Genomic DNA, 139,019 nt, shown 5'->3' on the forward strand with positions numbered 1-139,019 from the left:
GGGGAAAGAAATGTAGGACTTGGTGCTGGATTTATTGTGCAGGGCGTTAAGGCAGGTTTTAGTTTGATTTTCCATCCTCTGCAATGACACCTCTGGCACCAGGGAGCTGTGATCATGTTCCTTTGCCTTCAGCCAGACCCACTGCTCTGTTGGTTAATTGGTGCTGTGCTGGTAGCCCTGCTGTTGCATCTGGGTCTGTCAGCATTGCCAGTACAGAGCTCTGACTTGGGGATTTATTGCTCAGTTAGAAACTTGATCTACAGCTGTCAGCTGAGGCTGCAGCACCCCAGTGTCAAAAAGGCTGTTCAATGTACATGAAATGCAGATCTTGGGTTCATTAGATTTTTTACTCATACAGTCAAGAGAGTGATGCTGTCCCTGACAACATTTGATGGTACTTGAGAATTTCCTAGAATAGAAAGTTAAAAAAAAAGCTCTAAATATAAATAGAAAAAGGTCTTCAATATGGAGACTTGCAGCAGTGACTGGTCAGCATCTGCTAACAAGCAGAACTCATTCACAACACTCCTGTGAGATAGCAAAGACCTCAGTGACATCATTTACAGATAGGAAATGAGGGGCATTTATCAAGGTGCCAAAGTTCAGTATGAATAAAACTTCTATGTACGTGAGCACTAACACACACAGCACAAAGGAAAAGCTGCAGAAAGGGTGAGTTTTCCCTCTTGCCTGTGCTTGGGTTATTTTGCACCTCGGTGTTCACAGCATAAGAGCTGTGTATGGCAGAGAAGATGGCAGGTGTGTGAGGAATTCATGAGGCTGTCCCAATTTATGTGTCTGGGGGGCTGCTTGAAGTCATGTTCTGTATCCATACCTTGCCCTTTTCTCCCTCAGGGCTGTGGGGTCCACACTGGATCCCAGTGAGCACCCCAGGGCCCACGGAGCAGCTGCCAGGGATACTCAGGGACCTCTGTCCCATGGGGGCTCATGGGCAGCAGGGTTGAAGGGGAACTGCCCTGGCCCCAGCAGGGGACCCAGGAGGGATTCAGGAGCCACCACAGGGCTCGTCACATCGTTTAAAGGGCCTGTGCCCTCTGGCTTCCAGCTCAGAGCCCTGCAAGCTTGGGGAAGGTCCCCCAGCAGACTGCCAGGGTCCATGGCCATGTCATGCCTGGCAGCTTGTCACACACCCCTGGGACAGCTCACCAGAGCACCAGGGCTCTGAGCAGAGCCCCATGGCCTTGAGCATCACATCAGCCCTGCAAGGACTGGAGATGAGGGTCACTCATGGCTGGGGACCTGAGCTGCTGGCCCTCGGGAGGCTGGTGGCCACCAGCTCCTCTGTATGGCTCGTACAGGAGCACTGGGCCAGGGGCCAGCAAGGCTCCTGGGAGCACCTGGCTGCCACCTGAGCCCTGGTGCAGGATCTGCTCATGCCACCAGGCACGGTGGGGCTCAGGGAAGGTGCCTGAACACTGATGTCCCCTGTTCACCTGCACGAAGTGGGGTCTCCATCCTGGAGTGCAGGTGGGGGAGGCAAAGGGAACTCCAGCACAGGGAGGAGAGCTCACAGGCTGCTCAGATGTGCTGGAGGGCAGGTATCCCAGGCAGTCCCACCTTAGCCATGCTGTTCTCCTGAGCAGGAGTGTTTCTTCCTGTTGTACAGCCAGTAATGGAAAAACAACCAGGCTCTGAGCTCCTTGCCTTCATGCCTTCCCCCCTCCAGAGGATAATAAGCTGCTTTTAATATCTGACATGTTTATTAACAGATGCAGTTGTGACAGCTGATGACTTCATATGCCACTTACCACTAAAATGTTAGTAATAACTCGGAATTAACTGTCATAAATAAAAAAGACTACAAAGACAACTCGATGGTGTGTCACTCTGCAGTAATTTACTGAGACCCTGCTGGCTCTGGATGCGAGGCTGGAAGGTCCTTTGTGGAGCTCCAGTCCGGGTTTTGCAACAGTCACAATATTTTGGCTGGATATTGTCTTAGGAGGTGGTACTAGTGGGGTGGAATTCCCTCATGCAGGAGTTTGCACTGGATGCCTTTACAAAGCTGGATACTCTGGTAATAATAATAATAAAAAGCCCCTACCCGGTGGATGGGGACGGAGTCTACGGATTGAGACCAGGATTTATTAATGTGCAAATAGCTCTGATATGATCACATACTTTCTGCTTTGCATACGCAGGGAGCAGCGTGGGCTGATGGAGTAGGAATTAGCCTGAGCGATCTTTACGAGCTGAGATCCTGCACATCGCAGAAGGGTTTGTTTCTCTGTGCAAAACCTGGGACCCCGTTAGAAACCTGCTTTAAAAAACGAGTGACCAAAATATCCAAATGCACCAGACTTCTCCATGAACTCGCCATGAATATATTTTTCATTTTTTTTGACAGAAACGTGTGTGTACCTTTCTCTGGAGGAACTGAGGAATTTTGTAGTTGTTCTTATAGTATTTTAAATCTGAGAACCCAGTAGAATCTTTTCTGCAGTGATGAGGGAGTGACAAGTTGAAGGTAAGGGCTTCAGCATGCTTGTTTTGTGTCAATGGAGCTTTTGCAATGTGGGCTGGTAATGAAGAACGCGAGCGGTGTCAGCATCTGACTGCGGGTTTGCCTTGTGCAACGTGGATAATGAGTTCAGACAATGAGAGCTGTGCGAAATCACAGCACCATCTGTGGGATCCCCTTTCTCCCCCCCTCCCCAAGGTGTGTGGGGCTTGCAGGGAAGCTGGGCTGCTGCGTGTGTCCCCCGCCACCGTGTTACCGTCCCGTTTGGGGAAGGGGACACAGAGAGCTGGTGGGGATATTGATCAGCTCGCTGGAGATCGTAACTGATTGTGCGGGCTCCTGCCAGCCACGGCACAGCAGTGGCCGTGCCCTACTGCCCTGCCCCTGATCCCAGCGACAGGAATAATGGGAGGATGGGACAGTTAATTTGCTGCTGTCTCAGTTCTGCTGTGGCTGCACCCAAGCCAAGCCTCCTGCCACGCACCCATGGGGGCACAGCAGGCGCTCGGAGGGCGCGGGGTGAGTACAGGCTCCGAGGAGTTTGGGATGGGGGATGAGTGGAGAAATAGTTAATTGGGCTTATGGCAGTAATTAGACGTGGTGTGAGCAGCCGGCGCTGATGTGCAGGGAAGCGCTGCTGGATGCGGTGCTGGCTCAGCGAGGGCTCCCGCAGCCAGGCTGGGACACAGCTCCCCGGCGAGGGTCAAGGTGGCTTCAGCCTCGCTGCTCTGTGCTGATGGAGCCCAGTGCTGCGAGACGTGCGTGGGGGTGACTGGGGCTTGGTCACCCGTGTGCTGCTGGACTCTTCTGTAGGCTCAGGCATGTGTGCTCCCTTGGCCCGCACTGGGTACAGAGAGGGGTGCTCAGGTGATGCTGCTTGGGTTTAGAGGCACCTTGCAGTAAAAGGCATTAAAATAGGGTAATGCTGGCAGAAGAAAATGCTGCATGGCAAGGCACGCGTGGAGCCTCCACCCTGCTGCACAGGGGTCAGCAGGTACCCACGCAAAAAAAATCCTGCCCCCTGAAAGTCTGTGAACTTGGGCCAGTGCTTACAGCGCCGTTTGGGGTGGCCAGGTCTGTGCTGAGATCCCACAAGGACTGGGCACTTGCAGTGAAACTTCTGCCTGGAGGGGTCTCCATTTGCAGTGACTTTGTCTGAAGTCCATCGGTGACCCTGGAGCCGTGAACTCCTGACTCCATCCACTCACCCCGCCGTGGGGCCAGGGCTGTGGGGGCTGGCTGGGAGGATGGCAGCAGCACCGCGGGCCTGGGAATGCCAGTGCTGCAACATGCCTGGAAACCAGGCTGGAAAAAAGGCTCGTTTCAGCTGGATCAGCTCCCCGGCCCCTGCGCGGCCGCTGCGAGAGCAGCAGCACCACCCTGAGGGACGCGGCAGGGAGGAGCCGGGGCATCCGGAGATCCCAGCGATCCCCTGAGCACAGCCAAAACCAGCCAGCCCTGCCACCGTGTGCAGGCAGCAGCTGAGCTGAGCATAAACCCACATTTCCATCAGCCGAGCCAGATGTGAGCTGGCACAGCTGGATTATGAGGCTGGGACTGTGGTGAGCAACGGAGCCGAGATCAACCCTCCTGGACTATGGGGACATCCCTGGAGTGGGACAGAGGGGACCATGCAGCTGAGACAGGTGGTACTGGCAGCAGAGACCCTTCCCCTGTGCGGTGTGAGGGTGACCTGTCACCCTGCCAGGGATGGAAGTGCCTGTCTTTGCCTAAGACCTGGCGAATACCGACAGGTTTCCTGCCATACCCACCACCGACCTGCCTCCAGGAAGATCCTCTGGCACTGCAGCTTCCTCACAGGCTCTCGGGCAGTGGGGTGGCATGGGCTGGCTGCAGGATGTCCTTCATTGCAAACCACCCTGAGCACTGCCAGGCCTGCAGAGCTCACAACTTGCTCCCCCCATCCTAGTGGTGCAGGGGGCTGCCATCCCACAAAAAGGCAGAGTTTGGACGGGCTCAGTCCAGGCTGGCAGCAGCAACTGCTCTGGAGGACACCCTGGCTGCCTGCTCACTCCCTCCTGCTGTCCTGCCACACGCCCAGAGCTGAGGCTGGGGGGTATTTTTCCCAGTTTGTTTTCCTCTGCTGCTGGAGTTGGTGCTACTCCTGGCTCTGCAGGGTTCAGGTTTCCCAGGCAGTGATGTCTGGGAGAGCTAAAGCACCGGGAATCCCTTCAGGAAGCTCTGCTTGGCAGATGGTTCCTGTGCAAGGGCCAAGCAGAAAGCCCCAGGTGCTGCTCAGGGCTTTGCCCTGGGCTTCAGGCTTTGGCTCTGCCTTTGCAGCTCAGCACAGCAGCTCATGGCTCATCGAGCCCCTGTGAGCCTGGAAATTTGTGTTTACAAAGCTGGCAGGCAGAGTCTGTGGTGGAAGGAGCTGTAAGCCCTTGTTTGCAGGCATTTCCACAGAAATAAGAGGGGAATTGTGTATTGAGCTGAATGTGTGCACTTGTTGTAGGATGAGCCTCAGCACCCCTGATTGTGCTTCCCAGTTTGGGTCAGACCTCCCTGCTCCCCCACCCTGACATGGTGTGTGTCCACCCCACACCTCCTGGGGCACCTCCGAGCATGTCCCTGCCCAGCAATGGGCCTTTAGGGAGCCCTTTTGGGGGAAGAGCCAGATTCGCAGTGCCCTGCTCTGTGCTACCGTGAATTGGCTGTTCTCTTTCCTGGTCTGAAATTTGGTTGTGCTGTTCTGGTGAGTTACAGATCTGTAGGAGGCTCAAACCCACCCAAGTTGTACTTAACAGACACGGGCTTGCTGCTCCCCTGACTGCAGTCAGATCCCCAGGCACAGAGCTGTGCCTGCCAGGATGATTCCAGTGCAGCTCCAGATGCTGCTCTGGTTCTGTGGAGAAGCAGCAGGCATGGATCCTGCAGCCTGCCTCAGGGCTCTGCCTCCCCCTCCTCCTCCAGAGCAGTGTGCTGCCTCTGCGTTGGCATGAGGGCCACGGGAATCCCCCTGTAAAACATTTCCTGATGTTTTACAGTGCTGAAGCACAAGCACTCCTGGAGGGAGGCCTGTGGCACTGTGGATCACAGAGTTTCTCGGAGCAGCTACTGCGGGGGCACTGCACAGGAGGGTGAGGAGCCAGCGCTGCAGCTGCAGGAGCTGAGGTGCTGCTGACCCCCAGAGCAGCTCCCACTGCCAGGCCAGGGCAGAGGGGTGGCCATGAGCAGCAGCCTCTCCTCAGTGTATTCCCCATCAGCGGGGTCACAGCTCGGCTCTGCAGATCCGGGGAATGCAGTGCAGGAGCTGGTGGAAGAAGTCAGACCTCAACAATGCTGTGGATAGCTCTGCTGCCAGATTGGGCTTTATTATTTTATTTTTTCAGTGAAGTTTATGGGTTGGGGATTTTGCAGAACTTGGCACTGGGGTCTAATATCAAATGAAGACCTTCTGGTTCGGAAATTTGACTTAATGCAGCCGTCTTTTATTGCTTCAAGGATTAAGCAGAACAAAGTGGCTCTGCCTGTGCATGTGCAGAAATGTTTGCCAGAGGCACGTGAGACACCCTGTGGCAGCTGTGATGGCCCAGCCAAGCGTGGTGGGACCTTCCACTGCAGAGGGTTCCACAGTGCTGCTCCTGGAGCATTAGCCCTGCCGACAGGAAAGCAGCCCTGGGGAACACAGCAGAAGAGAGGGACTTTCCAAAGAGAACAAGGGCCCAAACCTGCTCCTTCAGCCTTCCCATGGCAGGAAGGCAGGGAGCTCTGCCATGGGGTGGCCAGCTCATGGATGTAGGGCACAGGCAGAGCAGACACCGGGCTCAGGGAGCACCAGCAGAGTGGGCACATCCCTGTGTGCCTGTGGAACAGGGACAATGGGTAACTGGTGCCACCATTGGTGGAGAACTCTACTTCTGGAGCTGGACTCTGCCCTGGGGATGGGAGTGGTGTCCTGGGTGCTGAGCCCTGGTGCAGGGCTGGGAGATGTGGGACCAAACTAACCCGAGTGAGACCCTACAAAACCACAATTCCTCCTGCAGGGAAACAGTTTGTGCATATTCACACCCCTCACTGACTACCAAGAGGAAATTCAAATTCTCTATCCAGTGCTAGGACCCGGAAACCCAAATTCCCCCCCTCACAGCTGGTGCCCAGCCGGCTGTTGGCAGAGACCTGGCAGTTCCCAGGGGTTCATTCCTACTGCTGCTATAACCAGGTTTGTCCTGCCTCTAGCATCTGGTCCTTCTCTCCAAGGCTCAGTAAACCTTTGGAGAGCCTGTTTACATTTCAGATCCCTGGTACATTCAGCAAGAGGCAATATATCAGCAATTTAGTTATTGTGGATTAGGTCTCAAATATCCTTGGGATATAATGTTGGTCTTTCTCACCTTGTGTGTAGGAGGACTAATGGCAAATTATCTGGATGGTTTACATTTTCTGGTTTGTATTGGAGCTCCCAAGGACCAATTTATCGTGATTGAATTGCAAACAAGGCTTAGTGCCATCTCAGATTCAGGGGCCAGGTCTCTCCATAAATGAATTCAGAGCAATTCAGGTTACCCCAAATTCTTCCTGTAGATGGGATAATGGCATAAATCCTGCTAATGTTTAGACTGGAAATTGTTTGTAGCAACCCGAGCTTGACTGATGGCTGCAGTAACAGAAAGAATCATAACTCGTGTCCTGCAGTGAGGGTGGGAAGAGCTGGGAGTCCAGCCAGACAGCTCACCACAGACCTCCAGGTGCTCATGGGGGGGATTTGGAGACCTGTGGATCGTGTGTGACCTGCCAAGACACTGACTCTGCAGCACCTGCGGTGCCAGTGGCCTTTCTGTGCTGAGGCAGCAGCTGGGGCCAACCCCAGGCTCTCTTTGGGTTAGAAAGCAAGGAGGAAAAAGTGTGCGCTCGCTTGGTTTGTGCTCGGGTCTCAAGGTTTCCCATGGCACTTCCCTGCCCTCAGAAATGGGGCATGTGGTGCTGGCACGAGCTTCACGCTGGCTCTTGGCACACGGGGGCTGTGTTTGCTCCCTGCTGACATCCATCCCTGCTGCTGTCCCCACGCCGGGGGATTGTGCCCAATCTGTGAGTGTTGTGTAAACACGGCGTGTGCTTCCTGTGAGCGCGCTTCACCCGCAAAGCCGCCGTAATTAAAAACCGGGGGCAGGAGGAGCGGGTGGCGGCCCCGCGGTGCCTCCGGAGCCGCCGACACTCGGCGCTCCTTCGGGGATGGTTTGGGCTGCGCTGCCCTGGCGGGGCTGATCGCACCCGCTCGCATCCCCAGGGTCCTGCGGCCGTGCTGGGCATGGCCGGACTGTCCCACAGCACCTGTCCGGAGGGACCCTCCTGACCCGACCCGCTGGGCGCCGTGCCCAGGTCCCTGCACAAGTGCAGAGGAGCCGCGGGGATCCCCGCTCTGCACAGCTCCGTAATCACTCCCGCAGCCCGGCTTAAGCACTTGACAGTGTTTATAAAGCAGCTTGCAGCAAACAGGCTTGGAAGTGCAGAACAAGTTGGTGTTTACACAAGTGACTAATTATTTATTTGAAAATCCTGTGGACGACCCGTAGGCTGTAACGACAAGCACATGGGGAGCGCTGGGCTCCTGCCCCGGCACTCGCAGCAGGGACACGGTGAAAAGTTCAGAGCCACCAGGGTGGGGGGACAGTGGCGGTGGCCCCACAGCACCTGCTGGTTGCCAGCGCTGCCGGGAGGTGCCCACACCTGGCACAGCTCAGTGTTGGTGCCATTTGCTGCTGCAAGGCTCAGTGGTACCCGGGTCACGTCCATGCCCGCTGCTGGGGCTGCCCCCTCCCTCCAGGTGCTCTGCTGTGGGGCCATAACTACCCTCAGGTGGGCTGGGGCAGGGGGCTGCTTGGGCCAGTGGCCCTTCAGCAGGTCCCCCACCCAGGGTGGGCCAGGGAGGGGACTGGCCCATCCCAGGCTGAGGCCGGGCTCATTTCCAGCACTGTCGCCACCAGTTGTTTGGGGCATTGGTGATTGCGCAGTTATTATAAAGGGATTAAAACAATTTTCTGTTTCATTTGACTTCACAGAACAAATGTTGTCGCCTTTATTCCAACACAATGTCTGCCGTTGGCAGGGCTTGCTCTGCCAGCTGCAGAGAGGAGTGGGGCCTGGCTTGGCAGTGCCAGATCTCTTGGTGCAGCTTGGAACTTGCCCTTCTTTCACACCGGGCACAGGGAAAACCACTTAAAAACTACAGGGAAAATGCCCTGTCAGCAGCCAGCTGGAGCAAGGGCTTGGGCAATCTCAGGAAAAGATGGTACATGTGGAGTCCTGGGTGCTGGCTGGACGTTGGGCAAATGGGCTTCCCTCCTCTCTCCAGAAGTTCATGCAGAGCCATTGGTTTGCTGCTCAGCTGGTGTTGCCATCTCATTGCTCTGTCCTGCCATGCACGTTGGGCCACTCAGCACTGTGGCTTGGTGAGGACAGCGTGGCACTCGCAGCCGGGCTCAGTGCCCCAGTGCAGCAGGGCTCTCTGCCCCAATGCAGCCAGGATCGCTGCCCCATTGCAGCTTAGATCGCTGCCCCAATGCAGCGGGGCTCTCTGCCCCAGTGCAGCCAGGATCGCTGCCCCAATGCAGCTGGGCTTGCTGCCCCATGCAGCCAGTCTCACTGTCCCATGGCAGGCTCGGTGCCCCATTGCAGCCAGGCTCACTGCCGCACTCTGGGCTGTCTCAGCCAGCGAGTCTGGGGCACAGACAGCCCCGGCAGCTCCTGCTCTCAGCCCTGTGCAGACGGCGCTGACCCTGCCCTGTGCTTCAGGGAATGGGAGATGGGAGGTTTGGAAATTCCCCCAGAGCAGAAACGCAGCATTTTGTGCATCTCGTGGAGGATCCCACCCCGTCCCCAGACAGCTCCAGCCCTGGCTGGGGACTGCAGGCTCGCTCTCTGCTCTGACTACCAGCCCCAGAGGTGCCCACTCGATGGGAAACATCTTGTGTGCCTGGCACCCGCAGCAGCCATCTGCCACTTGGGGAGGGCGGCCCAGGGGTCTGGCTCTATTTTAAACAAGTTCCAGCTCTAACTACTGTTTGCAGCACTGGCAGATGGCAAAGACGCCCTGAGCATTTCGACGGGTGCTGATTATTAGCAACAGGGACTTACGGGTGAGGCTGGAGTACAGTTCTCCCCACACCACTCTGGGTGCCACAATCTGCCAGCGCCCCCAGTGCACCCCACAACCCCTAGCCATTGTGGGAGCGATGCTGTTTGTCAAGTTAACCCGTTCTCCTCTTCTTTTGCAGTTCCTGCCAGCGTACCTGGAAACTGCGAGCAGCTAACGCCCACAGCCGAGCCCCCGATGGGACTAGGGCCGAGCTCCTGCATTCCTGACAGGGATGAAGGTAGAGCCATGTTACCTGCTACCTAATCTCGCTGGTGCTGATGTAGTTCGTGGATATGGTCCGAGACTTGGCTCTGTGCACAGACTCTCAGCTCTGATCCCACCCGAGACGATTTAGCGGCAGCAGAGACCCCAGCTGTGGAGCACGCACCCCCAACCACCCCACGACGGAGGGGCTGCAGCGCTGGAGAGTTACTATGCAGCTTGGACTGCTTGTGGTGGTGTTTTTTCTAAGCTCGATGGATCTAACAGGCAGCAGCAAAGTGGTGAAGGGCAAGAGGCAAAGACGAAGTATGTATGAAATGCTTTTCTTCTCTACTTCCTCTCGTGATGCCATGAAGGTCATGCTGGTGTGAATGTGTTTACAGCACAGGGAGCTGGGCAGAGATCCCCCAGAGCCACTCCCCATGTCTCCTGACCTGAGTCGCAGTGTCCCCTGAGGTCACAAGGGGGGTCAGTTGTGCCTCCAGCCATGGGGGTCCCTGGTGGGGCTCGTGCAGGGCAGCCAGGCAGAATTGGCACAAGAGCAGCCACAGTTTGCCCTCCTTTATGTAAGCGCATGTTAGAACTGTTTTACATTAAAACTGTTTTAAATTAAATTATATAAAATTGATTTTATATTGAAACTGGGACTGCTGAGCCCTGAGAGAACAAGGAAAACCTGACGTCATGGCTAATGCTATAAAGGCAATTTCCAGTGAGGGCCCAGTTTATACCTCTGTCATGGATGCAGAGCTTGGCACCATGGCCCAGCACTGTGGGAGGGATGGGGCTGGATCCCCAGGGGTCTCTGTGCAGAGGGGCCAGAGCCCACAGTGCCAAGGGGGTCCCAGTCCAGACCAGTGAACCCTCCTGGCAGCTGGGGGCTGAGGACACCCCTGTCTTCAGTGTCTCTTCCCAAGGCTGAAGCAGCCTTTGTGCCCACAGACCTGGTGATGGCAATGGGGCTGGGGCAGGCAGAGGGGGCTGCCAGGCTCTTGGGTCATGGTGGGGGGACAGGGCAGCTCCTGGGTAATTTGGGGCTGGGGCAGCTCCTGGGTCATTTGGGGGGACAGGGCAGCTCTTGGTCATGGTGGGGGGACAGGGCAGCTTTCTCACCTCTAGTCCTGACACGTGAGCACTGTGCTGCTCTACGCTTGCTTTTGAAGTGTAGTAAACATGGTATTTAAAAGAATGCATCTTTTAAATACACAGCTTTTCTATAAACAAGGACATGGCTTGCATAATAAACTAATAAAAATAACCTGCATTCTAGTCTGCAAAGAATGCGATTGGTTTCAAAACAAGCAGCATTTTATATGATAATTAAAAGCAGAAAACTCTCAAGACATGGGATTGAGTATTTTTCTTGGACTGAATGTAGGAGCTGAGAACACATCTCTATTTTGGGGGCAGTGACACCTCCCGACTGCCAGAGAGAATTTAACATAAGCAGAGTCACAGTGAGATCCAGCCTGGGATGCAGCATAGATGGAATTAGTGGAACAGTTTCACTCTAGGGCCACGTGCTCTGGTCCCCACTGATCCTTGGCATGGAGGCACTGCCAGCTCCAAGCAGGGAGGCAGCTGGACCAGGAGGTGCTGGACCCTTGGGCACATGCCCATCATTAGTGCCTGCCCCACACGGGCATCAGGGCTGGGAGGCAGCGGGCTGGGGTGGACAGTGCTGGGGCTCTGGGCACAGCTGGTGGCTGCCCCTGGGTCTTGCTCCTCAGCATGGCCACTGTTGTGACTCTTGTGCCTGTGCTTGGCACAGCCCTGGCTCCTGTGGCCTTTGGGGACAGGGGGACAGGAGGATGGGGTCACGGTGGCTGGCAGAGCTGTCAGTGCTGCAGGACCTTGGCCCTTGCTCTGGTCCCAGTTCCTGCCAGTGGTGCCAGTGGTTTGGGGTGACAGCTGGTGCCTGCAGAGCCCGGCACTAACCACTGCCTCTATCCTGCTCTTCCAGTCAGCACCGAGCTGAGTCAGGGCTGTGCCAGAGGTTGTGACCTGTGCTCTGAGTTCAATGGGTGCCTGAGGTGTTCCCCTAAACTCTTCATCCTTCTGGAGAGGAACGATATCCGACAGATCGGGATTTGCCTGCCTTCTTGTCCACTGGGATACTTTGGCCTTCGCAATACGGACATGAACAAGTGCATCAGTGAGTGTGGGGCTGGGAGGGAAGGGGCAGGGGCAGGAGGCACTGCTCTGCAGGGCAGCACCTGCCTCTGCTCAGGTGCTGGAGGTGCTATGGCTGTGTGGAAGGGGTGAGGCAGAGCTGAGCACGGCAAAGAAAAGAGAAAAGAGCTCTGATCAGCACTGCATGGGCATACTGTGGATGTGGGATCTTGCAGGACGTCTGGGCAGTTTTGTTATATGGGTTGCCAAATTGGCAGCCTTTGGGAAGAGGGAAATCCTTTCAGGCATTTAGTGCCTCTTTTCCTGCTCTATTGCTCACCAGACTCAGGCAGCTCTGAGTGAAACCCTTGGCTTGCATCTTGTAGCCAGAGCACCAGAGAGAGCTGGACACGTAATCACACCCCTGGCAGGTCCATGCACAGCACCCTCATGGCCAGGTTTCCATCCAGCTCCCTTTCCATGCAGCCTGTCCTGTAGCTGCAGCTGGAGCCAGGACTGTATCCTTTGCACTGTCCCCTTTGGCTGACTGATGCTCAGCTGAACACCAGCCCAAAACTTCTCCACCCCGCCTGATTCTGTCCTGGCAGTGGCTGTTGCTGGCCGTGAGAGCTGCAGCACAGGGAATGGTGCAAAGAAATCTCACTTCTGAGTTGCACAGCCAGGCCTGGCACGATGCTCAGAGACATGCCCTGGCTGCTGTGAGACTCCTGGGAGCCAGAACTGGTCTCTGGTTGGTAGTATGGAGCTTCTTGAGTCTTTTGTTCACATCGGACTACATGATGGCTTTGGTGTTTGGTTGTGTTTTTTTTTTTTTTTTTTTCCCCCAGAATGCAAAATTGAGAACTGTGAGTCGTGTTTCAGTCGAAACTTTTGCACAAAATGTAAGGAAGGTTTGTATTTGCACAAAGGGAGATGTTACGTCACATGCCCTGAAGGCTACGCTGCTGCCAACGGCACCATGGAGTGCAGCAGTCCTGGTAAGCATGCACTCCTGTCTGCAGGGGGGTTTAGATGATGAACCCCTCATTGTACCCGTGCCAAGGGGGTGACAGCACAGCCCTTCGTGGGGCAGAGCCCTGTGGGAACCAGCCTGAACAGAGAGCAGCCCCTGGTGTTTGTGAACTGTGACCCAGAGTTGGTGTGGTGTGGTAAAGAAGGGGGTGCTTGGGGATTTAGGAACCTGCTGGGGAAACACACACTGCCCTGCAGCCTAAGGTGGGGGAGAGATGCAGTGGTGGGCTCTGGGATGGCCTGGGCTGGCAACCCAGGAGTTACAGCTGGGCTCTCCTGTTATTTGGCAGCACAATGTGAAATGAGCGAGTGGGGGCCGTGGGGACCCTGCTCCAAGAAAAGGAAGCTCTGTGGCTTCAAGAAGGGCAATGAGGACCGAACACGGCGGATCCTGCAGGCTCCCTCTGGGGACGTGTCCCTGTGCCCTGCAACCACGGAGGTGCGGCGGTGCACGGTGCAGAAGAGCCAGTGCCCCGAAGGTGAGCAGAGCGGGGGGGGGTCTCGCCATCACTCCCCCACACCCTGTACAGGTCAGGCACAAGTAGCCACACAATTGTAGCACAATTGTCCAGTGCCACAAATGTGCTGTGCAGCTCCTGACTCTTCTGAAGTGCAGGGGATACAGATGGGATGGCACTTGGGAGAGCTGCAGGTGGAAGGGTCACAGCCCCCAGGGGCGTGATCCTTGGCACACCTCGCCATGTGTGCCACAGGTTTCAGCTATTTTAGTTTCTTCCCTGGCCAGAGAGCAGGCAAGGGTGCATGCCTGTGTGCTGCTGTGATGGGAGTCTTCTCTTCTCTTCTCTTCTCTTCTCTTCTCTTCTCTTCTCTTCTCTTCTCTTCTCTTCTCTTCTCTTCTCTTCTCTTCTCTTCTCTTCTCTTCTCTTCTCTTCTCTTCTCTTCTCTTCTCTTCTCTTCTCTTCTCTTCTCTTCTCTTCTCTTCTCTTCTCTTCTCTTCTCTTCTCTTCTCTTCTCTTCTCTTCTCTTCTCTTCTCTTCTCTTCTCTTCTCTTCTCTTCTCTTCTCTTCTCTTCTCTTCTCTTCTCTTCTCTTCTCTTCTCTTCTCTTCTCTTCTCCTCTCCTCTCCTCTCCTCTCCTCTTCTCTTCTCTCTGGCTTAGGTATGTTTTTCCCAGGAATTAGAGTGTCTTCAGGATGAGTGGTGGTTTGGTTATGTTGTTACAGAATGGACAAGGATTGCAGCTGTGTTAGGGGTTCTGAGCAGGGTTTAAATGCACAGGAACTGACCAGCAGGGCAGGGGGAGGTGGACAGGGCTAATCTGTTCCCCAGTGCCTTGCTCCACCTCATGCTGCCCCTTTGCTTTACTGCAGGGAAAAGGAAGAAAAAGGAAGAGCAAGGAAAGCAAGATAATGGGAATAGAAATCGGAAAGACACCAAAGACACTAAGTCTGGCACCAAGAAGAGGAAGAACAAACAGAGAGGGGCCACTATGGCCGCGACGCCCGCTAGCCCGGCCCAGTAGCTGGCCCTGTCACCTGATGGCAAGACTCCATTGCTGCTATGTATATGAAAGCTTTATTGAACAGAGCACTGCTACACCATGTACACGTGTCCAGAGACAGACATATACTCCAGGCTGACCCACGGACTGACAGAGGCCACACACACAATACCTAAGGAGGCTGCACACACACACCCCGCCCAGGACTGTGGCAGAACGCTGCTGAGGAGTGGGAGCACACACGGAGGCAAAGCCCACAGCCCCAGGGCTCTGTGGGGACACTGCAGGGAGGAGAGGTGGAGCATAAGCCAGTGAAGGACCCAGACATGGGATTGATTTCATGATGGAAGGCGCCAACTGGAGCCCAAGCACGTGGCCCCAGCACAGCCCCACTCTGCCAGGGGATGAGACTGAACCCACATGGCCACTCTCCCTGACCTGGCACCCAGACACACACTGCAGTGGCCTCTTTCTCTTCCCTCACCCCGTATTTTGTGTTTTAAGCTGTATGACTTTATCACTGCGAATACATGTTAAAAGTTTGTGATAAGACGTCAGTGGTATCAGCCCTGAATCTGCTTCAAATAATTATTTCAAATTAAAAAAAAAAAAAACAAAATCAAAATGACAACCAGCTTCCTGAGTGTGTGGTTCATACCTTGGCCCCTATGGAGGCTGGTGTCCCACAGGACAGAGACTCACTTGTGGAAGGGAAACTCACCAAAGCTTTAAGAAAATCCCAGAAAATGCTGCCAGCCCTCCTGTGTGAGGGACCCCAGCTGCACCCCGCTGAGCCCCGAGGAATTCCCCACTGAAGGATCCACTTAACACACAGCAAATTAAGGAAACGAGAGGTTAAAACAAACCACAGGTTGCTGAAACATTGTGACTCAGCTCAGCCAGTCACAGCTGTGGGACAATCCTGGGCTGGGGACAGCCAGTCCTGCTGCTGGCCACCACCCCTGTGCGTGGCAGGAGGGAGGCAGGTGGGAGAGGGAAGGCACAGCTCAGGTCCTGCAGAAGAGAAAGAAAATTTTTAATTGGGTAGAAACTACTTGTCTGCATCCCACTGGCTGGAATTTCCTGGATTCTCCTTCTCTGCAGTGGAACTGGGACAAGGACTGTGCAGGACAGAGCTGGCGAGCCCTGGTGGGATGTGCAGGTTCACTGACTGCTCTGCTCAGGGAGCTCTTCCTTCAGCAGTGTCACAGGGTGTCTCACCACTCACTGCCCTGGGATTGTAAAATGTGCTTTCTCTGTATAAATACATAGAGACACATTTCATTTCTCGAGAGTTCAGCAGAAGCTCTCTGGTCCTGAGGGATGATGATGGTCATTCTGGGAATTCTGTGATATGGCTCACAGAGATGTGCCCAGGGTGGATCAGGGATGTGCTGCTGGAGCTCCAACTCCCCTGGTGGGACAAAGGGCAGGGGAAAGCTCACCCCAGACTAACCCTGGTGAATCCAATCTTCGCTGTACTCACTTCCATAGCACTCTGTGCTCTGCGGTTTTGGAGGGCAGAGTGAACCAACAGCTGTGCAGGGTAGCCTGGAGAGAGCTCCCTGTCCCTCCAAGGGGTCACCTGCCCACACCCACAACCCTGGTTCTCTCCTGTGGCTCTTGGTGCCCACTGAAGACTCAGCTCTGGCACAGGACACCCTGACTCCCTTCACCCAGCTACCACAGGGCTGGCTTGGCTCAGTGCAGGATGTGGAAGCTGCACAGTTGTTTCAGCTCCAGAGCTGTACCAAACTCTCTGTGACTGCTCTGCTGGCAGAAAAACCTTTCAGCCTATCATCCACTTTGTGTTTAAGTAAACAAGAAGCTGTTATGTCTTTGAAAGGGGATTCCATTTCAGCACAATGATAAATGACCAGCATACCAAGCAGGGGGAGAAAGAGGTTCTTAAAAGTCATCCTTTAAGCTGTTTAGGGATCATGTTCATATGATTTCTGAAAGCTCCCCAAGATCCAGTCTTGCTCTATTTTCTAGCCTGTGAGAGAAGTATTTTGTTTGTGCCATGGCATTGCTCAGAAGCAGAACCATTTTCCCTTCCCCTTTTACCAGCACCCACCAGTCAGCTGGTGAAGCTCAGCTCTCTCACCCTCTGTGCCTCCCTCCTGGTGCCGTGTCCCCACCGAGTTCTCAGTGAAGATTAAGCAAATGAGAATGCATTTGGAAAGTTTTCTACATGAGGCTCTGGTAATGACTTGATTCCCTACAGTAACTCCTGGCACTATTAGCACAACTATTTCAAAACTAAACTGCATGTAATAAATCAACAGAACCTATTTTAGAGAACTCTAGGGATTATTAGAAAAATTGACAAACTTCTTTCTGTTGTAGCCTTTCCCCTACTTTCTTCCTTTTTTTCAGAGCAAAACGGGAAGAAAAAGGGACAAAGGTAACAGGAAGTTTAAGATGCATATTAAGAATATCCAAGATTTTTCAGTAGGGGTGATTTTAAAATTAAATTGTTTTAGAACAATTAGGAGAAAAAATATAAAAAATACATCAAATTTATTTTCGGGGTTTTTTTTAGCCAGCTCAAGAATTGTGCTTACTCTGACTTCCAGAGAGCTGGTTCAGTTATGAATTTAGGAAGAACATTTTGCCTTTGACCAACGTGAACTGCACACTGAGCTCTCCAGTCCAAGCTGAGATGTCCTTAGCTGGGTGATGTCACCTCAACTCACACACGTGTGAATGCTGTCTTTCCATGCACTAAATAACCCTGTTGTGGTGTTGTCTCCATGGCATCACTGTAAAATACATGTCTTTAAACAAATAAATCAATAAATGGGTTTGCTGAACCAGCTTCATTTGTTTATTCACCAAAATCGGAGTCAAACCCAACTAATTAAAAATGTCCACAGACACAGCAAACCTCTCCTGAGAGCCTTCTGCCTCCATCTGAGAGCCAAAGGAACCTCATGGATCATGGATGGGATCACTGCTCCAACTCCTGCCTGTATTCCCATGCTGTGCTTTTATCAGCTTGATGCTGAACTGGAGAAGCAACTGCTGGATGCTCAGACAGAGATGCTTTGTCAGGAACTCCAGTGCACAGGAAACAGCTTCATCTTCCCTGCTGAACAACCTCGTGTTATTTGCTGGACAGAATTCCATTAACTCAGAATCTGCTGGATGGTTTCCAGTCTATTTCCTCATCTTTTGAGCAATACATCCCATGCCATGGGGGGAACAAAGGGCCAGGAATAAAGGACAGTTTGCAGTCGTGGGTTTGGAACTGTTTAATTTCTCTCTTGTTTGCTGAGATTTGGAACCTAAAGTAGATGAATGTCACCAAAACCATGTTGGTTCTATCACATTCTTAACCCTGTCTGGGTAATATAAATCTGTATTTTTCATCATCTACAGTCAATGAACTGTGTGCACACACACTCCTCACACAGTAATTCACTGACTTTCCACCCCCAGAGAAGTGGAGGTAATGTATATACTCCTTAGTCCGTGTTTATGTTTAAATGATTTCTCACTCAGGAGAAATCTTAGCTTTGATTAAAGGAAACAAAGTAGGATAGTGAAACAGGTTATCTCCAAAATTATTGTTTGGATTACGTTGTATAAGAACACTAAATGGATAATTCAGATACATATTTACAGATTTTATGAAGTCAGTGGACTTCACAGAGAGAGATGATAGGATCACATTTTAAGACTCTATATTAAAATTACAGAAATACCAGTGTAATTAATCAGTCACCATAAATAAATCACGATGATGGCATTTATGTACACGGTAATACATCACACCCAACTGAATGCCAAACCATAATTTGGATGGAACTGCTCGCTGGAATTTCCAGGATTTTTGAAGAACATGAAAAAAAGGCAGCCAGGTAGGTTGTATATTATTATTTAAAGCCTGAGGTATTAAAGGCACTGACAGGGCCTCAGCAGCCACAGCCCCTCCTGTGCCACAGAGCAGCCCAGCCCATAGGGGTAGACGTTACTTTCCATGACTGTTCAAATCAAACCACAGGAAAACATTGCTATTTAACTGCTTTAGCTTCCAGAGTGCTGGTGAGTGCCAGACCCATGGTGCTGGCAGATGTTCCCAGAGTGAAACCCAGGGCTCTGCAGCCTGCACAGCTCCAAGGGCTCGACCCTGCTGGCACAGCTCAGCCTGGGCTCTCAAAGTCCTCTCACATCTTTTTGCCTTTTTGCTTGACTTCAGTTTTCTCCTCCCTCCCGAATTCCCCTGTTGCTTTCAGTCACCATTTTGAGAATTCCATATCCAAGGCAGCAATCTAGGATCACTTTGTTTTTCCTGTTCAAGAGCTGTCACACCTGGAGCCTTTTGTCGAGGAGCCTTTCCCCTGCTCCTGCCAGCTATCCCTGGGAAGCCATGCCTGAGGAACTGAGCTGGGAAAGCTGCTGTGGTGGTAAACAGCCTACAATATCTTCTGCTGTGATTTTGAAGATGAGCTACAAAATTCACTTGTTTCACAATTTCACTTTGTGCTCTGCAGGGAGCTGCTGCAATAGAGAGAGATGGCTGATGCTGCTTTATCCTGTTAAATAAAACAGAGGAGCTCAAATACCACACTGAAAAAGAGCTCTGAGTGCAAGTCCGGTCTTGTTCTGAACTCTTGGAAATCTACTTTTCCTTCATTTAATTGACAAAATCTGTAGATCATACGAGGAATACAGTCCCTGCCAAAAATCCAACATCACTAGTTTTTAATAACACAATGGGAATGACCCCTCAGAACATATGTAATTATGGGAATGAGTCATTCCGATGGCATCACGTAACCACATTCACTGGGATTTGACAAAGATGAGGCCACATAAAACTCAAAATGATTTCATTTCAGCCCTGGTCAGGGCAGTGGTGCTGAGGAGCTGAGGCTATGTAGCAGAGGCAATGGATAATGATCTGTGGCCCTGTTGTCCTGGCTGGTTGTGGCACAGACAGTGTCCTGCTGCAGCCAGTGGTAACAGAATGAGAAGAAGCTAAAGATTGAAATGGGGGGATGCATCAATAGCAAAGGGAAATCTGTGAGTCATAGAGCAAGAAAACATCAGTTTAGTGGAGCAAAATATCTGACTTGCACATTATCAGATACACAATAAGCAGCTGCAGCCTCAGGGATGCTGCAAGTTCAACACCAGCTGCTGGCCCCAGTAATGGAATTTGGGTCAGGGAATATGTGAGTGAGGAAAGCGCTGCCAGTTTGAGTGCAGGTCCCACACAATATCAGTAGGATCTTTTCTTATTACAGAAAATCCAGGCTCTTAGCCCACCCCAATGGGGGTGTGAGGCATGGCTGGGTGAAGGGCCTGAGCCCTCCCACCAATGCTTCCAGCTGGGATTCAGCACCCAACTCTGGGGCATCCTCAAGACAAGTCCTGCCACAACCTCCTGCCCAAAGCTGGCTGGGGCTGCTCTCTCATAGAAAGAGATGGTGATTTCTGGCTGCACCCCAACATCTCTTGCTAGCAATAAAGAGGGAGTTTTCTTAAAGGAAAGGAAGAAAGAGTTGGGGAAAGCAGAGCAAAAGTATTACTCAACTATTTAGTCTACAATTTTGAAAATCAAAAAGCTCTTCTGACAGATTGATATCGACTCTTAATAGAAAACACACTTGTCCCGGGCAAACTCTTCTACATGAGCCTCGAGTCTGATAGCTTAAACAATTATCTACAATTTGGAATTGATTTTTTTATGCCCACATCAATGTGTACTTTTTCAATGCCCAAGGCACAGATAATTCTATTAAGAGAAAAACCAGAATGTGTAGGCTTAAGCCAAACAGCCTCCAACTCCAGACTCAGTCTTACAAAACATGTCCCAAGGCCTGACTCATCATGGCTCCCTTTGTACAGCAGGGACTCTACACCTCACAGCAAAACACTGAAAATCATTAAAAGAACAAAATTCCAGCAGCTCTGTTATTGTTCTGGGTTTAAAAGAGCATTAGCAGCACCAGAAAGACATTGCACTGGCTGGGAACGTTCTGCTGCTAATGAGTGTTTAGGAAGGATGGGCCAGAGCTGTGTTTAAGGCAAGTATTCCCCAAGGTGCTGAGCTTGGCCCTAGCCCAAGCTCTGGTATCAATTAACACAGTTTCAGTTCAGCTTTATTCATTTCCCAAAGGTGAGGAGCTTTCAAATTGCTATTACAATCTGGCAGTAACGTTAATGTGGGCTTACGCTTTGGACACAGAACTTGCACAGATTTGATTTGTTAGTGCATCATCCATGCAATTCTTTACACGCACATAAAAACACACAAGTGTTGTTATTGCTAAGTTTTAAAATTCTTCGCCAGTAACCCAGAAAGTACAGCCCCGCACGCCTGTAAATACCCATCAGCACTGCCTTGTGCTCGAGTCTCTGCTGAGGCAGTGCCCTCCGGCAGCCCCAGTGTCCCATCACCATCCCCAGTGTCCCATCACCCTCCCCAGTGTCCCACCACCATCCCCAGTGTCCCACCACCCTCCCCAGTGTCCCACCACCCTCCCCAGTGTCCCATCACCCTCCCCAGTGTCCCACCACCATCCCCAGTGTCCCATCAACCTCCCCAGTGTCCCATCACCCTCCCCAGTGTCCCACCACCCTCTCCGGTGTCCCTCCGGCAGCCCCAGTGTCCCACCAGCAGCCCCCATCCATCAGCGAGAGGCAGGGAGAGTTCCTGCCGCTCTCCCGAACGATTTCCATTATGTGTCTGTGAACAAATACCATTTCCCAAACAATGAGGGCACCCGTGCCAGCGCCCCCGCCGGGCCTTCGAACCGCCCCGCGGCCCCGGGCCGGACCTGGACAGACCGCAGCGCTCCGGGGCGGGCACCGCCACTCTCGGAGACGGGCACCGACACAGAGCACAGGGGCACGGGGGAGGACACAGGGAACGTGGGGAACACGGCGGGACACCAAGGGACCCCGGGGCTCCCGGGGCCGGGGCGGGCCGAGCCCACGCGTTGCCGTGGCAACCGGGCCCGGAGATGCCTCCTGCGCCTGCGCCGCCGAGCGGTGGCTCCCGGAAGTGCGTCAGACTCTGTCGCGCGCCGGAAGTGCCGCGCGCGTGTCCCCGGCCCGTCCCGAGCTCTCCGGGCCTGTCCCGCCACCCGCACCGGCACCATGGTGAAACCGCGCTACAAGGGCCGCTGCTCCATCAACCCCTCCCGCGCCAGCACCAACCCCGGTACGGGCGGGACTGCGGGCTGGGCCGGGCTGGGCTGGGCTGGGTGGACCGGACCGGACCGAGGCTGATGTTCTCTTGTCTCCGCAGATCGGATCGGGGGCGAGGGAGGGAACAACATGCGGGACCGAGCGACCATCCGGCGCCTCAACATGTACCGGCAAAAGGAGCGCAGGTGAGCGCGGCCCGGCCTGCGGGGGAGCTGGGTCGTGGCCTGGCCGCCTTCCCGGTACCGGCCCGGCAGGACCGCGCCAGGGACAGGCGACAAAACTCCTCGGTACTGGCACGGTGTCGCTCCTTCGTGTTCTCTGTAACCCCGTGAGCTGGGGAGCCTGATCTCAAACCTGATCCCTGCTCCCAGCAGCCCGGCAATGTACCGGGAATACAGCTGGGAAACACTTGACACGTCTGCGTGGAGTGTCAGTGAGACCCAAAACAAAGAGAATTCTCGAATTTCCCACAGCAACGTAGCTCAAAAGTTCTCCCCAGAATACCTGGAGAGCCTCAGCTCCCCTCAGCATCTTCACGGAGGGTCCCCCTGTTCCCCTCCGTGCCTCACTCAGGGGTCTCTGGCAGGGAAGCAGCACCCACCGTGTCTGGGACATGGCAGTTCTGAGAATTCTGTTTCACGTCATTATGTTTGGTTTCTTTTGCCAAATTTCCACCTGTTTGACGAGCAGATGAGGAGGAGGGATTTTGAAACATTGCTGAGTTCAAACCAGGTCTCATCTTGCAAATCCTGTGTGGATGAGTCCTGCAGAATTGGTGGGCAGAACTGGTTAAAAGGCTTCGTGAGAGAACACAGTGGGATTTGCTAGAAAATGGTACTTGATGGCTTTTGCAGCCCCATGAGCCCTTCCTGGGCTGACACAAGCAGCTGCAGGGAGGGTCTGGCCAGGCTGGAGGGAGACCCAAGTGACTGCCATCACTGCTACTCAGGGTTGGATTAACTCACCCTCATGGAATGTGCAGCAGCACCGGCTGCAGGTGAAGGGTCTCTCTGCATTTTGTGTCTCTGCTTCTGGCCTGGTACACACGAGGGCTGGAGGGGTCAGTGCTGCCCCTGTGCACTGACGTGTCTTCATTTGTCCTTTAGGAACAAACATGGCAAAGTGATCAAACCTCTGCAGTATCAGTCAACTGTGGCACCAGGCACTGTTGCAAGAGTGGAACCAAATATCAAATGGTTTGGTGAGTTTTGTCCAATTCCTAGACTCAGCAAGCTTCAAAACTATTGAACTTTGTGTGTTGGAAGGTGTTTATTTCAGAATGGTGGTATGAGAGCTGTGTGGGACAGGTGTTGAAAGGGAAGGCGAGGGACCCCTGCTGTTGTTGGTGCCTTGTGAGGCTACCTAGAAAATGAGGCCAGACAAATTTAAGGGAATAAAAAGTGATTGTATTTATTGAAGGGCCTTCAGGTACATTTTGGGCAGACAAAGCCCCCTAGGGACTACACCCAAAATGGATGATGAGTCATGGGTTTTCACAGTTTTATAAGTTTGGTCCATTTGCATATTGGGGGTTAATCTTCCAATTCCAGCTCCAGGTAATGAAGTCATTTACCCCAAGTTTGCTCCCCCAACTCACTTTTGTTTCCATCTCTCAGGCCTGAGGCAGTGAGGTGTCCTTGATTGCCAGCCTGGAGAGGAATTGTTGTGTCTGCCCAAAATGGGAAAGCAGCAGCTCACACTGGATCTGGAGTTTAGAGTTGGACACTAAAGAATTGCAGGATTACAAATATATGAAAAACATAAAAGCTAAAATCCTAAGGCATCATTGTCACCCCTTGCCTGTGCCTGTGCTTGGGGAGTTTGCTTTCCACACACTCCCCTAAGGGTGGTTATTTTGGCTCCTGTGGCCTTTCCTCATGGTTTGCCCATGTGTATGGCTGTTAAGTTTCCTAGAGATACTTTTAAACTTTCCTATAAATGGTAGGAAAGAAAGGGATTGGCTGCCTATTTGAGCTTGGTCTCAAGTAAAACCTTTTGGGTTTGTCACTTGTATTTTTGTTCCTAGATGGAAAGTTCATGTTTTATTAGTGTCCCCATTTGGAGCACTTAAGATAAGGAATGGCCAGGTGTGATGTTTGTTTTTTACACTCAGGAAATACTCGTGTGATCAAGCAATCATCTCTACAGAAATTCCAGGAGGAGATGGAGAATGTGATGAAGGATCCTTACAGGGTGATCATGAAGCAGAAGAAGCTGCCCATGTCCCTTTTCTATGACCGGATCAAACCACACGTGGGTATCACTCACTGTGCAGGTGTGTGCACACAGTGATTTACCTGTGAACAGTTGTCTTATCTCTGCTCAGTCTGGGGAAATACTGGGTTCTGGAAGCCTTGGGAAGGGCTGCTGTAGTGGATTCCTTTGGGAAGGATGGTTGTGATTGCCTGCCACTGTGTGGGCATCAAGTGTGAGGGCAAAGAAAGATACATTATTTAATAAAAATTCTCATTTTCCCATAGGAAATTACCCCAATAATTCTTTCCTGTGAGGATGGGGAGGCCCTGGCACAGGGTGCCCAGAGAATCTGTGGCTGCCCCATCTCTGGAAGTGTCCAATGCCAGGTTGGACAGGGCATGGAGCAGCCTGGGATAGTGGAAGGGGGACAGGGCATGGAACAGGATGGGCTTAAGGGCCCTTCCAGCCCAAAGCCTTCTGTGATTCTATGATAGGTTATGATACTATCATATTATGGTCTGATTTCTGATGGGTTGGTGTGCCAGCTGATGTTCTAATGCCTCTAACAGCTCCTGGGCCTTTCCTGAGGCTGCTTCACCATGCAGACATCCACGTAATGAAATTGAACTCAAATGTGATGAATTTGAACCAAAATACTTTTATCCTGTGTCAGAAATTCTTGTTCATTCAGCCTTCATTTCTAGTACATCAGGTTTTAGTTACTGCCATTTTTTTTCACCGTGTCTAAATCATTATTTTGGACTATTGGTATCTATTTTGTCATATGGAAACTTTCTAAGTTCATGTCAAAAGAACGTTATTTAAATTAGGGAAAAAGTTGTGTTAAAACGTTCATTACAAAAACAAACTGCTGCTCTCAGCAATGGATTGTTTACTGTTCCAAGACAAGCTGGCTTTCATTGCAAGCTTTAAAATCTAGTTTTGATTGTAATTATCCCTGACAAAAATCTGAGAATTTGGCGAGATTTGTGTTCATGTTAGAAAAACAAGAAATGATCAAAGATAGCAGCTGAATTTTCATCACGGTGGTTGTAATTGCATTTGACACCATTTATGGTGGAAGAACTGAAGCATGGTTCGTTGGTGAGTGCAGAATGTTTTGTTGCTTATTAAGTATCCACTCTTGTGTTTCTCAAAGCTTGAGCTAGAAAACTCAAACATCATTAGGGAAGTGCCTGTCACTTGTTACAGCCTGCCAGGGCTGTGTTGAACTTGGGGCTCCTTCCCTGCATGTCACGAGAGATGGGAAAAAACTGTGCTTGGGGTTTGTTTTTTTTAACAGACCTGTTTTTCCTCAGACCTCCAGAGTTCACATTCTTGACACAGAAACATTTGAAACAACGTTTGGCCCAAAATCACAAAGGAAAAGACCAACTCTGTCTGCAAGTGATGTGCAGTCTCTAGTGGAGAATGCTGAGGCCTCGTCAGAGTCTTATGACCAGGGCAAGGACAGAGACCTGGTGACAGAGGACACTGGTGTAAGGTGACTGGAAAGGAAAAATGATTCATTGTTTACATGTATGAAAAGCCAGCCTTGTTTTTAGAGAAGTATCTGGCACCTCCATCATACTCACCGTGTGAGGAGGAAGGAAAACAGATTACCTGAATTTGGGATTTTGGCTAAATACCAGTTGTTGCTTGGGCTTTGTCCCCACTTTCGTCTGTAAATGGCTTAAGAGAAGAGAAGGAGATCCTGACCTTGTATCTCTGGTTGCTGATGTTTCTGGTGATGTCTTCTAGGGATGAAGCACAAGAGGAAATCTTTAAGAAAGGACAATCCAAAAGAATCTGGGGTGAACTCTACAAGGTAAATAACACTTGGAATTTGCAGCATTCATATCTGTCAGCCTTTACACAGTTAGGGACTTCAGCACAGCGTTGAAATCCTGTACAGCAACAATGAGAAAAACTCAAAAAGAGTAGATTTTAATTTCCAAATCTCTGCCTGACTGAGGTTGATTCTTGAGCTCTTGTCCTACAGGAAAAAACATTCTTAAAACACATGATCTAGAAGAGGACTGGCAGAGTGAAGGTGTAAGTTTCTCTTGGATTCCCGGGTCTTCACCACAAGTAAAAGAGTCATGTTCCCTTAAATTTCTTTAGGCTAAAAACATCTGGCATGTTGATGGGGTCGTCCTGGGAGAGCTCTGGCTCTCAATTCTCCATGAGCCACCATAGCTGCCAGAGAAACAGAGACTGAGTGAACTGGGGTGGTATGAGCAGCTTGTGTGCTCTCTGACTCTTAGGTGTGAAATTGCTTGACTTTTTGCTCTGAATTTCTGAATGTTACTTAAAACCTTTTCATTTGGATCTAAAAGCACTGGGAATAGTTGAGCAAAACAGATTTCAGTAAGAGGCTGCCAAAACTGCAGGAAAAAGCTGTGAAACAAATTCACTTGGCTTGAAACAAGTCGTAAAATGACAGCTCCCTGCTGTAGCTGCTTCGTGGACTAACAGCAGGTTCCTGCTTGGTTGTGTGTTTCATATTGGTCCAGAAAACATCCTTTATACCCTGATCCATTATGAAATGGTAGAAGGGAGTTGTTGCTGAATGGATGATGAGCACTGGGGGTTTGTGTGCTGCAGCACTTCAGTTTTCCCATTTGGGTGTAGTGTTTTCTTTCCCTGGTGCATAAGAACAGGTAAAAGTCAGCTGTCCTGGCTGAATTTGGAGAGGATTTAGGAGAGAAGGTAGAGCATCAGTGGATGTTAATGTGAACTTCACTAGTCTGTGGGGAAGTAGCAGTTTGTGAAAGATACAAGGCTTTTAAATTAATGATGTAGTTTCAAATATGATTAGTTTTCTTTTGAGAGGTTCAGATACCTTGCTTTCTGAAGCAAAATCCTTTACTTCTGTGTGAATTTTTTTAATTTTTCAGGTGATTGACTCATCAGATGTTGTTGTTCAAGTTCTTGATGCCCGGGATCCCATAGGCACTCGCTCCCCTCATGTGGAATCCTACCTTAAAAAGGAGAAACACTGGAAACATCTCATTTTTGTCCTGAACAAATGTGATCTCATTCCTACCTGGGCCACTGTAAGCACAGTCCTGCCTATTATTCTGTGGACCTTCTTTGTTCCTGTTGTGGCTGTGCTGTAGCTCTGTGCCAGTCCCCATGCTGGTCTGGAAGGGCGTACTGCAGCTGGGGCGCTGGGAGTTCTCTGCTTGCCTGCAGTAAAAGTAACAATTACCATGTAAATCTGTCCAAGTTTGGCCAAGTTGAGCAACACACGCCAGCCACAAATTCCCTACTTCCTCTGTCTGGATTTAACAGTTCAGCTGTTGTCTCCAGAGTGTGCTAACTGTTAGTCTGCCTAGGATCCATATCCACCCCAGCTGGTTTGCTTTATGTCATTAAACTAATGAGTTTTAGCTAACAGTGAAGGCGTTTTTGGGAAATTGTTTGTCTTTTATACAAACAATACTCAGGGCTTTTAGCTGTTGGGTTGGGGAAGTGCATCAAAGGTTCTTCCCTAGCAATGTTCATGGCTAGTTGCAGTTGTGAGCGCAGTGCAGCTGTTGTGTTCTCCTCTCTGAGCACAGAGTGTCACTCTCCAGCCCTGGGTCTCTAACCCAGTCTCCTTTGCCTCTCCAGAAGCGCTGGGTTGCTGTCCTGTCCCAGGAGTATCCAACACTGGCTTTCCATGCCAGCCTCACAAACCCATTTGGCAAAGGTGCTTTCATACAGCTCCTAAGGCAGTTTGGAAAGGTACAAAACAATTTTGGGAATCTGTGGTTGGTTTGGGGGGGTTACTGTGTGTGGTCTTTTGCTCTATTAGCATTTAGGGTTCAGGACTGCAGTGGTAATTCTTTCCCTCACTCCAAGATGTAAAAGGATGTGTTATTTCTCACCAGTTACACTCTGACAAGAAGCAGATCAGTGTGGGGTTCATTGGTTACCCCAACGTTGGCAAGAGCTCAGTGATCAATACCCTACGGTCCAAGAAGGTCTGCAGCGTGGCCCCCATTGCAGGGGAAACAAAGGTAGGAACATCCCTGTGTTGAAGATACAAATGAATTCATGTGAAATCAGCCTGAAGACCTTGTCAAGTTCTGCACTGACCTGCACAGGTTGTGTGACACTCAGGAGGGGCTCATGGCCAGTCCCTGCTCTGAGGCACTGCTCTGGCAGCATTCCCAAATTCTCACTCTGCCATACTGCAGGGCTGTGATGGGAATGCTGAGCTGTCCTCACTCCCTGTCTGTGCTCTCCTCATCCAAATGCTCTGTCAGGCTCTGTTTCTCTGACTCTGGTCTTCAAAAATTAAGCAAGGACTGTGTGGAAGGTGCTGATGGGGAAGTGCTGATGTCTTCCAGGTGTGGCAGTACATCACCTTGATGCGGCGGATTTTTCTCATCGACTGCCCCGGGGTGGTTTATCCATCAGGAGACTCAGAGACAGACATTGTGCTGAAGGGAGTGGTATGTGTCTGCACTGGATGCTGGAAAGCTTTGCTTCTTGTCACTGTGATGGTCTCAGAGGGTTGATCCTCTTCTGTGATCTTCTACTGATCCTCTGCTGTGCTTTTTCAGGTTCAAGTTGAAAAGATTAAGAGCCCCCAGGACCATATCGGTGCTGTGCTAGAAAGAGCCAAAGCAGAGTACATCAGGAAGACATACAAAATTGATTCCTGGACAGATGCAGAAGACTTCCTTGAGAAACTTGCTGCTAGGACTGGAAAACTGCTAAAGGTGCAACAGCCTCCTGCATTTGCAGGCTGGAAGAGTGTGTGGCCTGTTGTGAACATGGGAAATGGCCATGTTTCTGTTGCTCATAGGGCATAGGAGGGCTGTGTGTCTGCAAACTGGGACATAAACTGTTCCTGTTTTTTCTCAGGGTGGTGAGCCTGACTTGCAGACTGTGAGCAAGATGGTTCTCAATGATTGGCAGAGGGGCAGAATCCCTTTCTTTGTGAAGCCACCGAATGCAGAACCAGGTCAGCCTGGTCCCCAGGTAAGAATGTGATGCTTTTGCCTTCCTCTTCCCACATACTTGATTTTCCTAATGGTATTGACTGCTGCTTTTCACAGAGTGCCATGAGACTTGGGCAATCTGTATCCTGGGCTCTGCCCAAGCATGGTCCTTCGGATGACACCTGAATTTGGTGAGGACCAGGTAGCAGTGCTCTTTACAGAGATGCCTGAGTCATTACTGACTACCAGAAATGTCAGTAATATGTTGTCATCTTAGGCTTTTTCTCACAAGAGAAGATGGAAGTTGTTCCTGGAGATGGTGGGACAGACTTTGGGGATAATATATCCTGCTCTTCCTTGCAGCCTCCTGTGTTGGAAGAGTCTGTGACATCCAGCCAAAATAATGCTGAGGAGAAAGTCTCTGAGTTGGTGGCATCAGATGTGGAGCCAGCAGAAGAGGGGAACAACACAAACACCGAAATGAGGCAGCTCATGTCCCACGTTCGGCAGAACTTCGGCAGGATTAATGTGGCACCTCAGTTCTCAGAAGAAGACCTGGTTCCTGTGGATGTGCCAGGCTTTGATGACACAGACAATGATTCCTCTGGAGAGGAGGAGCAGGAGGAGGAGGAAAAAGAAGAGAATGAGCAACATCAGGATCCAGGAGAGGAGGAATTGCAGGTGGCTGCACCAGGTGCCCAGGAGAGCTCTAAAGCAGTTCTTAAGGCTTTGGAAGACAAGATTGCAAAATACAAAAAATTTTTGGATAAAGCCAAGGCCAAGAGATTCTCAGCAATAAGGTGCCTGAATCTGTCCAATGAATTGCAGGGGGAAAAGGGTTGATGAGTTTCTGCTGTAGTTTGACTCCATTTCTGACTTGATTGACAAGTTCCCCCATGCTCCCACACACAAGTTGCCACATCTTATCTGGCTTAGCTATAAGGGTTGGAAATTGGGCCAAGTTTTTGAAAGATTGTTCCAAGAACTGCTATTTACCAGAAAATTAAAAATATTCTCACTTTTGGAAAGCTGCCTCTTAAACTATGGATTAGAGTTACCATTATCTTGGTTTTCTGGGCAGCAATACTGCATCTTTGGATCTCTCCTTGATGTTGGGTAATACCAAGGCTGGATATGCCTGGGTCTTTGTGCATGTGCAGTGAATCCTGGCCCACACAGCAGGCTCAACTTTAGCAAAGCTCACCCACCAGCCTTGGGAGGACTGATATTTCAAAGTTTAAGTGCTACATTTTCTCTCTCATATAGCACACAAGCACAGTAACTCCAGCATCAAGGGTATTGTAATATTCTGGTGCAAAGACTGGCTTTGATGCTGACAGGGGACTGGGATCTGCTGGAGTCTGATGGCTTCTCAGAGGTGGTCACTGTTTGTGTAACAACAATCTTTTATTGCTGGTTTTATCTTCCGTAGAATCCCCAAGGGACTGAGTGACAAAGTGTTTGCAAAATCCATGCAGAAGGCTGAAGAACCCAAAGAAACTGAAGACAGAGGTAAAACAAGATTAGTAGATGTTCTTAATCTACATTTGGAAATCCTATGAGGCAGAGAAAAAAATGGCATTAAGGGGATAAGCATCCAATGGATCCAGAGTGCAAGTTCTTTTCTCCTAAAACTACATAAATCTCCCTTTAGCTGACCCAAAGGCTGCTGCTAACCTCGTGTAGCCTTCCTATAGAGCAGCTGTCTGTGTGATGGGAGATGTCCCTCTTATGTGTGAGGGAAGATACAGTGAAGGCAAGTGTTGAGTTCCAACAGCCTGGGCTCTGGGCAGGCTGCAGCCAGAGCAACTCCCCTTCCCTAGGCTGTTATAAGAAGGAGTGGATGGTGTTTGGGATGTTACAAAAGCAGAAAAACTTCAGGCTGTTGGTTTTTACTGTGGCTTCAGTTGTTGTAGTCAGTTTGAGTAAAGGCACAATCGGGCAGAAGAGCCCTGTCCTGACAGGACTGTGGAATTCTCCTGGACTTGAATGGGGCTGAAGCAACCTGCTTCTTGAGAGCAGTTCTCACAGTAATAGCTGTGATTCTCTTGTGAGGAACATTCATACTGTTTTGGTAGAAGCTCTTAAATACAGCCAAGGGAAAGAATTGCTCAAGGAGTTGAGATGGTAACCTCAGCCTGAAGTTCTTCAAACAAATGAGAGTTCTGGAAGATACCAAGTGCATTATCTCTGCTGTTTGCAGGCAGCACAGAGAAGAAAAGGAAGAGGAAAGAAGAGGAAGGTGATGATGATGATGATGACCAGTTGGGTAAACAGCCTTGTAAGAAACTCACATCCAAAGAAGTAAGTGTGCTTTCCTATAGTACAACTGAACAGGGAAATAAGCTGGCTTTTCTAACCTTGGTGACATCACTAAAGAGCCTTTTGTCACTAAAGAGCTTTGAGACTTTGGGCATGAACAGGAAGGGAATGAAAACTGAATTGTGTTATGAATGCTCTGTGACAACTTCTGTCACCCCCCCTTACCTGACAATGCACACCAGATTGCATCTTGAATCTTTCTGCAAAGACTGAAGTGAAGCTTATTCTCCTAAGAGCAGGGGGGTGGGCTCTGTATAGAGTCTGTATAGAGTACATTTTATTGGAAATTATTTATTTTACTTAACGCATGTGGAATGCAGAGTGAACACCATTGGAGATTGCAGACACTGAGGCTCTGGATGCTGGGGGTTTGCTAATGTGTTTTGTGTTTGCAGAGGAGACGAGCCGAGAGGCAGCAGCGCTCCAAGAAAGTCGGAGTCCGGTATTATGAAACTCACAACGTGAAAAATAAGAATAAGAACAAGAAAAAAACTGGCTTGGAGGGACAAAGATCAAAGCACAAAAAATACAAACATAAGCAATAGCTGCTTATTCTATTAAATTTTACATAAAACAGCTCTAGTATGTGGCGGCTTTTTTTACTATAAAACTTGCGGTTCCTGTTCAAAGCCCAGTGTGACCGGTCTGTCCTGGCCCCAGGAGCAGCATCTCTTCCTTTGTTTCTGCATCATCTGAAAGTTCTTTGTGCAGTTGGAGCTGATGGTATTTCCACATCGCTGTCCCAGGCCAGCAAACACTGCAGTAGCCAAACAGCTATTCCAGTGTTGTTCAGTGCTGGGGTTTGGGTGGGTTTTTTCTGAAAACTGGCTTTATGGGGTTTTTCACATGACTACAGGGAATTCTTTCCCATGTTCACTTGCTATGTAACCAGCTGCTCACAGGGGTACCTCAAGCAGGGATTTCGTTTGCTTGCATTGAGAAGTGAGTCTATGATTGCCATTGTGCCCCTTCATTTCACTAGAAACAATCACACCCAGAGCTTTGGTGTCGCCTGTGCTCAGTTACTGCTGATGGTTCTGACAAGGGATTTTTATGTACAGTTGACACCAGCTTGCAGCTACTCAAGGAAATACCCCCGAGACACCTGTCCAAGAGTGAGCTGCCATTTATTTCTTGATGCATGTGACTTACTTTTCTTGTAGGCACTTTTATATTGTTTCTGAATCTTCTGCGACATTTTCAAATTAATAATGCCAGAGAGATTTCTGCATTTAAAAATGTTTATTAGTTATTGCTTTGAAGGTCATTAGCACATTACCAACAGACAAGTCCCAGACAAGTTCACTGTTCAAAGAGCTCACTGCTGAGATGGCTTTGAAGGAGGGAGCAGTAATTAATGAAGCTCTTGAATTTCAACTCTTCAAGAGGGAAAGAAAGAACACAGTTACACTGCCTGCTGTTACTGGTAAGTGAAAACTCAAGATTGTTTTAGGAAGACAAATCTTTGTCACTAATTGCAAGCTTCTTGCTCTGACAGCTCTTCTGAGCCTGCCTTGAGGACAACAAAACAATTAATTCTTTGCTGCAATGATGCATTCAAGTTGGGCCTGAAAAACAAATGAGACAGTGAGACAAATTAGATTCCCTAACCTAAAAAAATAAACCTTCAGTGCTGTGAAGAGCTAAATTTTCTGTTGGACGTTCACAGCAAAGAGCTGAGGGACACTGTGCTGCTGCCAGGAGACCCAGGCCAGGTTTGTTCCCCAGCAATTCCATTTCTACATGTTTTATAAATTAGTTTGTCATTCCTGGCATACACACTTGTTGCATTCTGAGGAGAACAGAGCTGGCCTTGGCTCTGTATGATGAGAGACTTGGTTTAGAATCTGAAGCATCGAGGGGGAAATTAAATAAAAGCTATTGAAACAGTGGTCTGAATTCTCTAATTTCAGGCTGGACTGTGTGAGCTAAATTAAATATTTGGCTCTCTAGCATTTGGAACATGAACTGACTCTGGGACAAGAGTACCTGGGAACAGCAAGTTTTGTGATTACTGAGAAAATTTGATGCCAGTGGAGGGAAGGGAGCAGCTACCACAATAACCCACACCAGTGGCACACACAGCTGGTCAAGTATAGGTACTTCAAAGACTCAGGGGCAACACACATCTGATTTAAGATTTTGTGTCCTAAAACATTCCAGGGCAGCCTGAAAATGTGAGTTAGGAAGTAGGATCTGCAGGAAAAGCGGTTTCCTCTAAGAGAAATGTTTTTAGCTGTAGCCAGAAATATTTGACGCTGTTCAGGGTGACATTCTTTCCTTACTCAAAAGATCTGGGATTTTTTTCCTTTTAAAAACAAAGTACAGAGCAGAAGTTCTGTTCTCCCCAAAGCCACATGCACAAATAATTATCCAGTCCTTGCACAGTTGTTCTTGGGTAATATTTAATGTTAAATGGTGTGTTGTGTTACTAGGGCTTTAATGGTTTTAATGAGAATTTTACCACTAGTATTTCCAGTTCTGGATTTTTACTGACCTTCAGCTGCTGGTTTGTCCGTTTGAGGAACAGAACCTCTTCACTGTGTTTCTTCTCTTCAATTTCTCGCCGTTCTGTTTCTTGCCTTTCAATAGCCTCACATTTCGCTTTCTCTTCGCTCACTTGTTTTTCCAGTTCCTTCTTTTCCTCTTCCAGCTCTGCAATCTTGGAAAAGAGTATGGATGTAGTTTTGTTGGCAAATAGTCAATTTTCAGTTAAGATGGGATTGATGCCTTGAGAGGCTACCTAGAACAGAGGCTAGACAGAGTTAAAGGAATAGAGTAGGTATTTATTTAAAAGACCTTCAAAGGATGCACCTTGGGCGGTACAAGAGCCTGGCGAGGCTACACCCAAGATGCACCACAGGTCACGAGTTTTTACACTTTTATAAGTTTTGGTGCATTTACATATTGGGGTTAATTATCCAATTAACAGCTTCAAGTTATGAAGTCCCATCCTCCCAGACTGCTCTCCTCAATTTGCTGTTGTTTGCACTTTGGGCCTGAAGCTGCAGCTGTGTCCTTGGTTCTCAGGCTGGAAAAGGATTGTTTTGTCTTAACTAAACTGTGAAGAGAAATTGCTAACACTCTATATGAAGTTCAGAGTTATATACTAATGCAGTACAGAATATGAAAAATAGGAGAGCTGAAACTTAAGTCATGAGGACAAAGTGGTGTGTAGTACAGTCTTTAAAGCTGCAGAACAAGCTTCAGAAGTGCAGCTAAGCCCGAGGACAGCGAGCTGAGCATATTGATGGTCTTTGCTGCCATCCCGTGGCAATGGGAACAATGGATTTAAGGATAGAAAATCTGCTATTTTCCCATGCAGAAGGCGAACTCGGCCTCGCTCACCCTTTTCTCCAGGTGAGTCTTGCCCTGCTCTGCCTGCAGCGCCTTGCGCACGCCGAAGGCCACGCTGCTCTCATACAGTGCCTGGTACGCAGACAGGGTCAGCTGCAGCTCGTCCCGCACCCGCAGCAGCAGCAGCCCCCTCTCGGCACAGCTCACCGTGGTCTGCCGGATCAGCTCGTCTGCAAGGAAGGAACAGAGGCTGCAGTGCCCTCGTCTGGGACACACACACTGAGCCGCAGCTGCTCCTCCCACCCATTCCCTGCACCACACAATCTGGGACAGATATTTTGTCCCTATTACATGGCGGTGTAAAAGAGGGTTCTGGAAAGGTTAATGTGGCCATGAAGGGTCAGTGGGGTTCTGACGTGTAAATGGGGTCCTGGAAGAGTAAAGAGGATTGTCAGAGAATAAATGGGATCCTGGAAGGGTAACTGAGGCCCTGAGGGGAAAATGAAGTCCTGGAAGTGATGCTTTAGCTTTTATACAGAAAAGACTGTTCTGAGGTAATAAAGAGGATTCTGGAAAGGTAAATGCAGGCCTTTGGGGTAAATGGGCCCACATTTAGGACATGATATGTACTAGAGACAGTAATAATTGATTTGTTTTGTTACACTGCAGCATTGAGTGTAGCAGGTAAAAGCAGTGGTGGTGCAGCCCTTTAGGTAATGCCAGTGATGCTGATCCCCTAAAACTGTAACAGCAAATGCTTAGAAGTGTGTAATGACTTGTTGCAGTTATGGGGGAGCCTTCAGAGGATCCTGCTCTCCAACCCTCGCCTTTGGGGGACCAGCACTGTGTCATTAGAGTGTGTAAGACATACACTGCTTTAACGTACTTTAAATAAACTTGGCTTAAGTGCAACTAAGAGGATAACTAAGAGGATTTAAAGCTGTTTTTCATGTGCAGGCATGTGGTGCCAGCCTGTCCTTTGAGTGAGAGCTGTGTGATGAGCACGGGCACGGCGGGCACTGACCGAAGCACTGCGTGTAGAGCTCCCTGCGCACGGGGCACAGCCCGGTCTCCCGCGCCTGCCGCTGCTGCAGCTGCCGGTCCAGCTGCTCCTGCAGCATCACGACATCCCGGCGGGTGCTGGGCGCGGTGGACACCTCCTGCACCCAGAGCTTGTGCGCCTCCTCCCATTCCCTGCCAGAGAAGGAAGCACAGACCGTTACCGGAGTCACCGGGCTCCCCCTGGGCGCTGCCGGCCCCGGCCCGGCCCCGCTCACCGCGGCGGCAGGATGGCGTTCAGGAGCTCCTGCGGCTGCTGCGTGGCGGAGATGCTGGCAGGGGTTACCGGGGGGGTTCCCTTCACCGGCTGACTCTGCGGGAACAGGAGAGGACAGCGCCGTAGAGGCAGGAAGGGGACCGTGGTACCCTCGGCCCGGGCGGAACGGGGTATCCCCGTGCGTGCCCCCCGTCCCCGCTCACCCCCGCGGGGGCCCTGTCTCCTCGCCGGGACACCAGGACGGGCGGGCAGTACCGCAGCAGCGACTCCGGCGGCGCCGCCATGGCGGCCGCGGCCCTGACACCCCTGTCACCATGGCGATCGCGACGCCGCCGCCGCGCGCGGCCCCGCGCAGGCGCAGCAACGCCCGGGCGGAAGAGCAGCAGACGGAAGTGCTCGCAGACCGGAAGTGGCGGCACTTCCTGTCGGGACGGGCGCCATGGAGGCCGCGGCAGAGGAGCGGCGGAGAGAGCGGCGGCGGCGGCGGGAGGTGGCGGTGAAGGCCGAGCGGCGAAGCCCCCGGCGCAGCACGTCGCCTCCAGGCGAGGAGCGGCGGGGCCCGGCAGCGCCGCGCGCGGGCAGCCGCGGCAGCAGGTAGGGAGGCCCAGCCGCTCGACCCCACGCTTGGCCCGGCCCCGCCGCTCAACCTCTCCCGTTGTTCCCCAGGTCTCCCCGGCGGAGGAGCCGGTCCGGGCGGAGGAGCCGCTCCCCGCGAGGCAGGAGGAGCCGCAGTCACAGCCCGCACCACGGCGCCGTGAGGATAAAGCAGGTAAGTGGTGCTTTCGGTACAGCGGGGCCCTGCGGACGCCGCAGCAGACGCAGTTCCCGGAGACTCGGCTGTGCCGGATACAGAAGGTTCCTCTTCACCTGTCACTTCAGACTGGGCCCTGCATCGTGTCCCATGAGCAGAGGGAGGATCTGGGCAAGTCAGGAGCTCCCGCCACCCAGCTCAGGCTGTGACACCAGTGACTGGAGCTCCTCGTCGAGCCCAGCCTGTGCCACAGCACAGGCGTCCTTGGAAGCTGTGTCCTTTGCCCAGAGCAGGTTACACTCCTTGTTTCTGGTGCCTCATTCGATGCAAATTGTGGGAACCCAAGTAGTTTGGCAAGAAAATCTATTCCGCATCATGTCAGAGCAGCACGCACGTGTCCTAGTATGTGTTTTCCCAGTGTGTAGGACTGGGATTTTCTGAAAGGCCAAAGTAGATGTGCTGCCCGTTCATTCTAATTGTCCCTTCCAGGAGCGAGATGATCACTGTCGCAGGGGGAATGAGGAGCGGAAGCAGAGGCACTCATCAGAGCAGGAGCACCGGAGGGACAGGAGTGGTGACCGGGACAGGCACAAGGACCACTCAGACAGAAAGAAGAACCCCAGTGACAGGCCGGGAGCTCGCGGCCATGAGCGGGACGTGCAGAACCTGCGGGAGCAGCAGGCAGAGAGGGAATTCTACAACGAGAGGAGGCGGGAGCACCGGCAGGGCACTGAGGGCAGCGGCGACCAGAATGCAGAGCTCTGGCAGTCAGAGAGCAAACCCAAAGAAAAAGCCGCTGCTAACAAGGAAAAGCCAAGCTTTGAGCTGTCAGGGGCGCTGCTGGAGGACACCAACACGTTCCGGGGGGTGGTGATCAAGTACAGCGAGCCCCCCGAGGCGCGCATCCCCAAGACACGCTGGCGCCTGTACCCCTTCAAGAACGACGAGTTCCTGCCCGTGATGTACATCCACAGGCAGAGCGCCTACCTGCTGGGCCGGCACCGCCGCATCGCCGACATCCCCATCGACCACCCCTCCTGCTCCAAGCAGCACGCCGTCTTCCAGTACCGGTGAGCAGCCTGGGGAGCTTCGGGAGGAAAGCAGCAGGCAGAGCTAACGCCTTCAGGGGATAGCTGGGAGGAGCGAGTTTTCTGTCAGCACGTTAGAAATGGAATTTATGTGTGGCTGCGGCAGATCATCCCAGCGGTGGCCAAACATATCTGAAATTCCTGTAATTTAGCTGCAAGCAGAGAAATCACATACCGGGGTTAGACACAGCATGGGGTATGAATCCAGGCTGGAATAACCCACCAGGTGGCATTGACAGTAAAAGCATTTCAAGGAGAGGTTTGTTGATTTGGTCTCTCACAGTGAGGGCAGCTGCACTCTGATGCAGTGGGGGCTCCTGCTGCTGCTGCTGCCAGCATTGCTCTCTTGGAGAACATCTGTCCCAATGCAGGAGTTGCTATGTTACATTACCAGAAGTTTAGGGAATGATGCAGCTTCTCTCAGAATCTGCTCTGTCTCACAGTTTCTTATTGCTCTCATTGGACTGTTCCAATCTTGGGACAGGTAAATGTTCACTGCACAAACCCACAATTTCTGTCTCACCTGCTGTCGGAGCACATTTCCTGTCTCTCTGATGGTTCAGGCAGTGTTTTTATTTTGCAGGCTGGTGGAGTATACCCGAGCTGACGGCACCGTGGGCCGCAGGGTCAGGCCCTACATCATCGACCTGGGCTCGGGGAACGGCACCTTCCTCAACAACCAGCGCATCGAGCCCCAGCGCTACTACGAACTGAAGGAGAAGGACGTGCTCAAGTTTGGCTTCAGCAGCAGGGAATATGTCCTGCTCCACGAATCCTCAGATAAATCCGAGGCCAATGCAAAGGATGAGGATGAGGATGAGGAGAAGGAGGAAGAGTCTGACAGTTAACGGATGAGGAAGAAGCTGGGGAGAGGCAGAGGAGAGAAACTCCTTGCAATTGAATTGGACTGGGATGTGAACACGGAGCATTGCAGCACTGATGCCTCTTGTTGCCTTAAAGTCCTTTCTCTGTTGCTGGTCTGTTCCCATGGTTTGTTTTGGGGGGCTTTGCTCGTTATTCATCTTTGATAGTTTTGCATATCAGGAAATACAGCTTTACTTTTATTTTGTTTTATTTTTCTCCCAAGAAGCTGAAGAGCACCTGGACACGAAAGCTCTGATGCTGGAAACCCTCCACAGATCTTGCCAGACTCTTCCAGCAAACCATGTCAAACACAGCATCTGGAAAATTATTTTTATGACTTGTTTTGTTATAGCCCTTTGAAAATGCTACAGACTGAAAGGTTAGTTAGAGAATACCTGATGCACGTCCTGTTCCGTAGTTTGCCAAATTCCTCTGCCTGTTGGGAGTTCTGACAGGAGAATTTACCTGGATCACTGCTAAAATGGCAGAAATGTGGCAAAGACCCTCATGTATTCATATGTTCTGGGTGTTTCATTTGCCTCATGGTGACTGAGGGACAGGCATTTCACTGGAATTCCCCCTGGAAATCGCAAGGGAATGTGAAACAGAAGTTGAACAGTTCCTAGAATTTCAGGTGGTGAGACTGTGAACCAAGTTTCCTGTTCCCACACATGATGCTGAAAACTGTCCTGGATGTGGAGTGTCTGCTTTGAAAGCTGGAGCCGTTATTCCTGACCTCACCCCTGGGTTTGTCTGTGTCCCACAGAAACACCTTTGCTATGGTGACATGTTTTAACCAGTTTGCACTATTTAAGTTCTCTTTTTATAAAAACTTACCCAAGTCCTTGTTTAACACAGTAAAGAAGTCAGTGTTTAGGGAGAGAGGCACCAGTCCCACTCACTGGGCGTTGCAGAGTTTTTGGTGTCTTCTCCACGTTGCTTTATGTTCAATGTGTGTGTCCCACACTTCACCTGGGTGCTTGTGGTCTCACCTGTTCGTCCCTGCTGTGTATGGACTGTACTCAAAGGTGCTTGTTGTACACATTGACAGTGTAAATATGGGGCATTGCTGTGGGGTTTCAGATGGGTAGGATGGGGTTTGAGGAGGAGGAGCTGCTTTATATCTACTCCAAGGGTTTTTAAATATACAGTTTGTAAATTTAGCCCTGATTGCTTTCAGTTGTAATATTTTTCTAGTGTCCGTTTTTTTTTTCCTCTAAAGAAATGAAGTTTCAATACTTGTTTCTGTAGTAAAGAAACCAAATAAGTTAAAAACTGCACAGTTTGTATCCTGGAGAGGCTGTGAGCACAGCAGGTTTGTATCACTCCCCTTGGTTGGGCCTTTCTGACCTGGGTGTGGCCGGGGTGGCTCATTCTGTGTCCCCTGACACCGTTCACACAGGAATTGCTGTACTGCAAAAGTGCAAACTGCAGAGGATTGGAGTGACACAGTTTAATAGTGTCATAGTAAGGTTTGGGTTGGAGGTGTCAGGAAAGTTAATCCACTAACACTTCCGAAAAGAAGACAGAGGAGTCCTGTAAATTTATTGGAATAAAGGGAGAGGCCATGGGGCATTCCCCATGGGGTCTCAAGTTGTTGGAAAACTCAGCCTTCTTTTTATCCCAATTTCCCAGCCACATGTCCCTCTCTCTTTCCCCGTTGACTGAGGTACTGGAGAGGTACAGACTTTCCCAAACACCCAATACAGACCCCTTGAATGTATACTCCCCACCCCCCTTTATCTTTTCCTTGTGTCAATCAGTGGAATTCCTATGGAATTTATAGTTCTTCCCATTGTTTCTTTCATATCTCAGTATCTAATTTTATTTATCAGACCTACAGTAAAGACAGATCTCTCTCATTCCGTTTATCAATCAGTGGAATCCTTCCCATTGTTTTTTTATCTCTCAGTCCTAATTTTATCTACTAGCAGACCCACAGTTTGTTTGTAAAAACAAATCCCTCATTCCTTTCAGAGGGACCCCTAAAGAATCACGGAACACCGCAGTTATTAAGGCCGATAAAATCACAGAATATTTAAATTACTAAGGCTGGCACATCACCAGGGGGACCCGCCACCCCCCGCCCCTCCCGCCTCGCCAGCGCCCCCAGCGGCCGCTGCGGGCACGGCCCCGCCCCGCCCCGCGCAGGCCGCGCCGCCATGGCCGCGCTGCACGCTAAGGCCGGCGGGCCCCCGCAGATCCCGGACACCCGCCGGGAGCTCGCCGAGCTGGTGAAACGCAAACAGGAGCTGGCGGTGAGCGCCGGGGAAGGGGGCGGTGCGGTGCGGGTGGCAGCGGAGCGGCTGCGGGGAGCGGCGGGGCCGGAGCGGCGCGGCCGGGCCTGCTCCATGCGCGGCGGTGTTCCCGGCAGGAGACGCTGGCAAACCTGGAGCGGCAGATCTACGCCTTCGAGGGCAGCTACCTGGAGGACACGCAGATGTACGGGAACATCATCCGCGGCTGGGATCGCTACCTCACCAACCAGAAGTGAGTGGCGGAGGCGCTGCCCACCTGCCCGCCCCCCCCACCCCCCCACATCCCGGCCCCGCCATCGCGCCTCTCTCTGTTTCAGGAACTCCAACAGCAAGAACGACCGCAGGAACCGCAAGTTCAAGGAGGCCGAGAGGCTCTTCAGCAAGTCCTCGGTCACCTCAGCAGCGGTGAGTGTTGGGATGGGCGCAGGTGGGATGAGCTTTGACCCGGTGACCGTCCCTGTCCCCATCCCTTTCCTTGTGCCCATTCCTGTTTTATCCCTATCCCGTCCCTGTCACTTGGTGCCTCAGTCCTGCTGTGATCACCTGCAGAATGGCTTCCCCGTTTGAAGTCCCATACCTGCCCTAAGCATCCCCATCCCACCCTGCATCCTCTTCCAGAGCCCCTTTCCCGGGTGCCTGTCACTGCTGTCACTGCTGTCCCCTGCCTTTGTCTCTGCCCCAGACCCTCGGTGCCACATGGGGCCACAGACAGTTCAGAGGGATTTGTCTGTGTGACCTGGGCTCCATGCTTTGAGCATTGGGAAGTGAATCCCTGCTTGGCTTGACATCCCGTTTGGTTTTCCAGGCTGTCAGTGCATTAGCTGGAGTCCAGGACCAGCTCATTGAGAAGCGTAAGTCTCTTTGTCATTTTTCTCTGAATTTGGGAAGAATTTCACTCTCCCCACCATTCAGCCTTGTCTCAGCCTCCCAGATTTGGGCTGGACTCGGGCTCCTGTTCCCAGTCCTTGTGTCTGCTGCACTCAGGCTGCTCCGGCTGTTGATTTCCCAAGTTCCTTGTACCTTCCACGCTCAGCAGGGGTATGTTGTTTGTAAAAGGGATTGGAATTGGTGTGGTGCTCTTTGGAGGAAGAGACTGGATGAGCTGAAGCACTGCATCGCTGTAGATGTGTCACAGGAGACCTGAGGAGGGACCACTCACCTCCAGAATATTGAAAACGTTTTTGTGATCAGCACCAAATAGGAAGTGGTTCCTCAGGGCTGAGGAGCAGCTTCTTGTCCATCCTGCAGAGTTGTTTCCCAGGCTCTGTGATTCACTTCCTGGTGCTGCAGGGCTCAGGTGTCTCTGCTGCTGTTCTGGGGTTATTTCTCTCTCTCAGGGCTGTGACAGGGCAGCCAGGACTCACCTGGATTTGTCCTGCTCTAGGGGAGCCAGGCAGTGGCACAGAGAGTGACACTTCTCCAGACTTCCACAACCAGGAGAATGAGCCTAACCAGGAGGATGCTGAAGAGCTGGATGGCTCCATGCAGGGTGTGAAGCCCCAGAAAGCTGCTTCCTCCACCTCCTCTGGGAGCCACCACAGCAGCCACAAAAAGAGAAAGAACAAAAACAGACACAGGTCAGTGGGACCAGCAGCCTGCTCGCCACACCTGGACAGTTGGCTGGGGATGGATTGAATTTATTGCCTGAGGGGAACCAGTTGGAATAAGGGACATCTGGGGTCAGTTGTTTGGGTGGTTTTCTTGGTTTTGGAAGAAGAGGGGAAAGTGCTGAGGAAGTTAAACAAGCAGCACAGGTTGCTCACTCCAGCTGTGGCACAGCTGTGCTTCTGGGCAGCTTCTCCAGCTCTCCCATCTCTCCAGGATAAAGTTTATTCCTTCCAGCAGGTCCTGACCTCCTGAGCTTGCTGCTTGGTTTCTGCAGAGCCCAGTAGGACAGGAATGTTAGTGCTTTCTTTGAAGGAGGGTGGAAAGCAAATGGGAATGGTTTTGGGGTTTTGGACACTCCCAGGATCTGGATTTCCATTCCAGCCCCTTCCAGCTCTCACATCCCAGCTGAGTCTCAGTGCTGGCATAGGGGAGTGGCTGTGTCACCTTCACCTCAGTGTTTGTTATTAAACTGACCTGAAATTCAAGTGAAACAGATTCCTTGAACTCTTTTCTGGTTGGATTTACCTGTCCAGCTCTGTCCCTAAGGTGTAATGAGGGCGATGAGCTGGTCCCTGTGCCCCTGGCCCAGTGCTGGCAGTGACAGTGCCTGTGAGTCAGGCCCTGAGGGAGGAAAACCATGGAGAGGAGTCACTGCAGAGCTGTGCCCCTCTGGAAGGATTGCTGAAGCTGGGGCCTGAGGATTTCACAGAATTAATGGAGCTTTTAAAAGTCCCTAGTGTCTGTGCTGGCTCTGAGCTGTTGGCTGTGCCTAGGGACAGGCTCTTCTCCTTAAAGGACCTGCCGTGCAATTAGAGAAAGGGTTTAAAGTGGTAAAAGTTTACAAGGGGGGCTGGGGACAATTGGGGCGGGGACACGAGGTAGGTACAATGCTTGAAAAATGCTTAACTCCTTTTTTTGCCTTCATTAAGTGTTGAGTCATTAGCATGTCTTTAATTCTTAGGTCAGAATTTCCTTCCTACAGCAGCCTGAATTGGGCAAATGTCAGAAAGAACTGGATATCCCTTTGGTTCCTCATGAGCTGGGAATCCAAAGAAGTTCAAATCTCTTTTTTTGCCTGTAGATATTTGGAAGAAGTTCAGGAATAACACAAGAAACTACATCCGTGAGCAAGTCCAGAGAAACTACCTGTAAAACTGAAGTACAGCTTAAGAAAACTGCCATTTCAAACAAATTATAAAATATTCTCCCTGGACAAACCATGGCCAACAACATGGTGGGGTGCAGGGCAGGTGCTGGAACTGACATAAATCCCTTTGCTCCAGTCCATGACGGGGACTTTAGGAACAGGAGCTGGGAGGAAGCTGCCCCCCAACAGGTTGTGTGGCTTGGGTTCCTTCACATCCCCCCTCTGCAGCTTTGGCTGCTGCTGCCAGGCTGTTGGACAGAGGAGCCCTGCCCTGCTCACCTGTGGCAGCTTCTGTGTTCCCAGGGTCAGACACTTCGAGGGGCTCAGTGAGGCAGGAACCGACTGTTTGTAATGCTTAGCAGGGCCAGATAGATAATTAAAAAAGATAAAAAGATAATTAAATTTGTCTGTAATAAAAGCTCTTTTAAAATTGTGATTGCTGTTACTGACTATCCCCTAAATTTTGGCAGACAAGACCAAACAATTCTCAAGTATATTTAGGCTAAAAAAACCCAGCAACAACCCAGTCTCTGATCCTGCAGCGAGGGCATTCCAGGCCCCACAACCCCACAGGTGCTCGGGTCTGTCCCCTGAGGGGTCTGGCATGAAAAAGAGAAAAATAAAAAGAAATGTTGGCTTTTCTCTTTATTCAGAAGCTCTTCTATTTGCCAGCACGACTCTGGGTTTCACTCCCCGGTTCCTGGAGGACTGGGAGCTGCTGGGGAAGGGCCTCACTGGGGTTCCCACGTGGGGAGCTGGGTCAGCACGGGGCCCTTTGGCTGCAGGTGCACACAGAGCCTCAGGTGTGGGCACAGAGCTGTGCTGTCCCTCTGCTCCCTGCCACACCACAGCGAGGCCAGTGTGGATATTTTGTGTGTGTGTGTGCTCGGCTGCTGTCACAGCTAACAAGTGTTGGAGGGAGCCCGGTGCTGTTTGCTCTTAGCAGTCAGTCCTGGAGTGGGATTCCGTGATCAGTCCTTCAGCCGTGGGCAGAGCTGTGTCTGGAGGCCGTGCTGTGGCACTTCTAGGAGGGGGTGGGACAGTCACCAAACTGGTCAGCTCTGCCCAAATGTCCCCTGGGCCAGCGCTGCCAGGGACAGCAGTGCTGGGGGTGTGGGGGAGCAGCCCAGTGCAGGGTTGGGCACCAAGTTGTGTGTCACCTCTGCCTGAACAGCTTTGCCTTGCCCTGGCAGCCCAGCCCCCTCCCCAGCCCACCCTGTTTCCCCACCCCTCACTTTGGTTTTCCAAGCCCTCGGGTTCTTCTCCTGCCCTTGAGTGAGCTCTGCCCTCTCTGGGTCTGGCAGCTGCCCCTCTTTCAGCTCCTGAAATCCCCTGCATAAACCAAACCTACCTCTCTGCTAACACCTCTTGTTCCCAGAAATCCAGTGGGGAGGGGGACTCTGTATTGCCAACCCAGAGTGCTTTTTGTGTCCAGTCCTGGTGAAGATATCTGAAAAACTTGATGGTGTTTGAACACTGGCTTTATTATTTATTTAATTTCACTTTTTAGCAATCTCTCTAGGGTGGCTAATCAATTAATTGATTTAATTCATTAGTATATTAATTTCTATTGCTTTCTTCCTTTCAAATGCTGCCCCTCAGCCCGTCTGGCATGTTTGATTATGACTTTGAGTAAGTTTGACTTGAATTAGTACTTGTGCTGTGTTGTTAGTGTGTAGACACCGATGTGCCTTTTGAGACCTCGCTAACCCCTAGTTTATCTGTTTAATTGTAGGTATGTATATTAGGTTAGGCTGGGAAGTTTTTTTTAAAAACAGAAAAGCGTGATGGAGGTAACATTTTATTTAATAACTTCAGCAAATTTTAAATTAACTTCACTCTTCTTTACCTTTCCGTTTCATATTTAAATAGATAAAAGTTTTTAACTTTAAAACTTAGTTTAAAAACTGATTCTTTTGGCTTTGCTGCTTAAGGAGATAAGTATAGACTTGGATATTTCCTTTTGGAAAAATGTACTAAACTCAGTAACTTTGGCTCATATAATCCCTGTCATCCTAACTCTTCTCTATCCAAGTAAATAACTCTCACACTATGTCTGGCTAATTACCTGTGGCATAGTTACTCCTCTGGCAGATTAAATTAACAGAGCATGCCTAGTTCCCCTTGTTCACCTGCCTAAGTGCCCTGTGGTTGATTGTGCCCCTTGATTAACTCTGTCTGGGAGTGGATGGAATCTGCTTTTTGGCAAATAATAACTCGACTCTCCTCTGCTGCTCTCATGCCCAGTAACCCTGGGAACAGCGCCCTGGCTCAGCCAGTTGGGAGTGGATGGATTAACCGTAGTCTCTGTCGTAGCTGTGCCCTGTGCAGTAACTCTGGTGTTGGGTCAGGTATTGACATGGACGTTTCTCTTGTCTTTCCAACCACAGGATTGATCTCAAGTTAAACAAAAAGCCAAGAGCCGTAAGTATCCGTGCTCTGTGTGTGTTTTCATTGCTCACTGGAGTGGCTGGCTGACTCCCAAGCTTTAAAAACCCTCCTCCTGCTGCTGTCATTTGAGTTCTTATTGTCATGGTTGAGGAGTCACAGTGTGAGATCAGCATTGTCCCCTGGCTGTGACAGCAACTGAGCCCAGGTGGGCTGTTCTGAGCCCGGATCACAGATAACTCCTGTGTGCTTCTCATGGAAAAAGCTGCTTTGCATCCTGTTATCTTGTCATGATCTGGAGCATCAAAAGCATCTGGTTTGAGTTGATACTCAAGGTTGGAAGAGTCCAATGTTTAGCTACAAGGAAAGATCTGTTTTGCCTGCAGCTAGTGATGTGTGAGATGAGAGAGGACTGAGACCCCCAGCTCCAGAGCTGACTCGGAGGTGGGAAGGTGTTAATGTGCATGTGCTGTCCTTTCTCTGCAGGACTACTAGAGCCATCAGTGCTGATGCTCCTGGGATTTAGGTCTGTGACTCCCCACTGAGAAGCCCTGAAGCAGGATGGCAACTGCAGCAGGAGTGACTCACTCTGAGGGACTTGGATGGGGGGGAGGAAATCCTGGACCATGTACTTTGCATCATTTTTAAATCACCTGAGTTGCAGGAAGACAAAGGTGGTGTAGTAGTTGTAGTAGTTCTGAATTCCTGACTGTTCTCTGCTTCCACCTTGGTCGGGAACTTCCTGAAACAACTGATACTGCTGCCCCCCTGTCACCTGCAGACCCACAGAGAGGCATTTCCTTTTCCACTGGAACTGGGCTAGGATTCAGTGTGTCCCATCCATGTTGTGAGACTTAGATTACTTTTGTTGCTGATATTTAGCTTTGCAGGTTTGTTTTTTTTTATTTTTGTTTTGTTTTGTTGTGCTTTTTTTAAAGCTGAAGTGTATAGTTACAAGTTGACTTTGGATTTCTTTGTTTAGTCCATGTAGTGGAAGGTTCTTCATTTTGTGGAGCAGCTCTTTTAATTCTTACTCAAGCAGAGAAGAAGGTAGTTTAACCCTTTTCTCTTACTTTCATTTTAAACACCATCTCCCAATATTCCTCAGTGCATTAGGTGCAGGAAGGGCCAGAGCTCAGAGCCAGCTCTTTGCTGTCTCTGACTTTGGGTGGGTTCTCTTTTTAATACAAACTTCTGTCATTTGTACATAAACAATAAAAGTTCCATGTTCGTCTCTTCTCATGGTTTATTCAGTCCAAACTTTGACTCCTGGTGCTTTTTAATGTCCACCTGCTTTATGGGGACTTTGCTGGAATTCTTCCCCTTTGGTGCTGGACCTACTCCTTGTCCCATGGCCCATGGGAGGTTCACTTGGTGCTTGCTCTCCTCAGGGAAGCTGTTCTGCAGGGAGTGCCTGGCTCTGATCTCCAGCTGTGTTTGGCTGATGTCCTTGTCCATGTCTTTGGTTTGGGATATCGTTGGTTCTGCTGGTGAGGGTATTGCTTGCAGATCAGGGATGAGCTGGCTGCATTGTCCCTGGAGCAGGACAGAGAAGTGAGGGCTGGGTGCTTCTCACAGCAGCCAGGTCAGAACGTTGGTGTTGCTGTTGAACTGAGCTTTGCTTCTCTCAGTGTGGGGAGTTCTTTATCAGTGCTGGGATGTGTTTGTGTAACCCCTGCTGCTGGAGGGAGATGTGGGAAAGGGGCCTTGGCAAAGGGGCCGTGGGACAGGGTCCCACTGAGTCCCCAGAGTGTGCACAGCCCTTGGAACAGCCGAGGGTTCATGTGTTCTGCTGCACCTCTGCTCCCCTGGGCTTTGGGGATTTCCTCAGCTCTCTCTGGGCACCAGCAGTATGCAGGTGCAGAATTCTGCTTTGGGCTGAGCCTGATCTGGGGATCAAGGCAGCTCTGTGTTTGTTCCTGTGGGGAGCTGGCTTATCCTGCAGGGAGCTGTGTCTCTGCTCAGGGACTGGCAGCTGCTTCTCCATGGGGGTGGGTCGGGATAGAGCAGCTTAAAGGCCAGACTGCAAAGCTGGCCTACTTCTGTGTTCTAAGTTACAGAGTTTAAGTACAGGGGAGTGGAAGATCTAGGAAACAGCATAAAGTACAAGGCCTTGCTCCTCCCTAGCTCTGGAATAAAGAATTCTCAGCTGATGGTTTTTGATTCCTTTCTGGAATGAAAACAGTTCTCCTGCTGTTGCTGCTCCAAGCAGGGATGGCTGCAGCACCTGGATTTCAGAGGCCGAAATCTCTGCTGCATCTCTGACCTCGAAGAAAGCCGTCAGACTTTTTTAGGAGAAACATTTTGGAGAAGCAGCAAAGAGCCGGTGTAGCACGGAGCCCGTGTGCAGGCAGGTTGTGTGGCAGGGTCGGCTCCTGTGACACAGAGGGACAATGGGGAAATGCAGCCATTCCTGCCTCTGGCTGCGTTTGTCACCGACGGAGGGGACAGCCTGTCCTGCCCAGGTCGATGTCTGATGGCAGCAGCCTGAGGGGGGCACATTGATCGGGGCAGAAAGAGAAATGGCGAACACTTGATTCAGTCAAAGGCTCAGCTGTTCCCAGCTGGGTCCTGACTCCAGCAGTTGTGCCTAAAGCTTCCATTTGACGTCTGAACACTTCTGTTTTACATCCTAAAGAGCCTGAGTGACTAAAGACCCCCAGATGGCCAGTGCCTGGGCACAGGAGTCAGAAGGAGCTGCACGGACTTTACCTGAATGCTAATTAAAGTTAAAAGTAGCGGTTAGAAATATATCCTGAGTCCTTTGCTTGTGGAAGATGAATCCTGAGCAAAGAAGAGTGTAGAAGAGCAGCCACTGTCCTTATGGACCCCAAAGGTGGAAACGCTAATCCCTGCACAGCCTCGTCACCAAGAGGATTAGGCAGGAGTTCATTCTGGTCGCCGAGGGGCAGGAGCGGCCGCGCCCGGTGCACGGCTGGGTAAGGGGGCAGCGGGGAGGGGCGGCGGGGATCCCGCGAACACTCCGGTCCTCTCTCTCTGTCCTGGCTCATGGCGAGCCGGGACAGACCCTGGCACGCGTGGGCATGGCTCCGGCAGTGCTGGGGGCGAGCGGCAGCCCCGGGCTCCGAGCCGTGCCTCCCGCTCCGCAGGGAGCCATGGGCCGGCAGCGCGCCCCGCCCGAGCCCTGCTGGAGGCGGCTCCTGCGCGCCGCCGGCTGCGCGCTCCTGTCGCTCTGCGGGACGGCGCTGCGGGGGCTGCGGGGGCTCTGGAGCCTGACGTGGGTCGGTACCACAGAACCTCTTCCCCAGGGACCTCCAAACGCAGCCGGGCCAGGGGCAGAGGTGTTGCTGGGGTTTGTTGCAGCGGGGCGGCTGCAGGGCGGGGGAGCGAGTCACCAGCACACCCGGCTGCTGGAGCGGGACCCTCATCCCTGGTGCCTGGGACCCTCATCCCGGGGCTGGTTCTTGGCTCAAGGCGCTGGGTGGTTGTGCCCACCGAGAGCCCTGGGGACGCGGGGACACCGCTCCAGGCTCTGCGCTCCACAGGGCAGGTGCGAGCCGTCCCCTCCCGCAGGTGCTGCTGCTGTGCTACAAGAGCTGCTGGGATGGCGCCTTCCAGGCCACCGAGGAGGTAACGCCCTCAGTGGGACAGACCGCGGGGGCTCGCCAAGCCCCGGGACACGGCCGAGCCCGGGGACACCACTGAGCCCGGGGACACGGCCGGCTGGGGGCATGGAGGGGGCTCCCCACACAGGGTTGGTGCCAGGGGCCATCTGGGCTCAGCTGCCCATGGACCTGCGAGTCCCCACTGTCCGTGTTGGCTTCCAGCTCGGCACAGCCCTGCAGCTTAGACTGGAGGGGAGTGAGGAGGAGGAGGAAGTGGACTCAGATTCTGCGTGGGAGCCAGGACAGACAGGTGGGTGCCCGGCCCAGGGTGGTCCTTGGGGCTGGCAGGTGCCATGGGGGTTGGCAGGAGCTGAGCTGTGGTGCCAGGGCAGCGGCGTGGCAATGGCAGCGAGGCCGTGCTGGGGAGGCTGGAGGCTCTGGAGGCCGATGTCCGCTTCCTCTGCACCGAGCTGGGGGCTGAGAAGCTTCTGTGGAGCAGCCGGTTCCTGGAGCTGCTGCGGGAACAGCAAAGCCTGCGCCAAAGGGTGAGTGTGAGTGCCCTGGGGGTGCCAGCCCCACCGTCCCCTCTGACACCCCAGAGCCTCACACCCTGTTCCAGCTTCAGGAGCTGCCATGGCAGTGGAACAGTGGTGACAGCCCTGACCTGCTAGGGGAAGCAGAGGACCAAAGTGCCAGTGGGAGTGAGGGAGAGAGCCCAGAAGGTAGGGGCTGGGAATTGCTGGGGAGGGGGGACCTGCCACCAGAGCTGGGGATGGGGCAACATGCTGACCTCTGCTAATGGGCATATGGGTAATCCACCAGCTCCTACCTGGGCACTGGGTGGTAATGGGCAGCCTGGAGAAGGAGGTGCTGGGAAAGGCTCCCAGTTCTCTGCATCTGTTCCCATCAGGAGCTTGGCTGGGTGCTCCCAGTGGTGCCCCCTCTCTCTCCTTTGCTCTTTTCCAGGACGCCAGTGGATGGAGGCACCTCGGCAACCACGTGGCTCCATCCAGCCTGACAGGCAGAAAATGTAAGTGAAGATGTGAGCAGGGCCTCAGCAAATCAGGAAGGATCCACACATTCCTCCCTGCCCAGGCCCTGCAGGACACAGGCCAGGCTGCTGCAGTCCCAGCTGTATCCCTCCATCCCTCGGTGCTGGCTGGGCCCAGCCCAATCCAGCAGAACTGCAGCCATTTCCCAACAGCAGGAAGCAGCTGGAGGCAGGTCAGGACAAGCCACTGGCCCTGGGTCTGCCCCAGGACACGTCACAGCTCTCCCTGCCCAGGGCTGCCCCCAGGTTTCTGTGCCCCACAGGGGCTGGCTCTGGTGAAGCCCACTGAGGAGCATCCTCCTGCTCTGCTGCTCGTTGGGAGGTTCCAGGAATGAGGAGTCTGGTCAGCACCAGCTTCAGTCTCCTTGCACTGGGGTGACAGATTGCAAAACTCACCCACTGACTTCCTGATGGCCACATCCATCCTCTCCATGAGCTGCTCCTGCACATGTCGCAACCCTGGGCAGCTCCTTGAGACAGCGGCCAAGGGCAAGCAGCTCCCCAGGCGTGGCTGGTAGCCCCTGGCTGGCCAGAGCAACTGGGAGCTGGGCTGAGGGGCTGCCCAGTGCCCAGGCCTGGCAGCACAGGGGGCTGCATCCACTGCTCAATACAGGCAGCTGCTCTCCATCGCTTGTGTCTGCCTGGTCTTTCCCCAGCAGAGCTGGGACAGCTGCACCAGTGCCCTGCAGCCCCCAGCTCTTTGGGGTAGGGGGGACAGGATGAGCTCTTGCTGAAGCACAGCAGGGACCAGCACCCACCCACAGCAGGGCTGGGGCCAGGCTCCAGCAGCAGGCAGGACTGGCAGGGATCTGTCCTCCCAACATGCCCATGCAGCTCCCACATGTAGGGAACTGATGCAATGGGAATAGCAGCAGCCTGACTCACCCTGCACCCACCTGGCCCCGGTGTGGTGGAGGTGAGACAGCCCCGTGCTGCTCAGAAAGAGCAAAGTAAACCAGGTCCTGCAAATGAGCTGCTCTCATTGCAGGGGCCCTGCTGCAGTGAAACCCCAGCCCTAATCTGCATCCCCCCTCCCCGCAGGAATCACAGCAGTGTCCATGCTGAGACCATGGGAGCACCAGACAATGATGTGACAAGGTCCTGTTCCTGTTGTAGCCACCATTTGCCTCTCCATGGCAATCTCTGGGCTGGAAATCCCCAGCCAGCCCACAGGGGCCAGGGTGCAGGAGCTGGAGGGTAACGTCAAGCAGCATTAGCTGCAGCCACCAGCTCTGCACCCCCCTCTGGAGCAGCAAGGCAAGAGCCACCATACAGACCACAGAAACCTTCCTCTATAGCCACCACACCAGTCAAAGCCTCCTGACCTATTGCTTAACCTGAGGCTGTATTTACTCCAAAATACTTGTGCAACATTGCTGCTCAGTCCTGGCCAGGAGGCTCGATGGCTTTGTCAGAAGGGTGGAGCAGGTTGCTGCTGCCCCAGACAGGGCTTTGGCTTCCAGGGGTACCCGGGTATTCAGGGCCCTTAGGAAAGCCTGTGAGAGAAATGAAAAGCATGTGGCTGGAGGGTAAGTGCTGACAGCATCTGCACAGGCAGAACCATCACAACCCCATCCCATCGCAGCCTCCCCCCACTGCCCTGGGGCAGCACCCAGCTCCTCCCCAGCACCTTTCCCTTCTCTTGTAGGTAATACTGACTGCTTCCTGCAGTCCTGCCTCACAGGGAGGCTGTGCTGCAGCAGCAGTTTGGGATACAGGGTGCAGAGCTGCTGCCATGCTCAGTACATCCATTCCTCTCTATGAGGAGAGCAGCAGCCTCAGCACTGGGGAAACACGGTGTTAATGCTGCACCTTCATCACCACACCCCCATGATGGTGCACACACTCCATCCCCTTTCCCACAGCCTGCACAGGAACCTTTCCCATTCCTGCCTCTGAAAATGCTTTAAAACTTTGGAACTGAGCTACTCACATCCTGGAAACCCCCAGCGGGAAGAACTAGCTGAGTTCAAATGGAAGTTCAGAGAGCCAGGGCAGCACAGGGCAGTGGGACCGGGAGAGATGAGCAAGCCCTGGAGAGCAGACTGGGCTGCCTGGAACAATCAGCCTCCCCTAAAGCTCAGCACGAGGCTTCAGTGGCATACAGCTGACAGGATGAGGGCTGGGAAGCCCCTGAGCACAGGAAACCTTCAAAAAGCCCATGTGTGATCTCCTTCCCTCCAACAGTGAGCTGAGACAGATCTGACCCAGTTTGGCTCACCCAGAACACAAAGCAAACACCCAGCAGTTATAGCAGGCTCTACCCCCAAGCCCCAGGAAGTGCTGAGCCAAAGGATGCACCCCAAAACCCCCACTTTAACAGCCTCAGCAGGGTTGCCAAGGTGTGCAGGCAGCTCCACCACTCCTGCCACTGAGGAGTGTGTAGGGAAAAAGATGTGCAGCAGCAACAGTTCCAGTCAGGATTCCTATTTCCCAAATCTCTGGTACCACAGTGAGCTTGAGAAATGGGGACACAGAACTTTGTGTGAATGAAGGAGAAAATTCAGAGCACAGCAGTGGGATTGGGGCCAGGCTTGCTGGCTGCCCCAGAGTTTGGGGAGTAACCTCAACCTGATCTGTGCTAGGGCCTGACCCTCCCAAACTACTCCAGTGCCCCTAGCACTGTCACTGCGATAGAAACATCACAACCAAAGTCAGTCTGCTCCAGCTCTTCTTCTCCTCCTGGTTGTGATAATGAACATCTGCACTTCTGTGCTTATTCCTTTGTGTCTCAGTGCAGCTTTGAGAGATGCAAAAACATTTACCCCCTCTACACATCCTGTAAAACTAGAATTATCTATTGCTTTTTACAGGAACACTAGCCTTAAAATTCTGCAGCATTTTTCAACTACAGATCCCATTATAGCAGCAGCAAACTCCTCACGTGGTTAAAGGTGTGCTCAGATCCCTGACACACCACTCCATCCCCTCCCACCACACACACACAGAGCCACATGAGCTCTGTCACTGTCGTGACGTCCTCAGAGGCTTCCTCTCCCACAGTCAATAAAGACTTCAGACTGTGAGGTTGCAGGTTTGTTTTGAAATGCAGCTGGTCTCTGGGAGCACTTGCTTCCCTGGTTTGTGATTAACTAGAGAGTCATTGCCGTGTGGTAAATGAAGAGCACGAGTTTCAATACAGACCATAAAGTTATTTAACCAGTGAGATAAGAACATGCTGTGCTGCATTGGAGCAGATGGGAGGGGAAGATCCTTATACCACAATGTGAGCAATGATAATCCTGCTGTACCTTCCAGTCCATAACAAATCTTCAGAGCAAAATCTGGACATGTTACCATTCATATATTCCACACTCAATATCTGACATTGTAACTGGATAAAATATGTCTTTATTTCTAGGCTGTACTGTGGAATTGCCCCTTAAAGTCAAAAACTGCCAGGAGTGTGCTGTGCTTTAGCACCCATGACACCCACACTGTGGTGCTTAGTGAGAGCCAGCACTGCTGCTGGTCCCACCTGCCCTGCCAGTGCCTGGCCCAGGCACTGAGCAACCCCAGAGAAGCCAAATAAACAGCAGACATTGCACATGCCCTTATCTGCCACAGCACATGGATGTTTTGGTCTTGCTCCATCAATTACCAGCCTGTCAATAACCAGCCCTCAGACTGCACACAGAGATCAAAGCCTGTCAGAGGAACCCTGGGGAAGAAGGATAATTTCTCTGACTTCCCTGGAAAGCCAACCAAAATGTTGACTGTTCCCCCACAAAGCCACCAGAGACGAAATATGTCAACTCAGCAGTTTTTATTTATATAACACAGTTTTTCTTTGCCACGGCTGTCACATTCAGTACATGACTACACTGCATAGTGATACAGAAAGTTCAGCAAGTGTCAGCTGGGGAGTACAAAATGTTAATTTTCTCACTGCAAGAGAGGCAGCAGATACCAGCATTCTACCAGAAACCCAAACCCACCTTACCAAGTGACATATGGCTGAGGTGAGAACAGCATTGATTAAAACTGCAAGCAGCAAGGTGCTGAACAATAACATTAAAAACCTTTTTTTTTTTCTGTAATTTACAAATATGCAAAGTATCAGGTTACTTAAAATTAAGAAGCATTTTGCTTACTAACATGAAACATTACTAATTTGTAATGTATCATTATTAACCAGGTATACAGGTTTCTGTGTCCCTGTGGTCTCATGGCACATGGTGCCAGTCTGGACAGGTCATTCCTTGGACATCAGAGGGAAGAGCAGGAATAGACAACACTGCTCCCAGGAGGGTTTCAGGACCAGCTGCTTTCCACTCTCCCCTTCCTAATTTGCCACTCAATAACCTTGGTTTAACCACAGAAGGGCGTATTGTATTTAGAAAACAACAACACACACAGATACAATGTGTATCAACAAATCAACTGCTTCTGGCCTGCAAGTGCCAGGAACACTTCTGCATCCCTTGCACAGCAAAATTCCATGGCCAGAACCAATTACTACAGCAATTGGTTTTGCATATTTAAAATCCCTTACAGTACCTACAATAGAAAATGTCTTACAGAGTAAGAGGAAATGAAACAGGAACAGTCTTGCCAAATACGTCTTATTCTAAATTCTGGATGCTGCTCTAGTTGGGCACAGCCAAAGGACAGAGGAATATTGGTGAGGAAGAAGATGAAGCAACAGCTTTACAGCACAAAATATTAAAGATTCCTCGGGAAGGCCCCTGGCAGCAGTCCAGATGTGACTGCAGCTGTTCTATTGCTGTCTGAAGGCAAAAGGCACAAAATAAATCCTTGTCAGTGCTGCACAGAGCCAGCCTGGGACAGGGACAGTTCCCAGAGCAGCACGCACAGCATGTTCAGCTCACCCAGCTGCTGTGACACTGCAGTTGTCAGCACATGCCCAACACACAACTTACACAGCTCTGGAGCAACATCCAGCTGCTCCTCCTGAGCAAGGACTGTGCTCCTGGGAGCCGAGCAGCTCACTAAGCACTTGTGGTCCGTGTGGCACAATTACCTCATCTCAGGAAGGTAAGCTCATGTGGGAGGGGTGTGGAAAACATCATTCAAGAAGTACACCAGTAAAACCAGTCAGATAAATCCAGCTTCAGATTACATTAATAACCCAACATTTGCCACAGATCTGAATGGTGGGATTTAGTAAAGAGGCTTAGTCAGGACCTGACAACAGCATTGACAAGGCATTTGGGTCCTCGGAAACTAGCCTTAGGCCACTATAAAGGCAGCACTCGCTTCTCTCACATCCAGTTATGGACAACTGCAGGAATTCAGGGTGTGCCACACTCCCATGAACCCCAAAGGAACCCCTGCTCTAGAGCTGCAGCCTCTCTTCCTGCTCAGCAGCCCCTGGGGAAGGTGGGATGCTGGGGTGTTCTCACCTCTCCCACAGGCATGCAGTCATAGCTGGAGCAGAATCTGCTGTGAGCACACCACATCTGGCATCCAGCCTCCAGCTGGAGCCCCGTACTTCCAAAGGAATAAGAAGGAGCACTCAGAAGGCATCTGTGGCAGCTGCAGAGGCAAAACCAGCCCCTCAAGCTCTCCCAATGCCAGGCTGCCCTTGGTACCTGCCTCACATACCCGGGTTCTGGGCCTTGTAGGCGAGGATCTCTGCTGCCAGCTTCTGGGGGTCCAGAAGCCGGGGGAAGCGGCTCATCACAGCATCCACCAGGTGTGGGTGGAAGATGCCACAGAGCTTGACATGCACGCTGGCCCTCTCCTCAGCAAACTGCTCCGAGCCTGCCCAGGGCCCTGAGTCCCCATAGGGCGGCCCTGGGGCTCTCTGCACCGTGTGGGGGCTGGGCACACCCGGGGATCTCACCTGTGGCAGAGGGTACGGCTCGGACCAGAACTCCCGGGAGTGGGGCAGGGCAGCACTGAACTCACCAGGCAGGCTGTACTGCCCTGCAGTACCTGCATGCACAGGTACCCCATAGCCTGAGAAAGAGTGGGGTGCTCCTGAGTGAGACATCTCAGGGCTGTACTGCATGAAGCTAGCACCAGAGGAGGAAGATTTATGTGAGGCGTGCTTGTAAGAGACCAGACCGTTCTGCTCTAGGCTGGGGGAATGTGGGTACACAGGTCTCTGCCTACCACAGGTGCAGACGGCCACCTGTTCTGCATGGGGATGGTCACAGTGACTGGTACACCTGTGAGGCCACATGTCAGACAGCTGGTTCTCCAGAGACCCAATGCCTGAGTCGAGACACTCCTGAGAGATGTAAGACAGAGAGTCCATAGGAGGCTGCTGGTACCTGTCAGGGGAAACACTGCCTGACACACAGCCTTTGGCCTGAAGCACAACGTCATTGGGCTTGGCTTTGTGGGCCAAGCTCTTCCTCTCTGCAGAGACCTTCTGTAAAGAGCTTTTGTCACTCTCTGTGGGCACAGAGCACAAGAGCTCTGCCTGGGAACCCCGTTTCCCCTTTTTTTCCTCCTTGCCACTGGTACTTCTGGTTGGAGACAGCCTTGCATTGGCCCGGAGTTCATCAGCTAAGGAGCGCTGGGGCTGGTTGATCCTTTCAGGATGGTAGAACTTACACTTAATTCCATAAGTGCATTTTTTCCCTGCAAGGAAAGCCAGAGCATGGAATGACCAGCTGGATTTGACTAGATTATGAATGACACTTGCACAGACACCTTGTCCTTCACATAAAAAAGGCAGGTCTTACCATAAGGGCACTGCTGTTTCTTGTGTTCTGGAACCACAGGTTTCTTCCTGAGGAAGTTATCCAGGCTGGGGCCATGACGCCCTAAGGGATCATCTGGAGGCATAAACCTTAAGAAAAACACATCTCAGTCAGAAGCAGTTCACTTTTTTGAGTTGATGCTTGGTTTCCTCTCAAAGCCTCCTATTTCATTCAAGATCAAAAGCTATCTGAGCCCTACAAAGCTCTCCCATTTCCTGAAGAGATAATCCTCCTGCCACCCAGTCCACATCAACACAAAATGCTTCCCTTCAGGGACAAAAGGGGTCCAATGCTTAGTTGTTGACCAGGATTAGTACCTGCTGCTCAGCCTAGTAATAACTGTCCTGTAAGGAAATTGCACTCTGAAGCTCTCCTTGGAGCTCCTAGCTCCAAATTAGGAGCAGCTACTGAGATGCCACCAACTTCTTCTGCCTTTGTATCCTATAGCTTTTCTTTATTCCTTCACTAGCATTTTGCTCTTCTCATGCATAACTTGCTATTGCTTCATTAGACCAAGCCAGTGTATTCACACACATCTTTCTTAAAAGCCCAGGAAGATGTGACCACGCTGCCTTGGAGCGGCTACCTAGAACAGAGGCCAGACAGACTTAGGAGAATGAAGTGGGTATTTATTAAAGGCCTTCAATAGGTACACCTTGGGCAGTGCAAAAGCCTTACACAGGCTACACCCGAGATGGACGGTGGCCACGAGTTTTTCAGACAGATCCAAGTTTGTCTATTTGCATATCAAGGGATAATTGTTCAATTATAGCTTCAGGTAAGGAAGTCATACTCCTCAGCTTGCTCCACTGCCCTTAATTCACTTTTGTTTATATTCGTCAGGGGTCTGAGGCAGACCTTGGTTCTCATGCCCAGAAGGATTGTTTTATCTGACCACAACGTGAAGAGACCTCCCTAACACCCTCTATGGAGCCCAGTGTAATACACGAACGCACTACAAAATCCGAAAAAATTACACAAGCCGAAAACCAAAGGCATCGCCCGTACTTGTCATTAACAAAGGAATACATCAGCAGCCGCTCCTCGATGAACTTCTTCCACTCGGGCCGCTCGTTCTGCAGGTCCCTGTAGGTGTCGTTGGACACCACGATGCCGTCGGACTCGTGGGCCAGCTTCACGATGAACCGGTCATCGTAGCACACCACGCGCTTGCCGCCCACGCGGCGCGACGGCGTGAACACCAGGATCTTCTTCTTCTCCAGGTCACGCAGGATGTACTGGTCTAGAGCAAACACAACTGTGAGCACACCTGCACAGCCCTCCACAGGTAAAGTTCACGTGACGTCATTCCGGCTCTCGGCAACCCAGACTCTGTTCAACCCTGCTCATCGCTGCTCTGAGTTACTCAGGAACCTCAGCTCTTGGCAAGCTCCCCTCAGTTTGAATAATTCTGGCTAAACGTGCTTCAGTTAAATACAAAGCACAAAGTGTGTCCCTGCAAGAGGAAGAAATTCAAGAAATAAAAGACAAAAAGTTAGGAAGCAGAGCGGTGTTACATTCTTTGTTTTCTGAATTATTCCAACTGATTCAAGCAAAAGCTGGCTTAGGGGAGAAGTTAATGACTAATTCTCCCTGGTCAATTCAGCTCATTGCAGCTTCTACTACTCAGACTTTCCATTCTGAAGTTAATTACTGACTTAGCCAGAACTCTGCAAGCTCACTAAGTGACAGAGCAGTCAGCCTGAAAAGCTACTTTCGGTTTTCATACTTTTGTACCTGTTATGAGCACATCTGGTCGGGGCTGCTCCTTCCTCCATGATGGCACAAAGACTGTAATATCCTTGTGTCCCCTGTCCCAGAACCACTGGACAGCCAGAAGGATACCTCGGCAGGAGAACACTTCTTTATTTCCATGGCTGCAAAGGAGAAAATTAAGACTTTAATTCCTTCATGATTCAGTACATGCTTGTCAGGCAATGCACAGAGCAAAGGGAGCCGGCAACCAGGACGAGCTTCAGTAAAGCGTTGAGGAGCACAGGCAGCAAACACAGATGCTTGTCTTGTGTAACAACAGCCTCACTCAGACCTGCCCAGCGCCCCTGTTCATTGCAGCACCTCGGGATGCCAGTAAACACCCAAATACTCACTGGGAGGGAGACAGCAGCTGGAACTGTTGCAGCTGCTCTGAAACCGCCTCTGCATCTACCCTGGAACTTCTGATGGTTATTTTTAGCCCGGAGCACAATGTGATCTGAAACCCCTTTGTGCTGCTACTCTGACAGCTCATGCTGTTTCCTGCCAAGGTGCACTGTACCCTCACTGGAGGTTTGCTTGTAAACTTGTTCTGATCACTTCAGGAAAACAAGATACTTTATATGCACTCTCACCTCAAGAAAAGATGATTCATTCCATGATGGCTCAAAATCTCATCTACAAATGCACTATTTACACAAAATAGAAACTCCTCCTGTGGTCAGTGCTGGATGAGCGAACAGCTCATGGCAGCTGGAGAACAAAGTTTGACAGCCTTGTCAGAAGCCATGTACTGATGCAAAAAGCTTCTTAATTATTCATTAGGTCATATCAATAAGTTTCCAGAACTTCTAGGAGGAAACTACCCCTCCTATTTTACAAGCACTAGTATTTACAGTGCAATCAGCTCTTCTGCTGATAGTGGTTTTGGCAAGCTTTCAACACTTCTATTCCAGCTGGATGTGTCACTGTGGGGATCCAACTGCCCGTGTTCTGTGGCAGCATTCTGGGAAGATGCACTACACCAAAATTCAAGAAGATTTTCATCACCCCGGGCGCCACCTGTCCCCAGTCTTACTCCTTCCATCTGCACCTGGATGACATTTCAGCTCCCACCAGCCCTCGGCCAGAGCCATTCCTGCAGTGGCACTGTTGCAGCACCACTACAGAGAAGTTTCACTTCCCCTCCTGGCCTCACCCTTTCTTTGAAATTACAAAGAAAGTTGAAGAGCTGTACAAAAGTACATTTTCTAGAAAAACTAAACACCTGGCAACAGAAGCAACACCTAAAAAGACACCTAACATCTCCAATAAGAATCCAAAATTACAGAAGGCTGACAATCACCATCAGAAGATGCTCTAAAAGTTTCCTCCAATACCAGATGGATTTAGCTATAAACAGCCAGGCACAGGTTACTATAATTTTTCGGAGATAAATGCGAAAACCAAATCCTTTTTGGTGGATTATTTGCGTTTTGTTTTGGGTTGTTGGCTGTTTTTTATTTTTTGAGTCCCTGCTACCAACCTCAAACCTCCAGAAGGCAGCTAATTGGGCTGATCTGATTTGGCAGCAGCCAAAGAAAAATTCCCTTAGAAGGAAGTAAAAGCTAATTTCCACTATGATTTGCATAAGTTTGTCAAGCACTGTTGAAGGAGGCCGCTGTACACACTGCAAATGAATCAGCAGGGAACATCACACCATCAATACAGGAAGTTTCAGAATGGAATTCCCCTTCTAGCGAATTGCTTAAAAAAGCCAGACTGTTTCTCTCGTGTCAGACCCTGGGCTCCGGCCTGCCCTGACTCACAGCTGCTGTGATTTCCCCTCAGCATTTTGGGGTAACTTTCACCAGTAAGAGGCTGCTCATTAACAAACACAGCCAATCCTGCTGTTAAAGCCCAAGCACTTATCCAAGGCAAACTTTGCTTCCAGAGTCACTTATCAGCCAGGGCTCACAATAGGCCATTTTCCACAGTGCTCCCAGAGCTGTGGAGAGGGCAGGGACTGAACAGGCTCTTTTCAGGGACACCAGGCACGACTTTCACTCTCCAGCCCTGTTCCACTGCCCTCACCATTCCTCATTTGCCTTGGGACTTGCCTGCGCCCCATCTTTTTCAGGTCTGTTCTCAGAACTGTCAGCCAGGGCTTGGCAAAAACCACACCTGCAAACAAACCTCCACGCAGCACTTTCACCTCAGACAAACCGACTGCAACTCACATGGCAGCTCCACCTGCACCCAGGGTTATTTTTTATAAAATCTGCATACATAAACATAAACAATAAAGGAGGCAGCTTCTGAACTGCAACATAAAAGCTTTCAGAACCCAGTTCAGAACCTGGTGTGTTGAATTTCAAGAGCCCAGAACTCCTGCTATGCAGAGGTGGGGAGCACACACTGCTGGGGTTGAGGTGAGGGCAACCAATGCTCACCATCGTGGGAGCAAAAGCCAGGGTGAAAACTGGGGACATCACACCAATAAATATCCAGCCCTGAGATTCTGGAAGCTTCAGGGATACTGGGGGCTCTGGTCACAGTATCCAACAGGACTGCTCCAGCAACATTAGGACACATGAAATGCTGACGATGAGCCACAGCCCTGCCTCGATGACACCTCTGACATCTCATTGTTCTCTACCTTGCACAGAAATTCACCAAAATACAAGAGGCACAATTTGGAGACAAGTCACCAATATTGCAAAGCCTACTCTAATTAACCCTGTAATTATTTATTGAGCAACTTCCTGCTACGGAAACTTACACAAAGCCACTAGTTGAGAGGACAACGTCTCTTCAGTTATCCCCTCAGCGCTAGAGCACAGGAGGAAATGCTTGTTCCAGAGGAACACTGCTGTCCTCATCACTGCCCCGTGACTGGTGGCTCTGGGCGGGCAAGCAGGGGCAAGACTGGCAAACGTGATGCTCGTCCTCGTGTGTGGGAGAGGCACCTCGGAAAACATTGCCAGCCCCCTTCCAAGCAGCTACAAGCGGCTGCTTTGAGCGAGGCACTCTCAGCTTTTCATCTCCGAGCTCCGTGCGCCTGGCAGAGCCCGGCAGCCCCGCGCCCACCCCGGACACACCTCATGGCCACGTTGCTGCCATCGATGACGATGGGCTTCAGGTTATCGCTCTCCGTTTCCTCGGGGCCGGGCGCTGGGGATTTGTTGCCGGCGCCGCCCCGAGGGACCAGCGGGGCCTCGCCGGGCTCGGGCGGGGCCTCGGGGCCGTCCCGCTCGGCCGGGCCGTGCTTCACCAGCTCCCCCAGCACCGTGTTGGTATCGGCGCCCAGGCCCAGCTTCTGCAGCACGACGCGGATCTCCTCCGAGGAGTAGCCGAGCTTGCGGAAAAAATCCACCTTCAACTGCAGCTCGGGACCGTCGCCGGGCCCCTCGGGGCTCTCGCTGCCGCTCATCCCCGCTGCGGGCCGGGCCAGCGCCTCAGGCCAGCCCGGGGCGACGCTGCCCGCGCTCATGGCTCCCGACGGGCGACTCGCGGCCTCCACTCGCCGCCGGGACCTGCGGGGCGACAGCGGCGTCAGCAGCGGCCCCGCACGGCGGCCGAACCCCCGCCCCGATCCGAACCGATCCCCCCGTGCTCACCGGGCCGCTGCCACCGCCGGGCTGCCGCTGCCTCTCCATGGGGCCGGAGCGGGGCGAGCGACGGCCGCCGATTTATATCGGAGAGCCGCGCAGGGCGGAAGGGCAGAGCGAGGGGTGGAGCGGCCGCCGAGCGGCCGCCGCTTCCCGGCCCGCCCAGCCCGGCCCAGCCCGGCCCTCGAGCTCCTGTGCTGTCCCCGTCACACTGACAGGGACACCACGGCGGACAGACCGACTGACACACCTGTCCCTTGCTCCTGGATCCCGGAGCTCCTGTGCTGTCCCCGGCACAGGGACAGGGACACGGCGGGGCACAGACTGACTGACACCTGTCCCCTGTGCCACCTGGATCCCGGTGCTCCTGTGCTGTCCCCGCCACCAGGGACACCACAGGGGACAGACTGACTGACACCTGTCCCCTGTGCCACCTGGATCTCAGTGCTCCTGTGCTGCCCCCGCCACCAGGGACACCACAGGGGACAGACTGACTGACACCTGTCCCTCGCGCCACCTGGATCCCGGTGATGCAGGTGGCCGTGATTCAGCCAGTGGTGGTTTATCAGCCCGGCCGTGCAGAGGAGATATGCGCTGGCAGGGAACATCTGTCACCCACCAGTTCCTGTCCCTTGCCTGAAAGCGTTAAACCACACCTGCGGACTGTATGGAACTGCAGGGGTTAAAATCTACATTGTGAAATGTGCAAAAACTTCACATCTCTGACTTCTGATTAATCATGCCTAAACAATTTAATGAAGGTAGTTGCAAATTTGCTTCCCCGAGGCCATGTACCAGAGCCCAACTCAGGAGCAAGGAACTCTCCCAGTTACAGGAATACATTTGCATTCATCTTCCTTGTGGTTACCCCGAAACAATCATTTTTCCTTGTCTCTGGCCATGTCTGAAACCACACTGTGTGCTCAACAGTAACACACACATACAGCGAGATTCAGATCAGAGATAATCCTTACTCAGTTCTTAAGTAGGTGCTTTCCCAACATTTCTTTCCCTTGGAATCTACTCCAGTCAGCATGAATTTAGCATTGTTTGTGTGCTTTTGCTTCCAGGCTAAAGTCTATTGCACCAGAAAGTATGGCCACAGATGTACTTCCTATAGGACATTCCCCAAGGAAGAGGCACAAATCCCAATCTCCTGATTTATGCAAAGCAGTGACAGCAGCCGCATGGCTCTAATTGGGTAAAAGAGGAGCCAGGAGAGAGGGAGGCTCTTGGCTTCTCCACCCAAAAAGTGAGAGGGAATCAGATGTCTATCTCACCTCAGAGCTCATCATGGGTGGGTTTTTGTTGGTTTTTTTTTGGTACTGCAAGGGCTATGGTGGAGGCTGCAGCTTCTGAGGGTATGAAGATTCACAGAACAAAGCCTTTGCTGGGATCATGGATGCACTGAGGCCCTTCTCCCCAAGGCAAGAGACTCTGCTTCTTCTGGCCAGTGCCGTGCCCACAGCAGGGCAGCTGCATCATCCCCTTCCTGGCAGGGCTGGCAGGGCCACAGAAAGGAGGTGGAAGTCCCCATCACAGCACAAGAGAGCACTGGGCTGTTCCAAGGAGGAACTTGTGAGACCAAAGTGAGGACAAGGGCTGCAAGGCCAGATACCATCATGATGGTCAGCAGCAGCATCTCATCCTGCTGAGCTGGGAATTCTGGTATGCACAAAAGGGGACCCCAAAGTGCTCTATGCCAGCAGGAGTCCTGTCCCATGGATGGGCTCAGTCCCTCCCAGTCCTCCACCTCCATCCCCTTCTCTGCAGACTCAGTGCAAGTTTTCTCCAGCCTGGTTCCTTGTTCATGAACAAGTCTCAAGAAATCCTGATGTCACATTTTTCTAGGGATTACCAGCCCCCACGTCCGAGATTTTAAAGGAAGAGCTCGTCCTCTGGCAGAGCCTTTAATCTCCCACTCATTTAACACAGTCAAAATAGGTGATATTCAAGGCTGCCATTATCTGCTGGTGGGGAAGAAGCTGGCCTTGTGCCAGCTCCTTGGGAAGTGATGCCAGTGTTTTGCAGCTCCTGCTAACCAGCAACAAGCAGGAGCCCTGTCAGCAAAGTGGCCCTGGACCTGGCTGCCTCCCTATGGAAGCTCAAGGCAGCTAACTCACTTCTAAAAAAAGCCTAATTAAATCTCACTTATAAAAGCCTATGTGGGACCATTATGTTAATTAAAGACAATTTAAATGGCCTTATTTAGTGGCATTTAGGAGTAAATTAAGGCCACTTTAGTTCTGAATGAGAATTTTATGCAGAATTTTAATGTTCTACTTTAGACTTAGTTAATTCAATTTAATTTTCTTAAGAATCCTGTATAGACAAACCCTGAGCAATGAGGTACCTACTAAGGCACCTGCTCCAAGCTGAACTCATTCCTCAGCTTCTCTGGGAGCCAACAGGGGCTGGGACTGGCTGCCTTGGGATCTAAGTGCTTCCAACAGCTTGGGTGTCCTAAATGCCTTGCTCATCTGTGGAGTGACCTGATGGCTCATTTCACTGCACTCATCTACATGTGCTTCTGGTGATGAACTGAATTCTCCCATCACCTGCAACTCAGGGACTCAAGAGGCTCACAGAGCTGCCTCTGGATTTTCTTTTACAGCTAGCAGTATAATTTATAACAGAGGACTTAGCACATCCGGGAATTAAAGTAAAAACAAATGATGATTTATGCCCTTTCTTTGGAAGAGGGTCACCAAGTGTCACGAGGAAAGCTGAGCAGTAATGCTGGAAGCAAAGCTGAACAACATCCCTTTATGGTTGTTTTCGCAGTGCAGCCACTCAGGTTCATGGAGATGCTACCTGAGAGACCAGATGATGCTCTGACTGGCCTTGATAAAGAAATCTCTGTTGGCAGCACCGTTCATGGGTTGCTGGAGTGAAAGCCCACCAGCTGAGCAAAGCCCCTGTCTGGACACAAACCCAGTGAGGGAAGTTTACTCCTACTCGTATGTTGGGCAAGATCTCCTAGCCTCCAGACCTCGGTGCTGTGTGCTGTAGTGATTCCAGAGGAGAAATGAAGCTCAGATCTTCTCAGAAAAAAAGGAAAATGTAGCAAGGGAGCACTAGAGGAGAAGCTTATCAAGAATGTGCCGAACTCATATTTGGAGCCTGTACGCCTGCAGTCCTTGTCACACTGCTTGTGGTCCTCCCAGTGCTGCCTTCACTCACGAGTATGGGATTCCTTGCAGCTGCAAACAAATAGATGGATTTTCTCTGAAACATTCAATTTGGAAGTTATTCCATGGACTTTAAGGAGCTCCTCATAAGCACTCTGCGGAGTAATTACTCTCTGAGTAGCCTGAGGGCTCCTTGCAGAGCAGGCATGTTTCTGAGCTCTGGAGGAGAGTGCATGCTCCCAAGGGACCCTACCAAGGAAATTTATTTGTCTGTCACTTTGTGCCTGACTAGACATGGCCTTAGGTACTTCTCTGAGTAAGCAGCCTTGATCTCTGCTTTTGGTCTTAGTGACTGATGGCATGAAGTTATAGGATGAGCCTATCTCCTCAATGACAGATGGATTGGGCACGCCCTGACAATTTATTTCTCATGCACTTTTGTCAAGGAAAAGAGACATCCTTCAACGGGCTTTTGGGCTATAAATCTGTCATTATTGAGGGCTGAAGTGGCAGAGGCAGCAGAAGCCTCACCATCACCAGGGCTTTCAGCTGGACCTGGGAAAGCAGTCCCTCCATACCCCTATGCCAAAGCCAGGGGGAAGCAGTCCCACTGACCCTGCCCAGGATGCATTAGGGATTCAATATCTGGTGATTCCTCCCCTTTTTGATCACCTCATCCCAGCATCGTGCCTAGCAGCAGCACCCAGAACATTTGCACTCCAGCAGCACCTTCTCCATTCTAAAGCAGCTCCTGCCTCACCAGGCAACCTCGGGTTTCCAGCAGCTGGGTGAAGAGCAGAGAGAAGCAACAAATTCAAGTAAAAAATAATGCTGGGGAAAACCGAGCAATTGCGCAAGTGGCTGTGACAGCAGCATTTACTGATTTGCTAAGCTCTTCCCAGCTGTGGCCTGTCTGCCAGAAAATGGCAGTGGTCCCCTTATCCAGAAATATCACTGCCTGCCCAGCCCCAGTGTAGTTTGGATGCAGTGTTTGCAGCTCTGGATTTGCTGTACTCTGACATGCTTGGGAGCATTTGCTACTTCAGAATGAAAAAAATAATAAAAGTTGAACAAACATTTCATGGTATTAACATAAGATGTTTAAATAGACAGTCACCAAATATTTTATCCCACCCAGACTGATGTGAAGAACAGATTTATGCCTATTGCTAAGCAAACACCTCCTAAGAAGTCACATCCATCTGGGAAGTGATTTGTGTTCCAAGGAACTGAAAGCAGAGCAGCAGTGTCTCCTCTGGGCACCCAGGAAATCAGGGAAGGACATGGCAGCCCCTTTCAAGTCCCAGTGGTTAAATTCTGAACAACTTCGGGACCTTCTCTGCAAAGTGAACTCATGAATCTCTGGGGACACAGTCTGGGTTTCCCCAATGCTTTTGTTAGGAATGGGAGGTCCTGGCTCTGACAACACATTGCTGTCAGGAAATTAATTTCCTTCTTGGACAGGCCGGGTCAGCGGGGTCAGTGTAGACCCCAGCCACGGGTTCATGTGGTCACTGGGGCCATGTGGTCATTGGGGGTTGAGTGGCCATGGGGGCTGAGTGGCCCTGGGGGCTGTGTGGACATTGGGGGCTGTGCAGTCCTTGGGGCTGAGTGGCCATGGGGGCCTTGCCGCTGCTCGCCCGCCTGCCTGCGCAATGCGGGGCAGGGGCGGCCGTCCCACGGGACGGATGTGTGTCAGCGGGACACACACACACACACACACACACACACAAACAGCCGCAGCTCCGCTCGCCGCTCCCGTGATGTCAGCGCCAGCGGCCGGCCCGATGTGACTCAGGAGGTGTCAGCGTGGTGGCAGACAGGGGCCAGGAGGTGGCTCCCACCTGCTCAGGCTACACCTGGAGAAGGTGTCAGCTGGCCCACGAAGCAGGGGAAGGGGTGTTCGCAGCGCCTGGCATGGCCAGACCGCGGGCAAGGGCTGAGCTGTGCGGTACCGCAGCCCTTGTTGTGCAACGCTGGCGGTGCAGCCGAACAAACAGCACCGGCCTCCCCCTCGGCTCGCACTGCTCTGGGAACAGCCCAGCAGAGTGAGGCAAGACCGTGCTTTCGCTCCCTTCGCTGGGGATTTCCCCGCTGCGAGGCGTGTCGTGCGGCTGGAGCGGAGCTGGGCGCTGCCTGCTTCTGGGGGAGCCGTGGATTTGTGGTGTCAGGGGCACGGGGAGCTCCCCTGGCACACCATGGCACTCAAGATGCTGTGCCTGGCGCCTTGGGCCGCTGCCACCCCCTGCCCAAGTCCTGGTCCTGCTGCTGTGCCATAGTGGGAGAGCCCAGCTCAGCCCCAGCCCGTCTTTCCACTTTTACACAACCGTGTGCAGGAGTGATGCGTTTATTGCAAAACAGCTTCTGGAGTGGAGGCTCAAGAGACACAATATCCAGTGTGTGGGATCTGAGGTCTGTTTGTCAGACAGTTTCAGTTAAGACCTTGCCAGTCTTAACATCCTCCCAAGCCCACACACCGGATTTACAGCTGACATCAAGGAAAGGGGCAAAGAAGCGATCGCACATTTGTTTTCCTCTTTGGGAAAACGACCCCTTTTCCTAAGGATCAGATTTGCTTTCTCAGCCTTCCACCTAGAGGCCTAAGGGAGGCTTTACAGTTTAGTCTAAATGTTCTGATTCGTTGTCCCAGCTTTGTAGAACAAGCATTTGGGATGAGAAGGATGATGAGATGCAGAAAGCAGGTTAATAATTGGCCAAGGATGATTAATACCACTTCCAGTCCTGCTGATAAAAGCATGTTCTTTGCTGGGTTTGTCTGTCCAATCTGATGTGCAGAAATGAAAACTTGTCCTTTGGTTTATAATTTAAAATTCTCTCTACAGTAACTACCAGCAAATTCCAATTTCTCAGAGCAGGAGGTGGATCAGGTGCCTCATCCCTGTCCCTCTTTTCGAACCCATGTTTCCGGGAATTTCCCTGTTTCCTAGAAGAGCAGTACATCATTCTCTTCCTCCTTGCTCCATGCAGGGTTTCTGTGAAGGAGGAAATTTGCTCATTTACCAGCAATAATTGCATTTTGGTAGAAAACGTGTTTCCATGAAAATGGGAGGCTGGCTTTTGGTTCTCGTTTTGGTTTTGCTTTGACACATTAGTGTGCTGATGAATTAAGGGAAAAACCTGTGTATGCAACAGCTTCCTAAGAACCATGAGCAGCAGTGACCCAGCAGCCTGTTCTGACTCCTCAGGACGTGCTGTGCCTCCCCGGCAGTCTCAGTGTCTGGGTTTTGTTTCAGGCTTCTCCTGCGCAGCCACCATCCCCACAGTCCTGTGGGAGGGTCTGCAGAGCTGCCCAGTGCTTCCCAGAGAGGAATGCTGTGGGATGGGGGAGTCTGAAATTTCCAAAGAAGTGTCTTTGACCATTCCTGAAGGGAGCAGTTGAGCACCTCCCACTGCAGTGCTGCTGGGCTGGCTCAGTGCTCTGAGCATCACCAGAGCAATGAAAGACTCCCGAGCAGTAAATACTGATCCATTTAACATGACTATAAAAGTTCCATGCCAATAACCTGTTGCAGCTTAAAGCATTTTAAAAATTCTCTATATTTTTGTAATTCTCCGTAATAATAATTAAATGACCTTTAAAATCGCAGTGGGTGGAAAAATTGTGCAAAGCTGAATAGCAATTCAGCAACTGCTGAAGAACATTGAAAATCACGTAGAAAAAAACTCACTTTGATGTTAAGGGAAGTCAAGCAATTAAGTCCGAAGCTGGAAGTTAGTTCTTCATTTGTGCTGATTTACAGATCTTCTTGAGCAGAATAAACAGGGGTTCACTGAGCACCCAAGGGATCCAACTTGTGCACAGGAGCTTCCACTGGCCTCAGCTCCCTTTGTGCTCAGTGGTTATATCTGCTCCAGAGAAAGGGACAGCAGACTGGTGACAAATCTGCTTTGCCATGACCAGCAGCTGTTGGAGAGTGGCTGAAGCTGCTGAGGTCTTTGATCCTTCTGAGGATCCCTCATGAGGAGCTGGTCAAATCCCCTGTGTGTGCTCACAGCAGCTCTGAAAGGCGAGGCTGGAGAGGAAGGAGCTGCTCCCTGTTCCCAGCACCCACCTGCCAGGCAGCAAAGGGCCCCTCTGCCCTCGAGTGCCGTTGGTTTCACAGTGCCAGCCATCAGCAGAGCTGGGGACACACAGGGCTGGGGGTGCACACAGCTGGAGGGCTGGAATGCCTCACCACAACACCCAGAACCAGCAGGGGTGAGTGACAGAGGGGACAGAAGCAGTGGTGGGTGACAAAGGGACAGAAGCAGTGGAGGTGACAGAGGGGACAGAAGCAGTGGTGGTGACAGAGGGGACAGAAGCAGTGGTGGGTGACAAAGGGACAGAAGCAGTGGAGGTGACAGAGGGGACAGAAGCAGTGGTGTGACAAAGAGAAGCAGTGGTGGTGACAAAGGGGACAGAAGCAGTGGCGGTGACAGAGGGGACAGAAGCAGTGGTGGTGACAGAGGGGACAGAAGCAGTGGTGGGTGACAGAGAGGACAGAAGCAGTGGTGGGTGACAAAGGGGACAGAAGCAGTGGTGGGTGACAGAGGCCAGGCCAGGCAGAGCCTGCAGCATCCTGGGAGAGGAGCTATTGCTGCGCTGCTGCTGGCACAGCCTCTTCCCGGTATCGCCACTTCGCAGCCTTGCACTGGATTTGATCCCCACAATACATGGGATTTATCTCTCTCACTTTCATGTGCCTTTAAGGAAACACCACTTTTTATCTCGTTTCTGCCGCTTTTTATCATCACAAAGAGTTTTTAATGAAATAAGAAAGCGTCTGTTTCTGCGGGCCGATGTGGCGTGGGTAATTTCAATATAAAACAAACAAGGCGGCTTTCAAAATTAAAATTTTATGTGTGGCATTTTCTCATTTAACGGAATGCACAAAGACAGGCAAAACCAATTAACGGGAGGTTGAGACTCAGCAATTGGCAAAATTAAACAACAGGACTCTGCAAATGGAATGATTTGTTCAAAGAAAGCTGGAGAAGGGGATGGAGAGGAGGACAGAAGCAAGGCTGTGATCAAAAATCCACCGTCTCTTTAAAAAAAAATGCAGACAACCTGCTTCTTAACTCATGTTCCTCAGACGGGCTGCAGAGCCTCACAGGCCAGGTGGAAACACTGGGAAGTGGCAAAGTTTGGGAATGTCAGCTTTTGGGAAGAGCTGGGTGATGCCTAGAGGAGCTGGACCAGAGGCTACACACAGAGTTAAGGAGAATAAAATGGATATTTATTGAGGGGTCACACCCTGGCAGTACCAGTGCCACAGTTGTGGCCCCTGCCGGGATGGCTCCAAGATGGAAGCAAAGGAGGAGTTGCTCACGAGTTCTCACATCTTTATAGGTTTTAGTCCATTTGCATACAGGAGTCAACTGTCCAATTAATAGTCTCAAATAGGGAAGTTTCATCCTCTTTGCTTGCTCGCATGCCCACCCTCCTCTTTTCACATTGTTTATGCTCAGGGCCTGAAGTTTGAAGAAATTGTCCTTGAGTCCTTAGCTGGAATCAGACTGTTTTGTCTTCATCACCCAAGCACAACAGAAAAGCACATCCAAGCAGAACAGAACAGAAAAACTTAAAGGCATCATGGGGATGTCCCAAGTCAGGTCTTGGATGCTGTGAGTAGCAGAAGTTGGCTCCCAAAATGTACCTGCCCCAGAGCAGCAGCTGGTGTCAGGTGCAGGGCTGCTCTAAGAGCCCTTCAGGAGAGGGCTGCTTTCATCCCCCGATTTCCCTCTGCTTCCAAATCCCCTCCCACCAAGGAAAAAAAAACAGTTCCAGGAAGAGTTAAGCTGGAGACAAGAAGGAAACCAGGAAGGAGAGGCTGGAGGTGTCTGAGCAGGAGCAGAGGCAGCTTCTGCCCCCTGCACAGGGCCGTGATCAAAGAACACCACGGGGGCTCCAGATGAACCATCTTAAAAGAGAGGAAGAGTGGAATTAAGGCTAATCACTTGGTATCAGCCATCAACTGGGGCTGTGCTGGCAGAGTTCAAAATTTACAGTCCCTGGGAGCCAACCTGAGCTGGGCTCTGATTGCTGCAATCACTGCAAAACGGGGCTGGGACTTATTTGCCTGTTTAGCTCGTAATTTGTGGTGTGAAGTGCTGAATTCTTTAAGGTGAGAAGGTGTCAGGATCATATTTAACTGGGAATTTAGGCCTGCTAGACCAGGGCAAGGCTGAGTCCTGCCTCATCATACAACTGAGTCAAGATTTCTCTTTGGTGTGCTGCCCTTTGCTGGAGCCCCAGAGATCCCAGTGGGAGAGTCCATCTGCCTGGTGAATGAAATGTGCAGCACCATTATTCCAGCTCTGCTTTCCACAGAGCCACTGATGGGGAAGGCAAAAATCACTTTCCAATGAGGGGCAGCCATCCAGCCCTTGCATGTGGCTGCCCAGCTACATGTCTTAAAAACCACGTAAAAGGATACAATTTTAAAAATACAAAGATACAATTAAAAAATACAAAGATACAATTAAAAGATACAATTCTTGGGTGGGGAAAGTTGGAAAGGGATGTGCTGAACACCCGTAGCAGCCTGGGCAGAAAGAGATCGGGCACTTTGCACCCACTTACATAGAAGACAGAGCTAACGTGGCATTATTTCAGCCCAGTGCTATTTGTGGCTGACGGTCTGGAGGTGCCAGGTGAAAGGAGGGGACCCCAGGCCTGGGTCTGGAAGGGGAACTCAGCTTCCACCCAGTGGCTGTGGCAGCCACCGGTCCAGCCTGGCCATGGGAGCACCTGGAGAGTGACACAGGGCTCCCCGGGGCATGGAGCTGGAAGCTTCTGTGTCCGGGAAATGAAACCTCACTGAAAGGAGAAAAGCATGTCTGTGGAAAGAGAGGAGCAAGCTGCCAAACCAGGTAATCCATCTCCGGAGAGTCTGCGTCAAGATGATTCATGCTTTCCAATTTACTCCCAGCTCAAATCTGAAGTAAATCAGCCCAGACTGTTCCCGCCCCGTGCCGGGACACGGTGTCAGTGTGGAGAACATCCCATCCCGCCCATCCATCTCGCTGGGCTCGCAGCTTCCCACTTTAAAGCGTGTCCTTCGCAATTAGAGCCAAACTCTTTGTTTGCTGATAGGTGACAGGAGGAGAGGAGGCGCCCTGGGAAGCAAGACGGGATGTGAAAAGGGATGATGAGAATGGATTTTTTTTAATATGTTGCTCAGTTGCTTTCCTGCAGCAAATCCTTCCACTGGAGAATAGCTGAGGAAGAAGGTTATCAATATTAGTTCCCACCTGTAATAAGAAAGTTATCCAAAGTCTTAATTACCTTTTAAAACTATTTACAATTCTCCTGCTTACATCTGTGGCCTTTCTGCCAGTCCTGATATCGCACTGCCTCTGCCAGCAGCCTGGAGCCAACCCCAGAGCCACAGAGGCATGTGACCCATGGGGAGAAGGGATGGTGGGAGCAGCTCAGTGCACCTCTCTGCAGAGCCACTGGAGGGGAATGGGAATGGGATGGCCCCTGTGCCCCAGCTCAGCCCCCCCGGACAGCCTGTGCTGCAGGAGGAGCTGCAGAAATGCAGATTCCACATGCAGGAACGTGGATTCCGGCTGTGCTCTTGCACTGGCGCTCCGCACTTCATTACAGCGAATTTCTGCCACAGGGCTGGGTTGCTGAGGGAAGGCAGGATGGGAGGTGCCTCAGTTGCCGTCGGCAGTGGGAGCAGGCTGTGTCCCCCCGAGCTGCTCCTGCTGCCCATGGATCTCTGCTGGAGGGACTGGACAAAGCAGGTTCGGCTCCATGTAGTGGACTGGCTGCTGGCCAAATGCCAGTGCACTCACAAAAATCATTTACTCGTCTTCCTCTGCTATAACTGGAGCAGAGGAGGGAAAAAACTAGTTAAAATAAAGCTCATGGGGTTGAGATAAGGATTAGGAGAAAATGCTTTAGGGGCAAAACAGGCTCAAAACTTTAAAGGATATAAAGAAAACTTTATTAGCAGAATAAAAAGAAGAATGATAAGAAGTAAAACTTTTGGAACACTTTTCTTCCCCCAGCCCTTCTTTCCTTCCCACTGACAACGTAAAAAGACAAAACCTGGGTTTATCAGTCCGTTTACCACTCCTGAAAAAGAATCTTCCTTCAGTTCACTTCATGTCCTGCAGCCCGGGAGGCTCAGCCATGGGGGCTGGGGGGATGTGGGTCAGGAACAGCTCTGGCTGCCGACCTGGGAGCAGTGACACAGCTCTGAGTCTGCTAATGAGCCAGAGACATTTTAGGCACTAATTCACTTTATGATGAGAGTGCTGCTGCTACTCAGATTAAGTATTTATCTACTTGTTTAATGCAAATCAATAACTGAATAACTGTTTGATGGGGTGGTGGCATTTGTGGAACTCCACAGTCATTTGTAAGTCGTGTTTTAATGCCTTTCTAATGAGCAATACCAGCTGCTCACCACTCAGGCCGTGCACTGAGAGCAATGAACCCAAACACACCATTCTCAGGAGCTTTCCTTGGTGTTCAATATGCTCCTGCCTTCCAGTCCACTCCTTTCCCTCTGTCAGAACAGCTGGGAAGAGCTGGCAGCAAAGCCAAGCCCTAGGAGGGTCTCAGCCCAGTATTGACACGGGCTGGGAAATGCTTTGACTTGTCCTCTATCAGTTCTGCTCTTTGCAGAAACTGTAAAAGCTATTCTTTAGAATCTAATTTTCAATTTGCTTCAATTATTTTGTGCCAATGAGCTTGGAATTTCTTGGACAATGGGACCTGCCTGTCTGGGTAAGGCAGGAATTTGCAGAGCTCAGCTGTGTGCTGTAGGCAAGGACAGCATCTGGGTAGGGAGTTTCAAATCCAGGCAAGGGAAGGACCTCAGGGTGCCATCTCATCCCTCTCCCTGCTCCAGGCCCTGCCCAGCCGGCTCTGATGGACATTTTTTGGGTAGTTCCTAAAAGGATTGGTGAAGGAGATGTTTTAGCAGCTCTCAGGAAGCACATCCTGCAGACAATGCTGCCTGAGAAGTTCTGGAGCTGTGCCTCCAATGTGTCCTAGAAAGAGTCCCCCGAAGAACAAATTTCCAGCTGGGCTGAACTTTATGTACTCCAGCCATGTTTAATTTGCTGAATATTTCATGTTGCTGTTTTTGGTAGCTCTTCAAACTCCTCAAAAGTGAGAAGAAAAACTTTTCCATCTATTATCTTGGGCCATTTTGCATCTGTTACCCCATGGCTGTAGTCCCAGTGCTGGAGGCACCATATGGCTCACATTGTTATTAGACACGACACACACAAGGAGCAGAAGGACTGAAAAAATGGCCTGGAATTAAAATTCACCTTGTTGCTAACTGCAGAGTAAATGACTAAGCCAGAGGGACCAAGTATCACTGCAGTGGGCAGAGGGTGTTTGTTTCTCTGCTGAAGGAGCCCTGAAGTATTTTGATTTTGTGTCTGGTTTAAAAACACAGGAGTTGGTCCACTCGTGGTGCAGCACAGCGCTGCCTCATAGAGCTAATGAGAGTGGCACAAATACCAGAGCAGTGAAAAAGGCCCTAAATACTACTTACATTTTCCATGATATGGGAAATAAAAGTGTCCCTGAAGGGACACTCCTTCTGGGTAGTACCAACACAGTGAAAATAATCTGCTCATGCAGCAAACCTGCAATTAGAGAGGTACCTGGGTGAGTTGCCCATCATCCCCAGTAGAACATGCCAGGCTGAGCTGCTCCTCATCCTCAGCACAATGTATGGGGTGAGCTGCTCCTCATCCTCAGCACAATGTATGGGGTGAGATGCTCTTCATCCTCAGCACAATGTATGGGGTGAGCTGCTCCTCATCCTCAGCACAATGTATGGGGTGAGCTGCTCTTCATCCTCAGCACAATGTATCAGAATGAGCTGTTCCTCATCCTCAGCAGAACAAGCCTCAGCCTGGTGTAATGGAACTGAAACACTGCCTCTCACCTTCCACCTCTGATTCCATCAGCAACTGCTCTGCAGTGGGGATGGATGGGTGTTTCTCTGCCTCTGCAGGGAGGAGATGGGCAGTGGGCTGTGACACAGCTCAGGAACAGCCCACACCTCTCTGGTCAGAGGTAATTGCATCAGCCCAGGCCAGCCCAGCCTGTCCATGCTCCCTTCTGTGCCCAGGACATGGTTCCCTGTGCTGTGGCTAAACCCTGAGCAGGCTGAGGTTTGACAACCATATGGCAGCAGTTGGAGGATGCTTCCCACTAATGAGATCTCTGAGGGTTTCTGCCTTCACCCTTCTCTGCTCTCCTCCATATTTGCAGTAGCATCAGGGCTGGCACTGCCATCAGCATCTCCTGCTACCAGGCAGCTCCCAGCTGCTTGTGGGGGGAATGTGCTGTGGAACTTGCTCTGGAAACCGAAATTCAGCATTAAAAGGTCTGCCTCCTTCTTTGAAGTTGAAGCTAAGAGCAGGTTAAAAACATGGAGGTTTGGGTTGGAGCACACGAGAGCAAACTCTCAAGGTGTGCTGTCACTCTCTGCACTGGGCCAAGGGGATCCCAGGATCACATGGATCCCTTCCTTCTGATGGTACCCAAGTCCAAAAGTTCCCTATGGCACTGAGGGACCTCCCTGTGTCCTTCTCTGTCAGGTTTTGTGTGCACAGGACAGGGCTTGACTTGGATTTCAGCTGTGCTTTCCTGCACTCCATTTTATCCCTCTGCATGGAGGTTTTTTTGAAGACTCACAGCCTTCTTTGATCTCAGAATATTGATGTAAATATTGCATGATCCTGCCTCAGCCTCCAGGAGACCCAGATGTTCAATTGATCAGATCTTAACATCATGTTCAGGAACCCTGAAAAGCACATGAAATAATAAACTTGTTCCAGCATGACGTTTCTCTGCTCAGGATCAAATTCAGGGTTTATTCATTACTCCTGACAGCCATTGCAGGAGGCAGAGCAGGTAAATAAAGAAGTTGTGGACTGGATCTGCATGAGCTGAATGCAACAAGTCACACACAATTAATATTCAAATCACTCTGGTACAGAGGTGTAAAAACCCCCAGCCGCTCACTGGGTGCAAAGCTGAGTAAGGCTGAGCCCAAGTTTTCCTAGAGTTCCTCATGCTGTTGTTTAGATAAGTTTAAATGAGCTGTGATTAAGCTAATTTCAAGCTAATTAACTCAGAAAGATATTCTCCACTTTTTAAAATTCTAAGTGGTTGTTCATTAGGAGTGAGCGAACGGGTGGAAGCTGCGTCACCGCAGCGCGAGGAGCTAAATGCAGCACGAGCAGAGTCACTCCCGAAATATGAATATTTGTCATCTAATTAAATGCCATAATTAACGGGCTGTTACAGTACTGCTGCCGTGGGGATGTGTGCCCTGGTGCAGGCAGGTGTTGGGGTATGAAGCATCCCTGTCCTGTCCCCTGCTGCCTCCCTGGCACAGGGTCAGTGCTGCCACACACACCTGGGCTTGGCCCTGCTGCTGTGGGGCAAGCTCAGGGGGTGAGGTGGCCCTTGTAGCCCTTGTAGCCCTCGGTCCTCTCCACAGGACACAGCCCAGGAGCTGCTGGCTTGTGCCCAGGGCTCCAGGTCATGCACTCCCCATGCCAGTCTGCTCCAAAACCGTGATGGAAAACGCGCCCCAGCCCTGCCCCTGGGACACAAAGGTGCAGCTGCAGCCCAGCACTGCCAGGGTGATGAAAAATGAATGAAAATAAGACTGGGAGGAGAAGTGGTGTGTCGGTGCAGGGACACAGCTCGGTGTGGCTGTGAGTGTGAGCCTGGCTGTGCTGTTGCTGGGTCTAATGGCTTTTGCAGTTCAGTTTCTGGCTCACTGGAGCATCACCTGAGTGAAGGCACAGAGGAAGGGCTGGGCCATGCCCACACTGCCTCAGCCTCTGGTTCAGGCTGAGCGAGCAGTGATGTGGCTGCCTCAGGGTCTGCAGCAGCTGCCAGGCAGGGACTGCAGTGACCAGGGTCCCTCCTCCAGCCCCCCTGCACCCTCATGGTGCCCCTCTGCCGTTGCCAAATCCCCTTTGGATTGGCAAAGGTGCTCTGGCTGTGCCTGGCCAGCCCCACTCCCCTTGCACAGAGGCTGATGCACAGCCACGAGCTGGCAGGAACATTTCATGAGTAGCAGAAGATGCTCAAGCAGGTGGTGAGCCCTGCTTTAAAACCCCACAGAGCCATAACACAGAGCATCACAAGTGCAGCACAGACATAAGCAGTGTGTCATCATAGCTCACGAGTTTTCCTTTCCTGCCCAGGTCATTCTGCATTGAATGGAAACCAGAGAGTTCTTTATCCTTACGTCCTTCTCTCCACGGCTCTTGTTCCGCCAAGTGAAAATCCTGAAAATCCTCGAGCAGGTCATGAAATACAGTTACAATGAGAGTGAGAGGCATTAGATTGAAGGATTGATCCCAGCAGCAAAGCCATTTCCCTCTATTGTGCACATATAAATGAACCTGGATTATTGTTGAGCAATGAGCTGCCTCCACAGATGGCTCTTGGCACGGGGAGGGGACAGTGCACTCTGTGCCATGTTCCCAGGACGCTGGAGCCAGACCTGTCCTCTGCATGCTCCTCTCTCATCCCTTGAGAAGGGCCAGGGAGACCATGCTGCTGCTCCTGGCAGGACCAGGGTGGCTCAGCTTTGGGTTTCCCACTGCCCAGCTCCTTCCAGCACCCCTCAGTGATTTATTGAAATTTCACGCTCATCAGTTTCAAAAATTATTTCTGAAATTTTCCCTGCTCTTGGAGCTGTAATAATTTATCCCTACATTTTCTCCCAGGAGCAGGGGAGCAGAGAGACCATCCCCAGCAGCAGCTCCCTCATCTCCCATCTTCAGACATTTTTTTTTGTAGGTACAAATATCACTAACACACCTCCCAGAGCCTGCTGCCCCTTTTCTGGTCCTGCCAGGGAAATGGGAGCTCATCCAGCTGGGACTCTGAGAGCAGGATTCTTCCTCCTCCTTCACTCTGGCTCACACTGCTGCAGGGGCACAGCTCCCATGCCCAGGCTGTCGAGCCCAGGCTTTAATCTCAGCAGTGGAGCAAAGGTGTCTCAAAGGGGATGATAAATCAGTGCTAAAATCTATTTTTCCCAATAATGCAATGATCTTTTCTAGCAAGAGAAGGCCCTGTTTGGAGCACACAGCAGCATGAGCTGCTCCTCTCCAGCCTTGCTCTCAAATCTGCTCTGCCTCACCCGGCTGGAGCTGCTGGGTTTGTGCAGCTCAGGGCAGGGGCTGTGCCATGAGCTCTGCTTTCAGGGCTGTGCAGTTTGATGCTAATTTGAGGTAATGAATTAAACTTAAAAGTCATAATCTCCAGTTCTGCAATCTCTCATCTGTGGCTTCGAAGATTTACAGAAGGTTTAGTGCAAAATAATTCCTTGTGAGAGCTTGTTCTTGTGATTAGTAGTGATGAAGGGAAATGCCACCTGATTATTTCATAACTCTCAGAAATGCGAAGAGTTGGGTTTTTTTCCCATTTGTATCCCTGCCTGCTTTAAAGGGAAGCTGCAGCAAAAATGTGGGGGAAGAGCAGGAAAACCATCCCAGTTTTGTGCCTGGCATCGAGCTCCAGCATCCCTTGCCTGAGCAGACAGTGCTGCCCTGTATCTCTGCCTTGGGCTGAGGTGATGGCTCTGCTGGCATTTCCAGCCCCCCAGGCTGGGACCCAGGTGCCATTAGGGGTGGATGTCCCTGCTGAGCCTTGCCATGGCCCTGGCAAGTCCAAGGCCTCAGTTCAAAGGTGATCAGCTCAAAAGCTTAAAATGAACAAGTGTCTGGTTGGGCAGAGATGAGGTTTGTTTATTACTGGCATTTCATGAGGGGCTCTTTGGCATCCTGTGAAGTGCAAAGGTCTGGCTCTACAGACCCAGGGGAAGCTGCTCTTCATCTGAACATAATTCATAATAATCATGGCAACATATGGCAAGTGACATTTCAAAGCATCTAAATCTCACCAAGGCACAGGTAGGCTTCCTAATGTAAATTATTCAGCCTGATGCCACAGAAAGTGTAAGGAAGACAGAAAAAGTCAGCACTGACAATGCCGGGAGTTAGAAGAGAGTCCCTGGAAAATGACTCAGTCGATGATATCAAAGTTCACAAATTTAAGTGTCTGAGAGTGCACTTTCCTGACAGCTGAACATTTCCTCCAAGTCTCATCATCTTGTAACAAATTAAAGGCAAACAGGAATTCATCAAAAGGAACAGTCTCAATTGTTATAGCAAATTGACTTTAGATTATTGCTGGAGATGGAGTGAGGACAGGGCAGCAGCTCCCTGAGCAGGATGTGAGCAAGGGGACATTCACCTCACAGGAGGGATGGCTTCAGACATTGATGGCCAAATCAGAGCCACTGCTGTGACATCTCTGTGTGACTTGACAGCTCCCCTCATACCCCCTGAGAGATCTGTGACCTTCCCTGATCCCTGGGAGATCTGTGACCCTTCCCTGATCCCTGGGAGATCTGTGACCATTCCCTGATCCCTGGGAGATCTGTGACCTTCCCTAATCCCTGGGAGATCTGTGACCTTCCCTGATCCCTGGGAGATCTGTGACCTTCCCTGATCCCTGAGAGATCTGTGACCATTCCCTGGTCCCTGAGAGATCTGTGACCCTTCCCTGATCCCTGAGAGATCTGTGACCCTTCCCTGATCCCTGAGAGATCTGTGACCCTTCCCTGATCCCTTGGAGATCTGTGACCTTCCCTGATCCCTGAGAGATCTGTGACCCTTCCCTGGTCCCTGAGAAATCTGTGACCCTTCCCTGATCCCTGAGAGATCTGTGACCATTCCCTGGTCCTTGGGAGAGCTGTGACCCTTCTTTGGTCCCTGGGAGAGCTGTGCCTTGTCCTGGGACACGTGCCTGAGGCACAGACCTGTGCCAGCAGATTCCTCCTTCAGGAGCCTCCCCAGCACACTCCTCCTCACTGAGGTGCCCCCAGCACGTACCACCAGTGTGGGCAGGACACAAGCCAGCATCTCCCAGGGTGGCAGAGCTTCTGTGAGCTCCAGGCACCCCCTGCCAGGTGTCTGTCTGTGTGTCTGTCTGTCTGTCCGTGCAGCTCTGGGGAGTTCTCCTCATCTCCACTCCAGCCTCTGTGTTTGTTAACACGGCTCAGCAAATAAATAGTGAGTTGTGGGTTTTCACCATTATAAACCAGCCAAGATAAGAGTGGGTGAAAAATGACAGACGAGCGGAAACAAATCCTCCAGAATCATGAAAAGATGCCAGGGTGGGGGGAGGGGGGTGGGAAGGGCTTTTTACTGTGATTGTGCAGAAAATCAATAAAGCCCCACTACAAGGCAGTGCTGCAGATAACAAGCAGATGATATCAGTTTCCATGGAACATATTGTTCAGCAGGCAGAACGCTCTCAGAGGCTGTAATGGTGCATCATAAAGTTTAAGTTAGTGTTGGTGAGGAGATTTAAATAAAGCCTAAATGCTGACATTTTGATGGTTATTATTTATTAAATAGCCTGAGATGTCAAACCTTGTCATCTTCAGTTTTCCAAGGAAGAGGAGACCCAGACAGAGCAGGCCTGGAGTGATGGATAGCCATTACATCCCACACCTCAGCAGAATCCCAGGTGGATATTCTCCCAGAAACAAGCTCGAGGGCAGCCACAGAGACACTCTGCCTTTGACAGAGAAAATTCCTAGAGCAGGAATATCTCAGACGTGCAGCCTGCCTGGCCTCGTGCTCCCCAGGAGCATCCCTGGGGCAGGCAGGGCTCCAGCAGTGGGTGCTCCACTGGTCACCAGCCCAGGCTTCCCCACAGATCCATCCTGTAGCCACCTTGGGAGGCCACGGGCACTGCCAGGACAGGCTGATGGCTGCAGGTCTCTGAGGGTCACCCTGCAAAGGAAGTGATCAATGCCATGCCAATGACAGGGGACAAATAAGATGATCCTGAGCAGCCAACCTGCACCCCACGTTTGGTCACTGGGTCAATAGCAGAAATATTATTGGGGTTTAAACTCAAGAGAGAGTTTTGCTCTGCCCATGGAAGTGCTGCTGTTTGCTCTCCATGGGATGTTCCTGCCAAGTGCAGCCGGTTGCAGAGCGCTCACTCTTCTGCTAATTGCAAAGCTAATTGTTCTTACTGCAGAACCCATTATAGTGTATCGTTATACTGCAGTTAACGAGATGTTTGGATTAAATGGCTCACTAAAAGTCAATAAAAGGAAATTTGCTTGACTATTCCTTTAATTTTTCAGATGCAGTGTTAATTCACTGTTAATTCTCCCCAAAGGCCTGGATTCATTAAACTGCTTAACACAGGACTAATAAATGCATATATTTTATGCAAAGGCGTTAAGGCAGAACCCCAGAGCAGTGAGCATGGGGATCAGAACCCCAGAATGGGGATCAGAACCCCAGAACAGGGATCAGAACCCCAGAATAGAGAGCACAGAGGATCAGAACCCCATAGTAGGGAGCATGGGGATCAGAAGCCCAGAGCAGGGAGCACAAGGCATCAGTGCAGATGTCAGGTGGACACACAGCCACCCCCAGAATGACCCCAATGACAGCATCAGGCAACTCGTGTCCCCTGGCAGGGCAGGGCAGTGTCACACTCTGCATTACAGCTGGGGGAAAAGCATGGCCTGGGTGAAAACATCCCTAAATAGTGGAGGAGAGACTGCAGGGGGAGAGAGTGCACCAGCCTTGCCAGGACTCACTGTGAAGGGCACCTGGGGACCAGCAGGAGCTCACGGTGCAGTGGGGACACGGTGCAGGGGGAATCTCCATCCCTGGGCTGAGCTGGCTCTCAGCATGTGCCAGCACAGCTTGGAGCCACAGGGCAGGTTAGTGACTGCTCACCTGGCCTTGGTCTGTGGCAGACACTGCCTCACTGTAATCACCATTTGTCTGCATTTATTTGAATTTTTCTGCAATTTCTGCCAGCAGGTTGTCAGCCTTTCGGGACACAACAAAGTGCATAAGGAGCAATAGGAATATATCTCTTCCAAAATTAGATGGAAGAGCTCACAGCACTTTTAGAAAGGATCCCAAGCATCTGAATTCCGAGCAGAAAAATCTTGTTTCAGCTGTAATGAACTATAAAGAAGGAATAAATGCTTTTTATACTGGCTTGTCTTGCAAAAAAAAAATTCTCCTTCATTTGTCTCATTGTTGTGTGTGCTCCATGGGATGCTGCCCTCAGGTTTCCACCTGCTGCTGGAACAGAGCTGGAGCCATTCAGAGAACAGCCAGACATTGGTCCAGCCTCAAGGAGGTTCAGGCCAGGTGGACAGGGGTGGGTGAGAGTTTTCTGCACAAGAAGCATTTTGAAGGGCAAACACAAAACAATCTGGTGAATACCGAGATAATTTCACATTCAGTGAATGTGTAAAGGAAATCCTTTAGTCTCACTTCCTGCTCTGCCTGGCACTGGCTCCTGACACGCTGCCAAGCAAGATATGACAGAGAATTATGTCTTTAACTATTAACAGGGGAAGGAGAAGCTGAAAAGCAGAATAAAGAGGCAGCCACACTCCTATTGCCTGACACTGGGCTGTTCCCAGTCAGCTACCCCGAGCACAGAGAGACATGGGAGGACCTCTGGTGTCTCTGGTTCTGTTTCCAGAAAGGTGTTATTGCTGTTTTCAAGCGACTTGCCTCACACCAGCCTTCCCACAGCTCAGTCACCAGGGCTGCACCGAGTGCCACAGGCTGTGAGTGTCCCCTGTGCTGGCACTGGCACTGTCACGGTGGGGCTGCCCCAGCGCTGAGGCTCTGCTGATCTCCCAGCTCCCAGCACTGCCCTGACACTCCTCGGGGTGTTTTGGGCTCCTTTGTTCTAGGACAGAGCCGCCGTCATTCTGCAAATGTGCTCCTAAGAAGTAATGACACCGCAGCTCAGAGCCAGCCAGGGCCACGTGCAGAGCAGTGGCTTCTTCAAAGTGAGCAGGGGAATAAAGAAGATGACAGGAGTAATGAAAGGCACCACACGGAATGGGGTTTAATGGGAGTTCAGAGTCATTACCTAGATCACAGTTAGACAGGACACAGCGTGTCCAGCAGTCAGCTGTGCACACACACGGTGAGCCCTCTCTGCAGAGCTGGGTGCCAGGTGTGGGTGCCCTGCCAGGTGCCAGCATCACCTCACTGGCCAGGAATTCCTTTCTGGAGAGACCCAAACAACGCTGACAGGTGAGGAAGCTCCAAAGCTCCCTGCCAGAGGGACTTTGCCATGCCGTTCACATTCCCCACAGTCACATCATCCATCCTTATCACACTGCCAAGAAAAAGGTTCCTGTTCCCTGCGACTAATCCTCAGCCTCATTAAGAGCAGGGCTGGATTACTAAATTTTTAACCAGGGGAAGCTCCCATGTCCATTACTGCCTTCCTCCCATGTTTATTAAAGCAATAACTTTGTTTTTAAAAGGGACATGGTTCCCCTGAGCTCTCTCACACTTTGGTGTCCTAATTAAAAAGTATAAATTAGAGATTGAACAGGTCTCCTGCTTCAAAGGAACGTAAATTGGGTGGCTCGAAGTCCCGGGGAAAGTCTGAGCACAAAACACTCCGAGGTGGCTCCGCTGATGATGACGCCTGAGATGAGAGGAGGAGGAAGATGGAGGTGGAGCAGCACATCGAGGCCACAGCTCTGTGCACTTTGGGGAAGTTCTGATTAAAATTTCATCACCTCTTCCTTCTGCAGAGCAGAGGGGCCTTGTGAGCTGGCACTGCCCCTGCCCAGAGCCCTGGAGGAGCAGCTGCTCCTGTGTCACCGGCCCCACATCCTTCCATGCTCTCTTCCACATCCCTGCCTTGGAGTTTTTCATCCCAAATCTGAGGGACAAGGAGGAATCTGGGGTGCAGATGGGGCAGGGGCTGACAAGGTGACCTTCCTTTGTGCTGTGCTGGTTTTCCTGCTCTGGCTTTTGCCTGAATCAGTCTTACAGTTTCTACAAGAAAACTAAATTCAGTGTTTGGCTCCAAATGGACAATTCTGGAGGTTGGATACAAAGCTGTATATTTCCTTAGGTTCCCAGGTACATTTTGATATATGCACTCACACACATCCACACACAGATGTGCACATGAACCCCTCCAGCTCCTGGTCCCTGGCAGTCCCACCCGGGCCAGCAGCTCATCCATAAACATCACACACATCCCCCTTCAGCTGGGAAATGTGGCCGGACTTTGCTCTCTTTCAGTTTCCATGGCAATAAAAGTAGCTTCTGATAATGGCTATTTCCCAAGTACTGGGAGGTTTGGTAATTTTAGCAGCATTATAGCACAGACTTCAAATGGTCAGAGTCGCTCAGGGTCACTCTGGCTTGTGCTTTGAGTTGTGAGTGATGTGAGCAGGTCCTGGAGTCCAGGGAAGGTTTTTCTGGTTATCCTTGGCTTGTTCCTTGTCTGCCTGTTCCCAGGGGATGCACAGGACTCTGTTCAGACCCAGGCAGGTTTTGGGACTGGTGCTGTTTGTGGTGTTGGTGTGACTGCAGGGAGCTGTCGGCTCATCCATCACCTGAACCCTCCTCACAAACCGCAGCTGAAATAATTATTGGCATAAAAAAGAAACAATGTCCCACATTCCCCAAAGCCTGTGATGCAGGTGGGTACCAGCAATGCCCAGTTAATGTAGCAGAGGATGAATTCCAGCTCTGCCTGGATCATCCAAATGACCATCGATTCTGATTGCCTCCTCCTCTGGAGCCTTGTCTCCCTGTAAGCTGCTGCTTAAACAGCTCAGGTTCCTGTGCAGACACCTGACCTGGTTTTTGGCTGTGCTGCCTCAGGAGCCCTTTGCCATCCCTGGGATTCTCAGGGGGAAACACGGGACCAGCATCCTGCTCCTTCCCTGAGCTGTGCCTCATCCACCCTCTCCTGAGGCTTCACTGCACAGACCCCCAGTCCCTAAGGAAATGTTGCTGGTAGGAAGAAACTTTCCATTTCCCCCACATTTTCAGTGCCTTGTTATAAAATTCAGAGGCAGTTCTGTTCCTGGAACGGGTGGGTGCTCTGGCACTGATGCCTTAGGATTTTAGCTTTTATATTTTTCATATATTTGTAATCCTGCAATTCTTTAGTGTATAACTCCAAACTCCAGATCCAGTGTGAGCTGCTGCTTTCCCATTTTATTCAGACACAACAATTCCTCTCCAGGCTGGCAATCAAGGACACCTCACTGCCTCAGGCCTGAGAGATGGAAACAAAAGTGAGTTGGGGGAGCAAACTTGGGGTAAATGACTTCATTACCTGGAGCTGTAATTGGAAAATTAACCCCCAATGTGCAAATGGACCAAACTTATAAAAGTGTGAAAACCTGTGACCCATTGTCCATTTTTGAGTGTAGTCCCTGGGGAGCTTTGTCTGCCCAAAATGTATCTGAAGGCCCTTCAATAAACAGAACTGCTTTTTATTCCTTTAACTTTGTCTGGCCTCAGTTTTTAGGTGGCCATGAAGAGGCATCAGCACAGCCTTGCTCTTCCCATGCTGTCCCTGGGGACAGCTCAGGGACCTCACCCTGGTGGCACCTTCCCAACCCACGTGGCATTAATTTAATGTCCAGATCTGCTGAGCATCATCCTGACCTGCAGAATCACGTTCCTCCTGCTCTCCATAAGCCAACCTTTAATATGAAGTGTGAAACTTCTAATTTAATGACATATCAGATAATAACTGTCATGTTCAAACTGTTGCCTGTATTAGTCAAACAATCACAGATCAGAGGCAGAGGCCCCTGGTCTCTCTCATTACTACTGACTTGCAATTAATATTTATAAAGCAGGAAGGATTTTTCTTTAAAAGGGGATTTTTAGCTGTCCTTCGGATTCTCAGTCATAGGCTGCAAAATTTATAGTCTTTCCTTCACCTTCACTCTGAGAGAACAAAGCTTTTCATCTGGCATATTTATAATTTGAGTCTGTGGGGACAGAAAGGAAGCCAAGCACGGTGAGGGATGGCAGAGAGCTGGGATGGGGAAGCCCATGGGCAGTGACAGCACTGGCAGCAATGGGCAGCAGGTGAATACCAGCAATCATGGGCTCAGTTTCACACAGCACACTGCAAATGCCCTTGGATTTGAGGAGGGAAAACCACATTTTTGGAGCTTTTTGTTTTAAAAAAACAACCAAAGATTTCCCCCTTTGGTGAAAATGTTTGTAATTTCCCATTGTAAAATCATTCCAATTTATTCACAATATTCCTGAATATCTCATAGTGAAACTGAAATTAAAATATCCCAATAGACTCTGGCAGAAACCTTTGCATAAACATGATAAGATTTTCCCACAGTAATAAGTCCCCAAGGTAAAATACATCAGAGAAGAAAATGTTTCAAAATAACTGTTCCAAATTAAAACTTCACTGGGGTTTACACTCCCCAACTTTTCTTTTTTCAGCATGATAAGCATAAAAATGACACATGCCCAGTCCAAAGCCAATTGCTCCCAAAAATGACAGAGCAGGATCCACACACCACACTGAGCTGGGATGACCAATCTCCCTCCTGTCATTCCTCACTTCACTATTCCCTTGCATTTTGAAATTAATATCAATAAAACATACATTAGAGTTGCAGAAATCATGGAAATGTCAAACATCTCTCACTCACTTTGGTGAGAACTTTGTTAAGTACCAAATGCAAATGTGCAGCTGGTGCCTCTGACATTTTGGTTCGTTTGCTGGCACAGGCTAATCAATTCAGTTTCTAATTTTAATTTTATCAGCAGCAAATCTGTTGGATTTTTCAGGCTCTGATGTAGGCCAATTCATTTCTAATCAAACTACCTGGGTCCTGGTAGGTTTTGTCTGCACTCTTGGCAGCACCAGGAGCCCCAGCCCCAGGTCTGCACCCCCAGCTTCTCATGGGAGGTGGGGCGAGTCGGGTCCTGGTTCCAGCCTGGTCCTGCTCCTCTTGATGAGAATGCAGAAATTAACCCTTTAATCACACAATCACTGGGTTGGAAGAGACCTTCAAGATCATCGAGTCCAACCCCTGCCCTAACACCTCAACTAAACCATGGCACTGAGTGTCACATCCAGGCTTTTTTAAACACATCCAGGGATGGTGACTCCACCACCTCCCCGGGCAGAGCATTCCAGTATCTTATCACTCTTTCTATGAAAAATCTTTTCCTAATATCCAACCTGTATTTCCCTTGGCACAGTTTAAGACTGTGTCCTCTTGCTCTGTCAGTGCTGCCTGGAGAAAGAGACCAATCCTCACCTGACTACAACCACCTTTCATGGAGTTTTAGAGAGTGATAAGGTGACCTCTGAGTCTCCTTTTCTCCATGCTGAACAACCCCAGCTTTGGGACAGGGGGCAGAGGAACTCCCTCCTCACCTCCAGCCCCTAAAACCCCAAAAATGCAGCCCCAGCCTTCACTGTCACCCATGCTGTGACCTCAGCCTTTCTGAGATGTTCCACTGCCCACCCTGGGGAGAGACCCCATGCCCCACTGCCCCAGGGTGTGTCCTTTCCCCAGTCCCATCCCTCCCATGACCCACAGCAGTGGAAATGAAGCCCCATTTTCTGCTGAAAAGGATCCCCTGAGCCCCTGAGGGTGGGAGCACAGGAGTGTCAGGCCCTGGCTGCTGGGAATGTTTCTTTATGACACAAAATTACTGAGTTTTCAGACCTGCTCAAACAGAGAACAGAATTGGAAACAAGGCTCCTTTTGATGCCTCCTCATCTGTAATTCAGCTGCTGGTTTTAAAAACCATCCTGTGATGTCCAGACAGTTTGCATTTATTGCCATTTTAATTTGCTAAGCTTTTTAAAAATTTTCTCCTGCCTTTCTCTGACACAGAGTGTCATTAGTGCAGCAATTAACCAACCTGGTGACCAAACACGTGTGATGAGCAGTTGTTACATCCCAGCACTGATTGATTTCCAGTTCCAGCAGCCACAGCCATGGCTGGCTGTGCACAGATTTGTACACTCACAAACCTCTGTGCCTGATTGGCAAGTTGGGGTGAATCACAGATAAAGCTCGATTTTGCTTAAAGAGCCCTTAAAACGAAACACTCCTGATATCAATATTAGCACCCAGAAGAAGTATTTCCTTGGAAAAAAAAAGCATTTTCAGAGCAGGGATGGCAGCCAGGACACACAGACAGGGTCAGGGCTGTGGCCCCTCTGCCAATATTGTGCCAGGCACAAGGGAAGCAGCCCAGAGCACATCCTTGGACTGCTCCAGGATTGCAGCTGCTCCACCATTACCTGCAGCCTGTAGTAATCTCCAACCTTTATACTTTAATCTATAAAACAGACAAAGAGCTTTTCCAGCCTTTCATGTGCTGAATGACAGGCCCTGCTCTCTCCCCAGCATTTCCTCTGACTCACTCATTACGAGCTATTTTAGAATGTGCTAATGACAAAAAATATGTTTTGATCTTTACTCTTGTGAGTAAATAGAAAAACTCCCCTTTTGGGTATTTGAAAATGATTTCTTCTCTTCCCACCCCATGCCCAAGGGGTCCCTATGCTCTGCTCTGCAGAAGTTTTTATACAGAAGCAAGCAGGACTCACCCAAGCTGTTCATGCAATAAAGTTTTCACTCCAGCTAGGGACACAAGCCAAGCAAGAGAACCAAATCGCTGGTTTTATCACCATGCAAGGAAGTTTTTGCCCCTTTTGTGAGCTGTCCTGTTCACAGACTCTGCTCTCCTCCCTCTGTCTGCAGCCACAGATGAGGTGGAACGAGAGGGAAAGCCGTCTCCATTTTCCCAGCTCACAGGAAAAGTGGAAGCATGGGAGCAGAGATGCTGAAATGCTGCATCCTAATGCGATGTTGCTGTGCAACCAGAGCAGAGCAGGAGCTGCTGGGAGAGGTGGCCCTGGGGAGCAGAACCTGCACAGCACAAGTTTCTCTCTCCAGGCTGGTTCCTCCTCTTCCTCCTCCTCCTCACGCTGTTCCCTCCAGGACAGCAGCTGCTGCCAGAGCGAGCTCAGTGCTTGTTTTCCTTCATCCATATCTCCTGGTAGGCCTCCCAAAAGTTCCTTATTATTCTGCCCAACATCTGTTCACAATTTGTTTCTAATTCCTCGCTCTGCTCCTCCTTGCCTGACTCTGGAGTTAAATTCTTGTGCAGACCTGGGACAGGAGGAGCTGGAGAATGCACCCACTCCATCCCCAGTGCCCAGCGTGGGCCAAGGGGATTTTTTGGAAGGTGAATCCTGCAGCACAGGTGCCCTGTGAGACACCAGGGCAGTTGGATGGGAGGACAGGTCCCTCTACCCCAGGCCACCAAGGTGGCAGCTGCTGTGTGGCTGCCCAGGGTTGGCTCGTATCAGTGGGCATTAAATAACCTTAATATCAACTTCTCAAATGGCAAAGTCAGTGCTGAGTTGTTCTGCACATACACAGGTGTAAGTGAGAGCCAAACACTGCCCCGAGTTTGCAGAATGCTTTGTATCCTCTGGAGCAAAAGGGAGATACAAACTCCTGGGTGGGTGCCAGGTGGTAATGGTAAGCAGATGGCAGGAAGACTGCTGAGAGAGGATGGGTTTATTTACTTGCTTATTCATTTATAGACCATATTTTGGAGAAAGAAAATGAACGTGGCTTTGTACATCTGCACTCAAAGAGGAGAGGCCTGGGCATAGGCCAGGGCTGCCTGTGCCTCTCCTGCCTCCCTCCCTGCTCTCCACATTTATCTGCAGGTGGATGGGGATCGGGTTCATCTCCAGCACAGTCCTGCAAAGTTAGGCTTGATCTGAGTGCAGGGCTGGGATATGAAAACTAATAATGAGCACATCAAAACTACAGCAACTTGCACTGAGAAGGGCTGCTTGCCTGCCTCGGGCAGGAGCAGCTCTGTGTCCCCAGTCCCAGAGATTTCCTTGTCCCTGTGAGCAATCAGGAATCCCACACCCCCTCCAGCAGCCTGCTCTCCACTCACTGTCCCTTCAACAATCTCTTTCAACACAAGTGCTCAGAGTAAGGGTCCTGCTCTCTCCCAGCTTCACATCCCTCTCTGTTTGTGCCCTCATGAAACACCCTTCCATCTCATCCCACAACTCCTCTCTGCCTCAAAAACGTCCCCAGTGATTGGAAATCCTGTCCCAGCCCTAAGTGCTTTAAACCTCACCTCCAATACTGGAGTATTCCTAAAAGAGCAGGAGCTCCTGTACCGAGCCCAGAGCATCCCAGGGGCTCTCAGGGCAGTTTGCCCTGACAGTGACCCCAGACAGCTCGTGGTGGGTGTCAAAAGGACCTGCTCATATGAGACCACAGGGGCCTTGTTGGGGTAAACCTCCACAGCACACAGAGCTGGTGCTGGAGAAAACTTCTCCAATTGCCCTTGCTCCATCTCACTCCCCCAGAGCTGCTGGCTGAGGCACGAACACTTTTGCCTTTCAACTTGAGTTGAATTACAAAATAATTCACTCAACAAAAGCTCAGGAGTTACTCGGCACATGTGCCTGTCTCATGCACTACTGCCAGTGTCCTTTTGTCACTCCACTGGCTTTTTCTGCCTGTGCTGAGATGTCACAGAGCCTCACATCCCTTCCCCTCTCCTTCCACTGCATGACATTTCTGGGATCATTGGGTGAAACCACCTCAAGCCCGACCTCAGGCTCAGCCATCCTCAGCCTGGGTGACCTGACACCTTTAGTCACTGTGTTATCAGAGGGAGATGGCACAAGGCATGGATCCAGCACTCCGAGCTTCCCCTGCCCTGTCCTTCCCAGTAGGGTTTTCTCTGAGCCCTGGGGGAGGGTGGTGGTGATGCCCTGCCCAGCCCTGGCACCTTGTCCCCACCTCTGTCCCCACCTTGTCCCCAGCTGAGCTGGGAAGGTCTGGCAGCGCCATAGCTCAGCAGCACGAGTCCAGCTGCCTTCGCACCGCTGCTAATGGAGCTTTTGTTCCTCTCTCGTGTTTTTGCTGTTAGGAATTAGCACTAATTATCTCTGTCCCCTCCAGGGGGAATGCAAAACCAAACCTCCTGCCAGCACATGCCACCTCCAGTGCACTTAGCCCTGCTTTGGTGCCACAGAGGAGCCTCTGCACCCCCTCCTAGAGCTGCTGCTTTGGGGTGCAGAGAGGAGGGATGGCTGGAGGGGTGGTGGTGACCCACCCATCCCTTCTGCCTCACCTCCCTGCACGTGGGCAGGAAACTGAGCCTTTGAGAAGGACTTCTCACCCAGAAACCATAGAAAAGGATTTTGGGAGCCAGGAGAGGAGGAACTGGGGTGGGGAAGGAACATGGAGCCTGACAAACCCTCATCACCCACGGGATCCAAGCCCTGGCACGCCAGGCCAGGCACTGCTGCAGTGGGTGAGCCATTGAGCCATCGTCTCATCCCAGAGCCATACCTGGGTCCCACTCTGCTCTCACTGTACGTTCTTCCCCTTCTTGATGAAAAGAAGATCTTTTCTGATTGAACTAATTACGCTGATTGAATTTCCTCCCTCTCTGTGTCTCTGAGTGTGAAAGGTTTCCTTAATTTGATGGGGGTAATTGTTATGCACACACTGTCAGATGTTAATGCAATTCTGTGATTGACAGGTAATCAGCACATCAGCTGTACAAAAAGAGTGAATAAGTCTGTAATTTTATTTCCCCTGATTCCACTGTGTGGGATGGCAGGAAAATCTAAATTAGCAATCAGGGAAGGCAACCCTGCTCCAGCGTGAGCTGCTCCAGCCCGGGGAATGGCTGGGGCAGGGACTGCAAGGGCTCTCCTGCCTCAGAGGGACCCAGCTGCAAACACCTGGCTGGCTGCTGAGCCTCCTGCGGCTGCTTCGCACGGTTTTGTTCATTTGGGGCCCGGACCTGAGGCAGAAATTCCTCAGAAACCTCAGTGCTTGGTTCCTCCGAGAAACCCGTGAGCCACGCAGAGTCCCTGGGCTTTGCTGCGCCTCTGGGACCATCCCGAGGCGAGAGCTCACAGTGCCAAGAGCTGCCCCCAGAGAGAGCGAGGCACAGGAAATAATTGCTGTCCAAGGCTCCCCTGGGCTCACCTGCAGCGGCGGGGAGGGGAGGGAAGGGAAGGCCAGGCAGCAGCTTGGAGATTGTCACTTTGCAGCTTTTATCGGGCTGGCAGAGCTGAGTGACAGAGGGAGAAGGAGCCCAGCGCTCCCGCCAGCATCTGACAGCGGTGCCCGATCCATTTACTGCTCGTCAGCTGCTGACGAGCCCCAGACAGGCAGGAGGGAGCAATGCCAAGAAATCCCTCCAGAACATTTTCAGAAGCCTTCTTACATTCCTTCTTTTCTTTCCTTGGTAAGACCCTGGTGTAATTTTTTGCTCATTTCTGGATCGCAGGCTATCACTGCACAGCAGCTCCGAGCAGACACGTGCGCTCACAGCGATTTGCTCTGGCTGTCGGGGCTGAGGCGTGCGAGTGTCTGCACACACTCCCCTCTCCGTGGGGCTGTGTGACACTGCGGGCACAGCCCCCAGTGTGCCAGCACGGCACAGGCTGTGGGGTGAGCCTGGGGACCCGGCTGAGGGACAGAAACGTGAAGTGACAAAACCATTCCCAAAGGAGCTGCATCCCTGCTGCTCCCCCCGTGAGCTGGAATTGATGCTCGCTGGGTAAATCAAAATCTGTGCCCCCGGAGCGGGTGCTGCAGGTACCCCCTGCCCTGGGCTGCTCATCCCTCCCGGCACTCATCACCTCCGGAATTCGCGAGGGAAAAGGCGAGGGGGCCGCCCTTCCCCAAAATAAAGCAGGGCTGGAGGTTTGGGAACCTCCAGCTCAGGGGTGGGGATGGCTGATGGCAGACAGCAGGAAAAGGGAGAGGCAGCGGGACCGTGAGCGGCTTCCACGCAGCGCCGGCATTAACATAAAAAAAGAGTCAAATCCCTCGTATGAAGAGCTGGGAGTGAATAGCTACATTTACCATTAGTAAGATTTATCTGAAATACTTAAAATCCCTTTTGGAAGGATTTTAGTCTTTAGGAGGCTGCTTCTCTCCCCCAGAGCGTGCATAAACCAGGTTATTCAAGGGAAAAAAATCCGTGCTGATTGGGATGCGGAGCGCTGCCCTGCACTTCAATGGGATTGAGCAGGGGATGAGCCAGCGAGGAGCTCTGCCCATCACAGAGATGATACGGGAGACTCAAGGAGCTTAGGGGTTCTTAGGGAAAGAAACAGGGTGTGAGAGGAGAAGATTAGAGCAGGACCTCTCTGTAGTCAATAAATCCCAAGGAAAAGCAGAGACCGCTACACTGGCAGAGTTCCCCTTGTACTGCAGAACATATAAAGCAGCATCTCCAGCTAAAAGGATGTTTGACATCGGAGAAAATTAGGCAGATATTCTTTATCCAGCGTAAGTCACATGCAAAATAAATTGCAAAGGGCGGCAGCAGGAGCAGCTGGTAAAGACAGATTAAAAATCAGATTCAGACAAGCATCTCCAGGCAAAAAACGATATTTGGGATTAGGCTGCTAATTTGTAATCACAGTCGGGGATGGGGCTGCGCTGCCAGGCAGTGTACACAGGCTGGAGGAGGAGCACAGGCACTGCGTACGGAGCCAGGAGCGGGGGATTGCGCCAGGAGGAAAATGCCCGCATCCAGGAGGAAAATTCCCATGCCCGGGACAAGGAAAATTCCCATGCCCGGGCGAAGCGGGTTCTTTCGGGAGGAGCCGAAATACCGCCCAAATACTGCACTAGAGCAGGAGTGTGCGGCTCCCAGAACTGTAGGTGGCAATCGCACCTTGCGATGGGGGGAGGCGAGAGCTCCGTCCGCAGGCTCTGCCCGAGGGCTGCGAGCTGGGGAAGGGGCTGCACAGCCGGGGAGCCCCCCCCGAGCCCCCTGCTCACACGCCGGGACAGGGTCTCGTATCGTTACACGCTTGCTGCGCTCAAACAAAGAGCCGATGTTACTTTCTGAGCAGGGCACAATTCCCAGACAGCAAAACCTTTCCCTCCGGCTGCCGAGCCCTTGCAGATTCCATTTTCCAGCGGCACACGGGTCCCGGACAGGAGTGTCCCTCTGCGTGCCGTGCACACACAAGCCACACGCCCTGGGGACATCGAGGAGGTGACAAATCGTTCAGCAGTTCTCTGTCACCGGGCGCTGCTGGAAGCATCACTCGCTGCCACCTCCCAGCAGGTGCCACATCCACGTCCTGCCTGGACAGGGGCTGGGAACAGCCAGGACACCTCTGCGTGCCACGTGTAGGGCAGGACTGTGCGGGCAGTGCCCGACACGGGCTCCGGCAGAGTCTTGGTGCCACCAGCTCTGCCCCCGACCTGGTCACGCGTGGCCGTGGCTGTTTCTGTTTAAATAATCCTGCAGCCCTGACCCACGGCTGGTCCTGATTGTCCCATCTCGGGGCGGCGCCCTCACCGTGACAGCTTTGGCAGCACCGTGGCAGCCGGCAGGCTGGTGACAGGCTTTTGGTGACACTTTCCTCCGACCGTACATGCCCGGGGGCTGCGATGGCTCTGTGTGCCCCCAGCGCCTCCTCCCCAGCAGCCAAGCACTTGGCTGGTCCAGCAGGGCTCGGAAAGCCCGTGGTGCTGGTTTCTGTCTGCTCTCACACCTCTGTGCTCTCTCTCCATGTGGCTCCTGTGCTGCTCTGCTCTGGCACAGACACGTGTGTGCTGCTCATGACACTGTGGTACAACCTTCAGGGTTTGACATCTTTCCTTCCCCTTCAACCTCCTGTTCCTACCCCTTGCCTCACAGTTCATCAGCTACACCTTAATTTAAAGAAGGAAAGCCCAGATGTTCCTGGGCATGGCTTACACTGAGCCATCCCACCCCTGGAGCAGCACACGCTTCCCTGGGCAGTGATGAAAACCAGACCCAAGAGCTGTAAATCACTCCTGTTTGCCAGGCTGCCCAAGCATGAAATGGCCTCTCAGCTTCTCCAAGGGCTTCCAGACTCGGCGCTGTGGGATGGGCTCGGGCTCTGCTGGCAGCCAAAGGCACCTCCTGCCCTCAGCCAGACCTGGCTCTGCTGTGCTCAGGCCGGGTTTTCCTCTAGGTAAGCGGGAATGGGAACCTTTGGATCCCATCCCGTTCCTATGCCTAACGGGAGAAAGGATTTCCTGCAAAATTATTTGCAGTGGGTGGCCAAAGACCCTGAATTTTTCATCCCCCTTCCCTTATCCTGATGAAGACCTGACATCCAACCCGAGGGAAAAGCAAACACTCGAGCCTGTATCTCTGAGATGAGGAAGCTGCGAAGGAAAACATTGGCTTGAAAAAGTTCCAAGGGAAAATGTTCCGTGAGCACCAAGCACTCCGGTGCTCAGGAAGGGACAGGAATGCTGGAAGGAGCAGAGCAGGAGCGACAGCAACTGCAGAAGGGACAAGAAGGAGCGACCCCAAACTGCAGAGGCGTTTGGGCACTAAAAACTGTCCTGGAGTGGCTTCTTAATTCCCTGGTGAGGAGCTGAGGCAGCCCCAGGGACATTTGCAGTCAGTGACAGCTTCTGCCAGGGGCTGCAGCACCGTTCGGGCTGTGTGACACCTGCACATCTTTGTGTGACACCCACACCTCTCTGTGTGACACCCACACCCCTCTGTGTGACACCCACACCCCTCTGTGTGACACCCAAACCCCTCTGTGTGACACCCAAACCCCTCTGTGTGACACCTGCACATCTTTATGTGACACCCACACCCCTCTGTGTGACACCCACACCCCTCTGTGTGACACCCAAACCCCTCTGTGTGACACCCACACCCTTCTGTGTCACACCTACACCCTTCTGTGTGACACCCACACTCCTCTGTGTGACACCCACACCCCTCTGTGTGACACCCACACCCCTCTGTGTCACACCCACACCCCTCTGTGTGACACCTACACCCCTCTGTGTGACACCCACACTCCTCTGTGTGACACCCACACCTCTCTGTGTGACACCCAAACCCCTCTGTGTGACACCCACACCCCTCTGTGTGACACCCATACTCCTCTGTGTGACACCCACTCCCCTCTGTGTGACACCCACTCCCCTCTGTGTGACACCCACACCCCTCTGTGGGGCTGTGTGACACCCACACCCCTCTGTGTGACACCCACACCCCTCCGTGGGGCTGTGCCATTCCATGGGGCTGCTCTGTGCTGGAATTGGGGATGCCACCACCCTGTCTGTCACAGCTCTGCGAGCCCAGTGTGAAGCAGCCAAGGCAGGCAGGAGCATTAAATCCTTTTCTGGGATTTTAATAACATCACAGCACTCCAGCACACGGATAAGAGCCTCGGGTGAGAGTCAAGTGTCATCCAGATGGTTTTCTCTGCCCTGTAGCACCTCGTGTCCTTTCCCTGCCTCGCCCCCAGCCCTCTCCGAGCTGAGTGCCTCGGGCTAATGGTATCACTGCAGGCAGCTGCTCTCTGCTTTCCATTCCCCCCGCAGGAATTCCTCTGCCTCCCCCAGACCTCTCCTCCCTGCCCAGGAGCGAGGGGCTCGTGTGGCTGATGCTGGCACAGCTCTGAGCACCCTTCCCTGGTGGGGCATTGTAGTACCAATAAAAACCAGGAATAGAAGCAGGACTGAAGGAATTCTCTCTTTTCCAGTTCCCCACCTGACCTGTCCTGTCTCGGGGCAGTGAGGAGCCACTGAACTCCATTGGAACCATGATCATCCCCCCAGGATTTCTGTGGTCAGTGCTGTAGCAGTGTGCAGGCACCTGTGTGCTTCCCATTGGGAAATTCTGGGTCAGAACCTACAGGACGTGGAGCTGCTGAAAACAGAAATTCCTGGAATCTGCCCCTTTCTTCAAAATATTTAGAATTTTTGTCAAGAAAAGGCTGACAACACCCAAACTGACTCTTTTGGACTGGCTTCTCATGCTCTGCAATTTTCAGCCAACATTTTTCATTGGGTTTTGGCAGAAAATCTTTGGGTTTTGACAGTTGTTCTTTTCTCAATGATAAGCTGACATCTTCCACTACCATTTTTTTAAAAGAAAATCTGAGTTTTGATTGTTAGAATTTGACTCAAGAAAAAAAAGAAACCGGTTTTCACAAAATCTCCAGAAATAAAAGTGGTCATAATTTCTCCAGAAATGACCAGTGGTCAGGATGAGCCAATGTGTTGGGTCACTGGGAGCTGCTGGGAGAGCTCGGGCAGGGGAAGGGGAATGGGGAACTGAGCTTGCCCTTCCCATTCTTCACAGCCAGGAGCAGCAGATTTACTCATGGCATTTCAAACACTTGTGTCACCATTGCCTTCCACCTCCAAGGCTGCAAATTCATTTTCTTCTGCCAAGGCCAGGGAAGAAGCAAAGGAGAAAGTTTCTGTTCTGCTTCTGCCCCAGCTTTGGGGTCCTCTCTGGTCCAGACAAAACATCACTGAGCTCCCTCCATAAATCAAGGAGGTATCACACATCTCATCTTTGTTTTTATCAGGTGTGTTTTTATCACACCTGATAAAAACAAAGATTTATTCCCCCAGAGCACTCCTGGGAAAAGCCCTGAATGCCCCTTCTCTGGCTCAGTTGCCCAAAGTATCCAGTTTGTCCCTGTCACCTCCCAGGACTCCATCCCTGAGCTCCAGCTCCTGCCTGACCTCCCACCCCTGGCAGAGGGAAGAGGACAAGCCCAGCTCAGAGGGACTCGACTGTCACCCGTGAGAATCATCAGCATTAATGTTGCCCTGACATGGTTCTTTACAATTTACTGCGTGTGATGGACTCAGGGAACGTCGCTGTTTTAATTACAGTGAGACGCCAGGCAAGATTGGTTATGCAAGTCAATAAATCACTTGGCTGCACTGATTAAACAGGAGTAATATTTTGAATAAGTGACTGTCTCAGGAACGATCATTACAGTATTACATTATCATTCTCCTCTGCATGTATATTGCAAACAAAATTAAATGGAGATGTCAAGTTGTACAGAGACTAGACACTAATTAAAGCAAAAGCTGTGAGGCCTTTCTCCCCTTTCTCCAAAGGTGAGACTCTGGAGCAATGACCACCACGATCACCCACTGCTCAGTGGCTTTTCCCACCTGTTCTCTGGATTTAACACTCACCTGCTGATGAGGCTCCTGGGCAGCACGTGCAAAACAAGTGGACAGATGGAAGGAGGATTAGAGGAAATGTTCACATCAGGCAGAAAAGAGATAGATGTCCTTATGGCAAATGAATGTTCTGCCAGGGAAGGGGTGTGCCCTCCATGGCTGGGAGAGGAGACCAGCCCAGCCCAACCCAAATCAAACCAAACCAAACCAGCCCAGCCCAGCCCAACTCAGCCCAGCCCAGCCCAGCCCAGCCCAGCCCAGCCCAGCCCAGCCCAGCCCAGCCCAGCCCAGCCCAAACCAACCCAGACCAGCCCAGCCCAGTCCAACCCAACCCAACCCAACCCAACCCAACCCAACCCAACCCAACCCAACCCAACCCAACCCAACCCAGCCCAGCCCAGCCCAACCCAGCCCAGCCCAGCCCAAACCAGCCCAGCCAAGCCCAAACCAACCCCACTTGGCTTTAGTCAACCAGACAAGGGCCACATCCTTGCAGACACACTGTGTGTGATGGCTCACATTATAAATGAGGTGAGAGACACAATCCGGTGATCCTCCCCAGTCTTAAGCTCTGAAATGATGAATTGTATCAGACATTTCAGGTGAACATTATTTATTTGATTTGATTTTTACAGAGAATTAATTTTTCTGAAAGTACCTACTCGTACCTTGAGGAAACATTGGCATGTTTATTAGATTTATAGCTTCTTTCTGGGCAATGACTAATACATGAAAAGTCTGAGCCTGGTCCCTGCGAGGCAGACAGCATCTCGTGGGAGGGATACACCAAGTGAGAGAAAAGCCTGTGCTAAACTGACTTCTCAAAATAACCATAATGGTGTGTCTTAGCTGGTTGCCAGAAGAGAGACAAGAGAATATCATCAAGGTGAAATACTTTCTGATGAGCATCTTTCACGCTGCAGAGCCTCAGACAGGTGCAGGAAAGCTTCCAGCTGACCCTAGGTTAAATCTCACACCAAACAATGAGTTTTGTTCCAGAGCTCATCAGCCTGCTCCTGCTCGTCCAAAGTAGCTGGAACAAGCTGTGGGGCTGGCCCGACTCCAGCAGCTTGGCAGCTCAGACCTGCCCCCTTGGCAGCCCCACCGTGCCCCCCCAGACCGGGGGGTCCTGGCAGGGCTGAGCCACCAGTGGCTCCTCCAGCCTCACGTCCTGTCACCACCTGCAGGAAATTGATTTTTTAGCACCTGGCAGATGGGTGTTAAAAGTCAGGGATGCAATTTGGGGGTTTTGCAGCAGCCTGGAATGGCTGCTTTATCTATTTTTTATTGCTCCAGCTTTTCGAGTCCCAGCTGACACACGCACAGTCAGGGCTGTTATCAGTTCCTGCTGCCTGCTCCCGGCTGCTGATGTTTCCCATAGCCCAAACCTTTATGTGGGATTCAGGAACTCATGGCTGGGTCTGCTCTGCCTTGCCCCACCTTTGCTATCATCTTCAGAGTCATCAGCACCCACACCCACAGATTTGCCAGCATCTCCCTCAGCAGCCAGGGATGTCCCTCCTGTCCCCAGCCTGCCTCCCTCCTATTTCTTCTGCCAGACCCTAGGCACTGCACGTTCCTCGTGCCCATGCTGCAAGAATGGGGTTTGTTTTACATCGAGGGAGCCCTGGCCGAGCTGGAGCAGAGCACTTCTGCTTGGCATCAAATGGAATTATCAATGAAAGGAGAGTTCTGACTAATAATTTGCCCAGAAATTGCTCTCTGGAATGACAGATGCCCCATGCATCAGCAACAGTACCCCACTATCAGCAACAGAATTGAGCTGCTCCTGCAGAGCAGGGCAGCAGTGCCAAACTGCAGGTGGAAAACACTTCTCCTGCATCACAGTCATTAAAATATGGTGAATTCTTAAGGTAATTCCAGTGTCATTCACGCTGACTTGAGACCATGTCTCATTTTCCTTGCAGCAGTATTCCGACAGATCTCCAACGTGCTACATGCTGAGATTTTAACATTCATTTCCATCCATTTCTCTTTCTTTTCTTTTGCCTTGTGGGGCTTAGAAAGAGCCAGGAATGTCTATTCTGTGTCACAGGCTGCACTGCACATCCCCACAGCTGCTCCATCAGTGCAAGCACTTGGATTCCAGCCCTGGGAAAAATGTACCTGGGTCAGGCTGATGCTGCTGCAGCACCGAGGGAGGCAACAACATCACGACTCTTGCACCCAGTCTGCCCCCGAATTTAGTCCCTGCCCACGTGGTACTGGACAGGGTCACCCCAGTGAGGGACATTGTGAGTGAAGAGCCCGACATGCTGTGCTGACGTGGGGGTACAGGCAGATGAAACATCTGATGTTGGTCAGATCCATCGGGATGCTGGAGAACACAGGACAACCCTGCAGGAGGGCAGAGGGGAGGGTTAAACCAGAGATGGGCAGCCCTGGCTCTGCAGAGGCATTCATTCATTCATGGGAGAGCCTCATTTAAGCTTAGCTTGTAGCCCGTGCAGGATTCAGCAGCTTTAAAAACCTAAGTGGGACATTAAATAATTCACGGAGCACCCAGCAGTGCGGAGACCCCCTGGAAGGATCCATAAAAGCACTTACAGCCCTTCAGCAGCCAGGCAGGGATCCAGGCAGCAGCCACAGCTGAGGGACTACAGGGAAACTTGTCCCACATCCCTGGAGCTGGACATGGCACTGAACCTGATGCCTTAGGATTTTAGCTTTTATATTTTCATATATTTGTAACCCTGCAATTCTTTAGTGTGTAACTCCAAACTCCAGATCCAGTGTGAGCTGCTGCTCTCCCATTTTATTCAGACACAACAATTCCTCTCCAGGCTGGCAATCAAGGACACCTCACTGCCTCAGGCCTGAGAGATGGAAACAAAAGTGAATTGGGGGAGCAAACTTGGGGTAAATGACTTCATTACCTGGAATTGGAAAATTAACCCCCAATATGCAAATGGACCAAACTTATAAAAGTCTGAAAATCCGTGACCATTGTCCATTTTGGCTGCAGTCCCTGGGGGGCTTTGTCTGCCCAAAATGTGTTTTATTCCCTTAATTCTGTCTGCCCTCTGTTTTTAGGTAGCCCAAAATGGCAACAGGAAGCTGGGCTGCAGCTTCTCTAGGGAGACTGGAGATCAAACCCAGCATGGAGGGTTCGATCTGGAACAGGCTCTGCAGCCTTGGTCCAACAGCGAGGCTGGAGGGTCCCAGAGGCAGAGTGACCCCACTCAGGGCTCAGGTCCCACCGGGTGGGGCTGGGGGTCCCATGGGTGGTGGGCAGGAGCACAGCCTGTGAGGTACAGGATGCCCAGGGACCTCCTGTCACACAGGGATGGGGATGGCTCCACTGCAGTGAGGTACAGGATGCCCAGGGACCTCCTGTCACACAGGGATGGGGATGGCTCCATTAAAGTTTGGTACAGGATGCCCAGGGATCTCCTGTCACACAGGAATGGGGATGGCTCCATTAAAGTTTGGTACAGGATGCTCAGTGACCTCTCCTGTCACACAGGGATGGGGATGGCTCTGTTGGAGTGGGAACACAGTCCCTGTGGGGCAGGGAGAAGGGACAGGCTCGTGGCTGTGTCTCAGGTCACCGCTGGCACAGGACAAGGTGTGCAGCCCTGGTGAGGCAGGCAGGTCTCAAAACACGAGTTCACTGTGCTGGGAGGCAGATCAGACTTGTGTCCTTGTGTACCCCCCCCTTCCTCCTTCCCCTCTTCTCTCTCCGTCTCCAGCCTCAGCTCTGCAAGGGTTAAAACACAGATATTACCTTTCTGCTCAGTGAACCAAGTGATAGGATTGCAGTTAATGGTAATTTGAACATGTTTGGTCAACTAGAAATACATAACTAGATTGAAACATGAAAATGCCCTACGAATTTATACAACTGATGCATTTGAATGCACTCAGCTGTTAACTTCATTGCAAGAAGGATGGGAGAAATAATTTGCAACAACCCACACATTTTTTATTGAACCTTTGCAAATAGGAATAATGTATCAAACATATCTCTGTGTCTGCCTCACACCTACAGGCAGCAGCACTGCTCACGTATGAGTCAGCTGCAGTGTTTGGGATCTGATAGCAGAGGTTTTCAGATACAAAAGGTTTCTCTCTCTTCTGACCTCGTTCCTTTGATAGCCAGAGCTCTCCCAGCAGCTGTGGGCACACAGACATGTCTGCTTCCCCTCCCTCCCATCTAAGTCAGGCACCTCACTCTCAAGTTTAACTTTGAGCTGCACAATGACCATCAGGCCACCCTGCTCAGCCATTCTGTTGCTCAGAGAAGACTCCACCAGTGTCACGACCACCTGGAGAACAAAGGATCTCAAACCTCCTCCCCACTTGTACCTGCCAGCAATCCCAGCTGGATACAGGCCCTTGTTTTTTAAGAAATGAATCAAAGAAATGTGAGCCATGGCTGCCTATTCCTCAGCCTCCAAGAAAGGAGGTGGGAGTAGCTCCAGCTGGGATTCCACAAGGAAACTCATTCCTAGAGGCACTGGCTGGGATGTTTCTGCCAGGAACTGTTCCTGGTATGGTTTTTCAGACCTCCCATCCCATCCCATCCCATCCCATCCCATCCCATCCCATCCCATCCCATCCCATCCCATCCCATCCCATCCCAATCTCTTGTTCCCTGCTGAGACTTTTCCCTGCTACCTGTCACATGCCCTGGGAGGGAGATGGAGCTCTTGGATGGTCCATCAGAGCAGTGGGCCCAAGAAGGAAAGAGAGAGGATGGAGCTGGGCATTGTGGTGGGGCTGGGGCTCAGCATCCCCCTTGCTCATCAGCTTGAGAGGCTGCAGCTCAATGAGTTGACAATAAATGCTCCAGCTTCCCCTATTTCGACTTCACTATTTTCTCCTCTCATCTTGTTAGAGGGTGTAATTTATGTTGTGTGTGTCCATTTACCAGCCATTATATCCTAAATGGAAGAAGAGATGAAACATATTCTCTATTTAAAGCTTCCAAAATAGGCCTGATTAATATGTCCAATTGATTGTTCAGCTGTTCTACTTGCTAATCTGCAAAAACTAATTAGACAAGTGGGAAACCAAAATACTGGGTCGTTTCCATTGTGTGCTAATGAATGTTCTTTGGTTTAGCAAATGTTTTGTTTCTACCACGGAAAAAGAATAACACTGGAGATGGATCTGGCTGCCATAGCGAGGAAGCTGCACCCCCAGTCAGATCCATAATTGATATGTCTGAGTAGACTGGCCTACAAGAAAATAGATATTGCCTCTCTAGGAAGCCTGTGTTCGGGGCCAGACTGCAAACAAGCTTTCTGGGTTGAATATATTAAAAAAACATGGCACTTTAATCAGATTGCCAAGCTCGCATGCCTTCTTGCAGTCTCACATCCTCACCTCAGCTAATAAACCCTTTTTGCCCCAGAGAAGCCTTTCTGAGAGAGTCCTAGAGGGACTTCAGGTATTCTGGAAAGATCATCTCCTTTTCTCTAGAATTCTCTCAAAGATTGCTGCTTTCAATTCCCCATTTGCAATTTGCTGCTGAGTAAGTGAATTTGCTCTTGGTGTTGCAATTTGGAGTGTCTGCACATTGCATCCTTAATTGTTGCAATTACTAACGAGGCTGCTGGGAGCCATGTGAGCTCAGGCCTTTGCTACCTTAAAATGGGCACCTAAAAGCAGGGCCGCTAAAAATGGATAATTCAGGTCAGAACGAGAAGCAGAGAAAGCTGCGCAGGATGTGGGGAGGAATTTGTCTGCAACTCAGCAGCCAGGAAAAGCCAAGAGCTCATCTCCAAGTTTCATTAAGTCGAGGGGAGGTAGTTGAGATGCAAATGTATGCACTTTGCAAACAGCCCTTTTACTGCAGGTTAAAAGCCAGTTTCTGGAATTACATCCAGAGGAGACAATTAGAGCAACTCCCAGTCTGTGACTCGCCTCAGATCAGCACGTGTGGCTCAGCTCGGCAGAGTAAAGAGCCCTGATCAGCTTGATCCTCTCCTGTTTGATCTGGAACTTACACAATGAATATCTAATGCCTGCATGCTCAGTGTGCAGGACTCCTTAAACTGAATAACTGATTCCATTAAGAGGGCATTAGCTCTGTACGCTCATAATTAATCTCCTCGAGAGAACTAATAGTTCAAAAGACTCTCACGGAGCAAGGACATTTTACATCACACAGCTCGTTTTTCCCTAATTGATTAATTTAAAGCGATCTCTAGAGCCACAGTTCTGTGGCACAGGACCTCTTCACCCCACACACGGGGAAAAATAAACAGCCAGCAGCTTTAACACATTCCTTGGGTCCCGGCAGAGCAGAGCAGGAGCACAACTGTGTGGAGTCAAGGAAAGATGTTCAGGAGCCTGAGCCTGCAGTGCTCAAGGACAGCTCAGAGCAGCAGCTCCCTCCTTTCATCCTGCACCTCTGCTCCATCCCCTGGCACTTTCCTACAGTATTTCAAAACCAAGAGAGCACTTTAAATACCCTCTCTGCTGACCTCTGCCCTTCCCCAGGCACCTTCTGGAGAAGAAGGAATCTTAGCTTCAGACACAGCACAGCAGTGGCTGTGCCAAGGAGAAGGCAGAGGTGACAGCTCTCGCCTGTGTCAGCTCTGCAGCACCTCCTTGTAATGTTTGCTCCATCCATGACATTCTCAATGAACATCTTGTTCTTTCCCCGGGTCAGGGAGGGCCCTGGCACACCTGGCAGCCTGCAGCCCCATCTCCCAGGGGCTGGGTACTGCCAGGGCACTGGGCACAGCAGGGCTGCTGGATGCTGCCAGGATGCTGCTGGGATTCAGGCTGCCCAGGAAGTTGCCGCTCTCACGTTCTGCTTTGCTTTTTATCAGGGAACCCAGCACTGCCTCGGTTTGGTCATTTGCCAGCTGTGTGAGGAGTGAAGCACATCAGTCAGGTGCTTTTCCAGAGTATCCCAGCACTGGGGATGGCAGCAGATGGATGAGCCACCGCAGGGCAGTGGGGCTGCTGTCCCACACTGTCCCTGAGCATTTGCAGGACGCTTCTGCCTGTGGCCACTGCACTCCTCTGCCCCCACAGCCTGTGCAGGGCTGACAGAGCTGCTGCCATGCAAAGGCACTGTGGATTTGTGCCCATGACACAGGGTCTGGGGGCAGGGGAGGGAAGCAGGGAGAAGGGGATGCATGTCAATGCCTTGGGATGCTGCCCCAGTTCTGCCATGCCCAGGGCTGGAGCTCAGGGATGTTGGAAACCCAAAGGGCTGTCCCCTTCACAGGAAGGGATGATTTCCTTCATCACTCTAACAGGCTGGAGGGCACTGATGTCACCTGGAAATGCCAGAGGAAAAATCATCCACGGGACAAGGCAGTGGAGAGGAAATTCCTCCCTACACACCCTGCTCAGGGCTAAAGTCCCATTCACTGAACGCCACTTCATGCTCCTCACCAGAGCACTTCTATCACAAACACAAAGCTCTGGGTAGCTGATTATAGCAATTACTTCTCAGAACATGGTTTTGATCCCAATATGCTTCACTAGATCAGTAAATAGCACGCTCAGAGGAAAATGGCCTTTTCTTAGAACTGGCAGAATGCTGTGGCTGCTGCTGAAACTGCCCAGTGTGTGCGGTGCAGCAGCCACCAGACACAACTAACCACAAGTAGCATCAGCTAAATTGCAAACCGGAGTGTTTACAGCTGGAACCAAATATTTCTGTGGCCTTCAGCCATGGCTGACCCTAGGAGGGCTCTGGGTGTTGCTAACATGCCCAAGTTATTTGATTATTTTCTTATATTCTGAATTAAGCAAGGAGTTGTTTTTCTAAATAAAGAAGCCACAGAAAAGATGAAAACAACAAACCTAGGCCTTGAAACAAGTCTTTGCTGCTCAGGAAATGCTGACAAGGTGTTGTAGCAGGATCTGCTGGACCCTGGGGGATCTCCTCTCTGGAGGTGGGGCTGCTTAACTAGGAAGGACTCAGATACTGCAAAACAGCCCCAAAACAGGCTGGCTAAAAGCATCAACTGCACTGGCTCTTGGACCAAGTGTGAATAGTGATGGAGTGCCCTTCACAAGACCCTGTGGACTTGCAGCATGGCACACCTCCTGCTGCACCTGCCCAACATCCCCTGCACCTGCCCAACCTCCTGCTGCACCTGCCCTGCCAATTACTGCATGCCAAACTCCACTGCACCTGCCCTGCCTCCTGCCACACCTGCCCAACCTCCTGCCACCTCTACCGAGGTTTTACATACAGGTTTTCCAAGGTTTTACACATAGAGCATTTAAAGAAAAGTTTGAGCATAGTGTAAAAGAGGGTTTTGCCTTGAGAGCCCCCGTGTCTGCTTGGCTGCAGTGCTGGTGCTATTTATGCCTTGTTGGCTGTTGCATCTTTGGCAGAGCTCCTCGTGCTGGTCTCAGAAGCAGGGTTTAGTTCCAAGCTGAAGCTGTTTTCACTTTTGCCCGTGCAATCTCTGATGGGGTTATTCCCAGCCCAGAACGGGGCTGAGCATTGGCATCGTTATTGCCATCAGCCCTGCAGGAAAATCTCCATCACACCTGAAATGGCCCCACAGGGACAGGTGCCCCCTGGCACCAACATCACAGAGAGGCAGACAGGTACAGGAAACCACCTTTCTCATAAATAAGAAGTGTTTCAGTTGAAACCAAATCATTCATTCTGCTCAGAACCAAGTAGCAGCTGACCATGGTTACAAACACCCCAAATTTCCAGTAGTGCCCAAAGAAGAGACAGTCTCCAATAACTGCTGTAAATGCTACATAATGATTTCCTGTTATTTAATTCTCTGAGAGGTTTGATAGCTTTCCATAAGTCAAGGTTTATTTGCCTTCCCTTGAATGTCACACATAATTCTTGTGGAAATGTTTATTTGCCTAATGCAACTTTTAGTGTCCAGGTTATTTATTCCTTCCATTTTTCAGCTAAAAGAAAGTTCCCCTTAGCCTCCAGCCTGATTACTTACAGTAATGTGGTGGCTCAGGCTCTTTCATCTTCTTGGTGTGACTGAAATGCATTTACAGTTGAATGGATTATCACCAAAAAAAATCTAATATTAAAAAGTATACTACATTTTAATACACTTTGCATTGCACATAAGTAATCTGGGAGCTAAAAGCTAATCAGAAACCTCAATTTTGTTAACTGCGAGGATTAACCAATAAAAGGGATGTGTATGGGGAATTTCAGAATGAGGAAACTGCTGGGTTTTCACCTCTATTATTTATGTGACAAGTCCCCACGAGGCCTCGCTCATCTGTGGATGTGCAGGTGCACAGACTCGAGCTCCCAGGTTCATCCAGGAGCTGAAAGCTGCTCCACAGCCCAACGTCTTCCCCAACATCCCAAAATCCAGGCTGCCATTACCAGGGCTACCCCTGCTGCTCCCTGGGGGTTTCCATCAAGTGTTCAAAGGCCCTTTCCAGGTGGGAGCAGCTTGTCCTGCTCTCCTCCTCCTTCCCACAGCCCCCAGCCTCATGACTGTGACATGGACCCACAGCCCATGCTCTGCAGTGTTTTCCCATTCACAGAATTCCAGAATCACTGAGGCTGGAAAAGTTCTCCAAGACCTTCAAGTCCAAGCTTTGACCAAACCCCACCTTGTCAGCCAGATCAGAGCTCTGAGTGCCATGTCCATGGGCATCTCCAGGGATAGGGGCTCCAACCCTCCCTGAGCAGCCCCTTCCAATGCCTGACCACCCTTTCCATGAAAAATTCTCCCTAATGTCCAACCTGAACATTCCCTGGAGCAGCTTGGGGCTGTTTCCTCACATCCTCTTACCTGGGAGGAGACTGACCCCCCCACCTGGCTACAACCTCTTTTCTAGAGCTGGAGGGTCAAAGCCCCTCCAGCCCCAGCCCCAGCCCCAGCTGAAGCCCAGGCTCACCAGAGGAGCCCTGTGGGACCAGAGGGACCCCACGGGCACTCCCTGTCCTGGGGGAACACACAGCCCACCCTGCCCAGGAGCCCCCTCACTCATTGTCCTCCAGAACACAGAGCTGGCAAGGAAAAAAAAATGAAAAATAATCCTGCTAGAAGAAATTACTGTATGTCAAAAATAATACTTTGCCCCCGGACTTTCTGCTCCCACTGAAAATGAATCATCTTCTGGCATTAAGCAGCCACAGCTTTGTTATTAACAATCACTACTATTACAATGCACCTAAAACTTGACTAAATGCAATTATGGCACATCAAAGAATGTTACAGCTTAAGGGGCTTCAAAGACTTCTCAGCAAGGATCCTGAATCCCTGGCTTTGGCTCCCTGCACCCGGATGGAGGGAGAAGTCACCTTCATCAGTGGGACAGAAATGCTTGGTGATGCTCGTCCGGGGCCACCAGGGGATGGACAGGTCACAGGAGCCAGAGAACCATCCTCTGGTGTCTCATGGCCTGGGGACATTCATTTAGAGTCCAACACCGTGAAATTAACTCAGCACAAAACAACAATTAGCATAACAAGGCCTCCTGGGACTCGGTAAAAAGGAGCCAGGTACAAGAGGAAATTACAGAGTGAGGCCCCACGGTGCTGGGCTGGCTGTGGCCTCAGTGCCACCTGTCCTGCCACTGGACACGGGGAGGGTGATTTGGGATTGGGAATTGTCTGTCTGGGGGATTGTTTTCATGTGCTATTTGTGATGCATTAAAAACTGCAACTTAGTGCTCAGTATGAAAATGAATTCAACTCTGCACACAAGCTGTCACCTGTGTTGAGAGGTGTGAAAAAATTATGAGCTGCATTGTATGGAAACTACAAGTAGTGCTTACTGCCAGGAATAAACACAGACATTTGAGCTGGGAAGTTGAAATTAAGTTGTATACAAAACGCAGATTTATTTGGTGGGTTTGCGAGGAACTGGCAGACTGTACAGTTTCACCCATGGAAATCAAAGTTCCTGCCCATCATTCATAAAAATAATCACATCTATTACCTGCCTTGCCTATGGCTCCAGGTATTTGTACATCCAACCCTGTCTGCCCCTTCCTGAGCTGGATTTAAAAGCCCAGAGGGCAGAGCCAGCACGGTGGCTGCAGCAGCCTTCATTCAAGAGCCCTTGGGGCTGCTGCCTTGGGATGATGCCCTTGAAACACTGCCAGGCACCCTCAGCATCCTGCTCCACCTCGGCCCTCCTGCTGCCCCATCACCTGCAGCCACAAACACAACAGTTCATGTTCTGTCTGTGCTCTTAATGCAGCAGCACAGAGGGAGAGATGTTTCCTATTTTTAACCTTCCACTGTATGGAGTGTTTTCTTCTGGATGAGCTGCCACAACAACACCTACTGCTCCCCTGCCAGGCCTGCTCACACCGGGGACACCTGGGCACACACGGAGCTCCTGCAGGGCCAGGAGGGGCTCAGCTAGGACAGCAAACCCTCTGGCAGTGAAGGGGCCAGCTCACACCAGCTGCAGCTCGTGTTTGTGCCATTCCCACTGCTGGGAAGAGCTATTTCTGCAGGGAGACAAAAGACAGAAGCAGCATCTGAAACCTCTGAAGACTGGCTGGTCTGTCTGCAGAAGCCTGCAACTCTTCCTTCCAGCTGCCTGCTTTTCCCCATAAGAACAGGAACACTTTTCCCCATAAGAACGGGAACACTTTTCCCTATAAGAACGGGAACACTTTTCCCCATAAGAACAGGAACACTTTTCCCTGAACCATTTTCGCCATGTCCAGGCTCAGCCTCAGGCTGGAGCCCTCTGAGAATCTGTCACCCTCACCAGAGCTGTGCCTGCATCACCACGACCCCTCTGTGCCTGCCCCTGCACCTCCTGCACTTGTGACATCCCCGTGCTCTGCATGGGGAGACCAAACAGACCCTTTGGTGCCACATCCCAGCGTGTCCCTGCTTTGTGTCCCTACTCGGTGTCCCTGCTCTGTGTCCCTGCTCGGTGTCCCTGCTCTGTGCCACCCCGGGGTGGGCACAGAACAACCCACAGCAGCCTGGGGAAATGCAGAGGGGGGCCATGGGCACCTCCCCTCTCCTCTGATGGGCTCCTCAGGGCTCTGTTCTGGCAGTGCTGTGTTACCCACCTGCAGTGGGGTGGCCAGCAGGGTCCTTGGGTGATGGCACTGCAGCTCGTGGGACCCTTGGGGCTGGGCTTATGGATGGGATCCCTTGGAATTTGGCAAAAAATTCAGATTTTTCCAGTCAGCTTCAGACCTGAGAGCAATTATCTGTTGTGACTCAGCAGCATCGATGCAGGCTCCCCTTCCTTCCATTCCCAGTGACTGTTATTATGGCCAGGGAAATGGTCCTTGGGAAGGATCTGCCACTTTTAACACACGGCTAAGTGCTCTTGCAGCTGGAGGAGCAAGGTCACAGCGCCGAGGGTTTCCAGGATCTGCTCCTTCTATTAATTCATTACTGTAGGTGGGAGGAATCTCAGTGTGCTCCAGAAAATCCCATTCAGGTCCTTGCACCAGCCGTGGCCCCCAGAGCCACCCACGCCCGAGGGGAATCTGCTGGAAATTTCACATTTGCATTCCCTGAAATTCTGGGAGTGAATCCAGCGAGGATGGGACCCAGGAGCTGCCAGGGCAGAGCAGCATGAACATCTCTGCTCTTTCTCACTGAAAGCACAGGGAAGAGAGAACCCACTTGTAGAAATCTCATTATTTTGATTTAAAATATTCCATTGCAGCTGGTCGGTCATAAAGGAATGCTTCGAATCATTTTTAAAATCAGAGTGGCTTTTTTCATGCCACAAACATGCAGGGAATACGATGTGAACATCCTGGCTTTACTGTTATAGGGAAATTGCTGAAATCCATCAAGCAGTGGGAAACACGAGATCCAGGAGGGACCTGCAGGTTGTCTAATGGAAAGCATTAGTATTTTAAAAATAACTGTTAAAAAAATGCACTGACTTAAGCATTAAAATTGCTTCTATTAACACACATCGTGCTGGCATGTTTTAACATGGATTGTTTGCCTTGTAAAACCCTGTTGAGCCCAGAGCTGGCACTGATGGAGGTTTTGCTGTGCATTGGGGTCAGGGAAGAGCTGGGAAGGGAAGTTTTTGGCATCCAGACATTGAAAATTGTTGCCTTTTTTGGGCTTACCTAAAACAGAGACCAGACAGAATTAAGAGAATAAAAGCAGATACATTTAGTGAAGAGCCTTCAGGTACATTGAGGGCAGACAAAGCCTCCCCAAGGGGTTACACACAGAATAGATGACAGGAGTTTTTCAGGCAGTTATAAGTTAGTCCATTTGTGGGGTTAATCCTCCAATTACAGCTTCAGGTAATGGAGTCAGATAAACCCAGTTTGCTCCCCCTCAATTCACTTTAGTTTATAATTTTTGGGGGGCTGAGGTGTCCTTGATTCTCAGGCCTGGAGGGATTTTTTTGTCTGACCAAAATGTGAAGACAGTAACTGACACTCTACATGGAGCTCAGAGTTATTCTCTAAAGCACTACAGGATTTGAAAAATATAAAAGCTGAAATCCTAAGGCATCAAAACCACAAGATAGAGCAGGGCTCTGGGAGCCAGCTGCCCAAAGAAGAACGTGGCCAGAAGCATTGTCCCCTGTTGTCCCCAGGCCACTCAGGCTGGGCAGGGACGAGCCAGCTCACCCCCACCTCAGCTATTTTAAAGGACTGACCTGCAAACAAGGGGAAGGAGGATTTGCAGAGGGGCTACTGTGTAATTAAACTTTAAACATTCAAAACTAAAATTATATCTTCCTTTATTGAAAACAGGCATTTAAGAGCTCACAGTCCTGGAAGCATCGCAAGGGTAATGGCAGCCACTCATTAGAGCAGACAAAGGAAGCACGGGCTCTAATTTGTCTTTAGTCAACTGTCTTGGGCTTGAAGGCCGTGGGGCTGAGGAGGAATGCTTCTGAATTAATGAAAAAATTAAGAGGGTTCTAAAATTAAGCAAAATGTTACCTTTGATGCAGGAGGTTGATCTAAATATAAACAGAAAGAAAGAAAACTCTCTGCTGCTTACATAAGCATTAGGAAAAAAAAATCTTAAGAGCTGGTCTTTGCACTATTTTCTGACTTTTATTAAATAATTCTATCGAAATGACCAAATTGATAAAAATTTTCTTTCTCGGTTTTTATGTATTTGCCATATGTATTTTATTTCAAACCAATATTCTTGACCTGTAACCAAAAGAGCCCAGTGAAATGGCATCACCTTTTAATGATTCGATATTCCTAATAACATTCATGTTGCAGTTTTTGATTGATTCTAAAAGTAAAAACAGAAGCCACCGTTTTCATCCCATCCCATCCCATCCCATCCCATCCCATCCCATCCCATCCCATCCCATCCCATCCCATCCCATCCCATCCCAGTTATCATCTCAAAGCATTCACCTTTTAAGTCTTCAATGCTGGGCGTCAAGAAAGGCCATTGAACTCTAAGGATCATTTCAAAGGATTTTGGACACCCAACACGTTCAGAGTCGGAAAAATGCTTTGAGGGAGGAGACCCCATCAGATGCTCCAAGAGCATCTCTGGGTCCTCTCACTGCCCAGAGGATGAGCGGATTTTGAACCAACTTTTCCTCGTTTCTGCCATTGCCAGCCCTGAGCGGCAGCGAACTCCCTCCTCCCGCAGCCTTCTCCTCCAGCAGCATCCCCTCCGTGAGCATCCCCCTCCCCGCACATCCTCCTCCTGCTCAGGGACCCCCCGTCTGTGCCCTGCCTGTCACCGGGAGACAGCATTTACTCTGCCCCCCTCGGGGAACGAAGCAATCTCCAGGGCTGGAATGGCCTTTATGGATTTTCCCTTTCCCTTGGCGAAGATTACCCGCTCGGTGTTCAGGAGCTGCACACAAAAGCCTTAACAACGCCTATTGTCGGAGAGAAAAACATCCCCCATCCGGCTCCCATCGGCTTCATCCGAGCCCTTTGAAACCGTGATTGTGCTCCGGCACAAAGAGAGAACATGATGATGATGTGAGACTTGAGGGAGGAATCGAGGTGAGCGTTGCATTAGGATGGAAATAAAGGATTATTTGCCTGACAAAGCGGCAAGCTGCTCTGGCTCTGCGGGTAGTTTCCAGGGTGCAAATACCCCGGTCCAGAAGCAATTTCTCCTTCAGCCAGTTCCCTTTCACTTGAGTTATGGGTCCAGCCAGGACAAAGAGAATCTATCCAGGAATGTGTCTGAAATCGCCAAACGTTGGCTTTCGGGGCTCTGGGAAACACCTTTGTACGAATTTCTCCCAATTGCTCTGAAGGATTTCCCTGTTTCAAATGCATCGATATCCAGCTGCTTCCTTTCAGTACAGCCTCTACACCCATCTCTCATTCTTTACTTAGTGACTTACTCTTACTTCTCTACCCGCAATAGTAGCACATTGCATTCCCATTAATGCCGAGTTAATTCCTCACTATCGGTATCTAGAGATTTAATGATTGGTTACTTGCTTTAAAATAATTATTTTTATTGTCAATCACGCAAATGGATAACGAGAGACTCAATGACATTATTTCTGTAGCTCTCAGGCTGGCTGTGAGATGATCACCTCTCCAGCATCTCCCTGTGAGCTCTGCTGTGCCGAGGCATTGGAGCTGGGCAGGTCCAAGGAAAAACCCGAGCAGAGCCACATCTGCCTCCTCTGCCTCAAAAGGTTTGTGGTTTCTTTTAAAAATACCCGTGGTCTTGGTAAATGACCAGACAACATAAAGTGCCCACAAAAGCAAACCAGTCTGCGGGTCCATGTGTTCCCAAATAACCACTCCAGTCCCTCTGGGTGCCGGGTCTCTCTCTCAAAGGCTGAATTTTCTGCAGTCAGAACACGGCAAGAACAAAGCAACTGAAGCTGGAGCTTAATGAACACCCGAGTGCTGCGTTAGGATCATTCACTGAGTGCTCAGCCCAACCTGCGCTCTGGGAAATTAGCCACAGATTTCATTTTCTCTGGGAATGTCGGTTCAAATCTTGTGCCTGTTTCTGAGAAACAGTTTAGTCTCCCACGGTGCCACTTAGAAGAAGCAAGAGAACATTATTCCTTGAAAGCAGATGACAGGTCTCTATGTGTGGCTCATGTTAAAGATCCCACTGTAACCACGGGACAGAACTGCCTGGGGATCCATCCCAGAGCTGTGGGGAGCTGCCAAACAGCTGCTGCCTCATCCTGCATGTCCATCCTGCCTCTCTGCACCCCTCAGCATGGCCAGGCACCCCTCCGTGCCCTTCATCCCTCTGTGCCCTTCATCCCTCCGTGCCCTTCATCCCTCCGTGCCCTTCACCCCTCCGTGCCCTTCATCCCCCTGTGCCCTTCATCCCTCCGTGCCCTTCATCCCTCCGTGCCTTCATCCCCCTGTGCCCTTCATCCCTCCGTGCCCTTCATCCCCCTGTGCCCTTCATCCCTCCGTGCCCTTCATCCCTCCGTGCCCTTCACCCTGAAAGAAATGAGGGATTTGTCTTTACAAAAAAACTATGGGTCTGCTAGTAGATAAAACTAGAACTGAGAGATAAAAGAAATACCGGGAAGGATTCCACTACCTGATGAATGGAATGAGAGAGATCTGTCTTTACTGTGGGTCTGCTGATATATAAAATTGGATACTGAGAGAAGAAAGAAACAATGGGAAGAACCATTAATTCCATAGGAATTCCACTGATTGACACAAGTAAAAAGGAGGGGCACACATTCTATGTATCAGGTGATTTGGGAAGTCTCTACCTCTCAAGTACCTCAGCTAATGGGGAAAGAGAGAGGGAAATGCAGCTGGGAAATTGGGATAAAAAGGAAGCTGAGTCTTCCAAAAATTTGAAAGACCCCATGGGGAATGCCCCATGGCCTCTCCCTTTCTTCTAATAAAGTTACAGGACTCCTCTGTCTCCTTTTTGGACACAAACCTGTGGTGTTCGTGCATTAATTTTCCTGACAATGCCACTGTGCCCTTCACCCCTCCATGCCCCCAGCACCATCCCACACATCCCCAGCTCCTCGCTGCTGAACAATTCCAACCTGTTCTAACCCTGACACCCTCCAACCCCCCTCCTTAAACGGAGAGATTTCACTGCAAGGAGCCTGACAGCCCCTTCATCCCAGCCCGAAGGGGTGAGGAATCGCTGACCCTGAGAGTAAAATGCTTAAATTCATTAGAGACTGCTCTGGTGGCAGCCGATTACACGCAAATTTCTGCTCGGTGATTAATTTAATCGCAGTAAATGGTTCCGCTGTTCACTTTGGGGGAGCTGATGGAACAAGAGAATTCGGTTCTTTTCTGAGTTAGATTCTTGAAAAGCAAATTTCTGGCTCAAAGTGAAAGTTTAATTTAATTACAAGATTAAATTCCCTTGTACTGGAAGAAGCAGGGCTTCCTTAAAAGTGTCAGGAGAGCAGCCATGGCAGAGAAACATCCCTGTGGCTCCGGGGCTGCCAGTCCCAGAACCCAGCCCAGAATGGCAAGCACTGAATAAAATGAAAACCCTGCAGTCTGCTCCTGCTCTTTACTCATCAGATTAATGTGACTGAACAAAGGAGTAAATTACCCGTTCCTTTTCAGAAATCTCTGTGGAGGAAAACTTTAATTTGCTGGATGAACTACACCTTACGGATTGATGATCTTTTAAATACTGGTTTGGATGCTCCTCCAGCATTTCTGAGGAATGGAGAGCACACCTCAACACAGAGCCCTGGCAGAACCTGGGTGAGGACACCACAATCAGCAGGTCATAGGGCCCAGCCTTTGCCTGTGGTTCCTGTCTCTCCTGTCCTCTGTGGCTGGTAAGAGACTTGATTTTCTTTAAGGCACCCAGGCTCCTCCTTTTCCCATTAACCAGCCAGATAATGTGATGGATTTCGCTGCTCCACAGGCCAAGAAAGCTGCACTCCTTCCCAAAATGCCTCAGAGCTACATAAAACCATCATCAGAATAGGGGGAAAAAAAAGTCACAAATAATTATTTATTGACTTGGAGTTTAAGAAAATGTTGTTTCCTCTCACTACCAGAATAGAACGAGATCCAGGCTCTAATGCTATTGCTCCCACTCTTCAATCAATAACTTCCACAATAACTCAGCCTCACTCACCCCAGCCCACATTTCCAGCCTCATTTCTCAGCGCTTTTGACGAGTTCTGGAGAATAAAAGGATGCAGAATTACACCGACTGTATTATACACAAGTGATGTGAAAAATGCCTCAGCCCCTGGCACCCAGCTGCTCACACAGTCAATAAATTCAGCAGTGCTCTCTGTGTCCTGTGAGGGCCGTATAACACCTGGAAAGTCTCATTTCCTCCCTCAGAGCAGGTGTCTGGGGGAAGGTGATGGCCAGGGATCTCAGGTGAGCCCAGCTCCCCCATGGCTGGGCTGGTGATGAGAGTCATCATCTTTAAATTCCAACCCTGCTCCTGATTTCCTTCTCTGTTTTGTTTTTCATCTCTTCACATTACAGCAGGTCCTTGACTCACAGTGACATTTACAGTTCTGCAGTGTCCCATCCTATCACACCTTTATTTAGTTTGGTAGTCTGAGGTGATCAGTGCTGGAATTCACAAATTCCTCTGATAACCAAGATGCTGGCAGGGAGAAATTCCCCTCCTGCCCCACCGCTCATTTTTGGAGTTCTGTCAGGGAGCTCACAGGGGTAATGTGGAAGCCTGTAATTAATAAGTTATTCCAATAATTTAGATTTTCTAAAATACTTAACTCTGATTCTGGAAGGTCTCAATCATCTCCCAGGCCAAGTCAGAGTCAGACCTCATTGCACCCTCTGATCAGAGTCCATCACCACCCGAGCATCACTGCCCTGGATTTGGCTTGCCAAAAGATACATCCTCTCCTCTATGAATGCCATTAATAATTATGGGAAAAATGCACTTCAGTTTGGGATAAAATAAATATGTGAATAAAAGACAGATCTGATAAACCTGGACAGAATTTATGATTTTCTCAGCCATCGCTTTGCCAGAGATAATGTTGTGCAGTAAAGCTGATTTGCTGGATGAGAACCATATAATTTATCCTGTCAGGGAACATAAGAAACCTTGTCTATGAAGGGAATGACTGATGGGCTCATGGAAACTGGCAGGGAAGCAAATAAAATAATTTTGTCTGTAAAAAATATCTAATTATAATGTCCTTGTTTATGACAACGCAGGCGGGTGAGGACTGTGTCAATACCTATAACAGAGATTTCTGCTTTATGCTGAAACTCTCTTTTCATTTCAAAGTTTGAGAATTTTTAAAACTAATAATTACAGCTGTTAGCTCTGCGCTGATGTAAGAGCTCATCCCCAAGAGAAAGCTCTGGTACCTGAGCTGACACTGCTTCCCTCTGCCAGCTCTGCTGGGAATTCACTGTGTGAAAAGCACAAGTTCAGGTCAGCTCAAACCAATCAAAGCCCAGTGAAACAGCCTGTGGCAATGCTGAGTGCTCGGGTGGTTCTGTCACACAGACAGACACGGGTGCTTGGACATTCCCATCACACTTCTCAACAGCTCCCAAAAGGCTTTGCCATTTTGGCTGCTCATTTTGGCACACCTGTCTGCTTGTTCTGCTCTCCTGGTGGGAGCCACAGCAGTGCCAGGAATCACCTTGGGGAGGTGAGGATGTGACCTCTCCCATGGACACACTGTCCCTGAGCTTCAGGGTGTCCCTTCTCCCTGTTCCTCTCCCCACTGCCCTCGCTCCAGCTCATGTGGTCCCCGTGGTGCCAGAAGAGCAGAGAGCAAGAGGGAGAGGAGAAAGAAACAGAGAAGTGGGAAAATGATGACCTGATGAGAAGATCTGTAAAAATCAGTTCTTTGGAATTCTGTGAAGAGAAATAAAAAATATGTCTTGAAAGCCACTGCAGCTGAGAGCTGGAAAGGTCAGAGGTTTGCATTTCCCTGTGCTGGGAGCTCTGCTAATCGCTGTTTAATGGGGTACACTGGTGAGGAATGGTTTCAGTGGCAGGGCTCATTCCTCTCTGGGAAGTGCAGACCTGGGTTAATAACACCTTATTCTGCACAAACTTCCACTTCACTGGAGCATGTGTGAAAGGGGCTTTGCTTTGAATGAGGATTGATGCCAGTCCTGCAAAGCAGGGCCCCTAACAGCCACTCACCGAGGCATTTGTACCCAAACTGGCTCCAGCTCCGTGCTAACTGCAGCGTCTCACCAGGCTGATTATTCTGCAATAATCTGAGGGAAAGGGTTGGGCTCCTCTGCCCAGCAGAGATTCACTGCCAGGTTGTAAAACCTGCCTGGAGCTGGAGCCTCATGTGGGGGCGAATTATCATCATAAACTGCTCAGCTCAGAGCCAGCTCTGTGCTCCAGGGGGAGAATCCAGAGCATTCTCCTGCTGGGAGAAGGGGGGGCTGGGTGGGTCCCCCAGTCTGGGTGGGTCCCCCAGTCCCTCTGAGCCCAGAACTCCTGGCTGGCCCAGCCTGGGGTGCAGTGGGACACTTTGGACAGTTCTTTACAGCTCCTCCCTCACTGCACTGTGCCACTGGGGCTGTGGGACCACCCTGAGGTCAGTCCCAGGCAGGGCTGGGGGGCAGCTGCTGCTGGCACAGCTGATGCCTTGGAGTGGCTCCCTGGAACACAGGCTAGACAAGATTAAGAGAATAAAGTGGGTATTTATTAAAGGTCTTCAAACAGGTACACCTTGGGCAGTCAGAAGCCTTCCAGAAGCTACGCCCAAAATGTACAAAAGTCACGAGTTTTTCAGACAGATATAAGTTTGGTCCATTTACTTATCAGGGGTTAATTCTCCAGTTGTAATGCTTCAGTAATGAAATCAGATACTCCCAGTTTGCTCCCCCTTCCCCAATTCACTTTTGTTTTTTTGTTTTGGGGCCTGAGGCTGTAGGGTGTCCTTGGATCTCTTGGAGGATTGTTTTGTCTGACCAAAATGTGAAGACAGTTAGCTACACTTTATATGGAATTTAGAGTCATGCACTGATGCAGTACAGGATTTGAAAAATATAAAAGCTGAAATCCTAAGGTATCACAACCCTGGCCTGGGGACCACGAGCACACACAGACAGTGAGAGGGAGCCCACGCTGGCACTGACCCAGTGCAGGTGCTCTGCTGGGCAGGGCAGGGCTGGTGGCTGTCCCCAGAGTCCTCACTGCCAGCACTGTGAGGAGCTGTGGCACTATTTTTGGAACGTGCAGTTATTTTGGCATCTATTTTCTCTGTATTCCCTCTCCTACTCTCACATCCAAGCAGAGAATGACACGGTGGTGCTGTGCTGCCCTCACCCAGGTGTCCTCACGCAGGATAAAACACTGCAGGTGCCACGAGGTAAAATGCCAGAAGAGAAACTGAAGATAATAAACAGGTACAACAGTGCAATAAATAAAGGGGATTAAATTCCAGCAAAATCAGGTGGCATTTATGTAGAGCATCTTCTTTGCAGATTACTCATGTAGAAAATGTGTCCACATCAGCACAGACCTCAGTTTAGCTCTAAGATTAGATAATACTCAGGCAAACAACTCTCATAATTCTGTGTTATGTGCTCCAGAGTGAATCCTGTTGGCTTCCAGAGACACTTCTGCACACAGCTGCGTGCAAGCACCCAGAAATGTCTGTGTCCCCCCGGGTGGAGTCTGGGGTGGCAGGAGCAGAGCAGGCACAGCACAGGCGTGGACATGGCCCAGAGTCCCCTGCCCAGCCCCGGGAGGGGATCTCACCCCAGGGTATTTTACTCTGCTGAACACTCATTAGGGTTCAGCTTGTGTTAATTAATGAAGCATCAGTTTCTAGTTTGGTGATGTCACCTCCCCTGGATCAGCACCCGTCCCATCAGTGCTGTCCTGGGCTCGGATCCAGCCTGCTCAGCTCCAGGTCAGGGCCTGGACTTGCCCATGGACTCTTTTTCATTACATGGCTGCAGAGTTTAAGGAGGCTGGAGCCTCACTGATGTCTCCAAGCACCACCGCGATGCTGAGGATCTGGACACTCCCTGAGCAGAAACATCATCACATCATCAATGTCTGGCTCACAGCAACACGGTCCAGGCTGTTCTTCTTGGGAATCTCTTTGGGAAGTGTACTGTGTGGTGATAAGGGCCATAATTGCTTTATTTCCCCCCTCTCCCTGCTGGTTTTGGCTCACATCCTGCGTGGTTCTTTGTGTCATTTTTATAGGGACTTCTAACAGCCTTAGTGAGGGGAGTGTGATTTACTGCGAGAGACAGGCTGGCTTTTGTCAGAGCTGAAGTGGAAATGTTCCCATTGTTGAGACTTGATGGCACTTAGCTAAATAAAATCATGTGGAAAACGAGGAAAACACAGAGATTCGCTTTGTATTAAATGATTATTTTTTCCTCAGAACACTGTTGCTACTCAGCATTAATATCCTCCTGTAGTGGAGACTTCAAAAAAACACTGCTGCATGTTCAGAGCCTCTTCTGAGGACACACCACCCCTGCTAAACGACAGACACACCCTGGCTGGACATCCCTGGGTGCTTCCAGACACATTCTGGGGACCAGCCCTTGCCTGCTATGGGGGTCCCACCTGCCTGGGGTCCCCAGAGCTCAGCCCTGCAGCAGGACCATGGCCAGGCTCCAACCTGGCCCTTGGCCTCCACAGTGTCAGAGCAGGGAGAGCTTGTGTTGATGCCTTAGGATTTTAATTTTTATATTTTTGATATATTTGTAATCCTGCAATTCTTTAGATCCAGTGTGAGCTGCTGCTTCCCCATTTTGGGCAGACACAACAATTCCTCTCCAGGCTGGCAATCAAGGACACCTCACTGCCTCGGGCCTGAGAGATGGAAACAAAAGTGAGTTGGGGGAGCAAACTTGGGGTAAATGACTTCATTACCTGGAGCTGGAATTGGAAGATTAACCCCCAATATGCAAATGGACCAAACTTATAAAAGTGTGAAAACTCGTGACCATTGTTCATTTTGGGTGCAACCCCTGGGGGGCTTTGTCTGCCCTAAATGTACCTGAAGACCCTTCAATAAATAGAACTGCTTTTTTTTCCCTCTTAATTCTGTCTGGCCTCCGGTTTTAGGTAGTTCCAAAGAGGGATCAGTGTCCCCCTTCTTGCACAGCCTGGGATGCTCCAGCTGAGCCAGGCACTCAACCAGGACCCACCAACCCATCCCCTCTGGAACAGGGCATTGGCTGGGTCAGCGACCCAGGACAAGAAGAAAGAAAATCCAATTAAAAGATCCTCCTGCACAGATGGACACTGAACCAGAGTTTCATAAATAAAATCTCCATTTCCTCCTCCTGACCTGGCCACGGGCCCCAGCTTAGCCATGACCGAGGCAGAGACAAAGGCACATCTCCCTTTTACCTGGGCTGGGTCGTCAGTCTCCCTCTCATTAAAGCTGGAGCCGTGTGTCAGAGGTGGCAGCTCCCTGCTCCCAAATTCAGCCCTTGGAGCACACGTTCCCCACTCTGGTGCTCCGTGTTCCTTCAGGTTCCTTTGCAAAGTCTCTGCAGCTCCGAGCGAATGCAAATGCCAAGCCTTGCAAGAGATGAGGGGAAGATGGGGAAGATACCACCATCATACCCTCTTTAAAAATTGATAAAAATAAGATTAACAGATGCCTCTGGCTGTGAGGCTCCATCGCTGGAGCATCGTGCCCGCGCTCAGCACATCTCCATGGCAACTCGCATGTGTGGCCTGAATAGATGAGCCGGGAATTCGGGGTTCTCCTGGACTTGCAGGGTGCTCTGGTTTGCTCAGACCTTGTCCCCACAGCTGTGGGGATAGCGAGGTGGGCAGGGGAGCTGGCAACATGGCCTCGGAGAGCAGTGGATTTTGAACACTGCTATTTCTGCTGGAATTACCCAAGTAATTCAGATTTTTGAGTTTGGAAGCGGGGAGGTGTGTCAGGGGAAAGACTGGCTTGGTGGGTGGGACGGGGCAGGCATGAGCAGCACGGTGTCAAATCCCAGACAGAGAGTCCAGTTCAGGGCTGGGTAAATGGGAATAAGGTCTGGAGGAGCCAGGGAGTCCAGTGGAGCCCAGTCCCTCCAGGCTCTGCTGCAGTGCCAGGAGTCTGCAGGGCTGTGGGTGCACCAAGGGCCCTCCTCCCTCCCACCTCCATCCTCCAGCACACCCCAGCTGAGCCTGGCTGCCTGCTGCTCTCCACCTGCACATGGCACAGCATGGACCCACCTGGGTGGAAATATTCCATTTGATGCTCCACATCCCATTTTTTAACATTTCATCTTCCTGCTGCTCCCTGCAGCTGGAGCAGCTCCCCACCTTTACCAGCCCTCAACCACCCCCTTCCCTTGGCCTTGGCCCTACTCAGCCCCTGCTTTGGGATGCCTTTACCCCACAGCAGGAACCCATGGCAGCACCACACGTTGTGTGTCCCCTGCCATGAGCCCTCAGCCCCCAGCTCTGTCCACAGCAGGGATTTCTTTCCACCTCCTCTTCCTGACCACGTTGTAGCTCTGCCACAATTACAACAGCTCCTCTTTGCAGAGATATTTAGGGTCCAGATATTGAAGCAAGAATGCTGGAAATTAGAGGAGCCATTTAATCCTCATGAAATTTCAAGTGCGAGACCAAATTTTTTGTCCCCAAGTGACAGAGCAAAGCTGTGAGAAAGCTTCCAAAATTTCCCTCCCGCCTCAAACCAAGATTATTTACGTCATCCCAGCCACGATTTCCTTTGTTTAACGTTCGTGTCCATCCAAACTGAAGGTTTTGCCTTCCTCCTGATGATGACTCCTGCTCAGTTCAGCACGTGCTAACGAGCTCAGATCCCTGCGTTCACAGACACTGACAGTGACCAAAGAGCAGAGCCAGAGCTGAGCAAGCCGAGTTAATTCTGTTACACAGAACAACATTGATTTGTTGTCACAAAACATTTGTTACCTGAACAGCGTTTCCAGCTGAAATGGGAGGATGGAAAAACCCTGCTGAAGTTTAAAGTTTTTGCAAATTAGCCGAACTTTAGTTTACGACAGAGAACACGCTCTCCAGCAGGGAGAGACAGAATCTGCTGATGCTGGTGCATATTCCCCTGATAATGAGGAATCTTTTGGTGAGGATGAGCACAGCAAACCCAGTGTTCTCACACCAGGTGATGTTTTCTCCTCTCTTTTTGCAAAGCCCATCACCAGAGGCTGCCTGTCCATCCATGTCTGTGCCCTGGCCATCCCAGCAGCACTGACCATGCCCTGGGAATGGTCCCTGAGTGCCTTCTCCCCTTCCCAGCAGTGTCCATGGGGACTGACAGCAGAGCAAACTGCTCCTTTCAAACCAAGGAGGTGCCCCAGGGGCTGGGGAGGGGTGCAGAGCCCACCACAGGGCATGGACTGTGAGAGAGGGGGAAGTGCTCCCCTCTCCTGGCCCCGTGGTCCCCTGGGTTCTGCAGAGAAGTTACTTTTGCTTTTAAGTTACATTTATTTGAATGTAAAATCCTCAGCTTAAATTGCAGCAGGTTTTGTGATATTTAATATCCAAAGCTGGGAAAGGTCATGTCTGTCTGAAAATAAAATGAGGTTTAATCTGGAGATTGTGTGTGGCAGGTTTTTTATGAAAATTTGGTTTAGAAATAGATCTTAAATCCATAAGGTCACTGAGAGGAAGGTTTTTCTTTCTCAAAGACTTATCACTCCCATATCTCTGAGGAGCAAAGGATAATTCAAAGAGGAAAACAAAATCCTGTGACTTCCCTCCTCTTTATTTCTGCACCTGCACCCAGAACGTTTCCTTCTACATCCATTCGTCATACTCCTCCTCTTCTGTTTATTTCAATATCTGTGTTTAGGGTGTGCCAAATGTGATACTTTGGTTGCATTTCTCCAGGATTTTCGTACTGTTTGCCAGTACCTTCATGTTGAGTTCACGACAGCACAGTCCACAAAGCAACCTTAAGAAGACCCAAAGAGATTTTTTTCTAAAACCCTAAATGCTAAACTGCATTTTTTTATCCTCAGTTGTACCCTGAATCCTCCTGCCTCCTGTCCCTCTCCAGAGGATCCATGTCCAGCAATCCCATGCTCTGGCCATGGCCATGGCATGGACATCCTTCCACAGCTCTGCTGCCAGCTCCAAACTCCTCTGCCTGCACGTGAGCTGAACTCTCCTCAAACTCTTCTTGCCTCACAGACTAACAGAGGGGTCCCTGTAATTAACCACTGATGTCCTCAACAGCAGAGCCACAGGATCACACAGAACACGAGGCTAAATCACAGGGCAGTGTGAAGGTTCCCTGATACCTTAGGATTTCAGCTTTTGTATTTTTCAAATCCTGTACTGCATTAGTGCATAGCTCTAAACTCCATATAAAGTGTAGTTTACTGTCTTCACATTTTGGTCAGAAAAAACAATCCTTCCAGGCCTGAGATCCAAGGACACCCTACAGCCTCAGACCCCAACAAGTATAAACAAAAGTGAATTGGGGGGGAGCAAACTGGGGGTATCTGACTTCATTACCTGAAGCTGTAATTGGAGAATTAACCCCTGATATGCAAATGGACCAAACTTATAATTGTCTGAAAAACTCGTGGCCACCATCCATTTTGGATGTAGCCCCTTGAGGAGGCTTTGTCTGCCCTTAAAGTACCTGAAGGCCCTTCACTAAATATATCTGCTTTTATTCTTTTAGCTTTGTCTGGCCTCTGTTTCTAGGCAAGCCCCCAAAAGTCATCCCAGGCTGGACAGAGCACAGTTGGATGGGGTGACCACCACTGTGGCCAGCATCCATCACACCTCACCAGTCCCAGCCTGGGGATCCCAGAAACACAGTCTGTGCCCAGGCCAGCCCTGCACCATCTCCCTGGGCTCAGCTGAGCCATCAGCTGTCCCAGCTTTTCTGTGCACAGGCAGTTTCCTGTTGGAATCCTGAATCCTGGAAGTTTTGAGCTCTCTGTGCGTTCAATCCTGACTCTGAGTGAAGGCAGAAGAAAAAAGCAGCAAGCCACTGATCTGTGGAGCCACTAACAGTCCCTGGCCCACCGAAAGCACTTGGGGAAGAAACCCTGCTCTGCCCAAATTCGTGTTGGAGCAGCAGCTCCTGGGGCTGCAGCCTCTCCTTTCCCCCAGAGCATCCCCCGAGGTCCCTGAGCCCTTCACCTGCTCCCATAGCTGAGCAGTTTATCAAACCTTCTCTCGGTGCTTCTGTCACTCTGTTTGATCTTGTTAAGAATCACAGAAAGCAATTACATCCTTAATCTTGTTCCATAAAACTGTAGCTACAGATAAAAACCACCGTGGGTAACACATACCCGAGCATGAACGCAAACAAGAGAGTAAAAATGACAACTGATCTTTGATGCTTGACTCAAGACTCCTGGAAAGGAGCTTCAGAACTCCCAGGAACTTCAGATCCCTCTAAGACAGCTCGAGTGCAGGCTGCAAACTCACGGGCTTTTTTCTGGCACTTGTGTACCAAGAACAGAAAGTATCAGCAAGGCCTGAAGATACGGTTTCCTTCTGATTCTGGATACATTTACTAAGACAAATAGAGATCTGTGAGATTTCAGGGCCCTAAGGGAAAGGAAAACAGAAGAAAAGCAAAAGCAAGGAAAGGAATTCTGGCTTTGTAAGTACAGGGAAGAGAGGACGCTCAAGGAGTTGTGTGCACAGCATTTGGTTTGCTGAAAAAAATATTGTTCTCACTTTGGGAGAAATCCAGCCCTCTGGAAGCTCTGTCTGGGACTTAAAAATCTCACTTTAGCATAACAAGGCCAATTCCAATCCCACAGCAGAACTTGTTTGGCATCTATGCTGTTCTGTGGGGCTTGTGTGAAGTGGCTCCTGACACAGTGGGAAGCCAGGTGAGCAGCACTGATGATATTTACTTTTTACTGAGCGCCTGAATCCTTGCAAAAATCTGCTCTAAACCAAGAATTACTGAAAAATTCATTGTTCCAGGTGTTTCCAGACACCCAGAGTCCTGGAGCTCTGATGGGAAGGGCAGCACTGTGTGGGGAGACACCAATCCAACCCTGTGCAGCAGAAAGGCACAATTTGAGTGTTACAGAGGGAGGAAAGTGGGGACAGGTGTCCCCCTTAAAAACAACCGGTGCAGATAGCTTAAATCCATTCCTGCTCCCAAGAGATCATGCATAATTCAGTGACAACGGAGGCTACACCGAGACTTAAAACCAAATGTGCTCAGCCCCCAGATCTCAGAAATCACCGAGGGGCTGCTCCCTTCCAAGGAGGCCTTTGCCATGGGGAGCTGAGGCCATTGGCATGTGGACCAGGTCCAGGGAAACCTGAGAGACTCCAGAATCTCCCCCATCGGCTCTGTGTCCCTGGGACTGTGGGGACTCAGGTCTGGCAGCATCACATCCAGCTCAGCTTCAGCAATACCATCCCCAGTTCTGCTGCACCCATCCGAGCACCCTCTTGACCCATGCAGCCCATTCCCCTCCCCAGATCCCTTCTCCTCCTGGCCACTGCTGGATCCTGCAGGGCAGGAGGACAGCAGGAGGACCCTGTCCCATGGCTGAGCCTAGCAGGGCAGGAAAGCATTAAAATCAGATTTGGAGAGGAAATGTGACACCTGGTTATTACACCACGTAATGGAATCAGCCAAGTGGTAAATGTAGCTTTTAAATAGGTTTTGTGCTCCCCATTAGCTCGTCTGATGCTGATTAGTCCTGACAGGGAAAGGGTTGGGCTGCAGCGAGGCTGCTCCTGTGCTGGGGAAGCTGTGGGACACTGAGGAGGTGAGAGGGACTCACCTGCAGCATCCTGCACCCATCCACGGAACCCCAGCAGCTCCAGCACCTGCCTGCCCCAGCTGCTGAGCGTGGGGGGTGGCTCCAGCACCCCACATTTAGCCAGAGGTGCCCTCGGGACAGCAGGCACTCAAAGGAGTTGAGTTCACAGCAGCAAACAGCAGACACAGCTCAGGGGAAACTCCTGGGGTGGTGTCATTTCAGTTAAGGGAAGGCACATGCCAGGAACAGCAAACACCCAGCACCAGCTCTGGAGGCTCCAGCCACCCACTACAAGTGATTAGTCTCAAATCAGGAGTTTGTTTCATTTAAACAACTGAATATAATTTCTTAGTGTTTACAAAACACAAACAGGTGGGAAGGAACACGTGGCAGCGAGTGCTGGGCAGCCTCAGGGAGCCTGTCTGCCCCCAGAGCCCTGCAGGGCAGTCCTGCTCCTCACTCCCAGCCTGCAAATGATGCCTTAGGATTTTGGCTTTTATATTTTTAATCTATTTCTAATCCTGCAATTCTTTAGTGTGTAACTCCAAACTCCAGATCCAGTGTGAGCTGCTGCTTCCCCATTTTGGGCAGACACAACAATTCCTCTCCAGGCTGGCAATCAAGGACACCTCACTGCCTCAGGCCTGAGAGATGGAAACAAAAGTGAGTTGGGGGAGCAAACTTGGGGTAAATGACTTCATTACCTGGAGCTGGAATTGGAAGATTAACCCCCAATATGCAAATGGACCAAAATTATAAAAGTGTGAAAACTTGTGGCCCATCATCCATTTTGGGTGTAACCCCTGGGTGGGGGGATTTCATCTGCCTGAAATGTAGGACCTGAAAGCCCTTCAATAAATAGAACTGCTTTTTTTGGCCCTTAATTTTGTCTGGCCTCATTTCTCAGGTAACCCAAGACAGGGGCTCACCCCTCACCACTGCTCCTGGGCTCCAGCCCAGAGATCCCCACGGATTCACAACCCGGTGGGAAGGGGATGGGTGGGCTCAGACCCCCCCCAGCCACCTCTGCTCTGCTCCCAGGACCTCCCAGAACACAGACTGGAGACAAACCCATCTGCTGGGCACCCCGGGCCCATCTATTCTCCTCAAAGGCAAACAGAAATGTAAATGATGCGTTCTGGAAGCATCATCTCCATCACTGCTTTCTCCTCAAAGATCTGGGTTTGGGAGGGATTTCTCCTCATGTTTCACACGGACCTGGGGCATCCTCCCCTCCTCCTCAGGGAGGGATCAGCCAGCCCCAAACTCAGAGCTCTGAGATTTAGGGCAAGAAAAAGGACACTGAGGTCTCCTGCCATTAATTCTGCTATCTGCACACGTGTGAGCCCTGTCACAGGTTTATCTACTGCTGTTACTCTGCTTTTTTTTTTTTTTTTTTCTTTAAGCTAAACAGAATTTGTGAAAGGTTTTATCTCCATTCACAGTTTCTAATAAAACCAGAGCTCAGATTTCCTCATTGCTTTACTTTGCCCTCCAATCTTCCCAGCACTCCTCAGATTTTCAGAGTGACCCAGCAACTGCTTTTATTCTTTTCACTTGCAGTCAGAGCTCTCATGTTTTCCCAGGATAAAGCTTATTAAAAATGCATAAAGAATAGAGGCTTATGGAGAAAAAAGGCAAAGAAAAATAATCTAGTTAATTGGAATTTGGAAAGTGTTGTACTATCACAGGTTTAAAATCCAAACCAGATTTCCAAACCCAAGCTGATTCCATTTGCTTTGGCCCAAACCTTGTTTTTAAGAAAAGTGTTTAACGAAAGTGATAAAGGAAACATCGAGTTTGAGTTTCTTAAAATTCTGCAGTAAAGATGTTCAAAATGAAAAAGCCATTTTGATTCAACTTGTCTGACTTCCAGGCTCAACGGTCTCAGAATAAATCTTTACTTTCCATTTCCAGTGCAGGGGCAGGTTTGTTCCTTCCCTGGAAAGGAGAATCCTTAAATGACAACAATGGCAAGTTTTTTATTTCCTTTATTCCATAACCAGTCCTTTGTTTCCCAGAAAGATTCCACAAACCCCAGTATTTTAATTGTGCTGTAAGAGCGTTCAAAATAATAATAAAAATTCATGGATTTATTTCCCTTTAAAATGAGAATATGTATTCAGAATAAGGAAAAGCCCCCTTTGCCTAGCAGGGGGCTGAGCACAGAAATTGCTTTTTTAAGAGAGTAACTCCTGCTCTTTATGCAAACACTGATGTGTGGCTGAGGCACTGAGTATTTCCATTGGCTGTTTATGAACTTACAAGCCTAAAATCTTCCTGTTCAATCCAGTGCAAGGCACTGCCCTGCAGGTGGGAACAGGATTCTTACCTGGCTGCTAAACCAGCAGCTCAGAGGAGCAGTTCCAGCCATGCCCAGAGAGAGACCAGCCCTCAGTGTGCCAGATGTGCACACCCAGCCCTCAGTGCCAGCTGTGCACACACCAGCCCTCAGTGCCAGATGTGCACACCCAGCCCTCAGTGCCAGATGTGCACACCCGGCCCTCAGTGCCAGCTGTGCACACACCAGCCCTCAGTGCCAGATGTGCACACACCAGCCCTCAGTGCCAGATGTGCACACTTCCCTCACAGGGCGAGATGTGCACACCTCCCTCACAGGGCCAGATGTGCACACCCAGCCCTCAGAGCCAGATGTGCACACACCCCCCGTGCCAGATGTGCACACCCCCAGTGCCAGATGTGCACACACAGCCCTCAGTGCCAGATGTGCACACATAGCCTTCAGTGCCAGATGTGCACCCATAGCCCTCAGAGCCAGATGTGCACCCAGAGCCCTCAGTATCAGATGTTCACACCTCCCTCGCAGGGCCAGATGTGCACCCATATCCTTCAGGGCCAGATGTGCACCCCCCCAGTGCCAGATGTGCATACGCACCCCCCTCACTGCCAGATGTGCACGTCCCAGGCACCCCAGCCAGAAGCCCCATATTCCCTGGGTCACATCTGGCTGGATTTGTCAGTGCACGCACTTGCGAGGCTTGAGAAGAGCAGAAGGAAATATTGAACAGCCCATCAGTTTTAGTTTCATTGTCTCTATAAACCAACTCTAGCAAAGCTCTGCAAGCCATAGCCCCCACATTTCACAGATGTGCTGCACTTTTTAACCCTTGCTCACACAGAACAGAAAATAACACGTGGCATTTGTTACTTCCAAATTTATTCCTGAGCAGCAAGGCTCGCTCTGTGCTGACACAGGCCCCTCTTCACTTTTACTTTAAATGTCACTTAGCTTCTGTGCTGGAGTTTCAAGTGTTCCCTCTAATTTATCATATTTGTGCACAATAATCACTGTTCCTACTGCACTTAGCAACACCCTTTGAGAATGAAGAAGCAAAAGCCTCTGTGTACTCACCAGAATAAATTTTTACCCAGGAATATTTGAGGTCTCCTGAAGTGCCAGTTGCTAAAACTCAGCCTAAATGTGCCAACACAGCAAACCCTGAGCAGAACTGATAGAAGGCGGAAATGCAAGGCTGCTGCAAGGAACATTGGGTTTAGCTGAACAGCTCTGTTCCTTCTAAATGCTTCTAGAAACACACATTTTAAAATGATTATTCCAGCAGCTTGTAACACTGCACAAAAGAAATCAGAAGGACTGTTGCAGGCAGCGTGGCAGCCAGGAAACAATGGGGAACAAACCCAAATCCTCCTTTGCAGGTGTGAGCAGAATTGCCTGAAGGCTTTTGCACAATCAATAAAATTTCACTGCAGATGGATCCGAGCTGGAGCCTCTTTTCCCTCACTCTGAGTTCAGGTGATATTTGGTGTCGAGGTTCTCACCAGGGCCTTGTTACTGGGGGTCCCAGCTGGGGCTCAGCCTCTGCTGCTCTGATCCTCCCCTGCCCCAATCCTGCCACCCTCACTCTGCCTTTCTGTGGTTTCCAAACTGGATCTTTAAAGTGTCCCTTAAAAATCAAACACCGCTAGGGCAATGTCACTGGAGGCAGAGGTGGATTTGTGATGGCTCAGTGTCCCCAGGGTGTCACTGGAGGCAGAGGTGGATTTGTGATGGCTCAGTGTCCCCAGGGTGTCAGGAAGGGCTGTGGGGATCTGTCAGTGCTGGTGGCACTGCCCAGATCAGCACCAGCACCTGCAGCCCAGGGTGGTCCTGGCTGTGCAGAGCCCCAGCAATCACCACACACAGGGAAAACCATCGTGTGTCAAGCCTCAGTTATCAAGCAGGGAGCCCTTTAATCCTGGTTACGTTCTTCCAGTGGAATAACAAAATTCTTCCTGCTCCCATGTGCCCTTCAGAAGCCTGGAAGCATCACTGTGCCCTGGAGCCCCGAGTCTGAGCTGTACCAGGGGGTGTTGGTGAACACCCCAGGGAGCTGGGCTGGGGGTTGGTTCTGCTCTTCTGGAGGGATCTGCTCCTCCATGTGTTGGCCCTGGCTCCTCTCCCTCCTTCCAGAGCAGAAAATTTGGGGTCAAACACCTCTGCCTTTGAACAAAGCCCGTGGCTCCATCCAGCTGCCAAGCCCCAGGCTTTCTCCAGATAAAAAACACCAGCCAAGTCTCCATTCTGACAAAATCCTCCTTCCCCAACATGTTTATGTTAACCAAAAATTGCCTGATTTTCTTTAATGTGGCAGCAGTCACCCTGACATGGCACATTTGGCTGAGACTTCATGCTCTTAAAATCTGGAATCAGAAAGTTCTGGTTCCCACAGCAACCACAGGTAGCAATTATCCTGGTTCTGGAAATTTCTAGAATAGAAAGAATATTTGCTTTCTGCAGCCCTCTGTTAAGTGCACAGCAAAGGATATGTCTGTGTGCATCAAAATGAATTTATTTTTCTTTTGCTGTGTTTGTAGCTCTGTTTACACTTTAGAAATCTTTTCTATATCAACATTTTTAGACAGTTTTTTATACCTGCTACAGAACACAGAACCTCCTAAAACACATCATGTGTAATTTATTTCCACTTAGCTCTAGTCATTGCAACAAATGCAATTCATTGCACTTTCTGCATCACGTTTTCTCTCTGTACATCACACATAATGAATATCACCACAATAAAATTCATAGTTTGTGACACTCCTGATTAATACCAGCTTTTCACGAAGAAGAAAGATTACTGCAGCCATTATGAATTTATACAGATCTTGCTTTTTCTATTAGAAGACACGCAGTGATGCAGGCTGCTCCCAGAAAGGGAAAACCCTTTCGTGCCTGCTGATGGAACAAAGACAGAAACCCAGAGCACCAGGCCACATTTGCCCCATCCCACACAGCTGGACAAGTGGCCACTGGTGTTTTCAGCAGATTAACACACTTTAAATGCCATGACCTCAATAAAGAAGGAAAGGAAGAGCAGTGTCGTGTTTCTGTTAGGATTTTTAAGGACTTGCACATCTCCCTGAATCCCCCCCAGAATATCACTATGATTAACAGACCACTGGCTGGCTAGGGCTTTAGTGTTTTGGTTTTTTTTTTTTTTTTTTTCTTTAATTAGCTAACCCTTCCTAATCAGTCAGTCATTCTTTATCTCCAGCACCTGATCTCCTGAATGCAGAGCAGGAAGTGCTGAGCTGCTCCCTGGCTCCATTTGGGAGATTCTCTTGCACCTGGAGCAGTTCAGTGATGCAGAAACTGCCCAGAAAACTCCCTGTCACCTCCACTTCCCGCAGTTAAACGCTCGCTCTGGGCTGCAAATTGCTTTTGGTTCCTCCCTCCCTGGCCTGCAGCACTGTTCAAATTACAAAGAAAATGACAAAGACTGAAGCCTGATTTCTAATCTACTTTTGCTTTATGTTTGCTGCCAGGACTCTGTCACCAGCCCCTGCTCCAGCTGCTGTGTCCATCGGGGTTCTGCCTTCCCACCCCGAGAGCTCGGCACAGCTGCTCCCCCTGAAGCCTGGTGGCAGAAAAAGGGAAAATTTCTGCCTCCCACACAGCAGGCAGCCCACGTGGAGTGAGTATCAGTGCTGCAAACTGTCCTGATCACTTTAGTGTGCTCATGATGCACTCGGCCCTCTCAGAGCCAAGATCCAGCACTTGATTTAAATTTTTGCTGTCAGATCCGATTAAAAATTAAGTTGAACACGGTTGTAGGAAAAACTAAATTAACATTCTTTTTGAGTAGCACCATGTAATTTAATGCAACAACTCATACAATTGAGTCATGCAACTACTAATATATGTCTAGAGGATCCAAAGGTTGGGAGCAGGCAGGGACACGGTGCTGGTTTTGCTCTCTGAAGGAGCTCAGGCAGAGGTACAGACATGACCAAAGGAGCATTTCACTGCTTCAAACAGAGGAAAATAAACAGAATATTGGAATTCCACAGGGTGAAGTTTCAAGAAGGCAGATCTAACTGGGCACTCCATCCTTGCAAGACCGATGGAAATTTCCATCCTTACTTTCAATTTAGGATTTTTGGAGAATGCTCCCAGAATCTGCATTGGAAAGGAGCACTGGACTTCACTGTTTGTTTTTAGCACAGCTCAGCCTTGTGCTGCCAGCCAGCCCCCAACCCCATGACCCCTGCCAGTCAGGAGAGCATTCTACACACACCTCATTTAACAGCCCATTCCTGAGGTCCTGCTTGAATCTCAGCTCCCATATCCAAGAAATAGCCAAGAGGAGCCAAGACCCGAGTGAAGAGAGGGGAGGAACAGCCCCTTTTCTGCCTAAGGCCACCCAGCTGCAGGGGCTGCACTTACCCACCCATGGGCAGGTCCCCACTCTGCACCCAGAGCCCCCAGGGCAGCACCCAGGACCCTGCCAGGGGAGTGGACACCGACCCCACAAAGTGTTACAGGTGACACAGACAGTGCCCAAAGCCACACAGGGCAGTGATGGAGCCAGAGGGAAAGCTCAATTCCTTTTGTCCCAACATCCTAAACATAAAATCATCACAGTTTCACAGAAAGACATAGTTACAGACATCTATTGAGAAACACGTCCCCTCTCCAGAGGCTGAGCAGTTCGGGACAGTTTCCATTTCTTTTGCAGCTTTCACACTGAATGGAGACAGTTCTGACACTGGGATTTCAATTCAAGGGCCATTTAGGATTGAAAAATAGAGACAGGTTTATACACAAAATGGGAGCATTTCACAAAAACTCTGTCTCCTGCTCACTCTCTGAGAATTATTGTCCCTTATTATCCAGCAACAAAGGGAGGATTCGCTGCCTTGCCAAGGTGAGCACAATCAGTCCTCCTGTCATTCTGCAAAATGGAAAAGGAAAATAACATTGACCTGAAACCTGAGCTGCGGGGCTGAGGATGCCATGAAACTCTGGAACTCTTTTGTGTGCTGCTCCGTGTCCCTCCTTGGGCAGATTAGTGCAGGGATCAGGGAATGCACAGTGCAGTGCCAGGGCCCAGCACCCAGCTCAGGGTCGTGAGGCTCAGGCAGGCAGGACAGGATGAGTCACTCTGTGACAGGAACTCTGCTCAATGTGGCAGCAATTTTTTTGCCATTAGTGGCGTTCTGCGAGTGTCATTCAAAGTGCCCATCATTCCTGCAGGTATTTTTGGCTCTGAGAGTGCTGAGGTTCATTGTATAACCCACTCATCCCCTCGGCTCCATGGCTATTTATACCCACGTCCTCACAGAGGGGCAGGGCTGGCTCTGCAGCCAGCTGAGGGCTCAGCAGCTGCTGGTCAGCAGGATGCCCCTTCTTGCTGCCTTCTACTTACCTTCACACACTTGCTGTAAAGCAGCTTAACATCAGACATTCAGAGCCATGGTCTGGGCCAGCAGCCTTGCTTTGATCCAGCTGGATGAGACAGAGGTTCAGGGATGGATTTGGGAGTGATTGATCTTGTGTCCCCTTCCCCCCTGCAGTGCAGCTCCGGGGGCAGCCAGGCAGGAGCTGTCAGTCTGAGCAGCCCCTCTCCTTTCCCCTGGCAGATGCAGAAGGGAAGGAGATGTTTCCCTTTGGCAAGTTTCAAGTTATTCCCTGCTGCCCCATCCATTTGTGCCCCATCCAGAAGGAGCCAGGTCCTGCCTTGGCAGCCACAGCCTCATGGGGACAGCGAGTCCAAAATGCTCCTGGGCACGGACACACCTCATGGGAGGGGAGCACGAGAGTTACACCTGCACAGCTGAGACTCTGCTATGGGAAATGGGGAGTGCCACTGCTGCCTTAGGATTTTAGCTTTTGTATTTTTCAAATCCTGTACTGCATTAGGGCATAGCTCTAAACTCCATATAAAGTGTAGTTAACAGTTTTCACATTGTGGTCAGACAAAACAATTCCTCCAAGAGATCCAAGGACACCCTACAGCCTCACACACCAAAAAGTATAAACCAAAGTGAATTGGGGAGGGAGGAGCAAACTGAGGGAGTGTTATATCTGTCTGAAAAACTCGTGACCATTGTCCATCCTGGGTGTAGCCTCTGGAAAACTTTTAGCTGCCCAAGATGTATCTATTGAAGGCCTTTAATAAACACCCACTTTATTCTCTTAATCTCGTCTAGCCTCTGTTCTAGGGAGCCACTCCAAGGCATCATTACCAGTTTCTGTAGAGCCACAGAGCTGGATGAGGATCACTCTGAGGGGACTGAGGGTTGAGCACGGCCCCTCTCCATCCCTGTGCACAGAGCTCTGGGGAGGAAACCGTGCACAGGGAGCAGCTGTTTGGTGCCCAAGTACTTGTTCCACACATTAGAGGTGGTGATTTCTGTGCAGGTGAGTTATTATGGGTGTCAGCAATATATCCCTGCCTCTACTGAAGGGCGCTGTGAGATCCTGTGCACTAATGCACCAGAGACAAAGCAGAAATGAACCAGATTTGGAATCATGACCCGAAGCCTCAGCACAACATTGGGCACCGTCTCAGGACCACTTGACAGAAGAACAGACACAGAGATGATAAAACTGCAAATTTCTCCCCGTGCAGCAGCCCCACAGGGCTTTTAGGTCTATTTTCCATGGAGCTGGCAACACCTGTATTAACAAACACACCTGGAGCTCGCTGCTGTGGCCAGCCCTGCAGCACCTGCTCCCAGGGCAGCTGCACAAGTGCCATGGCCAGAGGAGCAGCTCAGAGTCGGGACTCACCCAGGGCTGGGAGCCCTGGGAGGAGCAGACACTGCTACCCTGCTGTACCAGCCCTCAGCGTGCAGGCAGCCAGAGGAGCTGTGAGACTCTCTAAGTGCCTTATTAGGTTTTATTAATTCTTCTCTAGAAAGTGCTGCCAAGATAGGTGTTGGGCAATTATCTGCAGACAGAGCTGCCACCAGGAATCAGCATCTGCAGAGAGCCCTATTGAAGCAGCCCTCGTCCCTCTGGAAATGTTCAGTGAGGGGAATTTACAGTGAGTGAAGGGAAACTGGTGAGGATTGCAGCATGGAAAAACCAGGGCTCTGTGCTCCCAGCAAACTGATGTGTTTGGAGCAGGGGGGGATTACACGACCCCCACTCCACCAACAACCCCCAGAGGCTGCTCCCCTGTGCACTGGAGCTGAGCACAGGATGGGAATTGCAGTGTTTCACCCCTAAGCCTGTAAAAGCAAAGAAATTCTGTCTCTTCAGTGGGGTTTCAATGGGCATTTCTGCCAAACGAGGCTGAGGTGGGACACATAGCTGCTAGCTGGTCACCTGCTAAAGAAAACACCTCACTCTGAATGCCTTCTACCTGTCAGCTCCAATTCTGACCCAGCTTCTCCCCTCATCCACAGGCTGCAAGGTTTTAGGATGAGAGGTGGCAGATTCTGTCTCCAGAAGCCTGGAGGATAATTTGGCTGGACTGGTCCCTCAAGACCTGTCACTGTCTGGACCCAAAAAGCAGCACCTAAACAGGACTCCAGCCCTTTAATGCTGCAGTCACAGCCAGCTGCTCCCTCCCAGCTTTTCCAGAACTGGAAATTGCCTCTGATGGCTCCCACATGCTGAGAGAAGCAGGGATGCTCAGGAGTCACGAGCTGGAGAATCTTGTGCCAGGGGCTGCAGCTCAGACCAGCCTGGGCAGCAGCCTCACCTCATCCAGAGAATTCCCATTGTGTGAACCTGAGGAGCAGAACAGCTCATCCCACTGTAACAGGCATTATTCATTCATTGCTTAGCAGAGATACTCGAATTCTTCATCCCTAAAATTAAAGCCTGGCTCTTTGAATCTTGCTCAAGGTGTCTTACCCTGTCTCCCTTCTCTCCCTGTGGTTCTCAGCTCCAGAATTCACACACGCTGCACAGTTTTGCCTTAGGTCTTTAACAAGAGGAGTTTTGCCACTGCTTATTATCGCTAAAATTATGTGTCACCTTGGGTTTTCCTCGCTCACTTTAACGCATTCCACTGCTGTCTCCTCCATCTATAAAAGGAAACTTTATGGCTCTTTGCTCTCCGCTTCTTAAAAATTGCATGCAAAAAAAGAAAAATCTCTCTCTCTCTCTTCTTTTTCTTTTTTTTTTTTTTTTCTTTTGTTAATATGCAGAAATAGTTTGTGTTGCACATTCACTGCACAGTGACCTTCTGTCAGAACTGCACAACTGTTCATGGCTGATGTGAACAAGGTTTTACAATGGCAAGATAAATATTGGGGAAAATTAAGATTGTGCATTGACTTCTCACATCTCTGGGGTTTTGCTCCACTGCCTCGTAAACAAAGGTTTTGACCTGTAACACTCTCCATCCTGACCTGCTTTTAACGCCTCAACCCCAGAATTAAAGACTCGTTTGTCTGCAGTTGGTGTGGGAGGGGGATCCCAGAGGTACCTGCTGAGCTCTGTAAGGATACAGGAATGTTGCCAGATGAAGATATTGAACCCAAATTCTTTAACAGTTTTTCAGTGAAGAGTCTCATCCCACAAGGCTCATCTGACATGCCTCTTCTCTACTGGGGCAAGAAAAGCCACTAAATAACAGCCCTACTCTTCCTTAAATCTAAGGGACACTCCAGGAAGAAAACCAAGCATAAATCTCAAAACAAGGAAGGAATGCAGAGAATCCCAGTCTCCATAACCCAATACAAAATTATTTTTTAAATTTTACTTGTTGGCTGCTCTGTCAAACCCCGAGTGGTTCAGCCTTGAATAATGTAATATGGACTCTCCATATACTCCTCCAGAATTCCCTTGTCTCTCATCATTAGTGCCATTTTCACGATGTTAACAAAACAAAATTAAAATTGAGGTAAACTGAGTCTCATCACTCCTGCTTGCAACAACAGCAAAAACGGATGTATGGAGAAAAACTAAAAGTATGTGTATGCAGGCTGACATTTCCCACTCTCTGTACTTCCAGCTCTGGTCAGGAATTTCCTGGTTATCTGTCACCCAAGGACATCCCCCATCCCCTCCCTTCCCACTCATGGTCCTCTACAGCAGCCAGCACCAAAGCCCTCCCCGCTCTGAAAACAAACATTTCCCTCAATTTTACAGCTGCCCAGAGACTTCTGTGGGTCCCTCCATGTGGGAGAACACCAAACCCAAATCCTCTGCACAGGATATTGCTGCTCCCACTCTCCTCCCCAGAGGCAACATTCGGGTCAGTGTGACCTCAGGGGCTGCCCCCAGGACTCACAGACTCTCCCAAAATCTGCTCTCAGATTGTCAGGCTGGTTCCAGGCAGGATCCCCAGGCAGCCTCCCCTGCACCTGGGACCAGGCCTGCCTTTAAACTATTCTCCAGTGGATGCTTTCATCCTGAGAGAACACAGTTCCCTTCCCCTGGAGTAACTGGGATACTTTTGAAGTTGTTTTGCCAGCATCCAGATGGAGCTGGGCTCGGTTTTAATGACATCGCCATGCTCCTCTTACACAGCTACAAAGATTGTTTTGATACTTCAAGAATATTTGACTTGCTAGTCAAAATAAAGTACTAGAAATTGAATAAAAACTACCCTTGAATACAGAAATAGCTTATTAACATGAACTTGTTCTGTAGGATAGGATCTGGCCTGACTTCCCAATTAGCTCCGACACTGGAGTCTGCTGTTGGAGCCAACTGTGCGAGACACGGGGCTATTAATTAACTGCTGCAGTATTCTTCAGCTTTTGTCAGCTCCTAAATAGATTTTTCCCTAAGTGACAGGGTGCGTGTCTAGAACAAGGGCACAAGGAACATTTGCTCACTCCAGAACCGAGCACAAGCCCAGGGAGCAGCATTGTCACAGAGCAGGGCTGGGAACCCCTGCCCAAGGACCTTCCTCCAGCTCAGGGCTCTTGGGAATTACCTGAATACAAACCCAATCAAGGCGACAGATTTTCCAAATAAAAAG

General features: G+C 50.6%; 6 protein-coding genes across 16 annotated transcripts; 4 read left to right on the forward strand and 2 right to left on the reverse strand.

Annotated features, from left to right (window-relative positions):
• Positions 1-1,932: 1,932 nt before the first annotated feature.
• On the forward strand, positions 1,933-17,217 carry RSPO1 (R-spondin 1). Of its 4 annotated transcripts, XM_088178120.1 has the most exons (8): positions 1,933-2,038; positions 2,163-2,238; positions 2,369-2,488; positions 9,715-10,103; positions 11,761-11,952; positions 12,758-12,907; positions 13,232-13,420; positions 14,271-17,217. In XM_088178120.1, the coding sequence occupies exons 4-8, from the start codon at positions 10,010-10,012 to the stop codon at positions 14,420-14,422; spliced, it is 777 nt and encodes a 258-aa protein (XP_088034246.1). In that variant the 5' UTR covers positions 1,933-2,038; positions 2,163-2,238; positions 2,369-2,488; positions 9,715-10,009; the 3' UTR covers positions 14,423-17,217. The 4 variants fall into 4 exon arrangements, with proteins under 4 accessions (XP_088034246.1, XP_014736733.1, XP_088034247.1 ...); XM_014881247.2 differs by having other exon boundaries at positions 2,163-2,488; XM_088178119.1 differs by having other exon boundaries at positions 1,951-2,238.
• Positions 17,218-21,420: 4,203 nt separating this feature from the next.
• GNL2 (G protein nucleolar 2) lies at positions 21,421-31,596 on the forward strand. Of its 2 annotated transcripts, XM_014881317.2 has the most exons (16): positions 21,421-21,578; positions 21,666-21,750; positions 22,672-22,766; positions 23,679-23,818; positions 25,081-25,265; positions 25,523-25,589; positions 26,662-26,820; positions 27,380-27,493; positions 27,640-27,768; positions 28,102-28,206; positions 28,318-28,476; positions 28,622-28,738; positions 29,062-29,498; positions 30,131-30,210; positions 30,902-31,002; positions 31,416-31,596. In XM_014881317.2, exons 1-16 carry the CDS (start codon positions 21,515-21,517, stop codon positions 31,563-31,565), a joined length of 2,187 nt encoding a protein of 728 aa, XP_014736803.1. In that variant the 5' UTR covers positions 21,421-21,514; the 3' UTR covers positions 31,566-31,596. The 2 variants fall into 2 exon arrangements, with proteins under 2 accessions (XP_014736803.1, XP_014736801.2); XM_014881315.2 differs by lacking the exon at positions 31,416-31,596 and having other exon boundaries at positions 30,902-31,371.
• Positions 31,597-32,243: 647 nt separating this feature from the next.
• DNALI1 (dynein axonemal light intermediate chain 1) lies at positions 32,244-35,956 on the reverse strand. Of its 2 annotated transcripts, none has more exons than XM_014881318.2 (6): positions 35,797-35,956; positions 35,595-35,689; positions 35,342-35,511; positions 34,369-34,547; positions 33,518-33,682; positions 32,244-32,588 (listed from the first exon to the last, which is right to left on the reverse strand). In XM_014881318.2, the coding sequence occupies exons 1-6, from the start codon at positions 35,875-35,877 to the stop codon at positions 32,553-32,555; spliced, it is 726 nt and encodes a 241-aa protein (XP_014736804.1). In that variant the 5' UTR covers positions 35,878-35,956; the 3' UTR covers positions 32,244-32,552. The 2 variants fall into 2 exon arrangements, with proteins under 2 accessions (XP_014736804.1, XP_088034250.1); XM_088178124.1 differs by having other exon boundaries at positions 32,250-32,588; positions 35,743-35,920.
• A 43-nt stretch (positions 35,957-35,999) lies between these two features.
• Positions 36,000-39,459, forward strand: SNIP1 (Smad nuclear interacting protein 1). 2 transcript variants are annotated; one of them, XR_015808235.1, is made up of 5 exons: positions 36,000-36,187; positions 36,260-36,362; positions 36,834-37,414; positions 38,016-38,409; positions 38,520-38,658. XR_015808235.1 is itself a non-coding variant. In XM_088178122.1 (4 exons), exons 1-4 carry the CDS (start codon positions 36,033-36,035, stop codon positions 38,278-38,280), a joined length of 1,104 nt encoding a protein of 367 aa, XP_088034248.1. In that variant the 5' UTR covers positions 36,000-36,032; the 3' UTR covers positions 38,281-39,459. The 2 variants fall into 2 exon arrangements, 1 of the variants encoding a protein (XP_088034248.1); XM_088178122.1 differs by having other exon boundaries at positions 38,016-39,459.
• A 950-nt stretch (positions 39,460-40,409) lies between these two features.
• MEAF6 (MYST/Esa1 associated factor 6) lies at positions 40,410-46,957 on the forward strand. Of its 5 annotated transcripts, XR_015808236.1 has the most exons (9): positions 40,410-40,554; positions 40,671-40,786; positions 40,872-40,959; positions 41,360-41,405; positions 41,939-42,131; positions 44,912-44,941; positions 45,045-45,102; positions 45,700-45,733; positions 46,184-46,957. XR_015808236.1 is itself a non-coding variant. In XM_014881320.2 (8 exons), exons 1-8 carry the CDS (start codon positions 40,459-40,461, stop codon positions 46,190-46,192), a joined length of 612 nt encoding a protein of 203 aa, XP_014736806.1. In that variant the 5' UTR covers positions 40,412-40,458; the 3' UTR covers positions 46,193-46,957. The 5 variants fall into 5 exon arrangements, 3 of the variants coding, with proteins under 3 accessions (XP_014736805.1, XP_088034252.1, XP_014736806.1); XR_001403482.2 differs by lacking the exon at positions 44,912-44,941; XM_014881320.2 differs by lacking the exon at positions 45,045-45,102 and having other exon boundaries at positions 40,412-40,554.
• Positions 46,958-54,063: 7,106 nt separating this feature from the next.
• On the reverse strand, positions 54,064-62,406 carry ZC3H12A (zinc finger CCCH-type containing 12A). Its single transcript, XM_014881326.2, has 6 exons — positions 62,304-62,406; positions 61,785-62,219; positions 58,729-58,868; positions 58,000-58,234; positions 56,974-57,080; positions 54,064-56,869 (listed from the first exon to the last, which is right to left on the reverse strand). The coding sequence occupies exons 2-6, from the start codon at positions 62,174-62,176 to the stop codon at positions 55,875-55,877; spliced, it is 1,869 nt and encodes a 622-aa protein (XP_014736812.2). The 5' UTR covers positions 62,177-62,219; positions 62,304-62,406; the 3' UTR covers positions 54,064-55,874.
• Between the last annotated feature and the right edge of the window lie 76,613 nt (positions 62,407-139,019).

This window comes from Sturnus vulgaris, chromosome 24 (genome assembly GCF_052056855.1).
Source record: "Sturnus vulgaris isolate bStuVul1 chromosome 24, bStuVul1.hap1, whole genome shotgun sequence".
Classification (NCBI taxonomy): Eukaryota; Metazoa; Chordata; class Aves; order Passeriformes; family Sturnidae; genus Sturnus; species Sturnus vulgaris.

Coding starts and splice junctions, on each gene's coding strand:
- RSPO1 (XM_014881247.2), top strand. CDS start 10,010: ATGCAGCTTGGACTGCTTGTGGTGGTGTTTTTTCTAAGCTCGATGGAT. Junction 10,104..11,760: donor GGGCAAGAGGCAAAGACGAA/GTATGTATGAAA, acceptor CTGCTCTTCCAG/TCAGCACCGAGCTGAGTCAG. Junction 13,421..14,270: donor GAAGAGCCAGTGCCCCGAAG/GTGAGCAGAGCG, acceptor GCTTTACTGCAG/GGAAAAGGAAGAAAAAGGAA.
- GNL2 (XM_014881315.2), top strand. CDS start 21,515: ATGGTGAAACCGCGCTACAAGGGCCGCTGCTCCATCAACCCCTCCCGC. Junction 25,266..25,522: donor ACAGAGGACACTGGTGTAAG/GTGACTGGAAAG, acceptor GATGTCTTCTAG/GGATGAAGCACAAGAGGAAA. Junction 27,769..28,101: donor CCATTGCAGGGGAAACAAAG/GTAGGAACATCC, acceptor GATGTCTTCCAG/GTGTGGCAGTACATCACCTT.
- DNALI1 (XM_088178124.1), bottom strand. CDS start 35,877: ATGGCGGCGCCGCCGGAGTCGCTGCTGCGGTACTGCCCGCCCGTCCTG. Junction 35,512..35,594: donor AACGCCATCCTGCCGCCGCG/GTGAGCGGGGCC, acceptor CTTCTCTGGCAG/GGAATGGGAGGAGGCGCACA. Junction 34,548..35,341: donor GCTCTACACGCAGTGCTTCG/GTCAGTGCCCGC, acceptor CCTTCCTTGCAG/ACGAGCTGATCCGGCAGACC.
- SNIP1 (XM_088178122.1), top strand. CDS start 36,033: ATGGAGGCCGCGGCAGAGGAGCGGCGGAGAGAGCGGCGGCGGCGGCGG. Junction 36,363..36,833: donor GCGCCGTGAGGATAAAGCAG/GTAAGTGGTGCT, acceptor TGTCCCTTCCAG/GAGCGAGATGATCACTGTCG. Junction 37,415..38,015: donor CACGCCGTCTTCCAGTACCG/GTGAGCAGCCTG, acceptor TTTATTTTGCAG/GCTGGTGGAGTATACCCGAG.
- MEAF6 (XM_014881320.2), top strand. CDS start 40,459: ATGGCCGCGCTGCACGCTAAGGCCGGCGGGCCCCCGCAGATCCCGGAC. Junction 40,960..41,359: donor CCTCGGTCACCTCAGCAGCG/GTGAGTGTTGGG, acceptor TTGGTTTTCCAG/GCTGTCAGTGCATTAGCTGG. Junction 41,406..41,938: donor GGACCAGCTCATTGAGAAGC/GTAAGTCTCTTT, acceptor GTCCTGCTCTAG/GGGAGCCAGGCAGTGGCACA.
- ZC3H12A (XM_014881326.2), bottom strand. CDS start 62,176: ATGAGCGCGGGCAGCGTCGCCCCGGGCTGGCCTGAGGCGCTGGCCCGG. Junction 58,869..61,784: donor GGCAGCAACGTGGCCATGAG/GTGTGTCCGGGG, acceptor TCTCCTTTGCAG/CCATGGAAATAAAGAAGTGT. Junction 58,235..58,728: donor ACCAGATGTGCTCATAACAG/GTACAAAAGTAT, acceptor TGTTTGCTCTAG/ACCAGTACATCCTGCGTGAC.